Below are 144,179 nucleotides of genomic sequence, written 5' to 3'. Positions count from 1 at the left end.
ACGGAATTAGAGTGTTTCGCTTCCCGAGAGATAAGCAAAGGAGAGCTCAGTGGGTACAAAACTGTAGGCGTGACAAATGGCAACCTACAGATAATTGCTTCTTGTGCGAGGTTAGTGAAGTCATACATTTGTATTATTCCTGAATAATAGTATTTTTAAATGAATGATGTTTTATATTTATAGGTCTTATTATGTATTTTCTTCTAGCATCATTTTGAAGAATCGCAATTTGAACTAAAGAGGGCAGATGGACGGAAACTACTCAAGTGGAATTCCATCCCAACAATTTTCAACGCCCCTAATCCACCTAAGTCTTTGACATATAATAGGAAACCTCCCAAAGAAAGAGAACTGTCTTTCAAAACAAGCAAGAAAAGTAACAGGAAATGTGTAATAGTAGTATTGATGTTTATGAAAATTTCCTTTTCATGTGTCCGGCTCCATGGCTAAATGGTTAGTGTGCTGGCCTTTGGTCACACGGGTCCCAGGTTCGATTCCCGGCAGGTTCAGGAATTTTAACCATAATTGGACAATTTCGCTGGCACGGGGGCTGGCTGTATGTGTCGTCTTCATCTTCATTTCATCCTCATCACGACGCGCAGGTTGCCTACGCGAGTCAGATCAAAAGATCTGCACCTGGCGAGCCGAACTTGTCCTCAGATGCTCCTGGCACTAAAATCCAAACGCCATTTCTTTCCATTCCTTTTCATGTAAACTACAGACAGTATCATTCTAACACTACATGCAACGTAGAAATGTTTCATAGATATTGGAAATGCTTGTTCCTGTTCATTTACCAATTATAATCACAACAAACAATAGGCCTATTACTTCAGACCAACAATTTATATCCAGCTGGCCATCATTACAACAATTGCATTGATAATAGCAGTCTTATACTGTACTGTAGTTGTTATTTACAGCTGAATTTCATTCATCTTAAATGCTCTATAGAGTACATTATATGGCTGGACAAATACTTACAGATCACAAGACTCGCTTCACTCCCACTAACCAACTACTGTAATTTAATGTACCGTAGCCTAACATAATATCTTAAAGTAATCCCTAAAATAGCCTAACCTAGGTTTACTCAACTTAATAGTGACTGAATTTCTATTTCTTATGGAATCGTGTCTACCAATTGCTTTAATTTTCTTAACCATTATTATTATTATTATTATTATTATTATTATTATTATTATTATTATTATTATTATTATTATTATTATTATTATTATATGCATGAATGTTAGGACTCAGCTAAGAGCCCCGTGGTCGCCAACCCACGCTCCCTAGTTAGGAGCGCCTGACGCCCCTTTCAGTCGCCTCTTATGACAGGCAGGGGATACCGTGGGTGTTGTTCTATTGCCCCCACCCACGGGGGAAATCTATTTTGGGTTGTGACTACAAGGCCCTTAACTGAGTCTTGACATTGCTTTCAGTATTCTAGCCCATCCGACCTCCCCTGGTCAACACTTGTTCGTTTTCGACCGCGACGGCATTAGCGCATTCGAGGCCTAGGAAGTTTTTCATTTCCACGCACTTTGTGGCCTTCATCTTTCTTTTGCCGATACCTTCATTTTTCGAAGTGTTGGTCCTCTTCCATTTTGTTTTCTTCTGATTAGTGTTTATAGAGGATGGTTGTCCAGTTGTACTTCCTCTTAAAACAATAATCACCACCACCACCTTGTACTGTATAGCTGCAAGTTAAGAGTAGCTAAAACATCACTCTTGTTGCATATGTGCAGAATATTTTTGCCTTAGAACCCAAAGAAATACCACATGAATGGATAACAACAGTTACCATACATAATTTAATGCACTCAATTCAAGAGGCATTCAGTGTTTGTCAACCTTTTAGAAACGCAGTATCGGAAATTTTCTTAATAAAGAACACGCTGAAAGTAATTTATTACAACTGTATTTTAATACTTTAAATACAGTACTTCAAGTTCAGTATTTCATGTACCGGTAATCATAATATGACACAGGTATTGTACAGATTTCTATGTTTCTGTCAATAAGATTACGTATTTGACACATGATATTAATAAGAAACACAGTAAGACCAAGTTGTAAGGAAGTAAAAGAAAACAATATGAGCTTTCCTGTTGATTCTTGTTTCTCAAGAAAAAAAAAAAAAAGAATTTCAGGCTCTGTTAATTATCTTCCTATTCAAATAGCTGTGAATGTATTCATTTCATTTAAGTGTTATAAGTTATATATACATGACCAGTAGATGCCCAATTAAATTTTTCATGAAAAATAATTGGTATTTTGTTTTCATTTTAATGTCATCATCATCATCATCATCTGTTTACCCTCCAGGTTCGGCTTTTCCCTCGGACTCAGCGAGGGATCCCACCTCTACCGCCGCAAGGGCAGTGTCCTGGAGCTTCAGACTCTTGGTCGGGGGATACAACTGGGGAGTATGACCAGTACTTCGCCCAGGCGGCCTCACCTGCTATGGTGAACAGGGGCCTTGTAGGGGGATGGGAAGATTGGAAGGGATAGGCAAGGATGAGGGAAGGAAGCGGCCGTGGCCTTAAGTTAGGTACCATCCCGGCATTCGCCTGGAGGTGAAGTGGGAAACCACGGAAAACCACTTCGAGGATGGCTGAGGTGGGAATCGAACCCACCTCTACTCAGTTGACCTCCCGAGGCTGAGTGGACCCCGTTCCAGCCCTCGTACCACTTTTCAAATTTCGTGGCAGAGCCGGGAATCGAACCCGGACCTCCGGGGGTGGCAGCTAATCACGCTAACCACTACACCACAGAGGCGGCTCATTTTAATGTACGGTACCGAAATCCTCTAAATTCGAATACACTTGCCTTTGGTTACGCTCGCTTAAAGACCCAATATGGCGGCGCCATAAGTAGCATTCGTGACTTGACCTCCCTAGACAGACCTTGGTGAAGGGCATGACTACCAGCGCTTTCTATGGTCAGCACGTGGGAACTATTGCTCGCAACTTCTCGATACCGCCGCGTGACTACGCTAGCATCCCATATCTAATTGATTCTTACCCGCTTTGATACAAACTACCATTCTGAAGAAAACACCGGGTGTATCAATTTCAGAGTGTACAAAACAAATCAATGGCAATACCTTAAAATTGATAACACAGATAAGCAACCATTTTTCTACAGAGAAACTGTTCGTATTTTTCAGTTACAAAGTCCATATATACTTTCGTTTCATCACGTAGTTACAAAGTCCATATGCAGTATCGTTTCATCACGTCAATTTATTTTTTATGTCATAATACTAAAATTAATATATATATCCTTACATCCATTATACTATTATTATCGCATTAAAGCTGGTAAATGAGACATAATATTATCACTAAAATCTTATAAAACAACTGAAAATAAAAATTATGTATACAGTATCCAATAATTATTTTTTCTTTCCTAATATTACAAGGACACTTGGAAAAAGAAACGCGACCTAATGATGGATCCAAATTTTCAGTCGTCAATGTATGAAACAGAAAAGTCTGCATGGCGTTCCTTTCAAAGCTTTACAGAACTCTCCCTATGTAATAGGAAATCTGAAAATTACAAGGAAATTGCCGAGGAACTGTTAGCTAGCTTCAAATCTGTAGGTTGTAACATGAGTGTAAAACTTCATTTTCTGCACAACCATATTATTTCCCGAAAAATCTTGGTGCAATGAATGAGAAGGGTGGACAATTTCATCAAAATATTAAAACGATGGAAATAGGTTACCAGGGCAAGGGAGTGAAGCAATGTTAGCGGATTGTTGCTCGTCCTTAAATAGGAGTACATCTTGAAGTCACAACAGGACATCAAAACGGCAAAATTTCGACCGTGAATGTTTTATAGTAATTTCATACATTTATATTTTATATTGTGGTGTTAAAACACGTTAAAAAATAATATACTCTATTTGACGTCATTGAAATTCTGAAGTTTTCGTTCTTATTCCTAAAAATTACATAAAAACGGGACACGATAGAGAAAAACTAAATACAGACTTGGAATCTACATTCCTTAATACCTAAGCAGTCATTTCAGATATATTGTTTCATTTAATTACATGTTGTTGTTGTTTGTGTCATCAGTCCGTAGACTGGTTTGATGCAGCTTTCCATGCCACCCTATCCTGTGCAAAATTGTTCGTTTGTATGTAACTGCTGCATCCTCCATCTGCTCTAATCAGCTTACCCTACACTTACCTCAAAAACCAACTGAACAAATTCTGGGTGTCTTAAGATGTGTTGTATCATTCTATCCCTTCTTCTTCTCAAATTTAGTCACAACGGTCTCCTCTCATCAGTTTGATTCAGTATCACTTCATTCGTGATACGATCTATCCGTCTCACCTTCAGCGTTTTTCTGTAACACCACATTTCAAAAGCTTCTATTCTCTTTCTTTCTGGGCGAGTTATCGTCGATGTTTCACTTCTATACATTACCACGCTTCAAGAGAAAGTCTTCGAAAACATTTTTCTTATTAATACATCAATATTGGAAGTGAGCAAATTTCATTTCTTAAGAATGCTCTTCCTTGCTTGTTCTAGTCTCCATTTTATGTCCTCTTTATTTCTGATGGAGAAAACTTAGGAAAGGATCAAACGCTTTCGGGGACAAGGAGAGAACAGAAAAGTGGGTTGTGAGGAACAGCAGTTACACAAACTATTTTAACAACATTAAGGATAAACAAGAATAAAAAATCACATTAAACGAAGCAAAAATTTTACAATCATTAAATGGAGTTAAGTGCGTGATCTTGAGCTAAACTGCCACGGGTACTGTATGTTAATGTTGAATGTAAATAAGGCTGATGTCTTATTGAAACTAGAAAGATTCAGCAAAAGCCGAAAGAAATCCATAAACTACATTGTAGGCTGACTAATGTCAAACCGTAATTTAAGTAACAAATATTTTGATAACAAGAAAATATTAAAATGAATTAAAGATTACAAGAAAACGTTAAGTTTAAATAACTTAGAGAAAAGAAAATCGACTGACAAAAATTCAAAAAAGATTATTTAACTATACGGCACGATCCTGAATAGAAAACCTTTGTAGCACTCCTCCAGGAAGAACAAGTTCATTAAAACTTTTTTAAACCAGATAGAAACGTTTAGAACCTTCAACCATAAAATTTCGATGACTAGCCGAAGAAAACCCTGGTGAACAGATCTTCACCGGCGGCTGGACGAACCAGTCGTCAGCAATACCAAAAAGAAGAGCCATGAGAACTTGGTGATACTGGCGAATGCGAAGGAAGGCAGACGAATGCAGAGTCCAAACTACCATCTGATATGTTTCTGCGTCGAACATGAACATGGCGACTGAAGTTTATGCTAGCTGCTTCTTGACATGTTAACGAGGTTCAAAGCTGCAACGAGAGCCCAAGTTACGCTGGTGAGTGGTTGACCTTCTGATCGCTGAATGCAAGCTAGCGATTTTTTCTCGTGGGGGGGGGGCGAAGTCCGCTCCCCCCCGCGTGGCCATCGACTCAATCTACATGGCCTACGACATGCTATTATTTTTAAGAAGAAGAAAGAGATAGCAGGGAGGAGTGGGAAGTGATACAAGGATTATCTGCCGGTTTCCGAGTCAGACTCGCTACCACGGCAAGAGTTTGTGTTAGGTAAGGTGGTGTTGATGTATGGTATAGAAGGGTCAGGGAAAAACCACATAGGTAGAAAGAAGAAAGAGCCTACATGTAAAACCTGACGTCTTTTGATAGCACATGCAGGGATGTGGGATGGAAAAAGACCAGAGGTTGTGTTAGTTAGGAACAGGTAACATGTACAAGTCATAAATCCATTCCTCGCCATTCCGTCTGCCAGGGGATCAATCCGTCTGGGCACTGCTGTGACTAGCGCGGTCCTTGTCGGCTGCGGAGCCATGCGTCGAGTACCACTAGGGCCTGTCGCACGGCTCCACCTCCTTGGGGTACCTCGTACCCAGTCTCCGATCCCGGAGAATGAGGCCAAGCCCGCCGAGGCGAGGGCCTCCTGGAAGGGGGTGGGTCATGGCGCCGGGCCTCCTTCTCCTCTGCCCGTGCCATGACCCGGTAGACTGGGCAACTGCGGTGGGAGGCCGGGTGGCCCCCCGCGCAATTGGCGCAAACCGGCGCCTCCTTAAGTATTGCGCAGGCCGTGTAATGGTGATCACCACCACAGCGGTTGCACCTCACTTGGAGCCCACAGCTAACCTGACGGTGGCCCCACCTCAGACAGCGGAAACACTGCAAGAGTTGCTGAGTGGGACGTTTTACTCTCACCTGACTGCCGCTACCCGCTGAGGTCCTCTCCTGATTGGCTCCTCGGTTGACTACAAGCTAGCGAGTCTGATGCGAGCATTATGTAGAGGGATGCAATGTTCTCGAGGCGGAAGATGAAAAATAGCGCTGGTAAACTAACAATTAAATTACTACAGAGAATAATAACACAATATTAAAAAATACAGAAAAATCCGAAAAATGCTCCTGAAGGAATATTAGTTATAACATTCAATAATTAATTTTAAAATGATTAAAAATTATTTAAAAAGAATAACCAATCAAAGGGAAGACCGTGGCGAATGGCTACATCATCGGCACCAATCAGCTTGAAAGTTGCTGATGACGTGAACAACATGTCCAGGTGATAGTAGCCAATAAGAAAATTAAGAATTAATGAACACAGGGTCAATAAGACACATAAAATCGTTTTCATTAAACCTGTGACATGAACACACGCCGAGGGTGAATTTTCACTCTTCCATACTGAGAGATAATTGAATTAGGAGCAAGTTCGAGGTAAGAATAACATAAATTAATAACGAGGTTGACCAAAAGCGAGAGGTGCCGATTTAGAAAAGTGTGGACATAAATTTGTCATCAAACTGCGAGTACGTTCATGTGAAGTATGAAGAGAGGGAAGAAAGAATAGCAAAAACTAATTCTTCCAGGACTCACAAAAAGAGGTTAAAATCATTCAATGAAGGATCGAGAGGAAGACGACAAACATGAGTAATAGGTTGAATAAAGACATCATTACTTGTGCGGACCAACAATCCGAATCCTCTTGTGATGTCTTGCAAAATGTTGTACAACTCTCCCAAGTTTCCAAACTAGAGGAGGGCTTGGTTCTCGAAGGAGTACCTAGTCATCCTCATGGATGATAGGTTTCTCTGCCTGCCACTTACTTTTCACCTGAAGCTGCCCCAGGTATTCCAGCCGCCAGTGTTGCCAGAATTTGTCACGAGCAGCTTCCACCTTTCTCCATAAAATTGGTAAAGAATCATCAAGTCTCCGAAGCGATTACTGGAGGAGAGGAAGTCAATGCCTGTCATATCAAAAAGTGCGCGGGAGTGAGTAGAAGGGGATCTTGAGGATCTTGAGATAAAGGTGTAAGTGGAATAGAATTAGCTATACCCTCAATTAGAATGTGAAAAGACTTAAATTCTTCATAGGAAAAGTAGATGAATTCAAAATTCTTTTCACATGCCGTTTGGTAAGCTTAACACAAGGTTCCCAAAGAACACAATGATGAGGTCAATAAGGGGGGATAAAATTGCACTTAAATCTCTTTAAGTGACCAAATATTGTATTTTCTATTGAGCTGAAGAAGAGGAAATGACTCGCTTCAATTCTTCAGAAGCTCCAAAAAATGTTCTTGAATTATCAGAAAAAACGTCTGAAGCAACACCTGTACGAGAAGAAAACGAGAAAGATCAGCTAAGAAATAAGAAGTGGAGGCATTAGTTACAAGCTCAAGATGAATAGCTCCTGTTACCATGCAGACAAACAAGACGATATAAGTCTTACCTAAGGTCTTTGAGTTAAACCTCATGGGATTGGTTCCATAGAAGAAAGGAACCGCGTAATCAACACCGGTGTATGCAAAAGGAAGACAAGATTGCGATCTAAAAGATGGTAAATCATCCATAAGATGGGATGCAGGTAAAGGGTTGGCACGAAAACATCTAATACATTTGCTTATCACACAGTTAACCTCAGGAATTCCATCAATAAGCCAATAATGCTCCCGGATAATTTAGAGCAATGTGAGAGCACCAGCGTGCAAATTTTGATTTTGAAATTGCCTTATGATTAACTTAGTAACATGATGATTAGAGGGCAATATAATAGGGTAGCTTTTGTCTTCAGGCAGAGTAGAAGAAGGAAGTCTGCCCTCTACCCTAAAATGTTTTCCTGATCAAGATAAGGGGATTAAGACAAAGGCTTGCTAATCTTAGCTAAGAGAAGACTCTTACTAATAAAACGAAATTCTTCTGGAACAACTTCCTATTGTGATAAAAATAAAATCCTGGTAGTAGCTTCTCTTAATTCAACCATAGGCTTCAAAGGCTGGTCTAACACAAAAACTTCCATCTTAGTATTGTACTTTAAAATAGCACAAGAATCTAATAGGTGGATCATAAAAGGAGATGACACATTTTACCATAATTTCCTGTTCTCTTCTGTCCTCTTGATACCTTTCTAGATCAGCGGCAAAGCGGCTTCAAACTTATAAGCGATGTTTCAATTGTTTATCCATGAATCAACTATGAAATAATAATTGTAATTCTATAAACCACCCTAAACACTGTGCAAAGCACCATTCCTTAATACATAGATATAAAAATAACGATTCCAGTGTAGGCACCCGTGAGTCTAGTTGAGGTAATGTTCCGTCTAATAATGAGCAGACGCTAACCCAAGGGGCTTCCTCCCTTAGGGGTTCTCAAGTTTTGTTATCCACATCCATTGTTAAGATGAAAGACTCTAGTGGTCTATGGACATCGGTCACATGTCTATTGGACTATGCTGCTACCCATGATTTCATAAGTGAAAGTCTAATAAGACGATTGGATTTGAAAACAATTCCTACTGATGTTTCGCACTAACTACTATAGGATCCTCCCCCTTATATAGACACTAGTGGTCACATGGTATAACACCCACGTCATCGTCGAAAAAAGCCCATGATATCACTCCCACCAAGCTCCCAAGTGTTACAGATTGCGTTGAAATAGCCCGAGGCAAACTAGGAACTCACTAATATATCTCATACTTCTAAATGCATACAATGACAGAGCAATGACTCGATAGGTACCGTAACAGAATTGCACCATGTGCTGTAACGTCTTAAAGTTGTTTCACAAAATACATCCATATCTGATATTCGGCAGCAAATATCACTCTTCATTATCTTAATGCTAACATGCGCACATATATATATACATAATAAAATTAAAAAGAATGAAGCAAGCGATAATTAACTAATACATAACGAAATCAGATTATTGAATTGAATCAAGTAATAATAATAGCTCCAATAATAGTAATGATAATACAGATAAAATAATAATAGTACAAATAAAATAATAATACAGAGGTATATTTGTAACGGCATTTGAACCGTTACAGAGGGCACTCGGAATGAGGATGTAAAAGCTAAGTTAGGAATATTCTCGATGGATGAAGTTGTACATATCAACCGGCTTCGTTGGTGAGTTCATGTGAGGCGAATGGAGGAAGATAGGGTAACTAGGAGAATAATCGCCTTGGCCATCGAGGGTAAGAGAAGTAGAGAGGGAGAAAGAAATCGATGGTTAGGCACTATTTTTGATGAATGATAGTAGGTGTGGAACAAAACGACACCACCGAACTAGTTAGTTTAGTGAATTTACGAAGGCTTGATGACTGAATGCTGAAAGACGTAACCGTCTATAGACTAATGACGATGTATGTATGTACTGTAGACTACATATACTTGGAAAGACATCACAGATTCCTACCCACAAAGTAGACGGCATTATTGATCAAGTTGTTGCTTATCGGAATCAATAACGACATCTTAAGTCTGCTTTTCTTAATATATAATATAATATAATATAATATAATATAATATAATATAATATAATATAATATAATATAATATAATATAATATAATATAATATATATTGAGGGTAAGAGAAGTAGAGAGAGAGAAAGAAATCGATGGTTAGGCACTGCCATCTGATATGTTTCTGCGTTGAACATAGAAAAAACTCTGCCACGCAGTTGGACTGAAGTTTATGCTAGCTGCTTCTTCACATGTCGATGTGGCTCAAAGCTGCAACGAGAGCCCAAGTTGTGCTGGCGAGTGGATGACCTTCTGATCGCTGAATGAAAGCTAGCATTATGTAGAGGGATGGAATGTTCTCGAGGCGGAAGGTGAAAAATAGTGCTGGAAAACTAACAATTAATTACTACAGAGAATAATAACACAATACAAAAAATACAGAAAAATACGAAAAATGCTCCTAAAGGAATATTAGTAATACCATTTAATAAATAATTTAGAAATGATTAAATAACAAATGAAAAAGAATAACCAATCAAAGGGAAGACAGCGGCGAAAGTTAACATCATCGGTACCAATCAGCTTGAAAGTTGCCGATGACGTGAACAAAATGTCCAGGTGATAGTAGCCAATAAGAAAATTAGGAATTAATGAACACAGGGTCAGCATTACCCGTCAAGAAATCACAGAAAATAGTTTTCATTAAACCCGTGACATGAACACACGCCACACTCCTCCAGATTGAAGAGCTACTCGAATTAGGAGCAAGTTCAATGTACGATTAACATCAATAAATAACGAAGTTGATCAAAAGAAAGAGGTACCGAGATTTAAAAAGTGTGAATATAAATTGGTCATCAAACTGCGAGTACGGTCATGTGAAGCATGAACCATCTGCCATAGTTAGTTATTTTACTACTCAAGTAACAATATTCATCTACTTCCCTTGAGACTTCATTTCCTAATCGAATATTTTCAGCATCACCTGACTTCCTGCGACTGCACTCCATTACTTTTATTTTGGACTAATTCACTTTCATCTTGTACTCCTCACTCAAGACTCCGTCCATATAATTCTGCAACTTCTCCAGATCTTCTGCAGTCTCAGATGAAATAACAATATCATCGGCAAATCTCAGGGTTTTGATTACCTCTCCTTGTATTGTATTGTATTGTATTGTATTGTATTGTATTCCCTTTCCAAATTCCCCTTTTATCTCCTTTACTGTCTGTTGTATACGAGGATTGGGGCAAAAGTCATGGCAACTTTTTTTTTCTTGTAGATATGTGAAAGGATCATAAACGTATACGTGTCGTGTGGAAGTTTTGCAGGCATAGTGTGAATGCAGAACAACAGATGGCTCTGTGATAGCTAGTAGGAGTAGTAACGCAGCGAGGGCTGTGAAATCAGTCAGTTGGTGAGTATCGTGCGAGATGGAAGTAACCCGTGTTGAGCAGCGCTCTTCCATCAAAATAGCCGTTCTCCGAGGGATAAATGCGATAGAATATCACTGTGAATCAGTGTAAGCCCTTGGGAATAATGCCCTACCGTACCGTACAGTAGCACGGTGGGTAAGAAAGTTTCAGAAAGGTCGTGTGTCAACCAGTGATGAGCAGCGTTCGGGACGACCTGTCAGTGTGCGGACCGACGTGGCACGTGCCGTCATCGAGCAGGTCCTGGATGAAGACGGACGATGGACGCTACTGGAGTAAGAGAGGGCAAGTGGTATCGAGATACGCACCGTCCACAGGATATTGCGTAATGAGCTGCAACTGCTCAAAATCGCATCGCGGTGGGTACTGCATGCACTGGCGGAAGTTCAAAGGTGGATGCGCTATGCAATATGCTCCGACCACCTTGCACGCTGGCAACAGAACGGAGATCAATTCTTGTCACGAATAATCGCCATCGACGAATTTTGGGCCAGGGCATACGAACCAGAACTGAAACGTCAGTCCGGGAAGTGGCGACATGCTGGATCACCAAGGAGACAGAAGGTCCGTCAGAATCCTTCCCGAGTCAAATTTATGGTGATCGTCACGTATGACGTCAGGGGTGTCATTGTTTGTCACTTTGTTCCACATGGCAGAACAGTGACCGCACTGTACTACAGGGACTTCCTGGTGCGACAGGTACGACGTGACGTTCGGGAGAAATGTCCGGGTCTTGTGGACAGTGCAATAACCCTGCACGACAATGAAAAACCAGATAAAGCCAGAGTGTGTAGGGCAGCTATTGCGACGTTGGGGATGGGAAGAATAGAAGCACCCACCGTACTCTCCCGACATTTCGCCCTGTGACTTTGATCTCATTCGAAAGATTAAGGAACCACTACCTGGTAGGCGGTTTGCAGCACGAGAGGACATTGCTACTGCTGTGCGCTAACAGGTGACCCGATTCACACATGGTGCGCCAAATGCTGAAGCAGATTGTATTCAGCGCCTCCCACATCTTTGGCAGCGTGTGGTCACAGTAGCAGGGGACTACTTTGAGGGTATTTAGGCCCAGGTTTGTCATGTCAACTTTATGTGTACTGTGTTGGCATTCTTTTGCACTGGGAAGGCCATATTGACCTGTATATTACCATAATAAATTAGTGTGTTACGATATTTCAGTGCTATTCATTGTCCACACATGAAGTTAACACTTGTCCTTTCGTCTGTATATGTCACATTTCCCAAACGGACTGGTATCTTAAAAAAAATAGTTGCCATGACTTTTGCCCCAACCCTCGTATAAACATTGAAAAGGAGGGGAGTCAAACTGCAGCCTTGCCTCACCCCTTTCCGAATTGCTGCTTCTTTTTCATAGCCCTCGATTCTCATCACTGCAACTGATTTTTGAATAGATTATAGATAATTCTTCTTTCTCGGTACCTGATACCGATCACCTACAAAATCTCAAATAGCTTGGTCCAGTCAACGTTATCAAATGCCTGTTCTAGATCTACGAACACCATATATGTGGGCTTGCCCTTCTTAATTCATTCATCTAAGATCAGACCTAAATTTAGGATTGCTTCACTTGTCATTACATTTCTCTGAAGCCAAATTGATCTTATCCCAACTCAGTTTCCGCTTGCCTTGCCATTCTTCTGTAAATAATACGTGTTAGAATTTTGCAGGCGTGAGGTACTAAACTAATGGTGCTTTAGTTTTCACACTTGTCAACACCGGATTTCTTGGGAATAGGTATAACAACATTCTGCCGACAATCGGATGGCACTTTTCCTGTCTCATACATCTTGCACAATAAATGAAATAACCTCGCCATGCTGGATTCTCCTAAAGCATTTCCTATCCGGGTATCCATTGATTCTTAGTTGATCTTTTCTTTCTTCCCAACATCACTTCCTCAACCCTACTGACCTCATTTTTCATGACTGTTAATTCCTTTTCTAGTGTGTTTCTTTCAGCCTTTCCATTTAGTCGTTGTGCAACATGTTCATTGAAACAATACTTCACACTTTTTTCTTTCAATTTGTCTAGATCCCATCTCACTGGATCTTCCCCATCTTCAATTTCTTCAACTTCAGATGGTTTTTCATGACCAACGAGTTGTGATCAGAGCTCACGTCTGCTCTTGGGAAAGTTTTACAATCCAACACGTGGTTTCTGAATCTCTGCCTAATCATAATGAAGTCTATTTGCTACATTCCAGTGTCTCCAGGTCTCGTCCATGTGTACAGCCGTCGTTTGTGGTGTTTGAACCAAGTATTAGCAATGACTAAACTGTGATTGGTGCTGAATTCAACCAGCCAACCTTCTCTTTCGTTCCTTTGTCCCAATGCGAATTCTCCTACTGCATAACCTTCTCCTCCTTGGCCTACCATTTCATTCTAGTCTCCCATCACAATTAGATTCTCGCCACTTTTACATATTGTATTAAATCTTCTATCTCTTCACACATTCTTCCGATTTCCTCATCCGCTGAACTAGTAGACATATAGACCTGCATTATTGTAGTGAGCATTGGTTTGGTGTCTATCTTGAAATTTAAAAAATATGAACTTTTCCAATTTTGATGGTTTATCGATTTTCATTCAAAATTACAAAAAAAATGACGTGAGACATAAAATCTGAACACATATTGATTCAGGTCACCTCAGTTACCAAGAATCAGTAATATTTCCCTTGTAGCAGAAAAACAATTATAAATGCATGTCAGTGTAATTGTTGTCAGAAACACATATCTTATCCCGTACAAAAGTCTATACCTGTGCACTAGAAATAAAGGTTTTATGACCCAAAACTATCCTTCACGGCTTTTGAGAGGTCGAGTAAACATACAAACCACATTTCCTGTAAAGAAGATAAAACAAATCTGGAACATTTGGCTTGGCATTCTCCTCTTATCGTGGGCTAGAAGTGTTGCCTTGCATTTACGTTACCAATTGCTTGGAAAATTAACCCTCAGACTCTTTCTACTCGGAGGAAAGCAGCCGACCTAAAATTCATATACCAAGCAAGTAATGGCACTAATTTCTTTCTCCTCCCTCCACGACCAGAATCGAGACCCTCTACCATATTCCCTACTTGCGCCTTCCTCTTAAACAAAGGTTCAAACACTGTTTGTGTTCCTGCAATGTATAATACCTTATCTCTGAACAGGAACCTAGATATATTTTTATTATATCCTTATGTCTGTCATGATATTTCTCACATATGTTAGCCTCATTCCTTCTTTCCGATTACCAAGCGAGTAGCTACGCGGTTTGGGTCACGTAGCTGTCACTTTGTATTTAGGAGATTGTGGGTTGGAACCCCAATGTCGGCAGCCCTGAAGAGCTTCCCATATTCACAGCAGGCTGTACGATAATTAATGCTTCCTTTCCACTCCAAGCCCTTTCCTATTTCGTGGTCGCCATAAGACTTATCCATGTCGGTGCGACATAAAGAAATTTGTAAAAAAATATCCACCTGGCTCTGTCCTGTCCTTCCTCCTATTTTCATATTTAAGCGAATTTAACTTTCCCTTGTCGTTGTTTATGTAAATATGTAGTATATAGACCTACCATTGTATAGTTAATTTGTATCCTTTGTAAATATATTTATAATTTTAGTTACTACCTAGTACTGTACATATTACAGATCTTCGTAATTCGGAGCTGTGATGATGCGACCCTATATAAATAAATAAATAAAAATGGTAAAAGTCAGTTATGCCTCACCTGTATTCCGTGGCAATTTATGGTTGTACTCAGCGAAATTTATTACATACCTTGGAATGATAGGTGAAGAGGAACAGCTGTTTTCAGGAAATTATATGCAGTTATATGAAAGCATGGTATATGAATATTCCTTCCAAGTTCTAAATATGCTGACACCATCCAGATATTAAAAAAATACGATAGGCAGCGGATTCGTAAAGAAGGCCAACTTTGTCACGTTGATCATGGGACACTCCAGTAACTGTGGGCAATCCGGCTATGCGGCTCAGGTGTGGAGTACTGGCCTTCTGGTTCTTCTATAATAATAATAATAATAATAATAATAATAATAATAATAATAATAATAATAATAATAATAATAATAATAATAATAATAATAAATGAATGAATGAATGAATGAATGAAAACCTACAACCTGTTTTCCAGTCTTTGACTGGGTCAGGGATGTAATGAATGCATCATATAGAGGCTGTTATTACGATGGGGTCTCCACTCCCAAAGTGATTTATATTAATGAGTGATAGATGCTATGAAATGAGAATGGAGAGTGTTGCTGGAATGAAAGATGACAGGGAAAACCGGAGTACCCGGAGAAAAACCTGTCCCGCCTCCGCTTTGTCCAGCACAAATCTCACATGGAGTGACCGCGATTTGAACCACGGTATCCTGCGGTGAGAGGCCGACGCGCTGCCGTCTGAGCCACGGAGGCAATAATAATAATAATAATAATAATAATAATAATAATAATAATAATAATAATAATAATAATAATAATAATAATAATAATAATAACAATAAAAACAATAATAATAATAATAATAATAATAATAATAATAATAATAATAATAATAATATATCTTTGCTTTACGGGAGCGAAAGCCGGGTTGACTCAGGGTATCTCATTCATGAAACAGAAGTAACAGACATGAAACTAGCGAGAATGATTGCTGGTATAAACAGATGGGAATATATATATATATATATATATATATAATAATAATAATAATATTATTATTATTATTATTATTATTATTATTATTATTATTATTATTATTATTATTATCAGTCTCTTTTCAGAACATCTTTGCTTTACGGGAGCGAAAGCCGGGTTGACTCAGGGTATCTCATTCATAAAATAGAAGTAACAGACATGAAACTAGCGAGAATGATTGCTGGTATAAACAGATGGGAATATATATATATATATAATATATTATTATTATTATTATTATTATTATTATTATTATTATTATTATTATTATTATTATTATTATTATTATTATCGGTCTCTTTTCAGAACATCTTTGCTTTACGGGAGCAAAAGCCGGGTTGACTCAGGGTATCTCATTCATAAAATAGAAGTAACAGACATGAAACTAGCGAGAATGATTGCTGGTATAAACAGATGGGAATAATGGTAGGAGGGTACTCGGAATGAGGAGATAAAGGTTAAGATAGGAATGAACTCGATGGATGAAGCTGTACGCATAAGCCGGCTTCGGTGATGGGGTCATGTGAGGCGAATGCAGGAGATAGGTTACCTGGGAATACAAAGGACTCTCATACGGAATGTAAGAGAAGTAGAGGGAGACAAGACAACGATGGTTAGACTCAGTTTCTAACGAATTAAGAATAAGAGGTACAGAACAGCACTAGTTGCAAATAGAGGATTGTGGCGACGGTTCGTAAATTCACAGAGGGTTACAGACTGAACGCTGAAAGGCATAACGGTCTATAATGATAATGTATAGTAATGTTATTGGCTTTAGGTCCCTTTAGCTACTTTTACGGTTTCCGGAGACGCCGAGATGCCGGAATTTAGTTCTGCAGAAATTTCTTTACGTGCCAGCAAATCTACAGACACGATGCTGACGTATTTGAGCACTTTCAAATACCAGCGGACTGAGCCAGGATCGAACCTGCCAAGTTGAGGTCAGAAGGCCAGCGCCTCAACCGTCTGAGCAACTCAGCCCGGCTCTAGTTCTTCTGTTGGGATTCGATGCTGTCTCAGTCTGGTTCTATTTGAAGATGGTCGCACAGGCTAGCCTCGTGTATGTAGATTAACAGTGCACGTAATAGGAATATGGGACGAAATTTTGTCAATTCAACATCTCAAAAGCCGTGAAAGTAGTCGGTAAGTCATAAAACCAATAACTTTATTAATGCCACCTTCCTTTATTTCTAGGGGGCAAATGAAGACATGGATGGAAGAAGGGCGCAACTCAAAAAACACACTTTCGAGATAAATGAGTTTAAAGAATTATAACATCAAACACTTCTCTCAGAAATACAGAATTCTGGGATATTATACATAACTATATTCTTGATTATTTCATAATATGTACATCAAAAATATTTATAAATTTTGTGGTTTGTTGTCTATTTTGTATTTTGGAGTTACGCCCTTATTCCAATTTCAAGAAACATTTTCATTGAAAATTAATGTTATTTACATTGTTGGAAGCATGTAGACAACTTTTACAGGTTAGAACATTTGACAGGTCACAACATGTTATTAGGGGAGCCACTATATCGAGAATTTCCTACTCCCACAGATTCAGCTCCCCGGAAAATATTTTCAAACCATGCACGTGCATCTGCGCATATAAAGCTTACTAAATCTTTAACATCTTTTAATTTCCCGGCTTCAATACCTACATGAGGGACTGGGATACTATCCAAAGTATCTACAGACTTTATATCCTTCAATAACTGAAATTTGTCATGAAACGTAATATTATAAGTCTGGCTTCCTGATACAGTTCCTTCAGGAGAGTAACATAATATGACATACTTTTGAATTGAAAACTAAAATGCTTTTGTTTGTGATGTTGCAAATGACACTGGGCTGAGAACGGCAGAATATTCGGATTGTAAGGATTTGGTATCCGAATCATCTGAGGTTTCACTTGGTATATATTCACTGTCATCTGCTGAAATATCAGATGTTTCTCCTCCCGACATTACTCCTGCGTTAGCCGATTCGCTTCTGATGAGTGATGAGTGCTGGCTCGCCGTAAGTCAGCATTGGAGTGTATTTTAAGTCGGGCACGAGCAATATTTGGAAGAACGGCGCAACTCAATATAGCACATCACACGCCATCTATTGACACTACCGAGAAGCCATTTAGGTAGTATCTAGAACAGCCACCAAGGAATGTATATATGCAATTTACCGAATAACGACACAACCTGACTTAAGCCCTTCTTCCATCCATGTCTTCATAATACATACTTTTGCACGGGAAACGATTTTCATTACTGACAACAATTATTGTCCGCCTCTGTGGTGTAGTGGTTAGTGTGATTAGCTGCCACCCTCGGAGGCCCGGGTACGAATCCCGGCTCTGCCACGAAATTTGAAAAGTGGTACGAGGGCTGGAACGGGGTCCACTCAGCCTCGGGAGGTCAACTGAGTAGAGGTGGGTCCGATTCCCACCTCAGCCATTCTGGAAGTGGTTTTCCGTGGTTTCCCACTTCTCTTCCAGGCAAATGCCGGGATGGTACCTAACTTAAGGCCACGGCCGCTTACTTCCCTCTTCCTTGTCTATCCCCTCCAATCTTTCCATCCCCCACCAAGGCCCCTGTTCAGCATAGCATGTGAGGCCGCCTGGGCGAGGTACTGGTCATCCTCCCCAGTTGTATCCCCCAACCCAGAGTCTGAAGCTCCAGGACACTGCCCTTGAGGCGCTAGAGGTGGGATCCCTCTCTGAGTCCGAGGGAAAAACAAACCCTGGAGGGTAAGCAGATTAAGAAAGAAAGAAAGACAACAATTATTCAGTTTCAACTTATTTTGTTTACTCTGAAATTGGGGCATTCTGTGCTTCATTCTAAATAACCTAACTTCTCGCACACAGTGGTAGTTTGATTTTTTTTCAAGTCGCTTTACGTCGCACCGACATGGATAATTCTTATGGCGACGAGGAAATAGGAAAGGGGTAGGCCTGGGAAGGAAGCCTTAATTAAGGTACAGCTCTAGCATTTGCCCGCTGTAAAAATAGAAAAACCACAGAAAACCATGTTGAGGGCTGCCGACAGTGGGGTTTGAACCTACTCTCTCCCGATTTGCGGATACTACCCGCACCTAAGCTATTACAGCTAGTGGGCTAGGTGTAGTGCGCACCAAAGCGGGTAGAAATCAGTTGGCTGCTGTAGGATGCTAGCGTAGTCACGCGGCGGTATCGAGAAGTTGCGAGCAATAGGTTCCCACGTGTTGACCAGAGAAAGCGCTGGTAGTCATTCCCTGAGCTGAATTGGTGCGGGGAGAAATTTCTTATTCAGAAACGTTTGGATTAGAGAGTTTGAATAATTTGCAACATGCCTTTCAGTTATCCGGCTTTTAACGGTAAACATATGGATTCGTGAAGAAATTTAATGCTAGTACAATTTTCTTTAACGGGTTCGCTAGGACTCAAGAATGCAACCGAGGTAGGGTGTGGGTTAATATTTTTCAAAGTTTCTCCATTTCAGTTCCTGAACCGAGCAGATTAGCTTCGGCAAACTGTGGCCACTGCTTTGCCGTAGCTGTACAGCTATGCATTCGGGAGGCGGTGAGCTGGTCCCACCGTCGCCTGTCCTGAGAATGGTCTTCTGTGATTTACAGTTCCTGGCGAATGCCAAAATGGTTATTGACATAAATGCAACGATCTCTTCCTCCCCAATCAATTGCTCTAATTATTTGAAATACATGTACGGTATTCCGCAAGAAAGAAATTATTTCTTGAACGAAACTATATTTAAACCAGTCTCTTTTCAGACCCACTTTGCTGTAAGGGAGTGAAAGCTAGATGGACTCAGGATGTCTTATTTAGAAGTTGGAAGTAATGGACGTGACAGTAGCAAGAATGATTGATGTTACAAAGAAATGTGAACAATGGTTGGAGGGTACTCGGAATGCGAAACTAAAGGTTATGTTAGGAATATTCTCGTTGGATGAAGTTGCACAAATAAACCGTCTACGTTGGTGAGGTCATGTGAGGCGAATGGAGGAAGATAGGGTAACTAGGTGAATAATGGACCCGGCCATCTAGTGTAAGAGAAGTAGAGAGAGAAAGAGAGAGAGAGAGAGAGAGAGAGAGAGAGAGAGAGAGAAAGAAAGCGATGGTTAGGCACTATTTTTGGTGAATAATAAGAGGTGTGGAACTAAACAAGACCACAGAACTAGTTAGTTTAGAGAATTTACGAAGGCTTGCAGACTGAATTCTGAAAGACGTATAGTCCGCGCACCTTTTAGCGATATTTCCTTGTACGGGGTGAGGAGTAAGGAGGGAGCTCTCCCGGTTCCGGTAATACGGCCAACTGAATGGAAATGAAATCTGAATTGAATCGATAATATGATCGATCGATATGAATTTTCGAAACCTTTATTATCCTAAGGCAAAAACTATGTCATACACACATTATGTAACTTTATATAACATTTTTCGATGCGAATCTTGTTCCTAGCACGAATTCTATTGTTTGGCTTTGCTGTGTAAACAACAACAGTACTAGTACGTAAAGTGTACGCCAGATGTCGCACAGCGATGCATAAGCGATTCATAGTTTGTGTTTCAAAGGTTGCCAATACGAATCTCGAAGATACCCGAGGTCGACCGATTCAGCACTAGGGTGTCCATGTATCGCTAAAAGGTGCGCGTACTATACATATACTTGGAAAGACATCAGAGATTCACACCCACAATGTAGACAGGTTTATTGATCAAGTTGTTCCTTATCAGAATCAATAACGATATCATAAGTCTACTTTTCTTAATATATAGGCAGAAGAATGAATCCGAAGCGATTTAAGTCCCCGACCCGGCCGCGAATCGAACCCGGGACCCTCTGAACCGATGGCTAGTACGCTGACCATTCAGCCAACGAGTTCCGACAGACGAATAGCGTTACAAAAATGTTGTAAAGTTTGGGCTGGGAAGACTTGAGCGAAAGAAGACGTGCTGCTCGACTAAGTGGTATGTTCCCAGCTGTCAGCGGAGAGATGGAGTTGAATGACACTAGTAAACGAGTAAGTTTGAGCGGTGTCTTTAAAAGTATGAAAGATCACAATATGAAGATAAAGTTTGAATTCAAGAGGACAAATTGGGGCAAATTTTCGTTTATAGGGAGGAAAATTATTTAAGAAAATGATTTGAGAAAGTGGCTAGGAAAACAACAGATAGGGTATATGCCACTTGGGCGACTGCCCTAAATGCAGATCGGTATTGATTGATTGATAAAATTGGCGGGTTTCGAACCCGAGTTCGCTGATATTTAATGCTGCTCAATAGGCCAGTCTAGTGTAAGTAGATTTATCGGCACGTAAATTAACAATTGAACTCCTCCAAAACTAAATCCCCAACCCCGACATTTCCCAAAACTTTAAAGGAAATGAATAGGACGAGAAACAATTATTATTATTGTTATTATTATTATTATTATTATTATTATTATTATTATTATTATTATTATTATTATAAATGAACGTTTGCGCAATTGAGGTGTTATTAATGAAATATAATACTGTACAATCTTCCTATTCTGTTCCTGTTCCTAAAGTGAAATTATGTGGTTTCATGTCCCTCGTCACCTCTACAATTTCATGCATATTCAGTATAACATTTTAGGGGCCGATGACCCAGATGTTAGGCCCCTTTAAACGACAATCATCATCATCATTATCACCATTAACATCACATTTTCGCTTATTACAAAGCCTGGCTTCATGGCTAATTAGTTAGCATGCTTGCGTTTGGTCCACAGTGTCCCGGGTTTGATTTCAGTTCGGATAAAGGATGATGTTTTTGAAGACTTTCGTGTGGAGCGTGGCATTGTATGGAAGTGAAACATGGACGATAACTAGCTCAGAAAGAAAGAGAATAGAAGCTTTTGAAATGTGGTGTTACAGAAATGTGGATAGATCGAATCACGAATGAAGAGATACTGAATCGAATTGGTGAGAGGAGATCGATTTGGCTAAATTTGACGAGAAGAAGAGATGGAATGATAGGACACATCTTAAGACACCCAGGACTTGTTCAGTTGGTTTTTGAAGGAAGTATAGGTGGTAAGAACGGTAAGGGTAGACCATGGCATGAATATGACAAGCAGATTAGAGCAGATGTAGGATGCAATAGTTACGTAGAAATGAAAAGGTTAGCACAAGATAGGGTGGCATGGAGAGCTGCATGAAACCAGTCTATGGACTGATGACTCAAACAACAACAAAGGATTTTAACATCCTTGGGTTAGTTAGTCTGGATGGGACGCTGGGTGGTTTTGCTGTCTTCAAGGTAAGATTACATCCTAGGTAGAGCCCCATCCTCGCAAAGGAGCAAGTCGCCCATGGTCGTCAACTAAAAAGACCTGAGCCAGAGCCCCACAGGAGGCCATACGTCGAAGAGAATTAAGTATAAACAATATATTTAGCAATTTTCATCTACACGATCCCAAATTTAGAAGAAGGCTAACGACAATTTTGTTTCGTGACCAATAGTTTGATACACAGTTACTCTTCATCATCATCAGAAGGTAATGTTATTTCTCAACATAGTTTTTACAGTACTGATAATAATGAATGGCGTGTGGCCTCCAAAGAGGACTGGTGTAGGTCTTTCGAATGTAGGCGACCTGCGCGTCTATGAGGATGGGGCCCTACCAATGATTAATTCTAGTGATGAAGACGGCACACACACCCAGTTCCCGAGCCATCGGAATTAACCAGTGAAAGTTAAAATCCCTGACCCGGCCGGGAATCGAACCCGGGGCTCTCTGGACCAACCATTTAGGTACGGAGCCGTATACAGTACTGATTATATTGACGGGTATAATGTAACTGGTTGACCATAGTCAAGAATATTCAGTTTTTAGAGATTAACCAGATGGATTAAATTACATATCTTTCTTTCCCTTCCTTGTAATGCCACTGAGGTGCATGATAGTCTGGAAATGTACACAGGGCTGCATTTTTAATTTTTTTTTTTTACTGTTCGTGTGTTTATAATAGTAACAGCTATTTTGCGAGTTGCTTTACGTCGCACCGACACAGACAGGTCATATGGCGACGATGGGACTGGACCGAGCTAGGAGTGCGAATGAAGCGACCGTGGCCTTAATTGAGGTACATAACCCCAACTTGGCAGGTTCGATCCTGGCTCAATCCGGTGGTATTTGAAGGTGCTCAAATACGACAGCCCCGTGTCGGTAGATTTACTGGCACGTAAAGGAACTCCTGCGGGACTAAATTCCGGCACCTCGGCGTCTCCGAAGACCTTAAAAAGTAGTTAGTGGGACGTAAAACAAATAACATTATTATTATTATTATTAATTGAGGTACAGCCCCAGCATTTGCCTGGTGTGAAAATGAGAGACCACGGAAAAACATCTTCAGCGCTGCCGACAATGGGATGCGAACCCACTATCTACTGAATACTGGATACTGGCCGCAATTAAGCGACTGCAACTATCGAGCTCGGTGAATATATTTTCTGTATAGGCCCATACAGTTTGTTATTATCTCTTCATACACATCCATTATTGTTGTTAAGGTACTCTTTGTCTTTGGGCAACCTGCAGCTGTTACAGGAAGATTGTATAATAATAATAATAATAATAATAATAATAATAATAATAATAATAATAATAATAATAATAATAATAATAATAACTAGTTGCGGAGCACCATGTGAACATCTGAGTCCTTTAGTTTGATTAACATTTTACTTTCCCTTCAAATGTCACATGGGACTACATACAGACACAATAAATTATAGTAAATAATTTTTCAGTTGCCTTCAAACATACGATTTACCACTTTCCTTTTCCATTAAAGGAAGTCATTTTACAACTTAACATTTTAAATCAAATCAAACATTTCAGGAAAAGCTAGATAAAAACTCCATAATGGACTGAAACCACAGCCGAGAGTCATATTCCCACTTTTAATCACATCTACAAAAAACAGTGATGACAATATTTTGTCTACTTTTGCCCCAAAATCTTGCCAACGCGATAGGTCTAAAAACTCGTTCATTCGCTTCGTACGAGAGAGAATGTTTTCTGTCATTGGACGCAAGTATGCCGGAAGTCCTGGCCATGTACACAAAATGTAGCTAAATATACGTACCCCCAATCTAAAAGTATGTTGTTTGAAGACTTAACATGAAGGGTAAAATGATTTTATGTTACTTAACTGCAACTAAATTACGTCCTATTTTACATCGCTTTTCTCCTGTATTTAAGTTTGTGGGTTTCTCTCTACCGGATATAAGCATCATAAATATACTGTAGCACCTGAGAATGTTTACAGGTAAGAATTCAAACCCATAGCAATATACACACAGTTTTAAAAGTCCTCTGTTACATTGTTGAATACATCGGAGAGAGCTTCTCGCCAAACAGCGGAGATTTCAACACGCTCATCCGCTCGCTACAATGTTTCTCTCGCGGACGGTGGATCCACTGCTACCTCTAGATTGTGTATGATGTGTATTCAGCCCGAAGGCTGGTTTGATCCTCCACAGCTCCGCCAACAGCTGTCATAGACAGCCTAGGCTTCACTGAAGAGGCATACTAGGAAATGAGGAGTGAGGTAGTTCCCCTTTGCTTTCCTCACCCAGCCAGAAGTTGCTATTACATAGCAATCTGCCAAGCCCACTGAAATGCAAGCACCAACCGACCCTATGAGCGACATTTCCACACCATTCATAACAGGGACTGGCTGCATAAGGAATGGTATTACTAATATCGCTCATACCTCGGTCATTTTCATATTGTCAAAGCCAAGGATAAGACTGAGACAGGTCATTTAAAGTAACAAATGGCTCTAGTCCGTACCAGAAGATATACCGGTAGTGCAATGTGAACACTACATAACTTATCGCCAGCAAAGGCATACCTCAAGATTATCATTTACTAATTCTAGGGCTTGTGTCATCATCATCAGGCAGTAATCTAATTTGTTTTGATTTTTCTTATTCGATAGCTTGAGTATTTCCGATTGGAATTATAGAGTTGCACTGATGGATATCTGTCGCAGCTTTCCATCTCTCGTCACGCAACTTTGCCCGGTAGAGTTGCGCTGATGACTCATACTCCGTGCAGCTGTCCATTTGCTCGAGTGATTGGCTTCCAGCAAGATGTTTTCGATATTTTGTGGAAATGATAAACAGTAGCGCGTAGTAAATAATCACCAAGCGTAGTCATATTATGGCTATGCATTAATAAGAAATGCTATGCTCATTTCCAAGGTAAGATTGGAAAATCGAAATCGAAAAATATTTAATTTTGTTCGCACCGGACTAAACTTCTATTTAACAATGATACATATAACTAATGAATGAAGTTATCCACGTGGGATACGATTCGTTTACTCCGAAGTTGTCAAACGCATTAGGAATGAATTAACTTCACAAATTTGTGCATTGCACTGATTGTTGCAATGAGTTTTTATCTTAGTTACGAAATGCATCAATTCTGTGTTCTTTGAAAAGAGCATTGTTGCCAGGGAAACAAACCCTGCAGCTGAATTAAAACAGAAATGCTTAGTTGGAATGCCTTTTTCTATTTCCCACCAGTAGAAGCAATTAATTGTCATTTAATGGCCGAGCGGTTATGGTCGTACAGCTGTGAGCTAGCATTCGGGAGATAGTGGGTTTGAACTGTCTCTGTCGGCAAAACCAAGGATGAATTTCCGTGGTCTCTCCGTTTCACACCAAGCTGGGGCTGTACCTTAATTAAGGCCACGGCCACTTCCTTCCCATTTCTGGCCCTTTCCTATACTCTCGTCTCTGTGTCGGTGCGACGTACAGCAAATTGTTGTCACTTAATGCTTCCATAGGATCGTCATCACCATCCTTTCATAGCAAGTTCAGTTACATTTTGAAGTTCATCCCACTGACCTCTGCTAAAACGAAAATATTTCTGAAATTTACCTCAGAAAACTAACTACTTAACACGAACTTCTCTCTCCAGTTATTTTTTTCTTTTATGGTATGTGGTGAAAATGGTACATGTAACTCACTTACATTCGGGGTGTGACTGAAAAGAGCTTCACCACCTCGGAATGAGGAAACGAGTTTACTTTCCTTCTTTTTCTTATTTAATTTATTTTTATTTACAGTATTTATTTATTTATTTATTTATTTATTTACTAGTGGTTTAATCTCGCACTAACACGTCGAAGCTTTTCGGTGGCAAGGTGGCATTAATTAAGGTGTCTGGTGTGAAATTATGTAACCATGAAAAAACATTTTTAAGGCTGCCGACGGTGGGATTCCAACTCACCATACCTCGAATGCACTCTCACAGTTACGTGACTCAAACGGCGTCTTATTATTATTATTATTATTATTATTATTATTATTATTATTATTATTATTATTATTATTATCATTAGATTATTATTAGTATTTTATTATTCCCCTCTACCTTCTACATTCTAAGTAAAATTAAATAAATCCATGAATTATTATCACTTTAAACACTTCAAACGTATGTATCCATAAATCAGACAATAATTAATTTCCACAAGTTGCCACCGGAAACTGTACGTTTGTTACACAGGAGAACTTCAGTTGTGAAATCATCTACATTCTACCATGACAATTTGAATTGTTAATTCCACCTGCAATAATTGTGTAAATAACTATTTAAATGGTGCATGGTACTTTTAATTAATCTATTACACAGAGATTACGCTTGACGGCGTGTATAATGCTGTATAGTAGTGGGTAGAGTACGCAACTCTCACACAGGTTATACGGTTCGAAACTTTTCGGTAATAAATATTTTAGTGTGTCTCATTGTACGTTATGAGTAAAATGAGATGAATTTCCCAATTATTATAAATATACGGTAAACGAAAAAGAAATGTATGCATACAAAACAGAACCCCATGGCACAACAGTCTGGAAGGGTCATGGATACCAAGCAACCGCTGCTAATCCCGAAGGGCTGCAGATATTGAAATGTCGTGTGTTCGGCATGATGAATCCCCTCGGCCATTATTCTTGGCTTTCTAGACCGGGGCAACTGTATCATAATCAGATAGCTCAACAAATCACTGTATACCTGACACAGAATTCCCTCCTTGACCCTTTTCAATCCGGCTTTAAAAAAGGACATATTACCGACTGCGAGTTACGGACGATATCAGACATGCAATAGACCAGCGACATGTGACTGTAGCAACACTACTAGATCTAAGCAGCGCCTATGACACAGTTAGCCCTGCGTTACTACTGCTGAAACTCCGTAGTCTCAACTTTAATGGGACATCTCTTAAGTCTTTTAGCTCCTACCTCAATGACCGTCGGAAACGAGTATGTGTGGGAACAATGTACTCAGAATGGCATAACAAGTCAACAGGTGTCCCGCAGGGGTCGGTTTTGGGACCACTTATATTTGTTGTTAGTGTGAACGACATAGGGGACGCATTGAAATATAGCAAGTACCATATCTATGTAGATGATCTTCAGATTTATTATCACTCATATCCAAAAGACATAGATGTAGCCATTGACAGAGTAAATTTTGACTTACGACGACTGAATGACTATGCCAAAACTAACAGCTTGTTAATAAATCCTACCAAAACTCAGACTATAGTATGTAGTACCAAACGAAACCTTAACTTGTTGAAAATTAGACATGTACCCCCAATTATTTTAAAAAATACTGTCGTGCCCAACTCTACGTCAGTAAGAAACTTAGGTATTATAATGACTGGAACACTAAATTGGACCGAACAAGCGACAAATACATGCCTTAAAGTGCAGAAATCCCTTTTTCCTTTCAAACGCTACTCTACTATATTTCCAAAGCATCTTAAAATACAACTGGTAAAATCCCTAATCGTACCAATTCTAGACTACTCCGACACTGTACTTACGGATATAGCTCAAGACAGTAACAAGATGCTCGAACGGAGTTTAAACACGTGAATTCGATTCATATTTAAGCTGCGATACGATTCTCACATTTCACCTTATTATAGGGAGTTGTCATGGCTTCGGGTGGTCATGAGCGTCGTAGTCTCCACATGTTGTCCCTTCTGCATGGAGCTCTAAACTCAGGTGTACCGAAATATCTCTCAACAAACTTTAATTACATCTCCTCCTATCATAACCACGATACACGATCTGGCTCCTGTTTAACAATATGTCTCAGTCACTCCAGGACTTATAAACGCTCCTTTGTAGTCACTGCCGCTAGGCAGTGGAATGCCCTTCCTGCTACCATTAGGGATTTGGGTTCTCGTAGGAGATTTAAGATGGATTGCCGAAATCACTTGCTGAATACTTCTAGCTGACTTGTTCGATGTGTGAAGTGTGAATGAGTGCGTGAATGAGCTTATTTTTATAAATATTAGCAATGTATTTGTTAGTTATAGGTATTAACTGTGTTTCTTTCTTTTATTATTACTAGTGTTAGTTTTATAAATATTACCATGTACGTTTATATTATTATGCTGTATATTCTATAATTATTTCTTTTATTACTATCTCCATATTTGCTATTAGTACTATGTCATTTTAAAAGAGATTTGTTGTTTTTAAAAATATGTGTCTGTTAATTATTTTAAATGTTGTGGTTAAGTGTAAGAGAGGGTTTCGAGTCCTAACTTCGCCACGAATAAAGACGATTTACTTACTTACTCCTCAATTGCAATCACGTAGGGTGAGTGGACTTCGAACCAGCCCTCAGATCAAGGTAGCATTCCCTGACCTGTCCGGGAATCGAATCCGAGGCCTCCAAGTAGGAGGCAGGCACGCTGACCCTACACTACGCGGCCGGCAATGTAAAGAAGGTAAACTGGAAACATTGTGTTGGCTATAGAAGAGGTCGACAGAATGTGATACCCATTCATTCAGAAGGCATCTACTTGATTCCCACGAATCTCTTCGGTTAACATTTTCTAAAATAAGCATGTAAAAAATTGTTAAGTCCGTTACACATTTAATGTACTTTTAAAAAAAATTTCTGTACGTCGCACCGACTCAGGTAGGTCTTATGGTGAGAATGGGATAGGAGAGCACTAGGAGTGGGAAAGAAGCGGCCGTCGCCTAATTACGGTACAGCCCCAGCATTTTCCTGGTATGAGAATGGGAAATCACGAAAACTATCTTCAGGGCTGCCAACCATGGGTTCGAACCCACTCTCTCCCGTATGCAAGCTCACAGCTGCGCGCCCGTAACCGCACGGCCAACTCGCCCGGTGCACATTAAATGTACCCGATAAATTTGGTAAACATTCTATCATAATTAATAATAATAATAATAATAATAATAATAATAATAATAACAATACAACGAAGAAGAAGAAGGGAAGAAGAAGAATGTCGATGTTATTATTGATGTTGCTATTGTTTGGATGGTCGGTCTATAAACTGTTTTGATGATACCCTCCGTGTATCTAGTCTAATGTGCTTGTCATACTCATGCTTTGCTCCACCCTTACCCTTCTTGCCGCCTACAATCCCCTCAAAAACTAACTGAAAAAATCCCGGATATCTTAAAATGTGTCCTATCATTCTATATTTTATTCTGGTCAAATTGCCAAAAATCACTCTCGTCTCACCATTTAGATCTGTTCATCGTGACTCGAACTAGCCATCTCACCTTTAGCATTCTTCTGTAATAACATATTTCAAAAGGGACTATTTTTTCCCCTTCTGAGCTAGTTATTGTCCATGGTTTACTTCCAGACAATGCAACGCTGTAGACGAAAGTCTTTTAAAACATATTTATAATTTGTGTACCGATGTCTCAAGTGAGCTCATTTCTATTCACAAGAAAGCGCTTCCTTGCTTGCACTAGTCTTCATTTTACGTTCTCCTGCCATCATCACGTATTCTGCTAACCAAGTAACAAAATGCGTTTACTTCCTTTAAGATTTCTTTTCCTAATCTAATATTTCCTACATCATTTCAAGTGTATTATTTTACTTTTGTTTTGAATTTATTTACTCGTATTTTCATCTTCTACTCCTACCCCAAGGCTGTGCACATACCATTCAGAAATTTCTGCAGATCTTCTGCAGACTCAGATAAAATAACAATATAATCGTAAAATGTCAAATTTTGGGTTTCATCTCCTTGAACTCTGATGCCTTTTCCAAATTCATTTTTGATTTCTTTTACCGTCTATTCTGTATAACCACTGTAAAGGAGAGGCAGTAAACTGTACCCCTGTCTCACTTCTTCCAGGATTAATTCTTCTACTTCTTCCTCATTGTCCTTGTTACTAATCACTGCGGACTTATTTTTGTACAGATTGCAGGCAATCCTTCTTTCTCGGTATCTGATCTATACCATTTTCAGAATCTGAAATGGCTTGGCCCAATCAACGTTATCGAATGCTTTTTGTTCTAGATTTACGTATGCAACGTTCGCGGGCTCGTCCTTTTTCATTCTAGCTTCTAAGTTCAGACGTAGAGTCAACATTGCTTAAAATGTTTCTACATTTTTTCTGAAGCTAAACTGATCTTCTTCAACTCAGCTTGAAATTCTCCCTCCTTTCTTTATAATATTACGTGTTAAGATTTTTGCAAGCGTGAGATACTACACTAATGGTGCGGTAGTTTCCACACTTGTTAGGGCCTGTTTTCTTTGAATTAAATGTAAACATCAATCAATCAATCAATCAATCAATCAATCAATCAATCAATCAATCAATCAATCAATCAATCAATCAATCAATCAATCAATCAATCAATCAATCAATCAATCAATCAATCAATCAATCAATCAATCAATCAATCAATCAATACTGATCTGCATTTAGGGCAGTCGCCCAGGTGGCAGATTCCCTATCTGTTGTTTTCCTAGCCTTTTCCTAAATGATTTCAAAGAAATTGGAAATTTATTGAACGTCTCCCTTGGTAAGTTATTCCAATCCCTAACTCCCCTTCCTATAAATGAATATTTGCCCCAATTTGTCCTCTTGAATTCCAACTTTATCTTCATATTGTGATCTTTCCTACTTTTAAAGACGCCACTCAAACTTATTCGTCTACTAATGTCATTCCACGCCACCTCTCCGCTGACATTTCGGAAGATACCACTTAGTCGAGCAGCTCGTCTTCTTTCTCCCAAGCCTCCCAGCCCAAACTTTGCAACATCTTTGTAACGCTACTCTTTTGTCGGAAATCACCCAGAACAAATCGAGCTGCTTTTCTTTGGATTTTTTCCAGTTCTTGAATCAGGTAATCCTGTTGAGGGTCCCATACACTGGAACCATACTCTAGTTGGGGTCTTACCAGGGAATTATATGCACTCTCCTTTACATCCTTACTACAACCCCTAAATACCCTCATAACCATGTGCAGAGATCTGTACCCTTTATTACCCTTTATTTACAATCCCATTTATGTGATTACTCCAATGAAGATCTTTCCTTATGTTAACACCTAGATAGTTACAATGATCCCCAAAAGGAACTTTCACCCCATCGACGCAGTAATTAAAACTGAGAGGACTTTTCCTATTTGTGAAACTCACAACCTGACTTTTAACCCCGTTTATCAACATACCATTGCCTGCTGTCCATCTCACAACATTTTCGAGGTCACGTTGCAGTTGCTCACAATCTTGTAACTTATTTATCACTCTATAGAGAATAACATCATCCGCAAAAAGCCTTTACCTCCGATTCCACTCCTTTACTCATATCATTTATATATATAAGAAAACATAAAGGTCCGATAATACTGCCTTGAGGAATTCCCCTCTTAATTATTAGAGGGTCAGATCAAGCTTCACCTACTCTAATTCTATTTTCTAGAAATATAGCAACCCATTCAGTCACTCTTTTGTCTAGTCCAGTTGCACTCATTTTTGCCAGTAGTCTCCCATGATCCACCCTATCAAATGCTCTAGACAGGTCAATCGCGATACAGTCCATTTGACCTCCAGAATCCAAGATATCTGCTATATCTTGCTGGAATCCTACAAGTTGAGCTTCAGTGGAATGACCTTTCCTAAAACCGAATTGCTTCTATCGAACCAGTTATTAATTTCACAAACATGTCTAATATAATCAGAAAGAATGCCTTCCCAAAGCTTACATACAATGCTTGTCAAACTTACTGGCCTGTAATTTCGGCTTTACGTCTATCACCGTTTCCTTTATACACAGGGGCTAGTATAGCAATTCTCCATTCATCCGGTATAGCTCCTCCGACCAAACAATAATCAAATAAGTACTTCAGATATGGTACTATATCCCAACACATTGTCTTTAGTATATCCCCAGAAATCTGGTCAATTCCAGCCGCTCTTTTTAAAATCCGACGAGACTACTCCTGTGCCATATATCGTGCACACGTAATGGAATAAACTCGGCATGCCTGACTCTTCTAAGTCAGTCTGTAGTTCTGTAGATGTGTCATCATTTCCACGTGTCTTGTTCCTATTCAGGTCTGTCAGCGCTCCGTCAGATTCTGACCTCAAAATGGGTCTCCCACTTAATCAGCATTAATGATAACTTCTTCTTCCAGTATCATATTTAGATCTGTCAGCGCTCCGTCAGAAACTGACCTCAAATTGGGTCTCCCACTGAAATGAAATGGCGCATGGCTTTTAGTGACGGGAGTGTCCAAGGACAAGTTCAGCTCGCCAGATGCAGGTCTTTTGTTTTGGGTCCCGTAAGCGACCTGCGCGTCGTGATGAGGATGAAATTATGATGAAGACAACACATACACCCAGCCCCCGTGCCAGCGAAATTAAACAATTAAGCTTAAAATTCCCGACCCCGCCGGTAATCAAACCCGGAACTCCTGTGACCAAAGGTCAGCACTCTAACCATTTAGCCATGGAGCCGGACAGGTCTCCCACTTAATCAGCATTACTGATACTTTCTTGTTCCATTATCTTATCATTTACTTCTCTCCCTTGATATAATTGTACAATATGTTCGTGCCATATTTTCCCCCTGTCCTATTTTCCATAGAAGTGGTCTCCCATAGTAGATCCCAATATTCATGCAGTTAGTTTCCTTTCCCTAAATATTTTCTTGATTTTCCTGTATGCAGCATCTATCATTCTTACAATTATACAAGCTTCAACAACCTTACACTTTTCGTTCAAGCATTCTTCTTTATCTGTCCTGCACTTCACATTCATTTCATTCTTCAGTCGCCTGTATTCCTTTCAGCTCTCCTAAATTTTTCCTTCTTGGACTTCGACGTTCGTTAGTCAGGTCTAGTATCACCTGAGTTATCCGTTGACTCTTATGGATTTTGCTTCTCTTCCTAACTCTTCTTCAGCAGGCCTACTTATCTTATTCTTCAGGACTCTACAGGCTTCATGCAGTGTGTTTCTTTGCCATTTCCATTTAGTCTTTGTACAACATACTCCTTGAAACAATTCCTTGCTCTCCGTTCCTTCAACTAGCCTACATCCCATATCTTTGCATTCCTTGTTTTCTTCAACTTCAGATGCCACTTCATGACATCTACCGCACCATTAGATTAGTATCTCACGCTTGCAGTCCAGCACCTGATTTCCCAATCTATGCCTAATATTAATGAAGTCTATTTAACACCTTCCAGTGTCTCCATGTCTTATCCACATACACTGAAGTCGTTTGTAGCGTCTGAACCGAGGTATAAGCAAGGATTAAAATGTAATCGGTGTAAAATTCAACATTTCAACTTGCTCTTTCATTACTTTGCCCCAGTCCGCATTCTCCTGGCGTATTACCGTCCCTTCCTAGGCCTACGACTGCATTCCAGTCTCCCATCGCAGTTAGATTCCCAGCTTCTTCTACATACTGTATTAGAGACTCTACCTTTTCGTACACTTTATCATTGGCTGAACTAGTTAGCGTACAGACCTGAACTTCTATGGAGGGCATCGGCTGAGTGTATATCTGGACAACAAAAATCCGTTCATTGTGCTGGTCATATTAGCTTACCCGCTGCCCTAATTTCGTAATCATTGTAAAAACAACTCTTGCATTTCCCGTGTTTAATTTTGTGTTAATAATTCTGCAGTCGCCAACCAAGAAACCTGCTCTTCCTGCGAACGTACTTCACTTAACAAACTATATCTAACTTTAGTCTATCCATTTCCCTCTACAGATTCTCTAACCTATCATAACGATTCAAACTTCTAACATTCCACTCTCTGAGTCACACAATATCAGTATTCCTCTTCCTCATGATCACGGTAGCTAGAAGAGAGACGGATGCGCAGTAGACTGCTGTGGTCGTGACGTCACTGGACCGTCCCTCCCATTACACTACGCATTGTTTGGTGCGTTAATATCAGTCTATATACTCTTTAATATCGGTGTCTTCATTCTAAGCAGTGAAGTTCGGTGCATTGCTGTTCGTCTGCGGTCTGCTCGTAGTTTCTTTAATTATTTAATTACTTTCGAGGCTTGCGAATGTTTTGAAAGTCGTGAACTTGTGCGTATCGTTCGTGAATTCCAGTGTATATGTCGTGTTTGTGCTACTAAAATGCCGTGCTGTGCGGTTGCAGGCTGTACAAAACCATCCGAACAATGCAAAGAATCATAAGTTCTCCTTTTTTTTTTTTTTTTTTTTTTTGCTAGGGGCTTTACGTCGCACCGACACAGATAGGTCTTATGGCGACGATGGGATAGGAAAGGCCTAGGAGTTGGAAGGAAGCGGCCGTGGCCTTAATTAAGGTACAGCCCCAGCATTTGCCTGGTGTGAAAATGGGAAACCACGGAAAACCATTTTCAGGGCTGCCGATAGTGGGATTCGAACCTACTATCTCCCGGATGCAGTTCTCCTTTTATAGATTCCCAAAAGACCCAATTCTGCACAAACAACGGGTACATTCTTGTAAACGAAAATATGCGTTTCACTTTAAAATCGCACGTATATGCTCCAAACATTTTCTGCCCTATGATTTTGAAAGAGATTTTGCAATCTGAACTGTTAGGCCTTCTCCCTAAGCGCTTGTTGAAAAGGAGAACAATTCCTTTCCAAAACATTCCCACGTTTTCTGCATTAATAAACAATTCAGAGAGAAATACACGTGCTGAAGGGCGGGATTTTACAAAAGTTATAGAAGCGCTAATAAGAAAATCTGTAGAGAAATCGAGTGAGCTGGATGACCTTTGTCAGGAAGGATAAATTAACGAACAGTTAGCCAAAATAAAGACAACTTGCCCTTGAAGTGTGAGCTAGCTGCTGTGACGGTCGAAAATGAAGAATTAATTAAATGAAAGCATCAAATTACTTACTGAAGATATAAAAAGGGCCCAAAGCAAAATAACGAAATTGGAGGAAATTTTAAAATAACTATGAGGATTTTTTTCTAAAAAAAAAAAAAAAAAAAGTTTACTAAAGGGAAAGTGTACAAACTGGTCACATGAAGATGTAACCAAAGCTGTTACAATTCGGTGTATCTCCAAAATAGCTTGGACATATATTAGAGAAACTAAAATATCCTCTCCCTAGTGAAATACGGTGGTTGTCACAATTTTCAACTCATATGAGTTTTTGGATATCGGTTTTAACATGCTAAAGGGTAAAGCAAATATTATGAATGGTAATTTTAAAAGAGTTTTAGTGATGAGCTCTGACGAGATAAAAGCTAAATCTGATATATGCTACGATAGTGTCGAAGATGTATTCAGAGGGCCCAATGTAAATGTGCAGGTAATTATAATAAGTTTAACTGGTAAATGGAAACAGCCTGTTTACTATCAGTTCGACCAGACCGTCACTACGGAGTTATTTTTTGAAACGTTAAACTTTTTGTTTTTTTATAACTTAACTTGCTTTACGTCGCACCGGCATAGATTGGTCTTATGACGACTATTGATAGGAAATGCCTAGGAGTGGGAAGGAATCAACCGTGGCCTTAATTAAGGTACAGCCCCAGCATTCGCCTGGTTTGAACATGGGAAAGGACGGAAAACTATCTTCAGGGTTGCCGACAGTGGGGCTCGAACCCACTATCTCCCGGATGCAAGCTCACTGCACGGTAAAACTTGTTGAGGGATTTCGCCTAAGGGCTTTTGTGAGTGATATGGGTGGTTCCGACCGAAAGTTAAACATCGACCTGGGAATAAGTGCAGAGAAGTCTTCCATACAAAATCCATGTATTGATGACCGTGTGATTTGGACGTTTAAGTTAATAAGAAACCATCTGTTGGACAAAGTATACACGCTTGCACCTGGAAAAACTGTTACAAAAGACATCTTTGTGGACTTAGTACAGTTCCAAAAAAATTGGGGACTTAAAATTCACTCATAAAATAATCGAACAACATTTGCTAGTAGGCCTAACTGGTAGTGAACGACAAAACGTAAGAAAAGCTGCTGAATTTCTCTCTGGCACTGTGGCTAAGGCTATATCATATATTGTTTCTGGGAATGAGCATCTAGTACAGTTTCTTGAAGCTTTAAATGATAGATTTTATGTTCTTAATAACACAATCCCTCACCATCCAACAAACGAGTTCAAAAGTATGTACGGACCAAGTATAGAGGAACAGGATGTTATCCTGAATAAAATGTTCAACCTGTTTTCACCACCAGTGACACATAGCGGACTGCTATCATCGTCAAGTATTGCTAGTGTCAGAATTCACATCGATAGATGTATTCAAATTAAAATATTTCAAATTTAACTAAATTGTCTATCGAACGTCCCCCATATGCGGATGATAATATTTATAAGTGATGTGTATTAACTAGTCTTCAAAAACCAATCATTAATAATAACATTATTTACTTAAAATGTACTTGGAATTTAAGAACAAGTGGCAAGTGTTAACTAATCTTCAGAAACAAATCATAACATAATAACATTATTTACCTAAAAATCTACTTGGAATTTACGAACAAAGGGCAAGTAACAGTGCAAATGTTAGAACTTGGTGGCACTAGGTATCCCCCAACTTGATGGTAAACTAGTGTTGGGAAAGGAACATTCATTGTTGGCATAATAAAATACAATTGTAATGTGTTAACATGATCCTCCTTCTCCTGCAGGCCAGGGACATTCTCCACTTAGAACACTGCGCTCCGAACACTGATCTCTAGAGCCCGGATTTCCATGCACTATCAAATCTCAAAATATGCATGCATTCATGCACTATCATATGGCCAAACATGCACAATAAACTGGAAAATATGCACTATCAAAATTCAGTTCCTTTTGAAACATGAACAAAATCTACCCTAATTTCTCCAAATTGTCTTGATTTAAGCTCATCCGTTTATCATTCAGCACATACTTAAGCACAGAAAATTATCTTTTTACGTCACGAGAAGTGATAGATGCATAATTCAATGAAGACATTTGGATAAAGTGAGGTCAAATTGTACGTCTTTTGCATTTTCACCACAATACGTCTTTTATAAGCTTGACGAATTCAAAATCAGGATTTGAACGAATTAGTTTGTTCAACTTATCTCTATCTACGGCAGCTGCTTCTCCATGCGATGATTGCAGACACATTTGAATGTCCTCAATAAGTGGTAACGATTGCTTGCTGCGATAACACAGACGTGTGACGATTGAGAGTTCCGGGTAGGACATTCCAGGATAACAACGGTAGAGGGTTCAATGGAAAACCAGAATTTGTAAGCTGCTATCCCAGTAACGCGGCGCCACAGAAGTGCGATACAAGGTCTCTTTTGTTCGTCTAACAGACGAAAAATGAGCCGTCGATGATTAATGTACAATTTACGGTTCAATTTATGGCAATGTACAACTGAAAAACTGGGACACCTTATTCCTAAGAATTAGATTTCGACGTAGGGCCTTCCGACTTACGTCATTGCTTACTCAAGCAACAGATAAGAAAGTGTTTGGTTAATTGCATTATACTGTAGGACCTGTACCGTATGTAGGCTACTAACTATGGTTGTCACATAGGATGCCAGGAATACATTCTCTCCGTCTCTCAGTAATAGACATACTGTAGCCTACAACGTGAAAAATTGTCCCAAATTCTGCAAACTAACATTCAGAAAATGCACTATGATGCAAGTTAACAATATATATGCGTCAAAGTCAGAATAAAAGTCATATTATGCAATATTAAACGTCTAAATATGCGCTATTAAATCCAAAATCTTCCAAATATGCATTATGCATGAATTTTCTCCGAAAAATGCCAAAACATGCAAACATGCACGGAAAAAGAACGGTTATTTGGAATTGTTAAGCCGTAAAACGAATATTTGCAAAGTTTGAGAAGTGTAGCTAGCTTATTTAAAAACATGCATTTGCATGGAAATCCGGGCTCTACAGATCTCTATACATGGATCGCTGATGACAGCTCTCCGCTGCAGGAGAAAGTACGCCAAGTTGAGCGCGCGGTTCGCCATGTTGGCTCTCCTTATGAGGAAGCAATGATAACATAGACAATTTTAAATCGCAATTAATGGCGCATTGGAATGATTAAAAATATAGAGACATGTTCACTCAAAGCATAAGGACACTGGGATCACTGACACGTCATTCCGAGGTCAGTAAATCTCCGGGATAGCAATAAACATGAGTGTATAGGCCTAATAACGGCCGACAAATATTAACTTACGTGCTGAATACATGCAATTAGCGATCGGTAACACAATACGAGTGAAAATCAGTTTCTGGAAACATTGCTGTAAATTGTATACATGTATGCCACGAAATAATGCATTCTTAAAATGATGTAACTATAAACGTAGCTCACTATACAGGCCTAGATTCGACATATCGTAATCGGTGCTTGATAATGAATTTCTGTTTCCTGTTTCCATGAAATGACGCGCAGTTTATCAAATTAAAATATCATTGAAGCAAATGTACACATTTATCAAACCAGCAAATATTCAAAACTTGTAAATATATCACATTACCTGCACCTAAATTTGCTATTACAGACCTCTTTAATTAAATTCAGTTAGCAAAGCAATATTGATAGTCATCATCAGAAATATGTAACACCAGTTAAAAGAGTCCGAAATACCACGAATAGTATAATGGGATAGCCTAAAACACCCACCACACTTTCCCTTCTCCCACCACTCCAGTGTCTAAAACCCATAATCATTACTGATGTAAATAAGGTCTAGAATTCTTCCAGACTTCATTTTCTAAGGTTGTTATAAGGTCACGTCAATTATTTCATCAAAGCCGTCAGTTTAATTATGACAAATAAATAAAAATATAAGCAAATCTTTACTTGCAGTCAATGTTCAGTAAAATTGAAAACAGTTGGCTGTACATCACTTCTAATGCGTACAGTTTGTCCATTTCTATCAAAACAGTCTTCCTCTAAGTGATCCGACCAGAGAACAGCTGTTTTAAAAGGCTCACAATTCTCCCGCCTGATACTCCTAATCGATGATCTTAGATGTTCGGATCTCGAGAAAGGAAACATACAAAAATTAATTGCCATTTTTCTCCCAGAATATGCGAAATAAGATACAATAAACCTAAAACTCAAAACACTACCCTAGGAAGATTCTTATGTACATTATAAAACTCCCCGATGAAATGATTTCTCCTTCTGCTGATCAGTTCTGTTTGTACATCCATAAGCTGACACTGCGGTATGTTAATATCCCGTAGAATGTTTCTTCATTCATATTTCACATAAACACATACATATTTAAATTGAACCTTGTAATTCACAAGCATACTACAAGGAAACGATCCTAAATTCGTAAAATACACTACTATTTACTTTGCAATAACACAGCACAGAACACTCCTGGAACTACAATCAAGAGGCCTGGCTTCGCTGAACTAGCGCGCTCCTCGTGGTCTACTGCACCGTGCGCTTGCTGCCATCTCACTACGCCAGTCATCTTCTATTCGGCTTACTGCTACCCAAGCTACCAGCCATCCATGTATAGAGATCAGTGGTTCCGAATCAACCTAAAAAAAATTACAATAAAAATAAAAATTAGAAGTTTCATATTTACTTAGTGCAAGTGTAATGCAAGTGGAGTGCAAATGGAATGGATAACAAAAATTATGCACAGTTATACAGTTACCTGGTGTTTACTGTGTACGTTCGTGAGGTCACAGACGTTTGTCGTATCACATTTGCAGAACTAACTGATACATTATCTCCTCTTATCTCCTTCATTTCATTCACTTGTCCATTGTCCGACTCGTTGGCTGAATGGTCAGCGTACTGGCCTTCGGTTCAGACGGTCCCGGGTTCGATTCCCGGCCGGGTCGGGGATTTTAGCCTTCATTGGTTAATTCCAATGGCCCAGGGGCTGGGTGTTTGTGCTGTCCCCAACATCCCTGCAACTCACACACCACATATAATACTATCCTCCACCACAATAACACGCAGTTACCTACGCATGGCAGATGTCGCTCACCCTCATCGGAGGGTCTGCCTTACAAGGGCTGCACTCGGCTAGAAATAGCCACACGAAATTATAATTATTATGCTTGTCCACTTACGCACAAATTTCATCCTTAGGAAGCAACGCGAAGCGAAATTTCATACTTTTGATGGGTAGAAATCCGCATTCAATGGTCAGATCCATAATTTCTTAATGCCACTTCGAAAATCCTCAGTAGACGCAACATCCGCATTTAATTCGCCTTAGGAACAATGTGCGACGCCACTAGTACATCCCGCACTGTGCCTATAGTATAATAAGCCGTAGTGTTGTTTGTATGTTCTGTCTTCAGCCCTAAGGCTGGTTGGATCCTCAACAGCTCTGCCATCAGCTGTCATAGATGGCCTAGGCATCACTGAAGAGCCGTACTAGGGAAATGAGGAGTGAGGTAGTTTCTCGTTGCTTTCCTCACCGAGCCAGAAGTTGCTATTACATATAAATGCATGCACCTACCGACCCTATGAGCAAAGTTTTCACACCATTCATAGCAGGGACTGGCTGCACAAGGAATGGCATTACTAACATCGCTCATACCTCAGTCACTTTCATATTGTCAAAGCCAAGGATAAGACAGGGACAGATCAATGAAAGTAACAAAATTGCTCTAGCCCATACCAGAAGACATAGTGCATTATAAACACTAGGTCCTACCAGCACCCAAGCACTGGAAATTCTTAAGTTGTGTGTAAATTTGTATATGATAATGCTGGATTTAGTATATAAAACTAGTAGTATTTCTTGTAATGTTTCCTTTCCATGGAATTGCAAATTGTACTCTCGTTGTTGTTGTTCCGTAATTATGTTTTAACTTTATTATCGCACTACTGTAAATGACCATTGCCACCGGGATATTTCTTAATTGCGATGTATGTTTCATAATAATAATAATAATAATAATAATAATAATAATAATAATAATAATAATAATAATAATAATAATAATAATTTTCATGTTGTGGACCGTCGTCAAAATGTGCGGACGGCATTGGAAACGGGTCCTGGCCGGGTAATGACTACGAATGCAGTCCGGCCGCGGGTTCAGTACCACCAAGCCACCCAAGACGACACCACACCGGATCTCCTCAAGGATTTGATCCAGATTAAAATACTTATAGGAAAAGATGGCAAGATTTAGGGAATACCTGGACCTAGCCCGGGAAGTACGAAAGTTGGAAAGAAAGATTGGAAAATGTGATGAACTTTGCTATAATATCTCAGAAAACGAGACAGATCGCGAATTTTGGAGGATTCTCTCAGAAAACGAGTCAGATCGCGAATTTTGGCGGATTATATATAAAACGTTCAGTATTTAATTATAAATTTCAGTATAATACCATAGCGAAGCACGGATATCTTGCTATTCATTTCAATAAAACTTTTATATAATATTTAAAAGCCAGAGACCACTAAAATCACGTTGTGTTACCTGATGCTGTATTTAATTACTAGATGAGTTTCTCCGTTGTGATAGTAGGAGGAAAAGATAATACGTATTGATTATCAGCTGATCCTTCAGAAAATAAGGTTGATCTTTGTGTCAACGTGACATTCCAATTCGCAGTGACAAGGTGAAGCAGAGGATGGTGCAGGGTACGTGTAATGGAAGTGTAAGTTATTTCATTAGGGTGGTAAAATAGGGGAGGTCTCGTGAATGCGGGCTCGGAGTTTGATGGAGCGGGGCGAGTTCATTTAAATACTGTGAAGTTGTTAGTTGACTTACGAGGCAGGGGAGTAATTGCTCGATGATATTCATCCAGAGTGCGTACTTCTGTCACGTTTGTATATGGCCATAGTGTTTAGACATCTCCTTGTTTCGAAATCATTTGATTTATTCTGGACATTCTTCACCGAGCATTGCGCGAACAATATAGCGAAACGCACAGCTAGGTTTAAGATCGGTGTATTGTGAATGCTGACTTCTACATATTTTTGCGTCTATCCTGAGATGAATGTTTGCTGCAAATATGGCCAAAACCTAAAACGGACGGACAGATAATCTGATCGCCAGGATGAGTGGCTCAGACGGTTGAGGTGGCTGACCTTCTGACCCCAACGTGGCAGGTTCGATCCAGGCTCAGTCTGGTGTTATTTGGAGGTGCTCAAATACGTCAGCCTGGGGTCGGTAGATTTACTGGCCCATAAGGGAACTCCTGCGGGACTGAATTCCGGCACCTCGACGTCTCCGAAAACCGTAAAAGTTGTTTGTGGGACGTAAAGCAAATAACATAATTATTATTATTATTATTATTATTATTATTATTATTATTATTATTATTATTATTATCCAACCGCGCACAACGCCATTTGAGTGATACTGCATACTATTGACAGAAAGTTTGTACGAAACAGTCGAAAGTAACTGTGAGTTCCACAGTCTAATTATTATGCAGATTACACGCATTATTTTCCCTGCTGGTCAACGAAATTTCAAAATTTTTATTTGAGAGTACAGTATTAGAAATTCTTCACTTTTTGAGATTGGTGTTGACGTTATGAATTACTTACTTCTTAATGAAAACGTACTTGTCTTAGTGATATGCTCAACAAATATACTCCTTGAAGTTTTATGATATGAGCCAGGATTTATGAATCAACTTAGCTGCGAAATGAGGTAATGTAGTTTCATGAGAACCTTCGAGGGTATGGCGAGTGCTAGTGGCGAGTGCTAGTCAGCTTTCTATTTATTCCATAAAGGTGCGGTTTGTATAGAGGTGCTTTCCCTGGTCGTAAGAAGAAGACCTCCTTTGTTCCCGTTCTTTGTTCCCCAAAATTCTGGATTATAACGATTGTCTTTCTTTCGGGGCAGTAATTTAAGGCTAGATGGAGCACTAATGTTTAATTGCACTACTATGTGGTCTGTCTGTCTGTTAGGTCATCAGCCCAGAGGCTGGTTGAATCCTCAAATAGCACCACCAAAGGCTATGCAGTTATTGGGAAACCACAAAAACCAAAGGCAGTACCAAAATGAGGCGTACTAGGCAAGACGAGGAGTGAGGTAGTTTGCCATTGCTTTCCTCACTGGGCCAGTGCTATTGTAGCACAGCTAACCCTATGAGAAACACCTTTCATGACACTCAGATACACTGGTTTTGCTCTGAATGTCATTAATCAGCACCACCCATACCACAACAGCTTCCATATTGTCACAGCCATGGATGAGACTGGGACTTCAGTGGAAGCTACACTTTGCTCTGGCCTGTGCCAAGAGATGGATGAAAAAGTTCTGTATCCATCAAGAAATGACAGTAGGCAGATACTAAGTGGTAGTGTTCATTATTTCCAGTGTCAAGGATGTGAAGGGATATAAAGTATATCATTAACCTGATTTTCATGAAATGACACAGACATTGAATAGAGTTCATTATTTGGAATTAATTTAGACCAAATAGCTCTCATTCTATCGAGCTTATCTGGTATTCCTTTAGAAATGGGCTCATTAGCCACCTAAGTTGATATATCTTACATATTTACTGTAATTGGGAAATGTTGTAATTTATTGCATGAAGAGACTTGGATTAGAAGATGACAACAAACAGGGTGATTAAAATTAGACTCCTGCCTGGAAAACGAAGATGTATCAAGGAACCTTGAAGCAAATTTCTCACTTTTCCACTGAAACACACAAAGTATACTTAAGCGGTATACTGGTAGTAAAACATACAAGCAGTTATCAGCAAGGAAACTGAGTCACGTACAGTGAGACAAGACTGTACACGACGCACTGTTGGAAGCCTGTTGTATTAGGCCCCTTTAAAAAACAAACGAACTTAAGAAGCTGGGAAATAGTAATACGACACCGTGTAATTGAATTCCTGGGTCTGGACGAATAACGAACTGAAAAACGCTATAAGCGGTTGGACCGCAACCAGATTTGGAGGCTGTAGTGATAACTGAGAAACTTTCGCGTCAGATCGCGTGTGATGACCAATTTAGGCCATTATAATTATTAACAAATACATTGCAAATGGGAAATATCCTGGTGGCAATTATCATGTAAAACAACAAATCCCTGGAAATATAATATTACAAGAAATACCACTAGTTTAACATTCTAAATCCAGCATCATCATATGCAAATTCGCATACAACTTAAGTATTTTCACTGCTTAACATTACAAGTGATAATAACGTATAGTTAAAACAAAATTACCCAACAACAACAACAACAACAACAACAACAAACAACTATAACAACAAGAGTACAATAAGCAATTCCATGGGTAGGAGATAGGGATCTGCGCTCAGATGGACTTCATTTAAACCGCAGTGGTACGTATAAGTTAGGAAATTTGTTTGGAAGGGTAATAGGGAGGTACATTCAGGGAAACGGGATGGCCTAGGGAGCGGTGATAAGGGAACAGGGAACTGGAAATCAAGTAGGGATGACATAAAATTGTTAGTGTTGAACTGTAGAAGTATTGTAAGGAAAGGAATAGAATTAAGTAATTTAATAGATATATATTTACCAGATATTGTAATAGGAGTTGAATCATGGCTAAGAAATGATATAATGGATGCAGAAATTTTCTCACGGCACTGGAGTGTGTATCGTAGAGATAGGATTGGAAGGGTGGGAGGGGAAGTGTTCATTCTGGTGAAAGAAGAATTTGTAAGCTACGAAAAAGTTAAAGATGAGACACATGAAATTGTAGGTGTAAGGCTCATTTCTAAAGATAATAGGCAACTTGATATATTTGGAGTTTAGTTTAGTTTAGTTTAGTAATGTTTTATTTTACCTGGCAAGATTAAGGCCTTCAGGCCTTCTCTTCCATCTAACCAGGAACTGAAATATACATATGTTGCATTGTATTACAATAACTACGTCTAATACAAATTAAATTAATAATAATACAAGAATGGTGAGATTACATTAAGATGAAATGAATTAAGATTAAATTAATAAATTAAGATTAAGTTAAGATTAAATTAAGATTAAATAAATCAGACATAAAAAGGGGTAAATTCTTAAAACTAATATCCTACATGTAAAAAAAAAAAAAAAAGGCAGTACATAACATTTGATTTTAAAGACAAATCGGATAAAAATTTTAGACTCTCTACCAGGACATCCATAACAATAGAATGGTTGTAAGTAGCAGCATCAAGTTTACAGATGATCCTTACTGGTGCATAAAATGTCTCCAAAGTGCTTCCTTGAAAGTGTGAATAGCGCTTAACCCCCTGATATTTTCGGGAAGGAGGTTCCACTCACGGCAGGCAATTACTGTGAATGATTTATCATAGATGGCAGTTCTGTGGGTAGGTAAAGCAAGGATGGAATTATTAGTGGATCTGGTGTTAAGACTGTGATAAGAGGATAAGTATTTGAAATATGAAGTAAGGTAAAATGGTTGTGAAGAATGAAGGATTTTATGGAGATGGCATAGGGAATGCACAGTGCGACGGATCTCTAGTCGGGGCCAAGATAGATGGTTATATGAAGGAGTTACGTGGTCATAGTACCGTAGGTTACAGACGTATCTCACACAAGCATTTTGACCACGTTGTAATCTGCTCAATAACTTGCCTCGAGCGTCTCTATAAATCGCGTCACAATAGTCGAAATGAGGGAAAACCAGACTTTCTACCAACATTTTTTTTAGTTTTTCAGGAAATAAGTATTTATACCCGCGCAGCATGTGCAATGCAGAGAATATTTTCTGGGTGATGTTCGTGATATGCGTTTTCCATGACATGTCATCATCGAAAGTAATGCCTAGGACTTTTACTGATGACGTGAATGGTATGTTAGTATTACACAACCTTATAGATGGAATCTCTGGTCGATTGACCTTCGTGAGTAGTTTTGGGTATCCAAGGATGATGGCTTGCGTTTTAGCTGGGTTTAACCTAAGCCCACATCTCAAAGACCAAGAAGAAAATGATGTTAGATCCTGATTGATTTTGTCTATGGCGGAAAGTATTAGATTTGGAGATGTATGGAGGTACATTTGTACATCATCAGCATAAATATGGTATTTGCAATGCGTTAGGTTTTGGGAGACATCATTAATGTAAATGGAAAAAAGAAGGGGTCCTAACACTGACCCTTGGGGCACACCACACTGCACAGACCGCCAAGTTGATTTGTTTATTCTATCTGTAACACACTGCCGACGGCCATGCAGGTAGGAATGCAACCAAAGGAGGGCGCTGTCCGAGAAATGGAGGGAATACAATTTCGAGAGCAAGATGTCAATGTCAACAGAGTCAAAAGCTTTGCTCAAATCTAAGAGTATTAAAACTGTCACTTCCTTGTTGTCCATAGCTTCTCGGATGTCTTCTGTGACCTTCAGTAGTGCCGTTGTAGTACTGTGTGCTTGACGAAAACCAGATTGTAGTGGGTCAAATAAGTTGTAAGTCGTCATGTAGTCTGTTATTTGTCTATGAGCGATGAACTCTAGCGCTTTGGATAAAGCAGAAAGTATGCAGATGGCTCTGTAGTCAGATGGTTCAGAAGGGGAAGCTACTTTTTTTAGAGGACGTATAATGCCCGCTTTCCATATTTCGGGAAATGTGCTGTCTACAATGGAAGAGTTAAATATGTTAATTAGTGCAGGTAATATCACATCCAGAATAATTTTTATCATCTCTATTCCTATCCTGTCATTTCCTTTTGCCGTTGATGTTATCCGATTTATAGCAAACCTGACTTGTGAGTGGGTTGCTGGACGGAAGTAGAAGTTTTCTCTATCTGTTCGCGTCTTTGCATAATTCCCGTCTAGAACTTCCTGTTTCAGCGCTGCATTTAATGTGCAGTTAGATGAAAAATGATCGTTCAGTTTTTCCAAGGGTATATTTATTTCGTCATCGTCTCGTCCTTTGGTAATTCCAAAGCTCTTTATGGATTTCCACAACACAGCTGTTGAAACATTTGGTTGAATTAAACTGTGGGCGTGTCGTAGTTTCGCATTTCTAATCTGTTGGGTCGTAGCGTTTCTCAGCCTCTTATAGTTCAGTAGATTGTCAGGAGTGCAATGTTTCTTAACTCGTCTATAAGTAGCATCGCGTTCAGCCATTAGTGCTCTAATCTCATCTGAGAGCCAGGGAGCTGGCTTCCGCGTAACTCGAGCCTTCTTTTCAGGGGCGTGTCTATCATACAGTTCAGTCATATGTTGATTGAAGAGAGTTACTTTGTCATTTATGTCTTTAAGTTTAAATATGTCATGCCATGGCACTGCAACTGCGTCTTGTAAAAGTTTAATCTTATCAATTCTTCGTAGATCTCTATATGAAATTATTTTCGATTTGAACTTGGGACTTTTAATAGAATAGGCCATAAATATAGCATCATGTCGCGATATACCCGGGACACTAATTTGACCGTGATGAAGAACTAATTCAGGTTGGTTAGTGGCAATGAGATCAATTAAGGTGTGTGATGTGTCTGTGTGATGTGTAGCGTTGAGAGGGAGAAACGTTAAATTGCAAGCTTTAAATGATGTTAAAAGTTGGGTTGTCTGAGGAGAGTTAGGTTCAAGAAGGTTTATGTTAAAGTCGCCCATTATAATTATATTTGAGTAATCAGTGACTAAATCTTGTATTTGAGTCTCTAGATCGCATAAAAAACCCGCTTTCGGTGGCTTATATACTACACCCAGAAGACATTTAACTTCACTCACAGTTATTTCCAGGAACATGAACTCAGGTTTTCGCTCGTACGGACCTGGAGACCTACAGATTATTTTAGGGCGTAAGCTGGTCATAACATACGCAGCGGTACCCCCGGAGGGCTTATTTAATCTGTCGGATCTAAGAAATGTATAACCCGCCAGCTGCAGTCTTTCTATTGCGTGATGTGGTTTTAACCAAGATTCAGAGATTAATATTGCGTGGAAACTGGGAGGCATAAATAGGGCTTTTATTTCGTCCATTCGCTCCTCCGCAAGGAGGCTTTGAGCGTTTATATGGCAAATTTTTAAAGCATTACTGTACGGAGAAAGCTGGTGGTTAATGATGTCCCTTGTCGACTGGGAATGGCAAGAAAGCTCAGATGACAATAGGTGTATGTTGCCTGCACAGCTGGTTCCAGCGACATTGGGGGAGGGTGGAGTAAGTGAAAGGTTTTGAGGAATGTTTGCAAGGAAGAGGGGAGCCTGTTCGTTTGTCTCAAGTTCGTTATCAGGGGGACTGTAAATTACGTTGTTCTCCGTTATGTTGGAGATGAATATGACAATAATGGGAATGAAATGGAAATAACAATTTACAGCGATCAATACGATAATGGCAATGTGTCAATAATGTAAGTGGAAATAAACACGACAAAAATAAGGCACTGAACCCAGTCTACCGCTACTAACACCAATCTACCACTACGGCAAGCAAAAGTAAGCTATATTACTAATTACGTTCTAATAGAGAGTTGTGTACAGATCGGGAAAGGGTAGCACTGACGCGGATTCGGAATTATTTGATAGGATAGTCAGCTATGTGGGAAACGACATGGAAAGAAATGTGATTGTAGCGGGAGATCTGAATTTGCCAGATGTCAATTGGGAAGGAAATGCGAACGGCAGGAAGCATGACCAACAAATGGCAAATAAGTTAATATGGGAAGGACAGCTGATTCAGAAAGTGATGGAACCAACCAGAGGGAAAAATATCCTGGATGTCGTGCTGATAAAACCAGGTGAGCTCTATAGGGAAACTGAAGTAATAGATGGTATTAGTGATCATGAAGCTGTTTTTGTCGTAGTTAAAAATAAATGTGATAGAAAGGAAGGTCTTAAAAGTAGGACTGTTAGGGAGTACCATATGGCTGATAAAGCAGGCATGAGGCAGTTTCTAAAAAGTAACTATGATCGGTGGAAAACGTTAAATAAAAATGTAAACAGACTCTGGGATGGGTTTAAAGAAATTGTTGAGGAATGCGAAAACAGGTTTGTATCATTAAGGGTGGTAAGGAATAGTAAATAGAGAAATAAAGAGACTAAGAAGGAGGTGCAGACTGGAAAGAAATAGAGTTAGAAATGGCTGTGGAAGTAAGGAGAAATTGAAGGAACTTACTAGAAAATTGAATCTAGCAAAGAAGGCAGCTAAGGATAACATGATGGCAAGCATAATTGGCAGTCATACGAATTTTAGTGAAAAATGGAAGGGTATGTATAGGTATTTTAAGGCAGAAACAGGTTCCAAGAAGGACATTCCAGGAATAATTAATGAACAAGGGGAGTGTGTATGTGAGGATCTTCAAAAGGCAGAAGTATTCAGTCAGCAGTATGTAAAGATTGTTGGTTACAAGGATAATGTCAAGATAGAGGAGGAGACTAAGGCCAAAGAAGTAATAAAATTTACATATGATAACAATGACATTTACAATAAGATACAAAAGTTGAAAACTAGAAAAGCGGCTGGAATTGATCAGATTTCTGGGGATATACTAAAGACAATGGGTTGGGATATAGTACCATATCTGAAGTACTTATTTGATTATTGTTTGGTCGGAGGACTAATACCAGATGAATGGAGAGTTGCTATAGTAGCCCCTGTGTATAAAGGAAAGGGTGATAGACATAAAGCTGAAAATTACAGGCCAGTAAGTTTGACACGCATTGTATGTAAGCTTTGGGAAGGCATTCTTTCTGATTATATTAGACATGTTTGTGAAATTAATAACTGGTTCGATAGAAGGCAATTCGGTTTTAGAAAAGGTTATTCCACTGAAGCTCAACTTGTAGGATTCCAGCAAGATATAGCAGATATCTTGGATTCTGGAGGTCAAATGGACTGTATCGCGATTGACCTGTCTAAAGCATTTGATAGGGTGGATCATGGGAGACTACTGGCAAAAATGAGTGCAATTGGACTAGACAAAAGAGTGACTGAATGGGTTGCTATATTTCTAGAAAATAGATCTCAGAGAATTAGAGTAGGTGAAGCTTGATCTGACCCTCTAATAATTAAGAGGGGAATTCCTCAAGGCAGTATTATCGGACCTTTATGTTTTCTTATATATATAAATGATATGAGTAAAGGAGTGGAATCGGAGGTAAGGCTTTTTGCGGATGATGTTATTCTCTATAGAGTGATAAATAAGTTACAAGATTGTGAGCAACTGCAACGTGACCTCGAAAATGTTGTGAGATGGACAGCAGGCAATGGTATGTTGATAAACGGGGTTAAAAGTCAGGTTGTGAGTTTCACAAATAGGAAAAGTCCTCTCGTTTTTATTTACTGCGTTGATGGGGTGAAAGTTCCTTTTGGGGATCATTGTAAGTATCTAGGTGTTAATATAAGGAAAGATCTTCATTGGGGTAATCACATAAATGGGATTTTAAATAAAGGGTACAGATCTCTGCACATGGTTATGAGGGTGTTTAGGGGTTGTAGTAAGGATGTAAAGGAGAGGGCATATAATTCTCTGGTAAGACCCCAACTAGAGTATGGTTCCAGTGTATGGGACCCTCACCAGGATTACCTGATTCAAGAACTGGAAAAAATCCAAAGAAAAGCAGCTCGATTTGTTCTGGGTGATTTCCGACAAAAGAGTAGCGTTACAAAAATGTTGCAATGTTTCGGTTGGGAAGAATTGAGAGAAAGAAGAAGAGCTGCTCGACTAAGTGGTATGTTCCGAGCTGTCAGCGGAGAGATGGCGTGGAATGACATTAGTAGACGAATAAGTTTGAATGGCGTTTATAAAAGTAGGAAAGATCACAATATGAAGATAAAGTTGGAATTCAAGAGGACAAACTGGGGCAAATATTCATTTATAGGAAGGGGAGTTAGGGATTGGAATAACTTACCACGGGAGATGTTCAATAAATTTCCAATTTCTTTGAAATCATTTAGGAAAAGGCTAGGAAAGCAACAGATAGGGAATCTGCCACCTGGGCGACTGCCGTAAATGCAGGTCGGTATTGACTGATTGATTGATTGAATGAAAATATTACAAGAAATACTACTAGTTTAACATTCTAAATATGGCAACATAATACACAAATTCACACAAAACGTAAGTATTTCCAGTGCGTAACACTACGGCTTACAATACTATATAGGTTGAGCTTACTACTAGCTTAACATTACAAGTGATTATCAGGTAATGTTAAAACATAAATACCAACAACAACAACAACAACAACTATTACTACTACTACTACTACTACTACAATAACGAGAGTACAACAAGCAATTCCATGGATATAAAATATTACAAGATATAATACTAGTTTAACATTCTCAAATCACTTATGGTCCCTGTTTACGGAGAAAAACTTGCTCACATCCGCATGCAGTTTACTGGCCCTAATTTTATGCTTGTGATCATTTCTCGATAAGTATGAGGGAGGTTACAACCTATTCCTAATACTACTCCAGGCAGCCCTTCCCCTGTAGCTCTTATAAAGACCACAAAGGCGAGCTCTAATCCTTCTAGATTCAGGACTTTTCCAATTAATAGTAATCCTCCTATTTCCGTTTACGAAACGCACCGCTCTTCTTTGAAAATTTTCTAGGGAATTTATTAAACTTACCCTGTACGGATCCCAGCACTCAGATTCATATTCGAGATTCGGTCTTACCGAACATTTATAAGCTTTACTTTTAGCACTAGAATTAGTTTCCTTGAGATCGCGCGTAGTAAAATGTAATGATCTCCAGGATTTCTCAACTACATTTTCAACTTGCTCTGACCAGATTAAGTCTTTTCTAACAGTAACATCTTAGTACTTACAACTATCAACTTCAACAACATTCTCCCCGCCAACTTCGTAATCCCTATTTCCTGTCACTTTTTATTTACTGAAACACAATTTCTTGCTTTCTTCACTTTAGTTTAACATTTGATTTTCTTTCTTTGTTTCTTTGTTTCTTTGTTTCTTTCTTTCTTTCTTTCTTTCTTCATTTCTTAATCTGTTCACCAACCAGGGTTGGTTTTCCCTCGGACTCAGCGAGGGATCCCACCTCTACCGCCTCAAGGGCAGTGTCCTTAAGGGTGACACTTTCGGTCAGGGGCAAAAACTGGAAAGGAGGACCAGTACCTCGCACGTGCTATGCTGAACAGGGGCATTGTGGGAGGATTGGAAGATTGGAATAGATAATCACGGAAGAGGGAAAGAAGCGGCCGTGGCCTTAAGTTAGGTACCATCCCGACATTCGCCTGGAGGAGAAGTGGGAAGCCACGAAAAACCACATCGAGGATGGCTGAGGTGGGAATCGAACCATCCTCTACTCAGTTGACCTCCCGAGGCTTATAGTTAGGGTTATAGTAAGAATGTAAAGGAGAGGGCATATAAGTCTCTGGTAAGACCCCAACTAGAGTATGGTTCCAGTGTATGGGACCCTCACCAGGATTACTTGATTCAAGAACTGGAAAAAATCCTCAGAAAAGAAACTCGAATTTTTCTGGGTGATTTCCGATAAAAGAGTAGCATTACAAAGATCTTGCAAAGTTTGGGCTGGGAGGCTTGGGAGAAAGAAGACGAGCTGCTCGACTAAGTGGTATCTTCCGAACTGTCAGCGGAGAGGTGGCGTGGAATGACATTAGTAGACGAATAAGTTTGAGTGGCGTCTTTAAAAGTAGGAAAGATCACAATATGAAGATAAAGTTGGAATTCAAGAGGACAAATTGGGGCAAATATTCATTTATAGGAAGGGGAGTTAGGGAGATGTTCAATAAATTTTCAATTTCTTTGAAATCATTTAAGAAAAAGCTAGGAAAACAACAGATAGGGAATCTGCCACCTGGGCGACTGCCCTAAACGCAGATCAGTAGTGATTGATTTTCGTATTGATTCTCCTCGCACCGACAAAGGTAGGTGTTATGGTGACCACGGGATAGGGAAGACGTAGGAGTGGGAAGGAATGGGCCGTGGCCCTTATTAAGGTACATCCCTAGCATTTGCCTGGTGTGAAAACGGTAAGTCACTCAAAACCATCTTCAGGGCATGGCGAATTTACACATTCCTACTGTATAATATATGATAGGTTCATTATCCTTTACACATTAGCATACGAAAATGAATACAATGAAAATGATTCCGATGGACTGCATATAAATATGTGACTGGGAGGTGTGACCAGTCTTAAGGAATATAATGGGTAGGAAGAGCATTGTGACGTACGAGGTTTTAAAAGAAAGCCGCCGATATGGATATGCAGTCCATCAGAACAATTGAGTGCCTGAGTAAGGGAAGGAACTAACCCACAAAAATTCAGAATTCGTTTTATCGTGTTTTTGCATAGTGCTGGTATCTCTTAGCAATACTGTGCACTACTTGTGGTTGTGGGATAGTTTCTTGTCTGTCCAAATACACACAGATATCTGAGGGCCATGGGAATCGACAGTACAGCTAGTAAGAGAAGGGGCTAACCCACATGCCTCAGTCAACTGGAGAGGAGGGGCTAGAGTGACATGTACTGTAGTTACTTTTCTAACCAGAAAATGTCCTGTGATGGTATAAATAGTACAGTAGTGTTAGTGTGAGTAAAATCTCTTCTGGTGGCACAAACGGTGGTTTTAATGTGAATAAATGTAAAAAAAACGTAAACGAAACCAAGACAACTGAAGAGGTACGTAGCAAAGAGATTGAGAAATAGAGGTGAAGCTTGTATAAGTGGTAAAACTGAGAAACTTGCGCCAGCTATGAGAGTTGGTGAACGATGTAAGTGCGCAGTGAAGAATGAAAAGGCTAATGTTAAGTATAGTGTGTATTACAAACTATCTGATTTTGAAAAAAGAAAGTTTTGTAGGATTTTACAAACACTCAGATTACAATTTACAAAATGCTTTTTACTTCAGTCTGATTAAACAGAAGTCATGTAAGAGAGTCAATGCGAAAAAGGAAAGTGAGCCTAAGAGAACGGCGACATACTACTATTACCTAAAAAATGAAAGCGGTGAAGATGTTAAAATGTGATTAAAAGCTTTTTGTGATACTTTTTCTGTATCTAGAAAGCGTCTTAGACGTGGGACGAAAGAAGAACAATCATGTGAAAGAGTTGACGGTGATTTTAGTGATAGTAATGCAAGTCTGAATGGAAGTACTTCATTTTCTGTGTCATCTTCCGTCCCATCAGTACCAAGCCAGGACAAGAGAAGAAGACATGGGAAGTGTTGGAAAAAAATAACTGATTGTCAATTTAATTTTGCGTGTAAACATATTTCCTAGGTACGTTAGCCATTATAGTAGAAAGAAAAACTCACTCCAGAGCTACCCAGGCATCAGTTTCTGAAGTGCACAGACTATATCTCAAAGAACACGATGAACAGAGTGACGTAAGCCCTCCCCTTTCATATGAGGAATGTTCATATTTTTAATGAAAAGTTTAACATTGGATTAAGCACCTGCGCAGTATGCGATGAGTGGAGGACTACGAATGAGGATAATATCCCTTATTCAGTTAGACTTCATCAAATAAAAGCAGAGCAAGGGTACAAAACTCTAACTGATGCCAGAAAAGACTCTAAAGATCCTACTTATGAATACTTAGTTACCGCATACGACTTACAGGAGGCTTTACCTTTAGCTAAAATACCTACGAAAAAGTTTTCTATCTCAGGCAGCTGTGGATGTATAACGTAGGTGTTCATGTCTGCAATGACGAATCTGTTTTCATGTGTATGTGGACAGAAAACATTGCCTCTCGGGGATCCTGTGAAATAGATCCATGCCTACTAAAATTTCTTTCACCGGGCGAGTTGGCCGTGCGTGTAGAGGCGCGCGGCTGTGAGCTTGCATCTGGGAGATAATAGGTTCGAATCCCACTATCGGCAGCCCTGAAAATGGTTTTCCGTGGTTTCCCATTTTCACACCAGGCAAATGCTGGGGCTGTACCTTAATTAAGGCCACGGCCGCTTCCTTCCAACTCCTAGGCCTTTCCTATCCCATCGTCGCCATAAGACCTATCTGTGTCGGTGCGACGTAAAGCCCCTAGCAAAAAAAAAATCTTTCTGGCAACCAGTTAGCACAAAACAAAACTCTAGTTCTTCTCATATTCTTGTAGCGACCAAAATAAGAATTTAGTTTTATTTATTCTGTATTACATATTGGTACATACTGGGAAGTTTGATTAAATAAAACATTCGTTTCTGGTGTCTGGCCACACATTTTTCCCAAGTGATAGGGATTCCAGAATGATAGATAAAAACTCTACAAGTTGATTATATTTACACTCCTGAACAGTGGAGAAACATTGTTAAAAGGGCCCGGGTCAGAAAACCATTTACAGTACTGGACATGGAATGTGCAGACCTCAAAGATTTAAAAAAATCTTAAACATTGTAGTGAAGGACAAACTAAGTTTTGAGGGTAGCAAAGTACTGAGCAGAGAAATAACAACAATAAAAGTAACAAAACACAAGCCAGGTTTCCTGTTCCTTAAGTTCTCATGCTCACATTCAGAGTCATGGAGAAAAGTTCATATTTCCCGAAAACAACCTGGGGGGCCAAAAAAAAAAAAAGAACAAAAAGACGAAAGTGTTGAAACAAGCACTGGAAAACGTGACTATCCTATCTCATAAGGAAGGAATATTAATGACATAAAATACAGAGATTTGCTGCGTCTGCTGCCATAAATTCCTGCAGCGCATGACGGACTATATTTAAGCCTCAAACCAACTACTAAGAAAGTGAATGAAGATCTTGAGAATGAAAACCAAGAAGAGGGAATACACCCTAATTTAAAGTATAATCTCTTTTTCATACAGTATTATTTAAAAACTAATATAGTTTTATTAACATTTAAACTTCAAATGTTATTCTACTCTTAATTTTCTGACTTACACTGATACGTAATTAAAGACTATAAATTGACATTTAAATTTTCAATTCTGCTGGGTGTTTTGTCTAATCTAATAAAATGTTACTTATTTAGAAACTTCGTTTTTGTGGGATAGATCCTTCTCTCACTCAGGCACTTGTGTTCATTTTCATATGCATGTGTGTAATGGAAAATTAACTTTACCTTACTGCACTGTAGGAATGTATATTTGCAAACGTATTTACGCATTCCTACAGTGTATTGTATTTACGGATCCTTTTCCTTTCTGCCGTCACATAGGGAAACAAACACAATGAACGTTGTTCTTATGGACCGTATATCCGTGCATGGTTGGAAGACGTGACCAGTCTTAAGAGAAATAATGGATAGGAAGAGCATTGACATAAGACGTATTGTTTCTTTACCGAATATAGTATGCAGGTGGTAGGTTTCCAAGTATCATCTGTTCGGCCACCTGCTATCCACAGTTTACGAATATCATGACGTTTCGAGAATGTATAAAATTAAATATTTCCTTGTCGGTCAATATTTGTGCGGTTGAGTGTATATTTGAGCATGAGATACTTGGTTTCGAGCTTCAAGAGATAATGCGTAACATACAAGTGAGAGAACGAGTTTATGCCTCGAAGCAAACGCATAGAAAGTGTGCAGTGAGGTAAAAGAATTGAAAGGAAGCTAAAATAGTATTTATTTTATTATTATTATTATTATTATTATTATTATTATTATTATTATTATTATTATTATTATTACTTTCATAATCTGTTTATCTTGCAGGGTCGGTTTTTCCGCCGGACTCAGCGAAGGATCCAACCACTACCAGCGCAAGGGCAATGTCCCGGAGAGTGAGACTTTGGGTGTGGGGGGATACAACTGGGAAGGAAGACCAGTACCTCTCGCAGGTGGCTTCAGCTGCTATGCTGAACAGGGGCCTTGTGGAGGGATGGAAAGATTGGAAAGGACAGACAAGGAATCGGCCGTGGCTTTAAATTAGGTACGGCATTTACCCGGAGGAGAAGTGGGAAACCACGGAAAACCACTTCGAGGATACCTGAAGTGGAAACCGAACCCACCTCTACTCATCTGATCTCCTGAGGCTGAGTGGACCCCGTTCCGGACCGCGTACCACTGTTCGAATTTCGTGGCAGAGCCGGAAATCGAACCCGTGCGTCCGGGGGTGACAGCTAATCACGCTAACCACTACACCACAGAGGCGGATATTATTATTGTTTTTATTATTATTTTTTAATTATTATTATTATTATTATTATTATTATTATTATTATTATTATTATTATTACTATATCGTCATGGTTCATGGCGTGGGTTACTGTAGGCACGGCCCTCTTTGTGCTCAGGTGGCTAGGACTAAACAATCCACCCCTGGTCCCTAACCAATTAGAAGAGAGATCCTCACTTGGACTATGTGTAAGTAGGCTAACATCCTGCTTCACGAATTTACCGAGCTCAGAACAATTTTAGCAAGCCTCGGACCTATGAGAATAACAGGGTCCCACTCCCATTTGACAGGCGAGGGACTCCTTGGAAACAACCTGGCGAGCGAAATAGAATTCGATGGTGAGCTGTTAATATTAATGGGGCTTATGGAAGAAAGAATGTGGAACTGTCTGAGTCAGCAAAGAGGATGCATCTGGATGTGCCAGGATTAAATGATATTCGGGTAAGGGGAGATAACGAGGAAGAGATAGGAGATTATAAAGTGTACCACCGGGCGAGTTGGCCGTGTGGTTAGGAGCGCGCAGCTGTGTGCTCGCATCCGGGAGATAGTAGGTTCGAACCCAACTGTCGGCAGCCCTGAAGATGGTTTTCGGTGGTTTCCCATTTTCAAACTAGGCAAATGCTGCGGCTGTACCTTATTTAAGGCCACGGCCGCTTCCTTCCCATTCCTAGGCCTTTCCCGTCCCATCGTCGCCATAAGACCTATCTGTGTCGGTGCGACGTAAAGCAATATAGCAAAAATAAAATAATAAAGTGTACCTGACGGTGCCGGCCCCGTGGTGTAGGGGTAGCGTGCCTGCCTCTTACCCGGAGGCGCCGGGTTCGATTCCCGGCCAGGTCAGGGATTTTTACCTGGACCTGAGGGCTGGTTCGAGGTCCACTCAGCCTGCGTGATTAGAATTGAGGAGCTATCTGACGGTGAGATAGCGACCCCGGTCTAGAAAGCCAAGAATTACGGCCGAGAGGATTCGTCGTGTTGACCACACGACACCTCGTAATCTGCAGGCCTTCGGGCTGAGCAGCGGTCGCTTGGTAGGCCAAGGCCCTTCAAGGGCTGTAGTGCCATGGGGTTTGGTTTGTTTTTTGTACCTGACGGTATTAAAAAGGGAAGGGCAGAGTGTGAGGTAGGGCTGTTCATCTGGAATACTATTGCACGCAACATAGTTTCTGTTAGGCACGCAAATGAGTGACTGATGTGGGTAGGTTTGACAGTTGGAGGAATTAGGACGAGAATTGTTTCAGTGAGAGTACAGGTGAAGATGAAGTTGACAAATTTTGTACAGCTTTGAGTGGCATTGTTTTTCATGGTTAACAGCAAGGGTAGGATAGTGCTAATGGGCGATTTCAATGTGAGAGTTGGAAATAGATCTGAGGGATACGAAAGAGTGGTTGGTAAATGTGGGGAAAATAAATTGTCACCCCCGGAACATCATTCTGACGGCAGCCCTTAAGATGGTATGCCGTTTTCCATTTTTACAGTAGGTAATTGCTGGGGCTGTACCTTAATAAGTGGTTTGCCGTGGTTTCCCACTTCTCCTCCAGGCAAATGCCTGGATGGCCCTTATTCAGCATAGCAGGCAAGGCCGCCTGGGCGAGGTATTAGTCGTCCTCCCCAGCTGTATCCCCGACCCAAAGTTTCACGCTCCAGGACATTGCCTTTGAGGTGGTAGAGGTGGGATTCCTCGCTGAGTTCGAGGGAAAAGTCAACCATGGACCGAAAACGGATTAAGAAAGGCAGAAAGAAAGAAAGAAAGAAGGAAAGAAAGAAAATCGCGTTCACTACATCTCTGGATAAGAAAAATGAGTCCCCATACTTCTTTTTAAGTGAGTACAATGGAAGGAGAAATGATGAGGGAGATAAGACGACATTAATGTATTTATTACCGAACACGTATAACGAGGGAACACGGAGAGAAATGAACTGTGGAATGAAATCTATAATGATCCATAGTCTATCACTCTATTCTTCTGGTAGGTTAGATGGAGCGCGCTAGATTACGTGTGCGCAACGAAAGTGCAGTATGCATTTCGACTTGGTGCAATGGACAAGATGCATTACAGGGATCACGATGCAATCACATGCAGATTGTAATGGCATGATCACTCAGTTCCATTTAGCTTGGCTTAATTGAATGATGGTGTTCATCCACAGTCTATACACGGCGTAACGAGTTTGTTCCATTGCAGAGGACTGCGGTTACTGGATATCGAATGCCATTTGACGGAATGCTAGCCAGGGGCAATACAATTACTAATACCCTCCCATACCCCAGTCCCTCCCCTCTTACCGTCTGCATCTGCCATCACCATCCTGCTGTTCTTCAGTGACACAGACAGCGTGCTAGGTTCATAACTTCCCAATGACAATTTAAACTACCTAAGGAGTGGAGATCGAAAATACCAAGTCATCTTTAGCAGAAGGTGGGGTATAGAAATGCACAAAGATTGCTTGTATCGATGACTGAGAGCAAAAGTGACAAAAACCGAAAAATGCAGTTTTTAGAATTTTCGAACCTCTAAACCTCCAAAAGTATTATAACACAAAATTTAATGTACTCGTTGCAGGAATCACTTCTGGAACGGTTTTCAATGTTCTGACATTAGTCGCTCTCCTTAATTCGAAAGCTTCTTTTTTTTGTAATACCTGAGGCCATCTCATTTCAGTTAGTTTGTAGCTTGTGTAACAAGTGTATTTTTGAGAGGCAATGATGTAAACTACTAAAACTTGAAACTTTTCTTCTGAAAAATCGTGGATTTTGAATTGTAACTATTTCGTTCTCGGCCATCGATATAATCTTTGTGTTATTTGGTAAGAAGCCAATGGACGATGATACTTGAACATTACACCCCCCTCCCATAATTTGTTTAACCTATCACTAACTCATGATGTGATAGGAATGGGATCTTATCGGAAAGGTAGTGGATGCGGATTTATTTAAAGTACAGCCTCGGATTTTTGTGTGGAAATAGGAAACGAAGGAAAACCAACTTCTGGACTACAGACGGTCGAGTTCGAACCCAGTATCTCCCGAATGCAAGCTCACTGTTACACGGGCCATATCGCATACCGGTAGCCCGATTGCTAGGTGCATGTGAAAAAGAATTTCTATGACGGACGATTGCCAGGCCATGATAAGTAGAGACAGAAATTTCTTCACACACTCTTTCGTAATCACTAAAATTGCTGCCTTCAGAGCCACAGTCGAAAGAAGCACATTTTGGGATATTTCTTATCTCATCTTCACCTTTTAACGATGTGAACCCTTTTAACGCCAAGATGTTAATTAAAGTCATGAAAAATGTGGATAAGGACAAAAGAAAGTAACTGTTATTTCTGCGTTAGGCTGGGGAAGTTACGAAGTCACAAGTCTACAGTTCATTTCAGAATGCACACATCATTGGCCTGGATTTTAACTGTATGGATTTATACTAAGGAATGTAGCGCTGGAACATGTTCTCGTCAAATGATACGACAGTGTTAATTAAGACCACGACCGTTATCTTCTCTGTCGTAGCCTTTTCCCGTCCCAGCGTTGCCAAAAATCTTCATATGTCAAAGCAACAGAAAGAAAAAAGAAAGATAGTGTTAAGTGGCAAATTAGTGACGTATCCAAGTGCAGAAAACTTTTAAGAGGGAGAGAATTAATTTAGAAATGAAAATGAAAATACACAGCCAGTTTCCAGTCATTTGCTCGGGTCAGGGTTGGAACGAATGAACCCCCATCTAGCGGCGAGGATAGAAATTGTGCCGGCTTGCCGAAGCCTGTCGCAATCCTCTGGGGCAATGATTAATGACTAACAGATGGCATGCAATGATATTGGAGAGTGTTGCTGGAATGAAAAATGACAGGGAAAACCGGAGTACCCGGAGAAATACCTGTTCCAACTCCGCTTTGTCCCGCACAGATCTCACAGGCAGTGACCGGGATTTGAACCACGGAACCCAACGGTGAGAGGCTGGCGTGCTGACGCCTAAACCACGTAGGCTTAGAGAGAATTGAATTGAATTTATTGATAATTTATATTCAAGTGTGGCTGAAAAGACCCTTTACGTAGCGTCTTCATGTATTAATACACAGGTATATGAATACACTAATGAAATTTCTATAATATTAAAATATTAATATAACATTAGGAGAGAGAGCACAAAACTTACATCGGTGTAAACCATGTGCTATGAACAATATACACGGATATCTACTATGAAATGCGTTTTTAATGACAAGACACGAAAATGTTGGGTTCGTCTCGGCTCCCGACTAACACTGTACTCACCCGGACGTTTGGCTAGTTTGATGGACTGGAACAGGGTGCACTGCACCCTACTTCAGACAACGTAACCTGGGCAGAGAAGTGGCATCCCAATTCAACTTCTGGTGTTTTCTGAATGTATTTAACATAGAGACCACGGTCGCATTTTCTCCGTTGCACAGCTCCAATTGCGTAAAATTTCTAATTCGTATATCAGAACAATATGGCCAGCCCCGTGTTATGGGGATGGCGTGTCTGCCTCGTATCTGGAGGCCCCGCTTTCGATTTATGGCTCGTCTAAGGATTTCAACTCTGGTCATAGAGTTTGGACGGGATTCGCACAGCCTCTTAAGGCTAAATGCGGAAATTTCTGATACGAGAGATAGCCTACATATTAAAAGAGACAAGCAATACGGCTGAAGTTATCCTGACGCTGACCATGTTACTTCAATATCTGCAGGTCATTTGGCGGGGAAACTGTCGTCTTGACATGACAAGAATCTTAATTAGGTCTATGAGTTATGGGGGTTCTGAACATCACTACTCTGATGCAGGTCATCAAACTTTATGTACTCTAAGTTCAGAAGGTTGTTGTCCAAGATTTTCAAGATCCATCACTTGAAGTAGCAACAAAAACTTCCAAAACTTCGTCCTCCGTTGGGAGAGCTGGTAGCTCGTGCTATATAAAACACACATTGCTCTAGCACAACAGCTTAGGCTTTCACGCCTGGCGCCATGATGGCAAGAGAAAATATTTTCCAAACTTGAAGTCCGTGGCCCACTACTGCCCTTTAGAAAGTGTGGATCCTCGAAAATAATGTAGAAAATGAACTTCACGATTCTGTAGTTCCTTACCGCTCTCAACTTCTACCAACAGACAGACATATCATCATAAACCTCTTCTAGTGTACGAAAACAGTTACTCTGACACTACCAGATAACTACATTGCAGGAGTCAATACAATCTATCTACGGAGTTTTTCTTATATCGATTATTTCGTGAAAAGCGTCAAGGCCGTTCGCAGAGGGGTGTTCAAATAACAACCTACTTCCGAAAATGAACTCGACAAATTTATATAGCACCTTCTGGTCCTCGAAAATTCAATCTATAAAATCAAAAGTATTATGAAATCAAGCATTTACAAAATAAAAAAAGAATTTAATCTATAACATCTTGTGCCATCTTTAAATATTTATCAATGTATACATTTAAAGAATTTAATGAGAAAAGGAATTATTTTGAACACTTTTTGACATAGGCCTATATATCTGGATTGATTTTAATATTTTAAAATATATTTGCACCACCATTCCAATTTTACTTATAACAAAGTTTCATTTGGGCCTTTCGCTAGCGTCGTATAAATACGGAAAATGGAAAACAAAAAATTTATTGTCCTAATATTATATAGGCCTAGGTGTTGAAATAATATCTCGTAGCTTAAGCTGCAATACAGTGTATGTGACAATGCTTTTCCTATCCACTATTTCACTTAAGACTGATCACGCCTCCCAGCCACATATGCTTATATGGTTAATCAGAACAACTAACATTGTGTTCGTTTTCCTATACTCTTGTGTGAAGGCAAACTATCCTTAAATTCATTATACTGTATGAGTACATAAATACGACATGCATACGTATATTTTTACAGTACGATAACGTAAGGTAATTTTCTTTTACACGTATTCATAGCGTTGCTGCGCGAGCAGTATCGCGTATCTGACAGTGCTCTTGCTATCCAGACGGTTGAGGCGCTGGCCTTCTGACCCAAACTTCGCCGGTTCGAACCTGGCTCAGTCCGGTGGTATTTGAAGGCGCTCAAATACGTCAGACTCGTGTCAGTAGATTTACTGGCACGTAAAATAACTCTGGCTGGATTAAATTCCGGCACCTCGGCGTCTCCAAAAACCGTAAAAGTAGTTAGTGGAAAATAAAGCCAATGACATTATTATTATATATTTATTCCTATCCATTATTTTAGTTATGATTGGTCACGCCTCCCAATCACTGGATGTACACACCATCCGAACTATTTTCTTTGTGTTCACTATTCTCTTGCGTAAAGAAAAATGAACTTTACCGTACCGCACTGTAGGAATGTGTGTTTGCATGATCTACTTACGCACTGCTGTGCTATAATCTAGTGAAAGTCCATTTTCCTTTACACAATATTATAGGAAAATGAACAAAACGGAAATTGTTTTAATGGACTTCTTGTGGCTGGGAGGCGTGACCAGTCTTCAGGTAAATAATGGGTAGGAAGAGTATTGACAGATGCTCGGCATTGCTCGCGCAGACACGGAAGGAATCTGAGCACATCGAATATTGTTTTGATGGACTGCATATCCGTACGTGGTTGGAAGGAGTGACCAAACTTAAGGACAATAACGGATAGAATGAGCACTGTGGGATACGCAGTATTGTTCCTTAAACGACGATATATTTGAATGGTTGTAAGCCTAGGAATTTATGACACACTTTGACTTCACCTATTATCCGGTCATGTGAATCATGTTTCAATTATACTTGAACAGTCTGAAATAAAATTTCCTAAGAAGATTTTCCGTAGCTTATAGTAAAGAATTCAAATAATAGATTCGTTTTTGTGAACAAAATATTCAGTCCTCTATCCCCAATTTTTCGGTGTCCTACTAGACTTTGTCCCGAATAGTTGTGCATAATTGTTTAGAAATTAAAAAGTAATTACTTCAAAAGTTCGTATTGTTTCTCATCATTTCAAATTTTAATTATACTAAGCCTAATTGAATTCATTACCGGGGACTGATAAACTCTTTCTTTCTTCCCCTAAAAATAACTATCACCATCACCATCATTATCATCATCAACACGTCACCTGAAAAATAAGAGGACACTCCCTTACTCAGAAGCAGGAAAATAACGGCTAGCAAAGAGAATCTATAGACTGAGGAAAAAACCAACAGAAGTAGTGCAGATTCAGAGGTAAGGGCATTTCCTACCACATACCGTACTCATTTGAGTTCTTTTTGTTTTCCCACCTCTAAATAGTCGTATCTGCAGTAATTGAATGAAGAAATGAAATAAATTTAGTTACTCTGAAACGCATGTCTAACTATCGCATCGTTTCGTTTCGAGGGCCAGTTGACTTGTTTGGGTCTAATTGTTAATAGTATTAGTTTGATCGTCATCTCACGAGTTGCTTCCTCTAACATGAGAAGATTCTGGCAAGTTTAATGTAAACATGTATACATTACTATGATTAATGTTATTATAATATATCTCGAGTTAAGAAACCATATCATGTATCTGGCAATCCTCTTCCTATCCATTAGCACTGGTCACGCCTCCCAGACACATACGGATATACAGTCCATCAGAAAAATTTTCGTTGTTTTCATTTTCCTGTGCTGATGTATAAAGGAACAGCAAACTTATATATATTTTTTGTTGTTGATTTACAATTGTCTTTAGGTCGCGAGGACACAGATAGTTCTTATGGCGACGATGGGATAGGAAAGAGCTAGGAGTCGGAAGGAAGCAGACGGTTTCTTAATTAAAGTACATTCCCAGCATTTTCCTGGTGTGAATATGGGAAACCATCTTCAGAGCTGACGACTGTGGGTTTCGAACCCACTATCTCCCGAATGCAATCTCACAGCTGCGCGCCCCTAAGCAGACAACCAACTTGCTCAGTAGGTATATTACTACAGGAGTGCATAAATACGTGATCCAAAAATATACATTCATACATTACGGTACGATAAGGTTCATATTTCTTTACGCATGCGCATAGGAAAATAAGCATAACGAAAATTGTTCTGATGGACTGCATATCCATATGTAGTTGGGAGATGTGACCAATTTTAAGGAAAGTAATGTATAGGAAGATCATTGGCAGATATACGGTATAGTTACTTAACCTGCAATATACTTATTTGAATGAAGTGTTATGGCTCATTGCAACGTCGGGGTGAATTGATTTTAAACAGATTTTATGCGGAAATATAATTATGTAATTTGAAGTAATCAGAAATTTAAATTTGCTGCATAATAATGTTTAAATATTTATTTGTGTACACGATTTATGAAATATTTACCATTTCTTGCCGAAGATTTTTATATGAGCAAAAAGTTATCCTTTCTCATTTCAAAATGTACGAACTAGCGATTATATATTTTTAACAAAATCAATGTCAAAAATATCTATTCGTTCCAAAAGTATGTCAATACCTGCTACTTACGGAAAATCTAATAATTTCTCATCTACACAGTGTTTTGAAAATTGGATTCGTGACAGACTTGAAGAATGAAGTGAAAATTAAAATATCGTGAAGTAGGTCCTTTTTTTTACCAACATTACTCAAATGCAAAAATTACATAGTAGTCTATTACTAAATGAAAATGTTTTGGATTTACGTGTCTGTCTACCCCTTAGTCCCGCTTTTGATACGGGGTTGGGGACGAGGTGAGATTAATGTGTGTGAACGTTTTTATGGCCGGATGCCCTTCCTCACGCCAGCCACAGTTGAGGAGCTAACGAAGCTGAACATCGGTGAATGAAATTGGGTAAGGAAGTGGAAGGAATCGGCTGTAGCCTATGAATAGGAACTGTACATCGATTTTCCTCGAAGTGAAAATGGGAAACCACAGAAAACATTTCTCAGGTCAGCCGATGGTGGGGTTCGAACCCACGCGTCTCTCGAATACTGTGCTTGGCTCCATAGCTGTAACGCGTTAACAGTCGCTGCCAATCCGCACGGTATATTTTGACTTTAAGTAACATTATAACATTCAAAATATTGACTCCATGGCTAAATAGTTGGCGTGCTGGCCCTTGGTCACAGGGGTCCCGGGTTCGATTCCCGGCAGGGTCGGAGATTTTAACCATAATTCGTTAATTCCTCTGGCGTGGGGACTGGGTATATGTGTCGTCTTCATCATCATTCCATCCTCATCAATACGCGCAGGTCGCCTACGGGAGTCGAACAAAAAGACCTGCACCTGGCGAACCGGATTCCCCGGACACATTCCGGCACTAAAAGCCATACTCCATTTCATTTTTCATTTAAAGTATTATCAATGTGCCAAATTAATTTGTATGCAGTTTTTAAATTCATAACGAAGTTTGAGATGTTAAGGAAAAGTCATATTATCGGGCGAGTTGGCTATGTAGTTAGGGGCGCAGCTGTGAGCCTGTGAGACAGTGGGTTCGAGCCCCTCTGCCGGCAACCCTGAAGATGGTTTTCCGTGGTTTCCCATTTACACACCAGGCAAGTGCTGACGCTGTACCTTAATTGAGGCCACGTTTGCTTCTTTCTCACTCCTAGGCCTTTCCTATCCATCTTAGTCATAAGACCTATTTGTGTCTGTGCGACGGAAAGCTGATTCTAAAAAGAACAAGTCATTTTTTCTTTCCTGATGCCATTTTATTTGAAATCTAAAAAATGACTGTGAATGATAGATCCCGGGCCCCGTTTAAAGCAATTTGGTGTTGCATAAAAATGCATATTTCGGCTATGTTTATTGCTTTGGTCATATTTTGCTCATTACAGTAATATATATTGAGCATCTCCATTTAAATTGAGGCGTAGTTTTTAACAAGGTACATGCTATCTGCGTCCAGTTTCAAGCACAGGATTTCGGAATACCGGTACTTTAGTAGGTGTATTTTTCTTTCTTTCTTTTCCCGAAACATATAGATAGCAGGTTTAAAAGACATTATACAGCGAAAGAGATGCTGTATAAACGTACACCGATATGTATTAAAAAGCATGCTACTTGGTTCTTCTTTTTTTAAAGGGAAACAGTGAGAATTGCGTGTGATGGCTGTTATAAAAATGTATAAACTTTTCACGTTCTCACGCATCTACTGTAGATCTGTCAGTTTGTATTATTAAATGTTTCTCTTGTATTATCGCTAATCACTTTCTGGCACATTTGATGTTAGTTATACTCTAATGCTTGCTGCCTACCCTAAAATACGTAGATCATATTAAACCTGTTTTGAGTCATATTTAGCTAGGTTTTGGGGCATATTTGCTTGCGAGTGTTGTTCTTCTTGAAGTCATAAACTTCCGAAATCTATTCATAACTATATAAATAAACCAAACCAAACCCCTTGGCACTACAGCCCTTGAAGGGCCTTGGCCTACCAAGCGACCGCTGCTGAGCCCGAAGGCCTGCAGATTACTAGGTGTCGTGTGGTCAGCACGACGAATCCTCTCGGCCGTTATTATTGGCTTTCTAGACAGGGAAAAGTTGTGACGAGGGGGATAACTATATAAATGCTAGATATAAACTGATGAAGATCACATGTATATAAATAAGAACAAAGCACAGCTTTTTGGCTGGATGGTCAGCGTTGAAGCCTTCTTTCCGGAGAATCCAAGGTTCGATTCTCGGCGGGATCGGGGATTTTATCGTGTCTGATTAATTCCTCAGACTCGGGGACTGAAAGATTTTGCTTGATCAACACACTTCCCTTCATATACGCACAACACACCACACTACCGAGCACCTTTCCTCTAAAAGGTATGGCATCAGGAACTACTTCCAGTGGTTAAAGTCTATTCATGCGATACATTTCGCACCTGCAACCGGACCATGGTGTGAGAAAAGTGGCAGAAAGAGAAGTGTCGAGAAGGTGTAAAAGTTCTTAGATTTCTGTGTTACTATTTTATATTGCTGTGTTGTTCGTCTCCATGGCTAAATGGTTAGAATGCTGACCTTTGGTCACAGGGGTCCCGTGTTCGATTCCCGGCAGGTTCGGGAATTTTAATCATAATTGGTTAATTTCGCTGGCACGGGGGCTGTGTGTGTGTGTCGTCTTCATCATCATTTCATCCTCATGACGACGTGCAGGTCGCCTACGGGAGTCAAATGAAAAGACCTACATCTGGCGAGCCGAACTTGTCCTCGGACACTCCCGGCACTAAAAGCCATACGCCATTTCATTTAATTATTGCTGCTTTTACATTTGGTTTCTGTCAACAATTTTTAAATATTAGAATTCAATGTAGGACTATGTTGTACCGGGTGGTCGGAAACAGCGTGAACCGAGTATATGAGTGTTAGAGCGTTGGCCATACTGATGGGTAACTTAAAAAAAAGACGCCAAAATCTCGCACCGTTGTCATTTTTTCAGCTGCTGAAGTTAGTCGATCAGATCGCTCCGTGGGCGAATTAAAATGAGCTTTACGAGGTGGTGTTACACCTGGCTTGGTCGGGCTTGAGAGCCATGTCGAAAAATGAGCATCAAACATTAACACCCCGTGGGTTTTAGTCATTGCCACTGTAGCATGTTTGCTGTGGGCCAAGCCTATCAGCAGGGAGTTCCTCGTTCAAGTGCTCTTAAGTGGGTCATAACCAACGTTCAGATTTAGTAACACCGTCTAGCAAAGCCTATCTGAAATCGCCCGCGAAGCGCCCTGATTGACCAACTTTAGCAGCTGATAAAATGACGACGGCGCCAGATATCGACGTATTGTTTTCAGTATGGCCAACGCTCTATAACGCTCATATACGCAGTATACGGTACTTCTGTCCTGTCCTATGCATATGTTCCATAATTTCATCTCTGTTTTCAAAAGTAATTTATTGTTCTGCACCATTATGAACCTTGGCTCAGGTGCCCCTTTTACATAAAAATCAAACTATTCAATTAAAAATATGACTCTTGGATGGCATATTTTTAAAACTTAAATATTATTTTTTCATAGACATATAGAAGTATTTTTTTCATCCGACTCCTTGTCTGAATAGAAAGCGCTGAGGCTTTCGTTTCGGAGTGCCCCGGGCTCGATTTTCGGTCGGGTTGGGGATTTTAATTTCGCCTGATAAATCGTTCTGGTTCGGACACTGTGATTTGTGTTTGTTCCAATACTTTCCTCTTGATATTCACACAACACAACATACCATACTTTTTTTTTTCTAGGGGCTTTACGTCGCACCGACACAGATAGGTCTTATGGCGACGATGGGATAGGAAAGGCCTAGGAGTTGGAAGGAAGCGGCCGTGGCCTTAATTAAGGTACAGCCCCAGCATTTGCCTGGTGTGAAAATGGGAAACCACGGAAAACCATCTTCAGGGCTGCCGATAGTGGGATTCGAACCTACTATCTCCCGGGTGCAAGCTCACAGCCGCGCGCCTCTACGCGCACGGCCAACTCGCCCGGTACATACCATACTACCAAGCACCTCAGAAATACGCCATAGTGATTACATCCCGCCACATAGGCTTGTCGTCAAAAAGAGCATTGGGCCGTAAAACAGAGTCAAAACCACACGTGCGACGCAGTTCGCACCACTGACCCCACAAGCGTGGGAAATGCAGTAGTGGTATTAGTAATAGAAGAAGAAGAAGAAGAAGAAGAAGAAGAATATAATGGAAATGTTTTCATGCTATCACACCACTAGAAGATTTTTCAGAACTGTATCAAACCTGTAAACATGTTTAATAATAATAGTGAAAATGTTTATGCTACTTCCATTTTTAAACAAATGACAGAAAACTTGTGTCACACAGCGTCACTATACCGTTATGAACTGACCTTCAATCAATCAATCAATCAATCAATAATGATCTGCATTTAGGGCAGTCGCCCAGGTGGCAGATTCCGTATCTGTTGCTTTCTTAGCCTTTTCCTAAATGATTTCAAAGAAATTTTAAATTTATTGAACGTCTCCCTTGGTAAGTTATTCCAATCCCTAACTCCCCTTCCTATAAATGAATATTTGCCCCAGTTTGTCCTGTTGAATTCCAACTTTATCTTCATATTGTGATCTTTCCAACTTTTATGAACGCCACTCAAACTTATTCGTCTACTAATGCCATTCCAGGCCATCTCTCCGCTGTCAGCTCGGAACATACCAGTTAGTCAAGCAGCTCGTCTTCTTTCTCTCAATTCTTCCCAACCCAAACTTTGCAACATTTTTGTAACGCTACTCTTTTGTCGGAAATCACCCAGAACAAATCGAGTTTCTTTTCTTTGGATTTTTTCCAGTTCTTGAATCAGGTAATCCTGGTGAGGGTCCCATACACTGGAACCATACTCTAGTTGGGGTCTTACCAGAGACTTATATGCCCTCTCCTTTACATCCTTACTACAACCCCTAAACACCCTCATAACCATGTGTAGAGATCTGTACCCTTTATTTACAATTCCATTTATGTGATTACCCCAATGAAGATCTTTCCTTATATTAACATCTAGATACTTACAATGATCCCCAAAAGGAACTTTCAGCCCATCAACGCAGTAATTAAAACTGAGAGGTGTACCACATAAAAATTGTTTGAAAACTTTATTATTCGATAAAATCTATTTGGTAACTGAAAATATAGCGTTTATATTTCCTCCTAGAGTTTTCGCTTCTGGAAGAATCTTTCCACAAATATGTCCTCACCTCTCCCACAATATGTATATATATTCACAGTTGGTTTTACGTCACGCAGATACAGGTAGGTCTTACGCTGACGATGGGAAAGCAAAGGGCTTCGGTAGGCGTGCAAAGGGAGCAACCGTGGCCTTATTGAAGGTACAGCTCCGGCATTTGCCTGGTGGGAAAACACCGAAAACCATCTAAAGGGCTGCCACCAGTGACGTTCGAACCTACTGTCTCCCGAATGCAATCTCACAGCTGAGCGCCCCTAACCGCACGGCCAACTCGCCCAGTTCCCCCCAAAAACAAGTTCCTGTGTACGGCGTGATGAGCGTGGGCCCTGAAATAAGCAAATTGTATTCGACTTAATATTATTTTAATAACAGAAATATGTTCAACATGAAGTAAGTGGCGAAAGTGTTTCACGCGTTCGTTTCAAGTGGTAAACATCTCAACTTGGAATATTAATAACTATGCTCTGTTTTTCGCAAGGACGAAATGCGTGTACGGATAACAATTATTGCCACTGAGTTTAAAATAACTTTCTTCAGCTTATTATTTATTTTGGGGCAGTTTGGTTTTAGTCGGTCGGATGCCTTTCCTGATGCCAAGTGACTTTTTTAATATAAAAAATCTCAACGTAGTATCTAGTGGAGTTCAAACCTCAGCCTTCGGAGTGTAAGCCAGCATTTAAGCCACTGACCTAATCACTCCCGCACCACTGATATAAATAAATCAGAAAAGAACTTTAATTTCTATCAGTGAAAAAAATTAAGGTCGTTATTGCGTTGAGTTTACAGTAGGCCTAGAGTCGACTTCTGGCCTTCTTGATCACAAGGTACTGGTTCCGTAGATTAATAATAATAATGTTATTTGTTTTACGTCCCACTAACTACTCTTTTACGGTTTTCGGAGACGCCGAGGTGCCGGAATTTAGTCCCGCAGGAGTTCTTTTACGTGCCAGTAAATCTACCGACACGAGGCTGACGTATTTGAGCATCTTCAAATACCACCGGACTGAGTCAGGATCGAACCTGCCAGGTTCCGTAGATTAATAGAAGGTGTTAAAATACTCGAGAATCATATGGACTGATCCACAGGCAAGTAAAATAAATTCTGCCGGACAGGATTTTGCATCCCGGAGTCTCCGAAAATCGTAAAAGTAGTTAGTGGGACGTAAGATTGTTCTTCTTGTTATTATTATCATTTCTTCAGTCTCGGCCCAGCTGTGGATCACATGAAGAAACTCAACGATTTTCTTCCTCCCCTTGCCTTCCTGTCTTTCCAATAATTCTTAATTGTTTCACTATTATCTCTCCTTTCTTCCGTTCAGATAGTTTCCCTTCACTTCTTCTCTTTTCCCTGGAAGCCCCTTCTTAAACGTTCTTATTCGTATTACTACTATTATTGTTTTGTTGTTGTTCTTGTTGTTTACAGTGCTCTATACCTTTTCTTCTCACCGAGCTCGATAGCTGCAGTCGCTTAAGTGCGGCCAGTATCTAGTAATCGGGAGATAGTGGGTTCGAGTCCCACTGTCGGCAGCCCTCAAGATGGTTTTCCGTGGTTTCCCATTTTCACACCAGGCAAATGCCGGGGCTGTACCTTAATTAAGGCCACGGCCGCTTCCTTCCAATTCCTAGGCCTTTCCTATCCCATTGTCGCCGTAAGACATATCTGTGTCGGTGCGACGTAAAGCAAGTAGCAAAAACTATCTTTTGTTCTGCATTAAAGCTGTTTTAAAAATGTTCGTTAATTGATCTCGGTCTCATCCTTTGCTCTGACAGTATGAAAGCAGCAAAGATAGGGGAGTTCCTTTGATAAGGGTCAGTTGGTAAGTCCAGACTGATGTGTAATAGAATTTCTCATTCAGTGAAGGAGAGGAGACAACATGAAGTTACGTCTCTTCTAATTTTCCAAGTCCTATTTTCCAGAACTTTTCCCAATTACTGGGTGTCGTTATTAGATGTGGTTTAAGTCCAGTTTTACGGTCCGATGCCCTTCCTCGCGCCTACCCAGTGTGGAATATTGTATTAAAAATTGCGTGTTTCTGTGATGGTTGTGTAGAGTGATGTGTATAAACCCAATGGGTAATTGTTTCCTAAGTATTTCTCTTGAATTACGCCTGGGATTTCTGTGGCAGTCGTACAGCTGCTGAGGGTGCGACTAGCTTTTAATCAGAGGTCTAACGTGTATATATATTTTACAATTTGCTTTACGTCGCACCGACACAGATAATTCTGATGGCGAGATGGGCTGGGAAAGGCCTAGGAGTGGAAAGAAAGTGACCGTGGCCTTAATTAAGGTACAACCCTGGCATTTGCCTGGTGTAAAAATGGGAAACCAAGGAAAACCATCTTTAGGGCTTCTGACAGTGCGGTTCCAACTCGTTGTCTCCCAAATGCAAGCTGGAAGCTATGTGACTCAAACCACGCAGCCACTTGCTCCGTATATAAATATAGTAATACTATCATATAATTTTATGATTTTCATTTAATTTTAATTTTAATTTTAATTTTAATTTTAACTTTAGTTTAATTTAATCTTGATTTTAATTTTCATGATTTTATCATGGAAAAGTGATAGCTAAGTTTCATCGTCATTGGCTTATCAACTAGGTGGTCGAGGTTTGAATCCCGGCCATTGCATGTGGGCTTCTTTTAAAGAGAAAGTTAAGTTCGTGTGGTTCGGATTCAACCTAAGAATTGAGGTCACGTGGGTTTGATCACGATATCAATGATAAAAAAACATAAGCTTGCTATTTCACTGCTACAACAGAATATAGTGAAATGAACATACAGGATAGAGATCAGTGTCCTGTTAATGATCTAAACTGAAATGAACAAGTCTTTCATTAGTTCTATCTCATTGAAAAGCAGAGAGCAGAAGAGCGGCTGAAAGTAGCGATCACCAGTCAGCCGTGAGCCTTGGTCGAGCGAGGAGTTTACACAGGTTCCACCCAGGAAGCCTCACTAATCTATCAAAATGACAGCTGTACGCTATTGAGGATTTCAGAGCAAACACTAGAGAGTTTCTGTAGAACAGTCTCCCTCCCCCCCCCCCCCCCCCCACTGTCAGCTCGAATTATTTACTGCAACTAATACACGATCTGTCGTTGAAAATGGAAACGGAACGATGTTGCTTTCTCATCAGTTTGCTTCCGTAAGTTTTGAAAATTACACGAATTTCAGCATGAAACGTTCAATGAAATGCATTCGGACATTTGGTAGCAAGCAGGTCTATATTTGTACACATTCTGGTGAGATATTACACGAATGATGCCGTCTGACCCCGTCTCCGTGGTGTACTGGTTTGTGTGATAAGCTGCCACGCCTGGAGGTCCTGGTTCGATTCCCGGTTTTGTCACGAAATTTGAAAACTGGTACTAGGGCTGGAATGCGGTTCACTCAGCCTCGGGAAGTCAACTGAGTAGAGAGGGTTCGATTCCCACCTCAGCTTCCGTGGTTTCCCCCACTTCTCCTCCAGGCAAATGCTGGGATGGTACCTAACTTAAGGCCTATGGTCGCTTTCTTCCCTCTTCCTTGTATATCCCTTCCAATCTTCCCATCCCCCCACAAGGCCCCTTTTCAGCATAGCAGGTGAGGCCGCCAAGGGGAGGTACTGGTCCTTCTCCGCGGTTGTATCTCCGTGACCAAAGGTCTCACGCTGTAGGACACTGCCCTTGAGGCGGTGCAGGTTGGATCCCTCGCTGAGTCCGAATGAAAAACCAACCCTGGACGGTACACGGATTAAGAAAGAAAGAAAGAAAGAAAGAAAGAAAGAAAGAAAGAAAGAAAGAAAGAAGGAAAGAACTGCATCTATATTACTGCCGTTAACTAATAAAGTTAAGTTTAAGTTTTGCGAAGTGGGGCTGCTTAGTTGGTCTTGACGTGATGGCTGACTGAAAAACTTCGTTTATCAAGCCTTAATGTGGCTGACTGTGTGATTCAACCGTCGAATTGCTCCCTATGATCAAATGTGTGGGACAGAAGCTCAGCACAGACATCCAGTGCCAGAGACCATTAACAGCAATACACGCGTATCATCATCATCATCATCATCATCATCATCATCATCATCATCATCATCATCATCATCATCATTGTGTCCACCTCCGTAGCGTAATAGTTAGTACTATTAGTTTACGTCTTCGGTGGCCCGGATTCGATTCCCTGTTCCACCAGAAATTTAAAAATGACAGGATGGCTGGTATGTGGTTAAAGGGTTAAAGTAATACATGGAGCTCACCTTCATTGGGGGTGTGCCTGAAAAGAGCTGCACCATCTCAGGACGAGGACACAAGTTTATGTTTTACTATCATAATCATGGACAAATCGTTCAATCATGCTCTATGCTTAATTTGTAATGTCCTTACTATACGTCCCCGGTCTAGAAAGCCAAGAATAACGGCCGAGAGGATTCGTCATGCTGACCACACGACACCTCGTAATCTGCAGGCCTTCGGGCTGAGCAGCGCTCGCTTGGTAGGCCAAGGCCCTTCAAGGGCTGTAGTGCCATGGGGTTTGGTTTTTTGGTTTTGGTTTTTTTCTTTGTATGTGTCAGTTTACGGGACGAGCAGGGCGTGATAACCGAGCGGAATCGTCAGTAGCTTCTCACCAACGTTGTCACGGTTTGAATCCTGGCCAAGGAATGTGAGATTTCAGTTTGTATCAAACTGATAGCCTAATGACAGACTGACTGTCCCAAGAGACGTTGAAGGATTGAAATTAATTCCTGAGTGGAAATGTTTCACTTGCCAGTCAAGCTTCAAGTTCTAGCCCCTCGCATTTGAACATTAAACATACAGTGATTTGAACTTGCGAACCTTGGTGACAGGTGAGGGAGGGGAGCGTAGAGTGTATTTACTTACCTTACTGACTGCGCCGTCCGGCTCCATGGCTATATGGTTAGCGTGTTGGCCTATGGTCAGATGGGTCCTGGGCTCGATTCCCAGTAGGTTCGGGAATTTCAACCATCATTGGTTAATTTCGGCTGCTCGAGGGCTGGGTGTATGTGTCGTCTTCATCATCATTTCAACCTCATCACGACGCGCAGGTCGCCTATGGGTATCAAATCAAAAGACCTGCACCTGGCGAGCCAAACATGTCCGCGGACACTCCCGGCACTAAAAGCCATACGCCATTTCATTTTCACTAACTGCGCCACACAAACGATCTTCAGATAGTCTAATGCACCATTTTTCTATTGTCTCCTAAAATGTGCACAATTTACTAGTGAGTGAGGTATGCGATGGAAAAGATCTTAGAAGTTAGCATTATTCTTAAGAACGTTGACGTTTCCAGCACTAGGACTACCTGAGAATGGTGTAGTCCAGTAACCACTTTCTGGTTGTCTGCAAAATTTGTTCTGCCACTTTCTCTTTTTCCTATTCTTCGCGGATAAACAAAGGGAAGCTAAAGTCACATCATATCGCTACTTACCTGAAATTTCGCTCGTGTGAGAATATTATACACCAAGTATGAACTACGCGTTTTAAATAGAAGGTCTTGAAACCAAGCGTGGAAATGTCGTGGGACACCGCGGCTTGACAATGGACAACCCTATCAGCTTTTAGACTGGCGACGGTGCGGGGGGAGTGTTAGCAATCAGCTGCGATCTGCTGTTCACTCTCCGTTATTTCTTAATGTTTTTATGTTCACACTCTTCTTCACATTTTTCTTCAATTGTCTGCAGACAGAATTTGACGGGCACTACGAACGTGGGAGGCCCCTACGTTGTGTACTCGCTTGTATACCAGGAATGTTTAATCAAACCCCGAAACCGCTCAGAGGAAAATGGGAACTGACTGAACGATTAAAATTTGAAGAGGGTATCTGTATGAAACAACTCAAAATTAATGACCGCACATAGTCAAAAAATGTTTTAAACTGGCAGTAGAGAGAGTTTCATTGCCGATAGGAGAACTTTTCCAAGGATTTAATGTTCCCCGTTGGTGCCAAGAGCAATTTGGAGCAGCTCAATGGCCTTCAAGATAAGCTGGTCTAGGAATCAAGAATAAGGTCACTGTTATTTTCAGGGAATGGGAAGGAACCAGACCTTCAGTACCCTTTTTTTAATTTGTTGTACGTCCCACGAACACATATAGGCATTATGGTGACGATGGGATAGGAAAGGCCTAGGAGTGGGAAGGAAGAGGCCGTGGCCTTAATTAAGGTACAACCCCAGTGTTTGCATGGTGTGAAAATGGGAAACTACGGAAAACCTTCTTCAGGGCTCCAATCAGTGAACTTCGAACACTATTTCCCGAATGCAAGCTTCCAGCTGTGCGACCCTAACCGCACGACCAATCGTTCGGTCTTTCAGTTCTCTTTCCTCACATTTTTCCTGAATTTGTTGCTATGGCACATATATTCTCGGCCATAAATATGTTTCCAGTTACTTCTGTACAAGAAGTACCAGTCGGCTTCTGTAGAACTAAAAATAAAAGATTTTACTGCAGCCAATGGCCATTAAAATATGTTTACATGACTAATTACATCAAACAGAATTTGGTTAGTCCCGTTTGTCTTTTAGTACACGTTACAACATGATATAAGTCGTAAGTCTTCTCGCACAGTACACATATACATTCCTTTCTCGGGGTGTGAAAAGTTTTGTTAGCACACACACGATGATGAAAACCGTGTGTTGCTAATCTAGTCACTATGTGCCTGAGTTCATAGTTTGCCTTCATCCAGTCCGTACTGGTCATAGCCTCTGTGGTGGAAAATGTTTCCCATATATCTCCCTTCTTGGTTTGCAGCTCTGTTTGTAACTGGTTGAATGCATCTGTAGACGGCAATATTAGTTTGGGACGTAGTTCATCTGTATAGAAGAGTTCTCATGTCAGTTCGGAGCACAGTCTTGAAGGAGTGAATTTGGACAAACATAATACCTTTTTCTTGTAGATTGCTTTTACACTTTCAATGTCTCGAATATTTCCTTTAGTGAGATGTTCCCATATCAATTCTATTCCGTACGTCATTATCGGAGATATTTTTGCATGGAACAATTTCATAGCGACTTCAACCGAAAGTTTGCGTAAGATCAAGATGTCATTCATTGCTATTACGGCCGCAGCCACTCTATCCTTGATGTATCTAGTATAAGTAGTTCCTGACGTCTGTAATGTAATGGGCAAATATTTAAAGTTGTTTACTATTGGCACAGTTTCTCCTCCATTTTCTTAGTGAATTTTCTCTTTTTTTTGCTAAGGGCTTTACGTCGCACCGACACAGATAGGTCTTATGGCGACGATGGGATAGGAAAGGCCTAGGAGTTGGAAGGAAGCGGCCGTGGCCTTAATTAAGGTACAGCCCCAGCGTTTTACTGGTGTGAAAATGGGAAACCACGGAAAACCATTTTCAGGGCTGCCGATAGTGGGATTCGAACCTACTATCTCCCGGATGCAAGCTCACAGCCGCGCGCCTCTACGCGCACGGCCAGCTCGCCCGGTAATTCTCTCTTTTAATGCTGTTCTGCCTCCCTTGCGGAAGATCATCTGTACCGTCTTTTGTCGATTAATTCGGAATTTATTGCCCTCTGCTCAAATGTTCAACTTGTTGAAAGCAGCCTGTAGTTTTTCGTGTTTGAGTACCATGTCATCTGCATACATGTTGAACCCATGACCTTTGTGCCCTAAGAACATTATGTATAAATTAACAATCAAACTAAAAGTTGGATTCTTGATAGCATGGATTTGACACGTGACGAGGGGGTGATTACCTTCGGTCCCACGCTCTGGGGTGCGTGACGTCAGCCACACGTGTCGACGGCGGAAGAATCTCAAGTCATTTTGTGAACTATTTCAAAGCGCGTGTACATGGCGTGATCCATGGCGTGATCCAAGCCAAGTCAAAAAAAAATATAGTGCCTATCATAGGAGGTCAATCATCTCACAAATCGAACCCGTATACATTTTAAATGTCCATGAACACTACCACCAGAAATGTAGCAAGCATGTAGTCACTTTCAAAACTCTTGAAATTACAGTTTAGTTAAGTCAGAAAATTTATAGAAATTTTCTTGGCGGCAAAGGGAGATATCCGAAGAGAGGGGGTAACTGCTATAAATATGAAGGGACGCCATGACGAAGTCTCCTTCTCCGGCATTTGTGATACAAAGCGGACGAAAAATTGTTGAGCTGCTCTGCGAAATCCAACCAACGAAAGTAGACTGAGTTCAAGTGCAGATTTTAGCCATTGTGGCTAGGTCTTGTCTTCTTGAGTGAAATAATTGTACCAGATAGGACGGTCAAAGTACTGAATAAATTCTAATGTGATTAAGTAATTCGTGTGCGGAAATAATTATAGTCCATCGTGTGCGCTCAGCAAACAGGTGAAGGGTATTTTCTTTTTTTTATGCTTTATTCCAGGAATCCTGAAGAAACATAATGAGCTGTACAGCCATGAATATAAAAATGGCTAAATAAAATGCCAGGGTCGCAGGTGAGCCCTATGACGAACAATGGTGTGACTACATGAGGTAGGTGACTTTCCATCTTACTACCTCTTATATCTTGTCTCATGATCTCTAAAAGTGTATTTGAATGGGGATATACGACGCAGTGGTCACCCCTACTAAGTTTTGTAAATGTGAGAATACGACTAAAAGAGTCATTTGTTTTATTTTCCACTTGGATAAAATTTTTGAAGTCTTGCGAGTGCCGTATAATGTTGTAAAAAGTTATTGAATAGTGTTTCGAAGTGATATCACATCCAATGTAGATCGTCATCCCTGTGAGTGTACTGCCTATATTTTGTGATGCCAAATTAAGATGTTCAGTCGACGTAAAATTTTTCTGTCTGCAATTTGACGTTAATAATAATAATCCATGGTTACTCATTTTCAATCGAGTGAAAGCACGCTGTCGGGTGAGAACCTAGGGTGATGAATTTGGTCACGGAGAGAAACTTCGTTCTGACAAATCGAAGATTTTGGGTGACACAAGGATGGGAAAGGCTAAGATGGGTACGGTGGCAGCCATGGCCTTAATTAAGGTACAGCCGCAGCATTCTCCTGGTTCTTCTAACTTTTCTGCTTTTAATTTTGTACTTTGTCTTGAAGCACCACAACCGAGCTCTAGACGCACTGAAATTGCTCCTGTACATTGGAATTCTTTGAATTGCCCGAGGCCCAGGATCCCAAGACTTCGTCAGTAGAAAGGCACCACCCCGCTCTTCTCGCTAAATCGAAACGAGCATGCAGGCAGCAGATGTTAATGTTGGAAAGGATATAGGGACATAGCTTCTGGTTATTATTTTTTGCAAACTTACAGTTACCACATGGAACATTCTTCGGACATGGTAGAAAGAAAGCTGCTTCGTGTCCCCTTCAGTAGGTCTCATTGATACACCTCGTCTTTTGTAATCGGTGATAACATTAGACCTTTCTTTGTTATTTGTACTACACATAGCTGGAACTCGTGGACTTGTTAGGTGATTGCTTTAGGCTGTCGCTAGGTTCTCGATATTCAGACTCCAGAATCGAAACCCGACCCATAACCGCGCTAGCACTGGCAGGATACTTCCAGCTGACGACTGTGAGTTACCACTATCTTCTTCCTGTTTGTCTAAACATGTATCAGGGACAATCATCGCACCTGCCGGGTTATTTTCAGTAACATCTATTACTCGCTGACCCATTTCACTTGACTCTTTTTCACAGCAAAACTATATTTCATGGAAAAACTCGGAATTTTTAGCTTATTTCTCAAAGGAACAAACCGTACGTGACTGGTCTCGAGAATGAACCGAAAATCAAGGGTGAGAGGAAAGAGAGTGCGGACCAGCAGTTCACGAATACGGTGATACGCATACTTCATCTCTCTTGCATGTATAATACCTTACCAGGGCTGCTCAAACGAAATGATACAACAGTAAGCTTCTTATTCTGCGTTTTTTCACATATTGCAAAGGTGAGATCAGAAACTTCCAGTTAAGACTCTCAGCCATTTCATGGTACCTTTTTATATCAGAAAGATTTCTCGTAAGTCGTGATGTGATCTCACTTGTGATGGTCCCTTACCTCCGCCATTTGATTGCACTATTTATTCCACGAATCAAAATTCTCGGCTTTTTTCTGCAATGTGGATTGTTACATTTACAAGAAAATTAATCCATCTGAAGTGTCCACATAGGTATAATAATCTGTTTCAAATTATTCAGAACTGTCCTGGATAACCTCATCATCTTTGCTGAGCGTGTGTTTTGCTTCCACCTTCCCAATAGGCCGTTGTGCTCGCTTGCCCGCGTCCCGTGGCAATCCACGTCACCGTCTTCCTCTCTAGATGATTCCTTCGCTTCCACTCTTCGCGATTAAGAAAAAGAGCTCAGGACGGTGGTGTTCTCATAGGAAGGACTGTTTTGGATATTCGCAGGTGGTCTGCGAATTTTATTTAAGAGCAGCACAAACGTATCTGAAAGCAAAAAATAACACCGCTGTGGTTTAGTTCAGGGGTGGCAAACCTTTACCAAATAGCGAGTCAATTAAGGATTTTTTTTTAATTTTTACATTCTAGTGCGCTATAGGTTATTTTCTTTTAAAATCATCATGAAACTCAACATTCGACTTCATTTAGGTGTTAGATTGCATTACACATAAATTCATTCCATTGAATACTTCATGGTTTTAATTTGCAAACTTCACTGAAAATTACATTATTTCTTTTTTTGCTATTTGCTTTACGTCACACCGACACAGATAGGTCTTATGGCAACCATGGGAGAGGGAAGGCCTAGGAGTGAGAAGGAAGCAGTCGTGGCCTTAATTAACGTACAAACCCAGAATTTGCCTGGTGTGAAAATGGGAAACCACGGAAAAGGATCGTCAGGGCTGCCGACAGTGGGATTCGAACCCACTCTCTCCCGGATGCAAGCTCAGAGCTGCACGACTCTAACCGCAAGGCCAACTTGCCCGGTAATTACATTTCAAAAACAGGTATATTTTAAGAAATACCTTATTATTGTAATAAATAAATAAATAAATAAATAAATAAATAAATAAATAAATAAATAAATAAATAAATGTGTCTGTTAGGTCATCAGCCCAGAGGCTGGTTGGATCCTCAAATAGCACCACCAAAGGTTATGCGGTTATAAGGAAACCCCAAAAACCAATGGCAGCACCAAAATGAGGCGTACTAGGCAAGATGAGGAGTGAGGTAGTTTGCCATTGCTTTCCTCACTGGGTCAGAAAGTACTATTGCAGCACGACTGACCCTATGAGCAACACCTTTCATAACACTCAGATGCACTAGTCGTGCTCCGAACGTCATTACTTAGCACTACCCATACCCCAGCAACTTCCATATTGTCACAGCCATGGATGTTGACTAGGACTTCGGTGGAAGCTACACTTTACTCTGGCCTGTGCCAAGAGATGGATGCAAAAGTACTGCATCCATCAAGAAATGACAGCAGGCAGAATAAATAAATAAATAAATAAATAAATAAATAAATAAATAAATAAATAAATAAATAAATAAATAAATAAATAAATAAATAAGTATGACCGTAGAATTAAATGAGACGTACTTTTTTATTAAAGCGTTATGTCGATATATGTTATGTTGCTAGATTTTTGACCTATTTATTACATGTTAAAACATTATTACCGGGCGGGTTGGCCATGTGGTTAGGGGCGCTCGGCTGTGAGGTTGCATCCGGGAGACAGTGGGTTCGAACCCCACTGTCGGCAGCCCTGAAAATGGTTTTTCGTGGTTTCCATTTTCACACCAGGCAAATGCTGGGGCTGTACCTTAATTAAGGCCACGGCTACTTCCTTCCCACTCCTAGGTCTTTCCTATCCCTTCGTCACCATAAGACCTATGTGCCAGTGCGGCGTAAAACGAATAGTAAAAACCCACATAATTAGTGTGTTAATACGTAGTCTGACGTGCCACAGAAATCGTCGTCGCGTGTCATCTAATGGTTTAGAGTTTCAGAGAATTCTAGAAATTGTGATCTTAGTTTGATTCATCATATTGTCAAGTAAAAAATGAACATTGTGGGAACTATTATGGGGGGTGGGCTGGGGGTGTAAACTGTCTAATTTAATCACTCGCTCCTTTCAATTAACTCAATCCGCCCAAAGAAAGGGGAATTTTGAAGGCGTTTTACGGGTTTGGAAGTGCGATACCGGGTTATGGGGAGACTGGGCCAGTGAAGTTATTTGTGAGGCTTATTCGTACGCTCTAAAACTGGAAAAAAATTCCATTCTAACTTGAAGCTCGACTTTGGTAGTTTTAAGTTCGAGAAACGAACATATCAAGCAGGGATTTGAGATTGTATTACTGTGATTATTATTGCGTTCCTGGAAAGATATACATTTTTCTGAACATGGGCTGAAATCTGATCTTCCCTCTTGAATTTTAATGAGAATTTCGGAAGTTTTGATTTTGAAAGTTAGCTATAATGTGATATTTTTAGCATTTTGTGAATTTCTCAGTTTTCTTCCAGACCTTTTTCTAGAAATGTAAATTGCAAACATAAGGGAACTTCATTTTGTCCTGTCATTTTCTTTGTGGAATTTCATAACTGTTGTAATAAAATCCACTGCATACGGAATATCACCCAAGTTCCTCACTCGCAATTATCGCTCCATATGATGAGAGTAAGAAGGTGTGGATGTTATTTAAAATATTATTATCTGCTTACATAGTTTGATTTTTTGCTAGTTGCTTTACGTCGCACCGACTCAGATAGGTCTTATGGCGACGATGGGACAGGGAAGGGCTAGGAGTGGGAAGGAAGCGGCCGTGGCCTTAACTAAGGTACAGCCCCAGCATTTGCCTGGTGTGAAAATGGGAAACCACGGAAAACCATTTTCAGGGCTGCCGACAGTGGGGTTCGAACCTACTATCTCCCGAATACTGGATACTGGCCGCACTTAAGCGACTGCAGCTATCGAGCTCGGTCATAGTTTGATTGTTAATTACTCTGCTCAATATATATTGTTAAGTTTGACCTATTTTTTTCTAATGTCATCTTAAACCCAGGCAGTTCCTTCTCCTTCTTCACATTTACGAGCGGTCCCCTTCGCCTCTTTTACTGTAATGTTGCAGTTGTTGATTTCAACTGCGTTAACTTAAGTACCGCATATTCGTGATTAATGCCTTGTTTATCCGGAAAATGTCCCTTTAAAGAGGTCATTTATCTGGGATTCGGTTGTGCTCAGAAAGTCACAAACGACGGCACGTAGAGAGCGCAGCCAGCCTTCACGTTTCAAACTGAAACTTCCCTTGAACGTTCAAAGTAAATGATATGGGAATAAAATGTTATATCATGTAATTAAACTTAATACTTTCCATGATAATGACAGTCGTTAGTTTTATAAAATGTAGAAGCTGAAAATCAGTGGCGGAAAATGTTGTGGTGGAAATGGAGTGGACACATTGTCAATAAAGTAGCAGTGTCACTGACTGTATTTTCCATCTGGCACGCATAAACGTACTCACTTGGAATACTGCACAAAATGACCTTCAATTATAGCGTGAAATAATGTAAATATTACACAGTAATGTGAAAGAACCATATAATTCACATAGGGCTCAATATACGGAAGTACCGGGAGAGTTGGCCGTGCGCGTAGAGGCGCGCGGCTGTGAGCTTGCATCCGGGAGATAGTAGGTTCGAATCCCACTATCGGCAGCCCTGAAGATGGTTTTCCGTGGTTTCCCATTTTCACACCAGGCAAATGCTGGGGCTGTACCTTAATTAAGGCCACGGCCGCTTCCTTCCAACTCCTAGGCCTTTCCTATCCCATCGTCGCCATAAGACCTATCTCTGTCGGTGCGACGTAAAGCCCCTAGCAAAAAAAAAAATATTTATATACGGAAGTTGTAATGTATTCATATATTATAATTCGTAGTTTATAAAACAGGATTCTCTAAAAATGGATACTGTACATTAGTACTTACTCAGTGCCATACTTGTGATGATCTCAAATACTTTAATATATATTGATTATTATTGTTATTAACACACGAAGCTTTATTTATGATTTCGTTTGTGGAGGATCCAGGATGCTTTCATCTGTTCACTAAAGACCCACTTCATTTCTTCACTTCACTTGGTACCTGCTCTTTTTGGTACTTCGTTATCTGGAATACCTTCTCACTTGTCACTTTTCTTTCTATATATATTCAGATTCAAATTTTCTTCAGGTTTAATTTGTGCGTTCTTCATGTCCGCTTTTGTTTGTTGTGTCCAAGGAAAATTCTTCAATTTATAATCTCTTTCAAGAATTTGGTGGGTTAGTCGAGCTTCTGGAAACCTCTTAACATGTCCATAAAGTTTTAGCCTTCTTTTTCTGAGGTCTGCCGCAATATTAGATAACTTTTCTGTGGATTTCCGGGATCGGAGGCGGTACCCTTCTTCCGTGTGTCTTGGTCCTAAAATTTTCCTCGTTATTTTTCGCTCTTCATTTAGGATATTTTCGAGCTCGCCCTTTTTATGAAGCGTTAGAGCTTCCCTGTATATAAATCTCAGATTTGATTACAGTATTGACGTGAAGAGACATCATTTTTTTGTTGTTGATTTCTCTTTTTCTCCCATATGCTTGCCTGAGTTTTTGCACACGGTTGTTTTGGGCTATTTTTTTCTTGTGCAGTTCTGTTGGTCTGTCCATATTTTGTATTGATTATTGATTATTTGAGTATATTGATTGTTCTAATTCATGTTATAAATCCTGTTGACTAGTAATGAATTGACTAGTTGACTAATTATTTATATTGCAACGAGCACAAAAGCATAGAGAATAAAGTCAACCAGAGAAAAGAGTTGGAAGTGATGAAAACAATATCATTTTAATGAAATAGCTGTGTGGTTGTGAACAGGGAATTCTCAGTTCGACAGAAAACAAATGAGTGTTTTCATTCCGGTCATCGTCGAGCTCTGCTGCCGTACGCAATGAAAAGAAACACGAGTGGGGAAAAAGTCAGGAAAATAGAGTTGTTTGTTTCGATGTACACAAAATAGCAGGCCAGTAAAACATTATTCTCTTTGACGTTGTACGTTGCAGTTATTCATCAAGAGTGTGAATACGCAATGTACATATCCTTTTCATGCAGTACACAAAATTTAGTGAAATATTACGTTAGTTATCGTAGACACTGTAAAATCTGTATACTCATATCCTGTAATTAGTCTCTCTCTCCCTCTTCTGAAGAGCAAAACTTAGTTTATCAAAGATAATAATGTCGTCCCTGTTCTTCCAAAACGGCGAATGTGACAATGATCTTCCTATCCACTATTTCCCTTAAGACTGCTAGGGGGCTTTACGTCGCACCGACACAGATAGGTCTTATAGCGACGATGGGATAGGAAAGGTCTAGGAGTTGGAAGGAAGCGGTCGTGGCCTTAATTAAGGTACAGCCCCAGCATTTGCCTGGTGTGAAAATGGGAAACCACGGAAAACCATTTTCAGGGCTGCCGATAGTGGGATTCGAACCTACTATCTCCCGGATGCAAGCTCACAGCCACGCGCCTCTACGCGCACGGCCAACTCGCCCGGTCCTTAAGACTGGTCACGCCTTCCAGCCCCATATTGATATGCATTACATCAGAATAATTTTCGTTGAGTTCATTTTCCTATGCGCGTGTGTAAAGGAAAATGAACCTTAAATACGTCACACTCTAGGAGTGGGAAAATGTCATGCAAATATACATTCCTTCAGTATGGTATGAGGGCGTCCACTCCATTATTATTATTATTATTATTATTATTATTATTATTATTACGCGGAGGCACTCTTAATATTTTAAAAATAATTTTCTTTACCTCGCAACGACACAGATAGGTCTTATGGCGGCTGCTCTTAGTAATGATGAATGGAGTAAAATTGTCGAGATATTTCCTATCACAATGTGAAGAACATAAAACTTGAAATCTGTATAAGCTTATCCTCACTCACGCTTTATGTATACTCGAGAAGAGATTTGAAAGACACAAGCAAAAATGGGATCCGTGATGCAGACACAATATGCTACTGTGATTTTTCACATGGGATTGGATTTCTTTTATCTACGCCCAAGGAAATACATCATGAGCGTAATTCATTTTACAATTAAATTTCCAATATTCAAGAATGTAAACTGATTTCTTGTCTATTACAATTATGATCTGAAATATTTCACATAACGAACATGCCGTACTGCAGTCAATTACAAACAGGATTAAGCCTATACATTGTTGGTATTATTGATTTGCATTGGAGATTTGGAGGTACACCTATACGGTGATCTGTTGATTGGTTTATTGGGGGAAGGGAGCGGCTCAGTTAACTTTCTTTTTACCACGGTGGCCGCGGATGAAATCCTGGACGACAGACGTGGGATTTTTGCTATCCCTATAATGTGTATTTTATGAGAAATAGCAGTCGCTGTAGCTTAAAATCACAACATTAGTAGATAGTAAATCACTGGCGTGTTAGTTTTCGCAGTCTGTACTGAAAGTTGTAGAAAAGAAATCCTACTTACGCCTAGTATGTTCGTATTTCATTTCTTTTTTGCTGTTTGCTTTACGTCGCACCGACCCAGGTAGGTCTCATGGCGACGATGTGACAGGAAAGGAAGGAAGACGTCGTGGCCTTAATTAAGGAACAGCACCAGAATTTGCCTGGTGTGCAAATGGGAAACCATGGAAAACCATTTTCAGGACTGCCGACAGTGGGGATCAAACCCACCATCTCCCGGATGCAAACTCACAGCTGCGGGCCCCTAACCGCAGGGCCAACTCGCCCGGTATTTACAAATCTAAAGAGTCCGGTGTCCCTTAAAAATCGGTAGAAGTTAATGGATGAGGCATTAAATAGATATCATTCGTCTTCTTCCTGTAATAATAATAATAATAATAATAATAATAATAATAATAATAATAATACTATATTTTTCTACTTGTTGTACGTCGCACTAATACATCGAAGGTTTTCGGTGATGGAGGCGTGAAAAATGCCTTGGATTGGGAAAATATAGGCCGTGGCCTTAATTAAGGAAAACCATCTTTGGAGCTACCGACGTTGGGATTCGAACCCAGAACCTTCCGAATTCAAGCTCACAGTTGCGAGACCCTAACCGCAGTTGTCGTCGAAGGCTAGGGGAGTAAGACGGAAAATGAATTCCAAGTTCTTACGGACACGTATTGGTAAGATCTTTAAAAGAATGGGGGGAAATTCTCCAATTCTCACTATTAATGATGAAGATGACATAAAAAAAGTTCGATTGTTAACATCTTTATGACTAATGCAAATGATACACTTGATATTTATTACCAGAATGTAAGAGGGTTACGAACTATGACTCAAGTACTGTAGACATGATATAGGCTTTTGGGCTTACGCCGTGTCAAGAAGATAAGGTGAAATTCTTCGCGTTCCGCAGAGAACTTTGCTCTGCGGCTTCAGAAGGAAATCTCGACTGTTCACGAGAAAGGCTTCTCAAAGAATGAGGTTTGAATTTAGACGTTATTATAGAAGTGGAAGGGGTGCGTTCATTCGTCACCAGATTGCTCACCGGACGCGGTACAATGCTAGCGTTCGAAGCGGAAGCTCACGGAACTATCAGAATCAGTCCGAGAGGGAGTTACATATCATAAGAGGTGTACACACGTAAGAAGTATGACATTGACACACGCCTGGAATGAAACATCTGGCGATGAGGAACGTACGGTCTACCCTACTCTAATGTGCATTTTACAATAAATTACATCCTCTTGGAACTGATATATTTCAAGATACGCTAGATGAATTTAATGCATCTTGCAGTAAACTAAGAGAAGTTTGATTTAATTTTAGGACTATAGCTGTCATGTTTCTAGTTTGCTTTTCTATTATTGTTTGTTGCTTATTTGTTTTTATTTTTCTCATTTATTGTAAGTTCCATTTCATTATTTTAATATTGTAACGCATAATGTAATTTTTCTCTTTCCTATCTAATAATTGTGTGGTTAATGTTACATAATTAATTATTTACTAAGCAAGGCTCAAAATTATCATATTTATTCAAAATTAAATCTGGATACGTGTGTTATTTTCGTTTCTGCATTAAAGTGATTATGTTCTATGAATGTTATGTTCTTTCTTTCTTTATTTCCTTATATGTTAAATATTTAATTTGCAGTACAGCCCTTGTATATAGAATGTACGAGTGAATAATGTAATTCATATATTCATATTAAATAATAATAATAATAATAATAATAATAATAATAATAATACCGAGCTCGATAGCTGCAGTCGTTTAAATGCGGCCAGTGCCCAGTATTCGGGAGATAGTGTGTTCGAACCCCACTGTCAGCAGCCCTGAAGATGGTTTTCCGTGGTTTCCCATTTTCACACCAGTCAAATTTTGGAGCCTTGCTTAGTAAATAATTAATTATGTAACATTAACCACACAATTATTAGATAGGAAAGAGAAAAAATACATTATGCATTACAATATTAAAATAATGGAATGGAACTTACAATAATGGGTTCGAATCCCACCGTCGGCAGCGTCAAAGATGGTTTCCCGTTGTTTCCCATTTTCAAACCTTAATTAAGACCACGGCCGCTTCCTTCCCACGCCTAACCCCTTCCTCTCCCATTGTCGCTATAAGATCTATCTGTGTCAGTGCGACGTAATGCAACTAGAAATATTATTAATAATAATAATAATAATAATAATAATAATAATAATAATAATAATAATAATAATAATAATAATAATAATAATAATATATTTTTTCTACTTGTTGAACGTCGCACTAACACATCGAAGGCTGTCGGTGATAGAGAAGTGGAAAATGCCTAGGATTGGGAAGACAGCGGCCGTGGCCTTAATTAAGGTTTGTAAATGGGAAACAACGGGAAACCATCTTCGAGGCTGCCGACGGTGGGATTCGAACCCATTATTATTATTATTATTATTATTATTATTATTATTATTATTATTATTATTGGTAGTAGTTGTAATGATATCTAGGGTCATCAGTCCCACGTACATGTAAGCGTAGACCTATCGCCTGTCTTAACCCATATCCTCTTTCTTCCTTCAGGGTGAACCTAGCGTGCTTTATCTTCTAAGTTAGACATCCTCTTGTCAGATATATCGAGGTATTTCAAAGCACATTGTACAGTGACATACAGTAGTGTTTCGTGAGCAACGAGACTTGCAGTTTGACCTAGAATTCATGCCAATGAATGCGATGGTTTCTGTCCTCAAAATGTTTACATGCACCGAGCTAGATTAATACCACGCTGTGGTGAGATTTTAGTTACGTTGTTACTCGGCTACCATGTCCCCATTCAGGAAATTCTCGTCTGAGAAAGTGACAGGACGTAACCTTCAAAACATAGTCTGAATTATTCAACTATCAGAATAACCCAACAGACGAATGGTCACTAAAATCACTTAGGCCACCGGTGTTTAAACTAATATTCAGCAGATCTCATCTTATTGGGAGGAACTGTGATAACTGGAGGTTGGGGGATGTTATTCCTAGCCGGTTGACTGACGTTGGGTTCCAAGCTTTGTGACTAATTTGATATTGATTGAAGGACTGGATAAAAATGCATTTAGCCTCAAATCATATCACTGAAAAGAGAAGTAATAGATTCCTGGGCATTCCAGAATTGCTGGGGAGAACCTAGAACCTTTTTCGATTTCATTCCCATGTATGCATTAATGTAGGGTTAATAATGCTATATAGCGTGTAATGCAGTACATAAATTTCACCTTCACGGCATAATTACTGTATTTGAAAATGTGTGTATCAGAGCATGCAGTCCACACTATTCGATAAGGACGGAACTCCTAAATGAGAGCAAATTGTTTACGGGATTCAAAACCATGAATTTTAGCATCTAGCAGACCTTCGAAGTACAAACTTGTGGTGAGAACACGTAAGTTACAAATGAATAGAATAAGTTGTTCTTCGCGAAAAGCGACATGAGTGTAAAGCCAGTATCACCAGGATGGCTCATTACTTTATAAATTCTATGAATACTTACACATAGAAGGTAGGAGTTGTGATGAAATATTCACTTGTGGCTGAACGCATTTGTGCAAGAGTGATTAGTTCCACCCTGCCCGACTTCAAACTTATCATTTAAGGAAGTTATTTCATTCATAGCTAGATAGCTGTGACGGTTACAGGGATAGAGTACGGGAATATTGAAGGTTACTGAGGGATATACTATTTAGAACATAACACAGCAATTTATCTTCCTTCCTGATCTCCTTGGACAAGCAAGTTCCAGTTCAATTTCACTTGATTTCTTGTTGCATTGTACTATGTGAGACGCTGCGAGTATATATACAACATGAACTGTACAATTAGCTAAGTATTCCAACAACCTACACTCCGTACTACTATTCCAATCTGCCGGGCTGAGTGGCTCAGACGGTTAAGGCGCTGGCCTTCTGACCCCACCGTGGCAGGTTCCATCCTGGCTCAGTCCGGTGGTATTTGAAGGTGCTCAAATATGCCAGCCTCGTGTCGGTAGATTTACTGGCACGTAAAAGAACTCCCGCGGGACTAAATTCCGGCACCTCGGCGTCTCCGAAGACCGAAAAAGTAGTTAGTGGGACGTAAAGCAAATAACATTATTATTATTACTATTCCAATCTTATGTTTTACATGCCGTGTAACAACAGTTGGCTTGCAATGAATTCATCTCCCTTTCTTTCTTTCTTTCTTTCTTTCTTTTCCTGCGCTGCCACAAGTTTATAATTTGTGAGCACTCTTCTTTACAATATTTTTTACGTGATTTCACTTTCATGTGGTGTGATTTCAGAAGATGAAGATATCAACTTGACTGAATGATACATGGGTGTGCTGTGTTTAATTACGTTTTGTTTCAACTTTCACACATTACCTTGTAGTTTACATGTATATTATGTTCCACTAACTGAATTTTACATTTACATTCTCTCTGCAAGAAATTTGACACTAGAAAACATGTTTCTAATCCAACCAGACTTCCAAATGAAGACACGTGTATTCATTTGGCTGAGTGCAGGCTCCTAACTGTAACACACGTATATCCCTCTTGCCCCTTCTTTTCTTAGTGGCTTCTTACGCAGGAGTGTTTATCTTTGAACTCAGCTACTTCCCATCATCGTGCTGGACAAAGCCCCGTTATCAAATTAGAAAAAAGAACAATTCATAACTCTAAATTAGAAAGCTCCATTGCTATTCACGTATAACGAGGGTCGTTTCCCCTTTTATAATTTATCGGGCTATTTGGACGGAACAATAGAGAATATAATTAACGTCTAGTATACGTAATATTTTTATAACGTGTTGGCAGACCTGTAACACGCTCGGGGTCTCCCCGCGGCATAGCGGGGTTTTCCCTCTTTAATACTTGACGTGCATCCGGCTGACTCCGGCCGGGCATCCGCTTCAATATTCCATCATGCACTTGGGACTCGCATCAACTGACCCGGAAATTGGTTGTCCCGGAAGCCTGAGGGGTTAGAGAGGGAGAGGGGGTTAGCTGAGCGCCGACGCGCCCATTGCCCTCGCCCGCCAGCCTCGTCAGGCTCTCCCGGCTTTGCTAGGAGATTGATCACACAGACCTCGGGTGACGTCATAATCCGTTGGGCAACACTTGCTCATCAATTGCTGCTAATTATATCTTCTTGCTCTAAGGGAACAGGTTATTATTATTATTATTATTATTATTATTATTATTATTATTATTATTATTATTATTATTATTATTATTATTATTATTATTATTATTATTATTGAAGAGACACCACACGCCCACACCATACACGACAATGGACTTCATGATGGTAAAAAATACGGAGAAAGTACTACAAAGAATACAGATTTTAGCACTGGGAATTTCAGCTCATGACTGCCTTAAAGACTCGAAATACTAAACCAAGGACTGTCACATTCAGATATCCCCCTAAAGTTGACTCTAGGTTATTTACTGAATGTGCACTAGATGTTCCATGGCACCATTTGTTGACAGTTGATGACATTAACATTAAACAACTTTAACCGCGCTCTATGACCAACATCCCCGCTGAAAATATTACGGGCAACACGAACCCCAGCACCGTGGCTAAATCGGAGCTTAGATAACGAATGGCAAGACGGGATGCCGCAAATAGGAAGGTTAAGCGACAGCCGACACAAGACAAACGCATTTAAACGGCTACGAAATAACACATGGCAAACGGTACGTTAAGCTTGTATGAGACATGCACATACCCTGTTAAAACAGAATACTAGACCTGCTAAGGTTTGGAAAGAACTAAGAAAGTTTGGGATAGGTAAACAAAACGCGATCATCCTACTGACGTACCCCTGGACTCACTCAATAAACATTTCACCACTTTTGGACCTACGAATTACAGAGAGGAAATATGGGCAGCAACTACAACCTGAAGACGTAACTGACTACCGACCAGTGAGTATATAATTGGCGCTTTCAAAAGCTCTATTACACACTGTACACCAGAAAGTTTCCAACTGTGTAGAAATACACGATATTTTTGACGAATACCAGTCGGGTTTTCGACGCAACCATAGCCCTAGTACCGCACTACTTGAGGTTACAGACGATATTCTTAATGCGGTGGACAAAACACAAGTCACAATCCTAGCTCTTCTTGACTTCTCTAACCAAATGAGTTGGCCATGCGGTTAAGGGCACGCAGAAGTGAGCTTGCATTTGGGAGATAGACGGTTTAAACCCCACTGTCGGCAGCACTGAAGACGGTTTTCCGTTGGTTCCAATTTACCCACCAGGCAAACTTAATTAAGGCCACGACCGCTTCCTTCCCATTCCTAGCCCCTTTGTACTCCATCGTCGCTGTAAGACCTACCTGTGTCGGCGCGATGTAAAGCAACTTGTAGAAAGTTCGCCTCCATGACTAATTGCTTAACGTGCTAACCATTGGTCTAAGGGTTCACGGGTGCTATTCCCGGTCGGGTCGGCAATTTTAACATTAATTGGTTAATCCCGATGGCTCGAGGGCTGGGTGTGTATGTGTGTGACGTCTTCATCACAGGAACCATCATAGGTAGGGCCCTATCCTCTTGGACGCGCACGTCGCCTATACGGCGTCAACTCGATAAACCTGTAACAGGCCTCTTCGAAAGCCGCACGCCATTATTATTGACTTATACAAAATCAATGGGGTAGGCAGACGGATATGCAATAGCACCTTCTGGCTCTGTGGAGAAAAGCAACGGTAAACTACCTCTCTCCCCGTTTCTTTAGTATGCATCTTCAGTTACGCCTAAGTTATTTTTCGCGGCTAATTTTCAGCTTTTTGGGGATCCAAACAGCCTTCGAGCTGAGGACACACGTACGAATGTGTATCATTATTATATGCAATTTTCAAGTATTTGAGGCATCCTGGTGCAGTGATCTACTTACTTGACACTGAACCCAAGTGTACTGAGTTCGAATTCTGGTACCGAGCTCGATAGCTGCAGTCGCTTAAGTGCGGCCAGTATCCAGTATTCTGGAGATAGTAGGTTCAAACCCCACTGTTGGCAGCCCTGAAAATGGTCTTCCGTGGTTTCCCATTTTTACACCAGGCAAATGCTGGGGCTGTACCTTAATTAAGGCCACGGCTGCTTCCTTCCCACTCCCAGCCCTTCCCTGTCCCATCGTCGCCATAAGACCTATCTGTGTCTGTGCTACGTAAAGAAACTAGCAAAAAAAAAAGAACAAAAAACAACACCAAAACAACGAATTCTGGTGATATTGGGTGTAATGATGTAAATGACCTGCAGGTGGTAACACCAGAGACATCCGACCTTAAACTTCTGGCAAGGTCCTAGATTGATCCTGGGTGGTCCATGAATCTCACTTAGAACGTGGGAAGGTGGTAACGGTAGGGCATTTAGAAATATGAACAGGGTCCGTTACGGTCCTAAAGTTAAACGCGGAGTTCAACACCTGTCGCCCCATGTAGAATTTGCGCTGGACAAATTGAAGCTTAAACAGGGATTTCGAGCTTCCTTAGCGACTATGCATAATCATTCATACTGTTGTTGAGCCCGTGAAGACCGCTATATGACAATATTTTCGGAGAAATAATGACACGCAGCACATACGTTATGAAGAGCGAGAATTCCTTGACCTTACTCGCACAGTATTGTACCTTAGACGACATAACCTCACCGGCCAAAGTTCTAAGCTAAAATAATTCATATAGCCGTTTTTGCAGGGGCAGCGACGATGTATATTGCCCATCTTTACACACCTTTTCTACTAGCCACTCCCCTGCTGTTTCTGCTAAAGCATCCCTGTATTCCACCATTCTGTAACATTTTACTGACTATTGTTTGGAACTTTTCACTTATCATATCCATGTAGCTCTGTCTAATTTCCTCACCCTGGAGATTTTTTTATCCTCATTGGTCTGCAACCAGATTTCACTATCCTTGTTCTAAGCTTAGAGATATATACTTTGTTCACTACACATCAGATAGCGGTCTGTATCATCGAAAATTCCCCGGATTACCCAGATATTTCTAACAGAGTTCTGACAGAATTCAAAGCCGGTTACGATATAATCTTTCATTGAACTGGTGCTCCTACCCTCCCATGTGTAGTGGTTAATATCTTAACGCTCGAAAAATGTATTCGTAACGGCTAATCCCATACTAGCACATAAGCTCAGTGAACGCTTCTCATTCCTACTGTTTCCATATCTTCCCCACATTTACTCATCACCTTCTTATATCCTTCACTTCTATTTCCAAATCTCGCAATGAAATCGCCCATTAGCACAACCCTATTTGTATATTTGCTGTTAACCCTCACTACGATGCCACTCAGTGCTTCATGAAACTTGTCAACATCATCCTCATCTGCAACTTCACATGGTGAATAGACTGAGCCTGTAACTTCACATGGTGAATAGGCTGAGACTTCATCTTGATCTGCAGCTTCACATGGTAAATAGAAAGAGACAGTTCTCGCCCTACTTCCTCGAAATGCTTAATCTACCCACTTCATTTACTCATTTACAGAAACTATGTTGCGTGCGCCGGCCTCGTGGTGTAGGGGAGCATGTTGCCTCTTATCCGAAGGCCCCGGATTCGATTCCCGGCCAAACCAGGGTTTTTTACCTGGATCTGATGGCTGGTTCGATGTCCACTCGGCCTACGTGATTAGAATTGAGGAGCTATCTGACGGTGAGATAGCGGCCCCGGTCTAGAGAGCCAAGAATAAAGGCCGAGAAGACTCGACGTGCTGACCACACGACACCTCGTAATCTGCAAGCCTTCGGGCTGAACAGCGGTCGCTTGGTAGATCAAGTGGCCCTTCAGGGCTCTAGTGCCATGGGAGGGGGGTGTTATGTTGCGTGCAGTAGTACCGCTGAAGAAAAATCCTACCCCACACAATGCCCTTTCCTTTCAAACACCTTGTAGAACAGTTTGTAATCTCCTGTAACACATCTAGACGCATCCTCACTGCTGTCTCAGCCGGTTCTACTACACTTTCTTTCTTCTACAAGCCCAAGTATTATTGATAGCTCCCCATCAAATTCCATTTCATACGCCAAGTTGTTTCTAAGGATTCCCTCACCTTTCAAGTGGAAGTGGTACTTAGTTACTTCCAAAGGTCCAGGCTCGATTAAGACGTTCTGAGAGTGATCGGTAAAAATTCTGAGAAGCAGGATGCTACCCAATTTGCACATAGTAGTCCGCAGAGATGAGTTATTTATAAGATTCAACCTATTAAATACTAATTACGTGTTGTATAGATGTTATTTACAACATTTTCTTAACATGGGACCGGTTTCGACATTTAAATGTCGTCATCAGCCATAAACAAGTCACAAACAAAGGAGCAAGGATATAATAATAACATTGGTGTAGTGACACATTGAAATGTGTAAATTTCAAGATTACTACTTACCTGCTGAGTTATAGGGAAAATAATATAGCGAATGTGGCATAATTTGAAGTTTTCTTAATCTTAGAATGTACATATTTCAATGTGTCACTAAAAAAAAAACCGAACCCCATGGCACTACAGCCCTTGAAGGGCCTTGGCCTACCAAGCGACCGCTGCTCAGCCCAAAGGCCTGCAGATTACGAGGTGTCGTGTGTCAAATGTGTCACTACACCAATTTTAATTATTATGTTCTTGCTCATTTGTTTGTGATTTGTTTATGGCTGAGGATGATATTTAAATGTCGAAACCGGCCCCATGTTAAATAAATCTTGTAAATAACATCTATACAACATGTAATTCTTATTGAATAGGTTGAACCTTATAAATAACGCATCTCTGTGATCTCAGTTCAGTACGGAAACAACAATGAAGCTTATATCTTTGAACATAGTAGTCCATGCGAGAATCTCTCCTCTAACGGGTTAGGGACAACGGTGGCTGGTATAGTCCTAGCTGCCTGGGAAAACGGTGGGTCGCAACTTAGAATAAGTCCGAGATGCCCACTAAAATTCCAAAGCAAATGATATCCCGAATCACAAGTCCACTTGCTAGGCAACTCAGCCTTTGCCCATGGTTCACAAACTAGAGAGTGACTGTAGTTATGTTAGGTCCGACTCATTGACTGAATGATCAGCGTTGAAGTCTTCGTTTCAGAGGGTCCCGGGTTCGATTCTCGGCCGGGTCGGCGATTTTAATCGCCTCTGATTAATTCTTCTGGCCGGAATCTGGGTGTTTGTGTTTGTCCCAACACTTTCCTCTTCATATTCAGACAACACACTGCACTACCAACCACCACAGAAACACGCAATAGTGATTACATCCCTCCATATAGGCTTGGCGTCAGGAAGGGCATCCTGCCGTAGAACTAGGCCGAATCCACATGTGCTATACAGTTCGCACCCGCGTCCCCACAGGTGTGCTAAAAGCGGTGGAAAAGAAGAAGAATGACAATTTATGATAGCTTAAGTCAATAACAAAAAAACCATCTTTCTGAAAACTTCATTTTCCCAAATTTTTGTCAAATTTCTGTCATCTGTTTCATTAATGTCATTTTTTATTTGATGTCTCACGTCTATTGAATTCAACATTATATTTTTTATAAAAATCCTTGTTGCCCACTTCTTGAATATTATTTCAGGTAATAATTAGGTTTCCTTGTGCCACTCGCCGATTTATGTCAACAAGGTACTGAAGAACTCGGAACCCCTGAGACTAGAAGAATCTACATTTATCAGAGCCAAAGGCAGATGTTGAAAATCGCAGAGAAAGGGTGAAATATTTGGTAGCTAATTGAATATATGCATGTAGTGTAAAGTAACGAATATTTCACTTTTTCCCCAATATAGTTAAACTATAGCTACAAGGAAAATATTCTAATGTCGACAACTTGAACTGTAATCCAAGGAGAGTCGATGTAAGTGTAACAGAAGACACTGATGAGGAGGGCAGATTTATAAATTCACATTAGGACAGTATTTTGCTCCCCTGAGCAGTAGAGAATTTCACACTCCTTAATTTAATATTGCGTTGATTATGTACACACACGTACATATAAATCCCTGGCATTGGCAGAAATTTTATATGGAGAAAGTATGTATCTCTGCTAATGGAGAGAGCTTCAGAGTCAGTGAATATTAAATCGCCAGTCATCATTTGACCACCTCTAGAGGGTTTAGTATGGTACTCTCATCTGGTTGGCTGGAGGTTTATTTTAGATTTTGACATGAGCTAAGCTCTTCTTCAATTTTAGGCGGTGCAAATAGATCACGTCTACGCCCTGCACAATCCTATCCCCTAGTGATTAACATAAACACACCAATTAGCTCGAATAGAATAAGAACTATTTAAAAACTGTGAACTTTGAATGACTGTGTGTCTTTCAAGTGAAGGCAATTAGATTAATACTGAGCAAAGTAGGGATGCTATCATCTTGAATACTAGCCTTTCGTAGGGGTTAAATAGTGTCTGTCTATCAACTATCAACTTGAATATATATTCTTTGTCCGGGTTGGACTGTGTCTATCAACTATCAACTTGAATACATATTCTTTGTCCGGGTTGGACTGTGTCTATCAACTATCAACTTGAATAACTATTTTTCTTCCGGGATGGATTGTGCCTACCTACTGCCAACTTGAGTACACATTCTTCGCCCGGATTGGACGTTGTCTATAAACTGACAACATGACGTCATACACGTCATACGGGTCGAACTGTATCTTGACTTAAGTACATTAATTACACGTTGTCGACGTGGCATTTCGAATGGACTGTATTTTAGTGTCGATTGTCACGCCGGATGAAGTATCATCAACTCTGTTGGACTTTGGCCACCATAATGCATACTACAGTTCGAAATTAAATCATGTAGTTGTAGTATTATTTTCATTCTTACTTCTTAAGAAGGTATTGGGTCACCGTCGTCAAGTCAAATGTCCTGTGGTCTTAGTGCTTTTAAATAATATGATTTTGGTATCAGAACTGAAGCATGTATTTTGGTTTATTTGGAGGCAGAGTTGTGAAGAAAGAGAGCGTGACATCTACCATACCGCTTTTGTCCAGGAGATGAGGTGGGTAACTATGAAAGAACATTTCTATCATAGCGTAGAACATAATTCTAATTTACTTCTCTCCATACAATAGTCTGGTCAGTCTTTTTTTAAAATGAAAATGAATCCCATTTATGACAACTTAACACAAGCAAGCTTGCAAAATTTTACCTACAAATATACACTGGAAGTTTCAGAGAAAATAATATAAGGACTGCTCCTCTTCCGGTCAAAGCGGAGCCTGAATTCTCGGGAAACGCTTGAACATTGCAGGAGAGGGGATGGACGAGTATGGCTAGAATAAAGCTCACGTGTACGTGTCACAGGCCATTCAAGTGGCCGTATGTAATTATCGTCATCTGGTCTGCTCCTGCCAGGTATTGGGTTTATATTAAGTAATTAGGCAGAATGTACTGTATAATGCTTACTCCCAAATTTCACCAGAATGAACCGGAAGAATATCGTCTCAGTTTACTGAGCAACTACATTACTTCAATGTTGCTCCAACTGCTCACTCAGAGCAGTAGTCGTAAAGCTAAAAATAACGCGAGAATAATGGCAACCTGGATGCTCAATTTTCATAGAAGAATCGGAATGACTTTCAATAGGAATAGCACTAGGCGCAGGAAGTGCATGGAGGTTTTATGCCGTGGCCAAGTCGAAAATAAGCCTGAGAGTTTTTCGTACTCCACACAGAAACCTTTTGTTCTTTGGAGGTGAATTATCAAGAATTTTGCAATAAGTAGTCCATGAGGCTTTTCCAAGCAAGCTAAAAGTATTTTACGAGGCTATGGGACCTCCAGTTTTACGTGAAATATGAATCACGGGGACTTGACTCCTCAATTCAAAATTCCCACATTTATTGAACGGGATTTGTAGTGCGGTGAACTAGGTAAGAAGCCAGTGATTATTCCGCTCAGTTATCAAGTTCCCGCATTCCGTTTACTTCATGTACACCAGGCGGCCCGTGAGCGCCATACTTTCTGCTTACAGAGGTCCCCCATTCACTAGTGATATATGGGATGCCTAATCACTTGTTCTCGAAGGAGCGACAACGTACCGTATTTTGGATGTTGTGAAACAAATTGCAGTCATTTTATTTCACACGTTCTACAACAAACTGCATTTATAAATGCACCAAAGATGCAGAAAATAAAATTGAATAAGTTATTAATTTATACACGTTCAATCATTGCACTCTATAAAAGAGTTGTTTGTATGAAACAGAAACTAATACGTATTAACATAGCTTCAAAACCTCAGAAAATTAAAATGTCCCACTTGGATCTACCAGAACGTTTTCTTCCACTTATACTCTTAATAGATACGCTCAAACACATGTCCCTTATGGTGCAGGCAATGCTGAATACCCCTCGCAATGTTTGCATGGACACGTCTAAACATTTCAGTTGTCACTGCAGCACAGGCTTTACGAATTCGTTGTTGTAATTGTTCAGCATTTTCTGGCTCAGTTTCGTACACTTTAGATTTGATATATCCCCACAAAAGAAATCACAGAGGGTGAGATCAGGCGATCGTGTTGGCCACTGCAGGGGTCCACCACGACCTATCCACCGTTCAGGATATCGTGCAAGAAGATGTTCCCTACCGGCTCGAAAGTAGTGAGGTGGTGCACCATCATGCTGGAACCAATGTTGCAGTGTTGTCTGCAGTGGAATATATTCTAGAAAGTTTTATAGAGACAATTTGGTCTCTAAAAGTTCTAGATAACCCTACCGGCGAACCTATATGAGTTATAACAGGCCCAACAATGTAGGCCAACTGTAGTATCCCGGAATACCGCATCACATATTAAACCCCACTGGAATTGCATATGCTGTGCTAGAACCCAGCGGGGGTTTGCTGGAGCCGTATAGTGCAGATTTTGAGTGTTGACGATGGAACCATTCGAAAGGTATCATCATCGCTCCACAGGATATTCGTGATAAAATGTGGATCTTGCTGTATGCCGCGGCCATTCTTCGGCAATTTTAAGTTACCCTGTGATCAAAATTATCTCCTTAAAGTTGATGATGTTGATACGCCTTGTATTGGTGCCATTTTCGGAATCCATTGTATTGACGTTCGGCATACTCCTAGCTCATCCGCAGCTCGGTTTTGAATTAAATAACATTAAACACGTGCATGTTGTAACAATGATGGTTTGTGTATTATTATTATTATTATTATTATTATTATTATTATTATTATTATTATTATTATTATTATTATTATTACTGTTTCATCATCACAGTAAGGCAAAGTTCAATTTCCGTGAAGAGAATTGCGTTCAAATTATTTCACTACATTCTGCACGTCAGCAATGTTGCAGACGATTCTGCATCAGCTCTTACGCGCCTTGAACTATTCTTAATTGCAGTTCTGTTCGGCGAAATACTTGCATATAAGGCAGCCTTCTGTTTGGAAACACCTGTGCATCCTGTCTGAGAGCTTTGCGTGCTTTCCGGTGAGATTCTCCATAGATCAGAATGATGTCTGTGTATTCGTCGTTGCTGAACGCACTAGCCATTGTCGATATGTAGACAGCAAATGTAGTGCAGCTGTACCATACACCAGCCTAGTACTATGCAGACGAAAATGAGGTTTACTAATGCAAGGGGTTGCATTGGAGGGGTAGTCCTGAGGAAAATGCTGCGAGCGACCGTCTGGCTGTTAACTCTCCTTATTCTGATGTAACATGCCAGCTGGCAGTAGTGCCCCTGTGAAAATCAGTTATTAGGCATCCCATTCATCACTGTTGCATGCGGGATATTTGTAAGCAGAAGGTACGGTGCTCGCGGACCGTCTGGTGTATATATTTCTTACCCGACGCTGACGAATTTGTTTTTGGAAAATAGCGACATTTGTCGGCCAGCGTAATGTTATTTTTGATTAGTTTTATATGTTTACGATACTGCACATTGTAAATTAGAAAATACCTGGATGGATAAGTTAAAGGTAACAGACAGGCAAGTAGCGAGAATGATGGCTGGTACAAGCCTGTGGGAACAATGGCAGGAGGGTACTTGGAATGAGGATATGAAAGTTAGGAATAAACTCCTTGGATGAAGCAGTACTCAAAAAATGGCTTTTGTGGTGGGGTCATGTGAAACAAATCTAGGGGGACAGGTTACCTCGGAGAATAATGGTCTCGGTCATGGAGGGCAAGAGAAGTGGAGGGGACCATGTCGACGATTTTTAGACTCAGTTTCTAATGATTTAAAAATAATAGGAATGAACCAAACAAGGCCACAGAGTTAATTTAAAGTAGTGGATTATGGGGGGTTCAGTAAATTCACTGAGACTTACAGACTAAAGACCTAAAGGCATTTACATTTTTTTTTTACAATTTGCTTTACGTCGCACTGACACAGGTAGGTCTTAAGGCGCCGATGGGAATGGAAAGGGCTACAAGTAGCATGGAATATACTGTGGTCTTGATTAAGGTACAGTCCAGCACTTGCCTGCAGTGAAAATAGGAAACTACGGGAAACCATGTTCAGGGCTGCCGACAGTGGGGTTCGAACCCACTATCTGCAGAATGCAGGCTGACAGCTACGTGACCCGAGCTGCGCAGCCACTTGTTTTTAAAATCCGAATCCAGTAAATGAAAAGTTCTGGAACAAGTTGTGGAAATATATGCGTTCATTCACCAATCATTAGAAGGATATTTGCAATTTATTCAAAGTCAGTTCGTTACCGTCCATACTTTCTTGCACCAGTCTATATATTCATATGTTATATTCGGGTATATTTTTATAACTTTCCCTTTAGTTGTGTAATATAAATAGCTTCCATAAACAAAGTGATGCATGCCTCTTAACTAAAGATAATAGTAGTCCTATCCTCAGAATAGATATTGAACCATTGACCTTTGAGTCTTGATGAGCCAGATTCCTACATTTATTACACGAGCACCAATTAATTCCAGCGCGCCAGGTCATGAGGGGCTGTAGTTGTGATTTTTATTTCTGACCAGAGGTGACATATGCAGAGCAGGTGGGATATTACCTTTGTCACGCAACAGAAATTACGTCACCCACACGTGTAGAATGTGCAGGAATACAAACTGTTTGGCGCGGAACTATATTAGCTGAAATTCCGTTTCAAGGGAATTGGCGATGAAGCCGCCATTGTAAACGTCAGGTGGTCGTAAATGAAACAATTTGGTTGTTAGTGATAAGGACATTAGGCCACTAAATAGCCCAAGAAGGAAAATTACCGAAAGGATGCTCCTGTTTGTTCAAACTTTGTTACACCGACCAAGATATAGTGACTAGCTTATGGGTTAATGTAAAGACTCAAATTTGTTGAGAGGAACCCTTAATGCTTATCATCAGCATCGCTACCAAGCTAAAATGTGTGTTATTTTAGAATCAGCCATAATTACATTTTCTGTGAGGTAAAACTGTGTCAGTAAAATTTTGGCGGTAAATGCAAATAGCATGGGAGTGGGAGAAACATGTATAAAACCACGCCGCGCCATTTGCGAGTGCCCATTGTGTCCAGTGAATTTGGGGCGACTCCACGCATTTCAGAATAGCATTGCAAACCAGTGTTGGGAAGACAAAGTCACAAAAGGGAAGATAGGTTTGGCCGAAGGTGGCTGTAACATCATCTCCAAGTGGAAATAGGTTAAAAAGTAAATCGACGATATTCCAAAATGTGGAATCATTATTCAGATTCAGGTTCAGGCAAAATACGGTCATTTTAATGCCCAAATGCTGCAGTTGAATTAGAAAATATCATTGTTGTACTATAAAGTATTGCGTATGCGGATCGGTGGTTAGACAAACGTGTTTGCTCCGTGCAAGGAAGAAACGTGTGAAGGCCGTTTATATTTTTTATATGTCATTATTTTCAGATGCAATATAAAATAATCAATATAAAACATTACACACAGGTTACGAATCCTGATGAAAGGAAAAGTGTATTTTGTAAGGACACTTCCTGTTGGGATGTCTAGATAAGAGATTGAGAGAGGCTGGTCTGCCTGTAACGAAGCAGGGCCACGTACGACTTCCAGGTATGTAAGCTACCCTTTGCAACATTTTTTGTTTATTTCATTATGTGGCCATTTTATTTGTGCATCGGTGACACTCTTTGGTCACCCTTTATTTTGTGCAAATGTCAGAAGTATACGACGAAAGGTCATTTTATGTTTCCTGGAAAATCGGCAGAGCCGCGAATCTAGCGTGTGAAATGTTGTAGAATAGTAGAGCTAATGGTTGTAAAAGTAATGTGTAGAGCTGGGTATCATATCCGTACGTTTATTCCTATATTTGTTGTTTGCCCAAGTTAAGATATAAATTTATCACGAAGTTTTGTTCAGTGAGAAGCTGCAATTCCCGTAAATGTAATCCGTGGTTTACTACTTAAAGCGATCGTATAATAATGATGGAACGTAAGCTGTTTGGGAGCGCGCGCCGTATGTAGTCGGAGCTGTAGAGTTTGTCAAGGAATGTACGAGGTGAAACTGGCGTGTGATTTGTGGAAGGAAAGTGTTAATCCAAATGTTTTAAAAATTATGTATAGAATTGGTGAGGAGAAAATTAACGGTAACATTTTGTAAGTAAAGTTGTGAGTTTCGGTTTGAAAATATTTTATGGTCAGACTCAGATATGGGATACGGGATGTTTAGTTTGTCAAAGATTGTTTATGTAACAGCATAGTGGAGCGCGTAAGAGCGATATTCCTTATTATTTTCATGTGGGGAATTTGAGGTGACAAGTGGTTCAAGTCTTGCAGAGTTAGGAGGAAATGTGGCGCAGGTGGTTGAAATCCTGTAGTGTTGAAGTGATATTTGTTGCCGGTATTTTTCATTGTAGGGAACCCGAAGATTTATTTGTGTAATTTAATGGTATGGGAATAGGGTCATCATAATTAGGATCCTACGTGAAACCGTAGGACGTGGTGGCTAGGAACATTTCAAGTGACGTTTTAAATAAAATCTTTTCACATATTCTGCATTGGTTAACTATTGTCTTTCACATGAGTTGCCGACGAGGTAAGATTTCATTTTGATACAGTTAGAGGAGATAACGTGTTAGCTTTCATAGAGGTAACCAGATGGGTCTTCCTTCCAGGTAGAGTGACCAACTGTTTACGCGAGCGAGCCAGCTCGTTTGTCGGAAAGGAATTGTAACTGAGATTTGTCATGTATAATAAATGTTTGGATGTAGATTTCATTACTTAATAAAGAGAATCGTTTGGTAGAGAATTTTAGATTCATTATAGGTGCGACGGAAATGATATGATGTTGTGTTACGTTGTAAATAACCATTCTGAGGGGTGTCAACATTTGATAACCTGTAGTAATGTTGCTTAGTGTTGTTGAGGATTGTCCAAGGCCCTGCGATTATTTTATTTGAATGTCACGATAGCTTGTCAATCCAGTTGATGAGATGTTGTTTTGGTCTCCAAGGCACAATTGTAGGTTCGTGTGCTATGAGGTCATGCCTGTGGAGCACATAGTTATGCAGTAGTCCATTCACCCTAGAGTTTGGGTGAGGTGCATTACGGCACTTGAGTCTCATCAACATGAAATCATATCGGAAGGAGTCACCGGAATTAGTCCAAGGGATAACCGTAGACGTTATAAGAGATTGACATGGGTTGTTTTATTTTGCGTTGGGTGTAATTTATGCAAAATATAGGATTTATGTTTAGGATTATCAGAACTATTTTCTCAATAATTACTAGTGTTATAACGTAAAATTGTTGAGTGAATTAATGAAATAAACAAATGGTATCGGTGATTATGATCATGTCTTTCGTATTACATTTGCAAAACAAGAAAGCTGTGAGAATAAACATAGATAAATATTTTCTTTTAAAGGAATGTTTCTGGTAAACATGTCCAAGTAATAACGTAAACTTAATTGAAACAGGGAGTTTAAAGAAACCACTTCGTCCCGGATAATAAATTCGTTGTTAATCAGGATTATGAGATTACTTCATTTATTAATTTATTCAATTCAGTGAAACCGTATTTTGAGAAATGAATATGTATTCTGGAAATCATAGTTTTAATTTCTGGGAAAATTGAACCTATTAACGTAACGATTAAGGGGATATGTTCGATAGCAAAGAACTTTACTGCCACAAGTGTAGTGGGCGTTTGCTGTCGTTGTTTCTCTGAGATTTATTTGGTTGAGCACAGGATGTGTTGGGATTTACTAAAACGGAAACCTTGGTTATCAACTACTTTAACTTAATTGTGTTCAGCCTTCAGCCTAGAAATTCAGATGGTCATGTGGTCATCAAACTCAGTGACTTAGATTAGGATTATCTGCCATTATAGCATCATTCTTCGTGTCTTTAACGAAAATCACATGACATAGTTGCAGGTCACATCGATTCAATTAAGGGTCCATGCCGTACAATAACCGTGTGACACATACTCATTGGACAGCCTTAATTATACCAAGATTCCAGAGCTCGTGTTACGGGGCTGGATTATCATGAATCATTATGGTGATACATACAGTCACAATGTAAACCGATCTCAGGGATCTCCAGACTTTCTTTATTTTATTAAATTAAAATGGTGGTTTCTAGTAAGGATGCCCCTCAGGCAATTAAGTTAAGGTCCCCAATGCCAGCGTCTCTAATCATAGTTGTTACTATTCGTTTGTTTCTAAACGGAGATATTTTTGGGTTCGCTGATCAGCTGTTGTGAAATTTACAAGTTTTCAGATGTCTTTTCAAATGGCCAATAAACCAACACTTTTAAATCGAGTTCACTCATTGTGGACATTAGTTTTAAATTACTGAAACCCACCTTTTACTTAAGAACCCGTAACCGACCCAAGAGAAAGATCTCATGATGGTTGCTGATAGGTAAGGAAGGAGGTATCCTTCGAAGGGCCTCAAAGGTTTTAATATTAAGGTATTAAAGGAAATTGATACGTCAGATATCTCTATTAAGCATGGTAAGTTAACTCGTGTCCTCATCCCAAGGTCGTACAGTTCTTTATAGGCACACCTTCATTGGAGGTGATTTGCAAATACAATTTTAAAGACACACCAGAAATCCCGCTATCCTTAAATCTCTGGCAGCACTGGGATTTGAACCCAAGTTTCCGACAATGCCTGCTAATCGTGCTAACCGCTAAACTACAGAAACAGATGGCATTAAGTATGATCAACAGTGACGCAAAACTACAACATTGCTCTTGAGGATTACCGTGTAGTGAACTGCAAGGTTCAGGGTCTCCTGCTGATGTCATATTACTGGAACAAAGTTCATAATGTTATACTGTACCATTATACTTAACCGCGAGAATGGGTATTTAACGCAGTAAAAATTTTTGCAGTAGGACGCCGCTTGTGAGGGCGTGATGCTTTATAGAGCGCGGGAATCGAGAAGATGATTTCCCGAGGCAAGGCGTGGTCATGTGTGACAAAGAAAGAATATGTGAGGAAGAGAGAAAGAGAGATGGGATTCTGTCTGGGGGAGAGACCTGCCATCTTAACAGAGATTTTTAGCGGGAGCAGACAGGCCCACCACATTACGGAAATTGAGTCGTAATTCCCGTAATTGAAGGTTTCTCAGGAAAATAAAAAGATGGAAATGATGGCCAGAATTTTACGCAGCTATGGATGCCTCTAGGTTTATTAACATAGAATGAGATCAATAAATATGTACCAAGCAGAACCACCGTGGGAAGCTCTGTAGTGGCCACATTCCAGACTCAAGTTGCTTCTCGGGACTTCCCCTGGCGTCCTTTGGTGTGTTGCCTCATATAAAAGCTGAGTGATATGGGGGGAGATCATCCAGTTGACGATCATATTGCTGCCAGCACGCGTCGCACGTCTGCCTAGATTGCGGCAGAAACCTTTTGTTCAGAACAAAGACAGTGTGTAATTATTACAGTGCGATAACATTGATCCAGTGGATAGGTGACTTACAGAGTTACAGGTGGTGGATTTATAGGTGGCGCGATGTTCAGATGCCTATCAATGAGATCGCGTGTGGTTAATTGTATCAGCAACAAAAGAACGCCGTACTTATAGACTCTGATAATAGCGGTAGGGGCGAAGCTCCCGAGGTGCCGAGGAAGTGTGGACAATAGGCTAAGGAGGTCTATATCTATCCTCTGATAGACTGTTGGATCCAAATTAAGCGGGCATAAAAACACAATAACCGAGTGGATAGTCTCTAGAGCAGAAAATAGTTTGTGGCACGGTGCACAAGTTAGCGAGTATGCAGTTATACGAGAATGGAGGACGAGGAGTGTGTATTGCAAAGTGTTAGCGCTGTGTGCTAGCTCAACCTAAATAAATGTCCAGAATGTTGCGTTGTGTTTAAAGTGAATATTTCATTGTAGTAAGAAGTCGAGATATTCCGAGGGAAGTGAGGGGCAAGAACTTCAGAACGTGGCTTCGAAGACGCTACCTTGAACGAGGCATCCCTCAAGAAGAAGACAGCACCATGGGCCAGCGAGGCAGGAAGACAGCACTCCAAGAATCGACCCTGGCTGAGACCTCTACCGTGATGGGCTAAATCATGCTAGCCTACCCGGAGGGAGAGAGGAGGAGATCAACAATGAGATAAGTGGACCATGAATTACTAGAAATATGGTAGAGTTGAGGTGTCACGCAGAGATAGTAGAATTAAACGTGTAAATATTAACATAGGATTTGATTGTGGCCCATCAGGTCGCGTATTAAGATTGTTTTGATATATCTAAGGGTAAGAGTAGTTAGATTTGTTTTCTTTTCATCTTTATGTAAAGCAGACAATGAGGTAATTTTTGTTATCGCGGCAAGAGGTAGTGTGCCTAGTGATACGTATTTGTTTGAGTACGATAGACCGGATATTTTCCTTTGGGTCGGTCGTTAAATACATTTTTGTAGGATTAGGATCACTAGGTGTAATTCCCATTATATTCCAAGGGAAGGGCAGACATATCTGCGTGATGTAAGGTATGCATGCTGATGGTATTTATTTAGTTAAGGGGCTCTATTTACGTGCCTTAGACGGGCGTAAACTATAGCGGAGGCGCAGGTTTTAACGCTATTCGACTCTGTGCTACTCTGCCAAACGTTGGGTTTGAACCTCTGAGCCCCAAGGTTACTGTTGACACGCCGCATATTGACGGTAATGGTTTGATGTGATAGTATGGTAGAACACTTTATGTGACTTAACTGCGACCCGTGTGGGTGGTTAAATGAAGTCAGGTGCGTATGTGAGATGTGTCTTTCCTCACTTATTTTGTGGCCATTTGCTGCTATGTGTAGAAGCTTGAATGTCCCTTTGTGAAAGAATGTAGGGTAAGACGTCTAGCGGTAGTTTGTTTACAAGTTTTTTTGATGTAGGGGGAGGCTCCAGACCTGACTGCAGGTCAATGTTCGCCTGCTCTGTATTGGGGTGAGCTCGGCCATTTTTAAATCGCTCTGGAGGTAGGTCATTCTCCTTTGGCAGAGAAGCCTTTTGCAAACACAGTGCGTCATTTATTTTAACCTTTTTACCTCCTGTTCCTTTCTTGTTTGATTTGCATTCTTAGGGTTGCGTATTTTACTAATGTGATCTTGGCACTATGCTACTGTTATGATTGCCCTGTTGACACAAAGTTCTGCCTGGTGGACGTGGGTTCACGTCCGTGTAAATTTGAAATTGAGGGCGCTAGAGTTGGTTATCTGAGATTATTTTTATTACTTATTGTGCTGCTAATTTTTTGTGTATATACATATCCCGGTATGGGAGGAAACTTTCATTATAGCGGTAATCTCTGCGGGTATCCTTGATTCTACCATCATATCATTTTATGTCGCAGGCATAGGGATGCGGTTTCCATGTGGGGAACACATCCGGTCTTTTCTTGGTTCACAGATCGACAAACTTCAGCACAACGTCATCATCCAGATGGTATTTTCTTTGTTTTCCTTTTAAATTGTAGATGTGAGCCTTTGGAGCACTTATTTGGGCACTCCAGGTGCAATCATTGTAAATAATTTGAGTTATGAATACAAACTTATGCTCAAAATTCTGATCACAGCGAAAGTGTTCCTCATTTCGTAGTTTAATGTAATTGTATGAGTTCCCCATGATCCTCGCGTCATAAGAACCCAACTATCGACCATTTTTGCCGACTGCAGCTGAGCTGGTGCCCGTAGGCAAGAACAGAAGAGCAGGTAGGTATCACCCTGCAGTATTAATGTGCCCTGTAGGGTATAATACTTTCTTGCTGATATTTTCTAAAATCTTAAAATATATAAAAATAATCTGGACTTTAATGGGTTAAACTGTTTTCTCTCAACAGTGACCACCCACGGGAGGAAATAAATGTTGGGTGGCAGGAAGATAAATTTATAAATTAAACGCAAGTTGAAACAAAATTACAATAGTAACTTTTAAAGTAAATGGGCCTCTGGTCATGTCCGCTCATTCGGAATTACAATTCCGATGGTAAGCATTATCTTACCCACTTCTGGGAAAATCAACAGAAATATATAATCTTCTTTATTCAAGAAATTAAGTTAAATATGGGTACACTATTCACTGGATGAAATCAAGTAACATGCCACTTGGGTGACTTGTGGCTTGATTTACAAAATATAAGCAGTGGATGAGACGAGTTCTGTTAATGTTATCGGGTTATTAAGGCTGTGACAGAAAGTCTCCTTTTCAATTCTTGAAGATAGAGTTCCAGTTGAATGGAGATTGACTTTCTGTTTGGTTGTCGTTGTTCCTCCACTTGGTGATCTCGTTGTTGTGAAGCATATTAATACGTTCAACACATGTAATTTATGGAACTTGTACACAAGTTGTAATTGGGCCTACTTGTACCCTTTATTATAATACAACATACAGTTTTTCAGGCTGTCGAAAACATTAGATATAATACTACAACATACCTGTACTTTTCGTATTTTCACTGAAAATCTGTAAGTTGGTATTTACCGCGTCGACACTGAAAAAGAATGACTTCCTTCTTAACAAACCCTTCAGTATAAGCACACAAGAAGTATTAATACATAAAAACTTAACTTTAAGTACTTCAGCGAACTTGAAAATTAGGTCAGAACTGGCCGGTTTCATTTCAAAAATACAGGTGGCATACTTGTTTAGGTTTCCCCACATAAAACACTCAGTTGTTACAGAACTCCACTCCTGTCAATTAACTATGAAGACATTCTTTAGTATGCTCTCATGGGGAATCATTATAGTGAATCATATCATTATATGCTTCAATTTATTTATAAGAACACTGTAGCATTATTTCATTTAGCGCGTCATGGAGTCGCGGGGAGTGAAGGAAGGAACCCTGGATGGCCGTGCTATAGGCAGTGAGAACGCCATAATTGCTCGGGAATCAACGAATTTCTCGAGTTGGAATTGAGCCACGGCCTTGATTGCAATCATATAGATCCCTACTATGCCGCCAAACCCAAGCGCAGTAACCTAGAGAGGGTGAGATTTAAACGAGGGGATGTACGGAACAATTGCCACAGGTTGGCAAACTTCTCTTTCCCAGGTCTGGAATAATCTGAATTTCAGTAATTTAATCCGCCACTACGCTAAATTCCACAGAACTGACACCACACATAACTAAGATCAGAATTATCAAATGCCAGGGGTCGATAATATTATTTACTTGTGCTGAATTGAGAGAGGTGCGTATTTAGAGCACTGGCCGTTGATATATAGATGGCTGTTACAAAGGAAGACGCTTTGATAGACGGGGGTTTCCATCGAGGCCAGCGTCCTCTTGAGGCCATTAAGTCTGCGGAAAGAAAGGAAGCGCTCTCACTTGATTTCTCACTTGTGTCTCAGTTCAGTTGAAAGTTACTTGACATTCGCTCATCGAGTCAGTCGCGCAATCAATGTCTCATTGCCTTATTAACCCGCTGTTCTGAAACGTCAAGTGCTGCGAGGCGGAATTCGCTAGCTTATTAGACATATTTATTTGTGAAACTGTTGTCAGACGAATGTACAATCGCCGTGAGTTAGCTCACAAGAGCTAGTGACAATATAGGATATTACAAGTATTTCTTTAATGCGAACACGGATTGTGTTAATAACGTGTGCGGGTCATGTAAGATATAACCGCTGTCAAAGACAGATTACAACCGGGATGGTTCCCGTTAATTAGTGCCGCACAGCACAGGCGAGACTCATGTCTGCGTGGAGGCTATAGTCAATAGTAGCCAAAAACAAAGGTTGTAGTCGTGTGTAAGATCACGCTAAGCGGTGAAGTAGATGTTCTGACGTAACTCCACAATTCCAGACACGACCGGATCAAGCAGACGACAACCATGATGTATCCAAGAGTCGAACAGAAGACCTTCATCTTTGTGCTCTGTGCCGTCATCATGGGCTAGGCACGCATGCTATAGTGGTCATGTGATTCGTCGCTAATGGATAGGTTGCTGCTAAGTTAAGTCCTTTTGTTCTACAAGCATGAGAAGTAACATTTGGTGCACTAGGTTAGGCCACTCTTAAGCAAGTGAATTATTTGTTAAATATAAGCCAGTGCAGCATCTTCTTTGCTCCGTTTAAGTAAAATTCATACGTTCAGGGCTATATGCATGTTAATGCTCCGAGCTAAGTGTTTTGTATAAATTAGACGAGAACAAGGGACAGAATAGGTTAGACATAGGCGTGTGTATTAGTTGTTTGTATTTTAATCCTGTATGAGTTGATTTTTGATAGAGTTGTTGGGCAGGTTCTTCATAATACTTAATGGGCTGAACGCCATCAGCGTCGCGATATTAAACGGATTAGACTAGAGGCAGCATATGTTGGGTTGTTACTATGCATGACGTATAAATTTTAGCTACAAGAGACGTAACGGAAGAGCTTTCAACGTCGAAAGTAGAATAGTGTGTTCAAATGTGGTGGCAGGCATATTCATGAGTGTAGCGGTCATCGAACCAAGGATCCTTTATATGTGAGGCTAGAATTGTCCTTCGATGTTTACGGGGCTGAGATGATAAGAGAAAGACAATGAATGCCATGGAGCCTTATTGGGAGCCCTAATTTACATGTATTGATAATCCAGACTGTTTGTATGGGAGAGAATTTGTAGGCTGTGAGCTATATTTGTCAGTGAGAATTTTGGGCCATTGTGTAGCACCAAGTTGGACGGTCAAGCCCCGACGAGATAATTGCTCCCCAGGTAGGAAGAAACCCCCGAATCAGCTGTTGGCTGAGGGCTGAGCATGGTGAGTGGAAGTCTTTACAACGGATACCGTTACTTCCGTGAAATGCCAACAACAAAACACCAGTTATTTAAATGTTTGTTGCTAACCAGCTGATCTCCCCTGTCATGAAGAGTTATGCTGAAATATTGTGTCTTTGGGACACATGTAATTTTCAGAGCCTGGATATGTGGGGCTCGAGCCCCGGCGCCTCTATCAACCTCAGTGCATATTCTGTGTGTGTTTTATTTTGAAGGTGTGATTTATATATATTTATCTTGTGCTGTTTATTGTTGTGTCCAGTGTATTTATTTTTGTGTTGTGATGTTGTCCTCTGGTGATTAACGGAGAGACATGGCCCGATGGCTAATTTTGGGGAAGTAAGATTCTGTCTATATCCCTGCTCATGGGTACGGACCCATATGATTAGAATATGTGTTGCATTGGTTGGGTAATTTAGACGCAGTCCTAGATAAGTGATTTATATATGTTTCCGAGTGATCGGAATATACGTATGTAAATTTATTTTACTATTTGCTTTACGTCGCACCGACGCAGATTGGTCTTATGGGATAGGAAAGGTCTAGTGATTTGAAGAAAGCGGCCGTGGCCTTAATTAAGGTACAGTCCAAGCATTTGCCTGTTGTGAAAATGGAAAACCACGGAAAACCATATTCAGGGCTGCCGACAGTAGGGTTCGAACCCACTATCTCCCAGATGCAAGATCACAAATGCGCGCCCCTCACCGCAACCACACGACTAACTCTCCCGGTAATATGTAAATTAGGCCAATTACTAGTGTATCGGATATTACTATCCCTTCTCAGAAACGGTTTTAGATCGAGCCTTCGGGCAATGAACTAGGGACTTGATGAGGCAGTCAACATAATGAAATAACGTAACCCATAATTATTCCGTGTGACATGATATCCTATTTTCTCGGGTTCGTTACCCGTTTCTAATTTGTAAACTTTTGTTAAAATGTAATTCATGTAAATGTGCGTATCACTTTCTTTGAACAACATAATGGATGGTTCTACGTTTTCTTTGATAAATTGATATTTAATTAGTATGATTTTAATTCATGTTTTTTAGTTCAATAAATCTATTATAACCGATAACCTGCGTTCTCATTCACTAGTTTTATATGTACGTATTGCACCGAACACGGGCATGATTCTAGGACCTCTGGTCAAGACTGGTCATTTAAATTGCAGACGCAATGCTATTTTGAGGAAGGAAATCTTGAAATTAATAAATATCAACTTCACTGAGACAGATGAGACGAAATAAGTCTTTCAAATTTATTTTATAAATTTCATTATTTGCGATCTGTTGCGCAACCTTTTCCCTTGTCCAGCGGTGAGCCCACAGAAGAGTGAAGCGTGTGACGTCATGGGTGGGGGTGTGCCGGTGGTTCACCAAGACGCAACTTGGCAGAAGTTACCCCCACCCCACGTTCAAGAAAGGGGGAGAGGTGAACTTTTTCGAAGCGAAATATGGGAGCCATCTTTAAATCAGCTTGGCCAACTTGATTGTCTACGCTGTGAAAATTAATGAAATCTAAATTCTGGCGCCGATTTTCGATCCAGAACAGATAGTTATAATTGGGACATTTATTTATAGTGTGTAATGTCCTTTTTGCTGATAACTTACGGTTGGAGAAAAATAAATCGTTTTATCAGCGTGGAAATGTACCAGGGGCCATCTGGTTAGTGTCACCCCATTGATGCGGGGATTTACCCAGTGTAGAGTGGAACGAGGAAAACGTTAATTAATTTCAAGAGATCCTACGAAAAATAATCGCACGGATGTGTCTCTTTTACATCAGGTGGATACTGGTCACCTAATGGTCGCACTATTTGACCTCTAGTGGGCCGTGGATAGGCCATATGCATATTTAGGTAGGGGTGGCCTCCTTCTTGTAAAAAGCACTGCCAAGGGTGCAGCGTCTCATTCGGAACTTTCAGCTCACCGAGGTCGAAGCAATGTTTGCCGAGCTCTTAGTAATTCGTTGTTTAGTGATTTGAAACCTAAAATTCAAACGCAGGATAATTCGTGTGAATAATGTATAGTGTTGACATACGTGACGCTAATAACTAAATATTTAAATTGTGTCGAATCTCGAACACAAAGTTTGACTTTTAAAATTATTATTATTATTACTACACCAAGATCGTGACGGGTAGTAATAAATTAAAAGTGGCTGAGAGGTACAGGGTAATTCGATATTGAATCGCGGACTACAAGGTTCTAAGTTAATCAAAGATCGTAGCCGAACGCCCACGTGGAACACAATCGAACGTATTGTGGAAATAAACTGGTGACGTGTTCTGTGCCTAGGAAATTGCAAGTGATAGCATCGATCGAGGACCATGGACTTCCGCCTTGGTGGTGAAATGGAGTTATCAGTCATCGCTTTGGTGCTGATGGAGCAGTACTAAAACCCGATATGGACCACCCAAGCCTACCGAGATATCATCAGAGGATAGAGGATGAGTACTTTGTAATTAAATGGCATGATTGGAGGGGACGGGAATTATTTGTCATAAAACTGCAGCTATAATGTTAGAGAAGTAAATCTTGTTTGAATGTACAAGCGCCGAAGATGAGCAGGTAGTTTATTTTTCTTGATCACATATCTGAGTGACTTTAATTGTAAATATGGGAAATTTTGATTACGAGAAATTTTATGCGCGAGAAGATTCATTTATTTATATGATTTGGAAAATCCATATTTAATTAATGCTTCATAAGACCAGTAGTTTAATAGATTCAAGGATTGATAATTCGAGATCGGTTGGAGTTAATCCAGTGTTGGTAATTGCATGAGTAGTGATAGTACTGTAATTTACGCTCCGTGAGAAGTACCAGAATTCCAAGGGATGCTCACAGGACTGAAACCCCAACTTCTCCCTTGAAATATTTAGCTAGGGATTGTTTCAATTTAAGTTGGGTCGTTTTGTTCAGTTTAATTATAATTTATTTATGATTTAATTATGAGTCGATTACCGTGTGACAATTTAATTATGGTTTAATTGTGAGTTAATTACCGTGTGACAATTTAATTATGAGTTAATTGTGATTTAATTATGAGTCGATTACCGTGTGGCTGGGTGGACTCAGGATATCTTATTCATAAGTTAGAAGTAACAGACATGAAAGTAGCAAGAATGATTGCTGGTACCAAAAGGTGGGAACAATGGTAGTAGGGCACTCGGAATGAGGAGATAAAGGCTAATTTAGGAATGAACTCGATGGATGAAGCTGTACGCATAAATCGGCTTCTGTGGTGAGGTCATGTGAGGCGAATAGAGGAGGATAGGTTACCTAGGAGAATAATGGACTCTGCTATGGAGGGTAAGAGAAGTAGAGGGAGACCAAGACGACGATGGTTAGACTCGGTTTCTAACGAATTAAAGTTAAGAGGTATAGAACTAAATGAGGCCACAACACTAGTTGCAAATCGAGGATTGTGGCGACGTTTAGTAAATTTTCAGAGGCTTGCAGACTGAACGCTGAAATGCATAACAGTCTATAATGATAATGAATGTATGTATGTATGTATGTATGTATGTATGTATGTATGTACCGTGTGGCTATTTCATTATGAGTTAATTATGAGTTAATTGTGATTTAATTATGAGTCGAGCACCGTGTGACAATCTAATTATGAATTAATTATGAGGTAATTACCGTGTGATGATATGATATGGTTTAATTACCAGGTACGATTTAATTTCGATCTGATTACCAGGTGTGTGGTATAATTATTGCGTGTGTGTGAGAGGCAAATCACGTAAGGAAGTCAGTGGACAGCTGAAAACAATAATAATAATAATAATAATAATAATAATAATAATAATAATAATAATAATAATAATCGTAATGATGATAATGATTATAATAATTATACGAATATTAATATTATAAACCGGTGTCGTGATGTGAAAGGTGTGACATTTGAAGTCATGGGTTCGGCCATGTGCGGAATACGTGTGGAATGGAGGTTAATTTTATTTGAAGTCAGGACGGTTTGAAGTTTGAATTCACGGTGTGAGGTCTTATAATCACACACACAGAGGGTTATGAATGAGGAATTGACCTCAGTATTATCGAGTGTGTACCGCGGTACTATGAATCTTTAAAGGGATTGTTTGTTATGTCCGTAGAAGGCGAGGATAATGACCGTCTGTAGCAGGGGGAGAGCCTCGACCTTGAGCCAGATATATTTTTTGTGTGTGTTCGTCTCAAAGGAGAGGAACTTTGGGCTGAGAAGCAGGGCCCCGACTGAATATCGCTAACGTGATCCATGTGGTTGGAATTATTCAACACGGCAGATTAATGTATTTTCTAATAAGCGACACGGTAACTGGTGCTAATATTTTATTATTATTATTATTATTATTATTATTATTATTATTATTATTATTATTATTATTATTATTATTATTATTTATTTGAGTATAAATTACCTAGCGTTTTCAGCGTCACCTGCGTCGTTGGGTCATCAGAACAGTCCTGGGCATGGGCACTGTTATTCCACAATGGTGGGATGAAGGATGTGTGTCTCACGTGATTCTTGTACATAATGTGTGACTATTTATGATGCTCTGTGTAGCATGTAGTGATTGTAATTAGCGTCGGCGGTGGTTTCATCCCACCGGCACGGCGAATTGTGTATTCAAGTGAGGGTTCGGTTCAAACCCGGATGTTTGATCCATGTCTGTATAATTTATCTTCTGGTTTTCCATTTTGAAGTAATTCGTGTGTTTTAGATTAGGCATCACTCAGACTTGTTGCATGAGTGTAGATTTTATTTGCCCAGTAGTATGTTATAGCTTCAGTGTTTATGATAAATGGTTCCGTTCACGTTACGTCATGGCATCTTGCATCGCCATAGATAGTACTCGTGCCTATCACACAAGAACAAAGCTTAATAAATAATTCACAACCAAATGTAGAATCAATTTTGTACTTCATTTGTGTATATATGTTTCATTTCCACAATCATCAGGATTCAATAAACCGATTGAATTATTTTAAACTTTATAGGAATGTGTTCTCATTACAGTTAGGTATGCCCCGTTTTCTCCTACCCTGTATGCCTCTAAGTAAATTTAAGATATGCGCCTATTCGTTATGACCCGTTACGCCCTGTAGATGTCTCGCCGGAGCCTTTTAGTGTAAGGCGCGGGTACAGTATTTCTTGTCCATACACATTACTATATTTTAGTAAGTACAGATTTTATTGCCCACGTCCGGACGTACCATGCGCTTCTACCCTGAGCTAGGCCAAATTTAGCACAGGATAGGGTACAATAGTGTAATTGGGAACGAGTCTACTCACGACAGCTCCTTTTAAAGAATGAATCAACCACTACCCCTCCAACATTTTCTCCATAATTATAGCTAAAATGTAATTTCTTTTATAGTAGAAGCCAGTTATATTCGGGACACACGAGCAGTTCCATGAAAGGCCAGAAAAGTCAATTTTCTCAAAAGACAGGATATTTGCTCATTTCAACTACCTTCACTCGTTATTTCTGACGTTAATTATCTGTTAATAAACTCCAACTCGACACATCCTTTCAAAATCCCTTATCATATATTACAATGCAGTCGAGTCCTAATATGACTGAGAGGGTGTCGGGTGGGTCATTCACAACTCATAGCATTTTACTGTCCGACTCGTTGGCTGAATGGTCGGCGTACTGGCCTTCGGTTCAGAGGGTCCCGGCTTCAATTCCCGGCCGGATTGGGGATTTTAACCTTCATTGGTTAATTCCAATGGCTCGGGGACTGGGTGTTTGTGCTGTCCCCAACAACTCTGAAACTCACGCACCACACATAACACTATCTTTCACCACAATAACACGCAGTTACCTACACATGGCAGATGCCGCTCACCCTCATCGGAGGGTCTGCCTTAATAGGGCTGCACCCGGCTAGAAATAGCCACACGAAATTAAATTAATTATTAAGCATTTTACTGTATATTATTCTCCTGAAAGTTTTGGTACAATACAAGATACAGAAAAATACAACATAGCTTAAAATGATGGTTTAAAGAAAGAAACTTACATTCACTACTGAAGAAATGACTAGTTCTTTGTAGGAAAAATATGTCGTGATGATTGATTATCTCCCGTTCTGATTTAGTCCTCTTGTAGCTCGTCATGCACATGATGGAGAAACAAAATGTCCATAATATACCTGTAGTGTTTGCACTGCTTAGGTGATGTTAGAAATTACGGTCTAGCTCGTATAACAGACCACATCATTTCTAAGACTATGACCAGGAGAAATCATTTAGCAATCAAAATGAAGAATAGTGCTCGTCAAATTGTCAAGTAATACGGAATATCGAGTTATCTGGAGTCGAATTAGCAGAATTATACTGTACTAAAATATATAAAATGTCACATATTTGGACATATTGAAGATCATTTTGAATTAATACAAGCCTAGATACTACTGTGTGCATAAATATGACGCATGTTAATGACAGATAGCCAATACCAGGTCATTACCAAACCAGGTTCGAAATAGGAAGGTATTCTCTCTAGAGCACAGCCCACGATAATACAAGTTATGAAACAGATTCTACTCTCATAAACGTAGGGGAGGGACGGGCATCTACGGTCCTAATTCCTAGAAAAAATTAGCAGCAGCAAATAAAACAGCTAATGTAAATTAACACATCCCTCAGTTCTTTTGCTCTACTTCAACGCTACGAATAACTACGATTATTTCCTCGCGCTCTTTCCTGAAAAGCTTTAAAATGTTGAACTCGTGCTGTATATTGATCTTATAAGACGTTGCCTACTCTCTGATGTTTTATTCCAGATCATAATGCCCCCGCTATCTAGAAAACGGATCATCTTTCTCGCCATTCTAATATGAAGACGGTGAAACAATAATTTTTCTCTATATAATAGCCTATAAATTTTGATAAGGACCTATAAACCGGGAAGTTTACGACTTAGAGAGCAGAAAACTGGGACTTGGGATAAAAAAATATATCCTTCACTCTTCTCTGGCTTCCTCTGGATTACAAGAGACATAGTGCGAGAATACTGGGAGTTACGTGTCTTCTGGGGCAGGCAGTGATATCACATAGTAAAGGGTATGAAGAAACATCGTCCCAAGCAGAGTTTGTTCGTAATAGCCTGTGGCACGCACACGTTTAGTGTTAAAATAATGGCCATACAGTGAGCAATTAGCTTGCGGGTTTTATTGCTTGTATCATAAACGTGATGTTAATCACCTAATCTCATAGCCACGCATTGCTCAGTCATATTACGTAATGTTCAGAGCTATGCTGTAGTTCACAGTATATGTTTCACTGGCGGCCAATAATATAATGCTTGATGGAGGAGATGGGAGTTTGTCAGTGTAGTCCCATAATAAACAATGCAAATCCTATGGCGCTACATTCCTTACAGGCCACGGCCAACAAAGCAACCGCTGTTCAACCCGGAGGCCTGTAGATTATGCGGTGACGAATGGTCAGTGCAATGAATACTCTCGGCCTAAGTCTTTGTTTTTTAGGCCGGGGCCTCTATCTCACCGTCTGGTATCTCCTCAAATGCACTCAAGTAGGCTGATTGGACTTCGAACCAGTCCTCATATACAGGTGAAACATGTCAGGTTATGGTATTCTTTCGACTTGAGATTTTCCCATTCTAGTGGCAGCAAGACGTTGAAGTCGGCGAGGTGGAGGGTGCCGTTGCTGTGTGATGGTTGATCCATGGTTTCCCATGCCGGGTTGGCCTCGGTGTAGAGACAGGATAACCAGATTCTTTCGATACTCCAATTCTTATTCCTTTATACTACTACAGTCAGTAAGATCGTGGACTGGCGCCCACAGTGTAAGCAACACGGCGTACGCTCATGTACTACTGTCAGAAACTTCTTCGACTGGTGCTTATAGCGTATGCAAAACAGTGTACAGTACACCTGTGTATGCACTACAGTCAGTATGTTCGTGGACTGGCGCTAACGGTTCAAGGAACACACAGTTTTTGACCTATCTTTTGGTGTCTTTTTCTCGTCGTAATGATCCGGATGATTTCGTCTTGATTATCTCAAAAGTTTCGATAACGGATTTGCTTAAGTTTTGGCAGAACTTCCTCCGCTGACATTCAACCACCGTTCACAACAAAGACTGCAGGACTGCGTAGGACTGCTTATACTGTATGCACTCAACTGCCTCTTGCTGGGACTAGGGAAGAACTATCACGGCAACATCGTGTGGTACAAGCTCTTCGCTTTAGTGCACATCAGCGACACTAGACGGCCAGTCCACGAAGTTAATGACTCTACTATATATTCTGTGACCCTTATAGTGAGGGTTCGGAACTTCATTTTTTACTGTAACTACAATAGAAAATAAATATTACTTTATCTAAGGGAGTTGAAACATCATGTAATAAAAGTATGTATATGCAACCTATTCTTTTAAAAATGGAAGCATGGTTCCGTAGAAGAGCTCCCAGATTGATGTCCGACTGCAGCACACTGTGCCATCATGCAGCCTGTTACGAGACTAAAACTACTAAAGACATGCTTGAATTCACCCACAGCGGAAAATTGCTACAAAACAGTCGCCAGTGGTATCATAAGGCGAAAAAAATAACTACATGAAGAAAAGCATCACATCGACAAGATCAGAAGAGACGATGTTCTCTCTCATCAAACACGTCAAGCTACGATGTTCGAATCTAAAAGAACTTTCTACTAGTATTCACTATCGCGTGTACGAGTGAAGTTTAAGATATTCTTGCTGCAAGGTTGTCTGCCAATAACTTTCTCTTCGATATCACAGAGATTGCAACGAAATGTTATTTATTTATTAATAAGTTTCAGAGTCTAACGCATTGCAGGGCTTTTTAAGTACTCAGTTGTGACTGATTGGTGATTACAGGAATTCAATATTAATGTGGCCATTTACTCATATGTGGCCTGGTCTTATTTATAATAATAATAAAAATATTACGTCTGATTTTGATTTAGGACGTTGTTATTATACATTACATCAGGGATCTAACTAATGTCTTACCTTTGTCTGCTCCTACAGCAGTTGGAAAATATCCAAATAAAATCAGCTCAATTTGCTCTGACTGCTTTCCGACAAAAGAGTAGCGTTACCGAAATGTTGCAAAGTGTGGGCTGGGAAGACTTGGGAGAAAGAAGACGAGTTCCTTGGCTAAGCGGTATGTTAGGATCTCTCAGTGGAAACGTGGCACTGAATGATATTGGTAGAAGAGTACGTTTGTGTGGTGTTTTTAAGAGTGGGAAAGATCAAAATATGAAGATTAAAGGGACTAAGAAGGAGGCGCAGAGTGGAAAGAAATAGAGTTAACAATGGCTGTGGAAGTAAGGAGAAATTGAAGGAACTTACTAGAAAATTGAATCTAGCAAAGAAGGCAGCTAATAATAACATACCGAGCTCGATAGCTGCAGTCGCTTAAGTGCGGCCAGTATCCAGTATTCGGGAGATCGTGGGTTCGAGCCCCACTGTCGACAGCCCTGAAGATGGTATTCCGTGGTTTCCCATTTTCACACCAGGAAAATTATTTTGCTGTACCTTAATTAATGCCACGACCGCTTCCTTCCCACTCCTAGCCCCTTACTGCCTGATCGTCGTCATAAGACCTATCTGTGTCGGCGCGACGTAATAGCAAATAACAAAAAATAAACAAGAATAACATGATGGCAAGCATAATTGGCAGTCATACAAATTTTAGTGAAAAATGGAAGGGTATGTATAGGTATTTTAAGGCATAAACAGGTTCCAAGAAGGACATTCCAGGAATAATTAATGAACAGGGGGGGGGGGTGTATGTGAGGAACTTCAAAAGGCAGAAGTATTCAGTCAGCAGTATGTAAAGATTGTTGGTTACAAGGATAATGTCGAGATAGAGGAGGAGACTAAGGCCAAAGAAGTAATAAAATTTACATATGATAACAATGACATTTACTGTAAGATACAAAAGTTGAAAACTAGAAAAGCGGCTGGAATTGATAAGATTTCGGGGGATAAACTAAAGACAATGGGTTGGGATATAGTACCATATCTGAAGTACTTATTTGATTATTGTTTGGTCGGAGGAGCAATACCAGGTGAATGGAGAGTTGCTATTGTAGCCCCTGTGTATAAAGGAAAGGGTGATAGACATATAGCTGAAAATTACTGGCCAGTAAGTTTGACATGCATTGTATGTAAGCTTTGGGAAGGCATTCTTTCTGATTATATTAGGCACGTTTGTGAAATTAATAACTGGTTCGATAGAAGGCAGTTCGGTTTTAGGAAAGGTTATTCCACTGAAGCTCAACTTGTAGGATTCCAGCGAGATATAGCAGATATCTTGGATTCTGGAGGTCAAATGGACTGTATCGCAATTGACATGTCTAAAGCATTTGATAGGGTGGATCATGGGAGACTACTGGCAAAAATGAGTGCAGTTGGACTAGACAAAAGAGTGACCAAATGGGTTGCTATATTTCTAGAAAATAGATCTCAGAGAATTAGAGTAGGCGAAGCTTTATCTGACCCTGTAATAATTAAGAGGGGAATTCCTCAAGGCAGTATTATCGGACCTTTATGTTTTCTTATATTTATAAATGATATATGTAAAGGAGTGGAATCGGAGGTAAGGCTTTTTGCGGATGATGTTATTCTCTATAGAGTGATAAATAAGTTACAAGATTGTGAGCAACTGCAACGTGACCTCGAAAATATTGTAAGATGGACAGCAGGCAATGGTATGTTGATAAACGGGGTTAAAAGTCAGGTTGTGAGTTTCGCAAATAGGAAAAGTCCTCTCAGTTTTAATTACTGCGTTGATGGGGTGAAAGTTCCCTTTGGGGATCATTGTAAATACCTAGGTATAAATATAAGGAAAGATCTTCATTCGGAAAATCACACAAATATGATTGTAAATAAAGGGTACAGATCTCTGCACATGGTCACGAGGGTGTTTAGGGGTTGTAGTAAGGATGTAAAGGAGAGTGCATATAAGACTCTGGTAAGACCCCAACTAGAGTATGGTTCAAGTGTATGTGACCCTCACCAGGATTACCTCATTCAAGAACTGGAAAAAATCCAAAGAAAAGCAGCTCGATTTGTTCAGGGTGATTTCCGACAAAAGAGTAGCGTTACAAAAATGTTGCAAAGTTTGGATTGGGAAGAATTGAGAGAAAGAAGAAGAGCCGCTCGATTAAGTGGTATGCTCCGAGCTGTCAGCGGAGAGGTGGCATGGAATGACATTAGTAGACGAATACGTTTGAGTGGCGTTTATAAAAGTAGTAAAGATCACAATATGAAGATAAAGTTGGAATTCAAGAGGACAAACTGGGGTAAATTTTCATTTATAGGAAGGGGAGTTAGGGATTGGAATAACTTACCAAGGGAGACGTTCAATAAATTTCCAAGTTCTTTGAAATCATTTAGGAACAGGGTAGGAAAGCAACAGATAGGGAATCTGCCCTAAATGCAGATCAGTATTCATTCATCAAACACTTCATCAATTAAGGCGACGCCCGATTCCTTCCCACTCTTAGGCCTATCCCATCGTTGCCATAACACCTATCTGTGTCGGTGCGACGTAAAGCAAGTTGTAAGAAAATGAATTGTTTGTTGACTACTTGTGTCGATGAAGCGTCTGCAGTGATTTGTATTTTCGTAGTCAAGATGGTCCAGGCCAAGGGTGAAAGGGTTCCTGGTCTAACATTCCAGTTTCATTACCAATTTGTTTTGGTGCCAACTTACATTCGCCGAAAAATCAAGTGAGCAACCACGGAAAACCACTTACACAATGGGAGTTTGGCCATTCATCTCCACAATAACCTGGGAGATTAAGGAAATGCACATTCCCTCAATTGTTTTTTGAGGCTATGTATAGTCCCAGTTCCGTAAATCAGCCAAATATTCGAGGCATATCTGGGAATCGAACATGGAACAGCTGGATGGAATGTAATCCAAAAAACGCACGTTTCTTTCACTTCTAGACTAGTACATAGTGACAGAATCAGCAGAAAATGGAAGAGGTTCATTGAAAATTTCTGAATGCACTGTCGAAGAAGTCCATAAGGTCCTGAAGTATGGCTCTGATCACTTCACATGTGTAGACCCTGAAACAAAGAAACTGAATACAGGAATTAATGGAAATAATTATTAAAGAGAACACACTTTATGATTACGACATATAAGTGAGTTCCCGTAGTCCAATGGATTGCGCTCCTCGATTATTTTCTAGTGATTCCAGGTTCGAAAGCAAAATTTGAAATTTACAGGCAGTAGGGAATGAAGATCACCCAGCATCTTGGGGACAATATAAGGACTTCATAATGTAGTTGTCATTTCAGGTTGGGAGACCATGGTCAACAGTCCTTACACATAGAAACAAGAACTGAAGGAAAGCAATCTTCACACAGGCCATGAAGGCAGCTGGAGGACTGGAAGGAGAAGGAATTTGCTATCATTAATCTCGAAACCAAGTGAAATAGAGTGGTTAGATCTATTTTCGGCTGCCTTTGTCTCCAGAAATTTGCCTGGTGCTCATTTTGATGAGTGAACCTCAGGGCCAAGTCTCTGCCCAGAAACATTCAGACATCCTAGCGTGGAAGTGAACCCATCTCCTTCCTGGTGAACGAAACAAACCTTTACCTCTTCGGTGCGTGAGAATACATCTTATAACATATGTACTTGTGAAGATGGTTTTATTTTGTAAATTTGTAATTGATTTGGACAAGGATTTCGATGAACGTGATCAAGACATAAATTTTAAGTAGGACTAAAGCAGAAAACACCTGGAAGTGAAAAACAAAACCACGGAAAACTCCTCTAGGATAGCCAATACTATGATTTCGATCTATTTCCCTTTTTTGTAATATTCAGAAGGATGTATGCACACCGATTTATACCTGTCAATCAGTCTCATATGTAAAAGAGACGGAAACGAGAACCGCAGCAACTGGATGGGAGGCTATTATTTAAAGACAAAAATTACGGTATCAGTAAGCACACAATTGAAATATGATGGTCGATATACAAGCCAAACGATCCAATGTGATAATCTTGTACTTCCCGTAATCTGAAGACTACAAATAGAGCTCTAGCCATCAAGGAGGCAAAGGCCTGCCAAGGGTTAATAGGATTCGACGTTTAGGGTTGCTCTACTGCAAGAAGTTTCCGACCATTTTATGTATTGCAGAGGATTTACAGTGTACTAGAGTGCTCGGAAGTCAAAGATGACTTGAAGGAACTTTGACTGCATCAATCTTACGGGTAGTATCCCGTCAACTAACCCAGAATTCACATAACTATGGATTAATATACAGAGATAGTTTGGATTGCTTATTTTTAATTCTGACGTACTTTCCAGTCTTGGATACTTAGTTGTATCGACTACGTCTACAACAGAATGCAACGTCCTTTGCTGCGTCCTTACAACTGGTATGATGAGCCTGTAGAAAACAACACCGAATAGTGAAACCTGGAATGCTTCCTGGAACACTGCATGGGCCTGCATTGAGGCGGCCATGGCTAACACACCTTAGCGGTCACTTTAAATTTTCTGTGTATGTTCCCATAATTTGCATCATACGGTGAGCTACCTAAACTTAGCAAAGATAAGTATCTATGTAGGCAATGGAGCATGATATTTTTTACTGTTTTTCGTCGCCGGAGAACTAGATCTGTTATTGTGACAAACAAATACTTTATTACACTGAGAATTACTAAAAAATGTCATATTTCATACACTGCCAGTTCAATATGGAATTAAATTGTGACACCAAAACTACCCAGAATTTTGAGATGAGAACCATTCTACCAGATATCTCGTATGAAAGATACGAAGGGCGTTCATTTACAGTACCAGAAACAGCATTTTATGCAGTCAAAAATATGTGATGTAGGTAGGAAGGAACATGAACAAATCCATACAGATATATGAGCAAGAAAATAAAGAATGATGAGAAAAATCTACAACAACTAACGTAGTATAATAGCCCTGAGATTACACTTTCTGATGATTAATAATATGGTTCAGCTGGGTAAATGAATTATGTTCCTCATTTTTAGTTAAAATAATAATAAATATAATAATAATGTTACTGGATTTACATACCACTAATTACACTCCTACTGTTTCAGGAGACTCCGAGGTGCTGGAATATCGTTCAGCGGGAGATCTTTTCCGTTCTGGTAAATCTATCGACACGAGAGGCTGGCACATTTGAGTAGCTTCCAATACTACCGTACTGAGCCGGGGTCGAACTCTCCCACTTCAGATGAGAGCAACTGAGCCCGCACATACATAGACTAATAGATTTTTATGGACGAAATGTGTGCTGTTATAAAGAAATGGTTAACAGTCAATGTGTCTGTAGTATTTTTTTGTAAGCTGCTATACATCGCACCGACACAGACAGGTATTATGGGATAGGAAAGTGCTAGGAGTGGGAAGGAAGCGGCCGTTGCCTTAATTGTTGAACAGCCCCAACATTTGCCTGGTGTGAAAACGGGAAACCACGGAAATCCATCTTCAGGGCTCTCGACTGTGGGGTTCGAAACTTCGTCTGTAGTGATCCTCGATCTCGAGCCATGCCATCGCTAATCATTTCGTCACACGGTCTTTCAGTGCCCCTGTCTTTCACTTGCTAGTGTCTCCCATCACTTTCTCCACGCAGCGGAGTGCTCACCTCCAAACTTCCTTTTCCCTATGTCCTAAAATCGTAAGTACCAATCCAGAATGTCATTGACATCATGTCACGATAAACTCAAGCTCAGATTTGTATAAGGAAGTAAATTGCAAAGAATTTCTTTATGGCGAATTTAAACCTCGGTGTGCCACTATTTCCTGGTGATGCAGTTTCCTTTCTTAGTTCTGTATTACAGTCTGTACATTACTACTATTTTGGGAACGGCCATTTACGTTGCAAGTCTACGTGCGAGATAGACCAGACTATTTGAAGAAAGAGAATATTTGAATAGAATAAAGAAAGGTTCTGTTTGTGCATCTATCCTATTCGTTATTGGAGAGGAACATGACTCTGAAGTAAGTTGATTTACACACCCAGTAAACTTTTACGAGGTTATTTACATTAAAATTTGCTTCCCTTAAATATTCCAATAAGTTTTAACAAAGTAGATCTTCATTCCATTGCAAAACATAGTCCTACCATTTGCTACTCACATTAGAACATAATATATTCCTTAGAAAAATGTCTGCCTCCGTTGTTTCGATCCCACTCGTCTCGCAAATTCAGAACTTGACTCCATATGCACAGCGCGTCAACACGCGAGGGAACTCCGCTTGATTTTAATAATAATAATAATAATAATAATAATAATAATAATAATAATAATAATAATAATAATAATAATAATAATAATAATAACCGCTATATTATTACATCATATGTTTCAACTTGGCTACGCCACTGGTAGAATAACACGATTAATATATTACAATAAATCTCTATATTTTACTATGCATATCAAGTTTTGCCTGCCCCGTGGAGTAGCAATAGGGGTAGCACCCCTTCTCATCCAGATTTTCCGATTGTGATTCCTGTTTCGTCTAAGCAATCTGTCTTGCTGTGAAGGCTGGAAAATGGTCCAAACGACATTCTGATGTGTACCAAGATGAATGATGCGAAATTAAATAATAAGAATGTCTTCTCATAGTGGATTAGGAATGTAATGAACCATAAAATGAGCTTGATGCTATTTAAAAGTTTATTTGGCTTGAACTTGAAATAATAATAATAATAATAATAATAATAATAATAATAATAATAATAATAATAATAATAATAATAATAATAATAATAATAATAATATCCGTAATTTGGGCGCTAGAGTTCACCAAAATCGATTCCTGGAATTTAGATGAAGCATGATAAATTTTCTCTTCTCTCAAAAGGCGTGTATATAACGCTGTGTGCTAGTATATCCACTAAGGGCCTTTGCCTAACTCTCTTAAAACGATTAAACGGATGAGAATTGCACCTAGGTTCGGCAATAACTTCTCCACACTCATTTTTCTGATACTATCTATATTCTGGTATAAACATTATCTGTGAAGGAGCACTTCATCAACAAACATATAACAAAATATAATAACTCTTCTAAACATTGACACTGGAACTGTGATAAAAGTACCGAGTGAGTTGGCCGTGTGGTTAGGGGCATGCAGCTGTAAGTTTGCACTCGGGACATAGTGGGTTCGAACTTGTGTCATGCAAAACACGCTCTATGTTCGGTTCAAATTTGTCGAGCATGACCATGACCGAGCTTTACTTCTCAAAGGCGAGGCGAGCTGTGTTCGTTCGACCATGCCCCGTGATACTCGGTCCATCACGTGCTATCTCAGTCACAGGTAGAGGTGTTCCCCTTCTTTCGTCCTTGTTTCTACAAGTGGTAGAAGGATGTAGTAGCACATCAACAATTTGCAAGTGTGCTCTTTTTAATGAGTTGTACCGTATTTATACGTTAACAATGTATTTTGCACCTTTCACGGGAAGCGTACCTTGTATGCTGACTGCCTGCAATGACCACAAACAGGAACTTCTTCCAAACATCAGAACTGAGCTCATCTCTCTTGATTACTTTATATTCATCGTTTTGAAATTTAGCCATAACGCTGTCCGTCGATTCACGTGGCATGGCAAACTTCAGCGCGAAAGTAATGGTTAAATCAACGATTCCATTATACTTTTATACCTCCGAATTCGTCTTTGTACACAAAGGCTTACTCATCTCTGGATGACCTTAGAGGTTAAACCCCATTAAACAACAAGGATCATCATCATCATCATCATCTCTGGATGAACCACATTGCTTGTAAAGTCAGTAAAGTAAGCAAGGTCATCCTCCCTAGTCAGCCAACTTCACTTCGAACATGCCCTGTCGAACGAACTGGATAAAAAGTCGGGCATTTTAGATTACACTTTCCACTTACGCGTAATGGTGGTTGCATATGCTGAAAGGCACATCTTGCTCCTTCTTAGTTACCCGTCTCAAGATCAAACAATGCACACCACTAGTTCGAACCTCACCTTCGGCAGCCCTGAAGATGATTTTCAGAGGTTTCCCATTTTCAAACCAGGAAAATTATTTGGCTGTACCTTAATTAAGGCCACAGCCGATTCCTTCCCACTCCTGGCGCTTTCATATTCTATCGTCGCCATAAAACCTATCTGTGTCGGTGCGACTTAAAACAAATTATAGTTAATAAAATAACTTAAGAAATGCAACAAGCAAGAACAAAATAAATTACCGAGAACACACTTCACTTATTTTTTGTGTAAAACTCAAGATCCAGATTTTTACCATCAACACATTGTAACCAAATTTAAATTACTTAATTGAACAAATACTTTAAAATTCTCACTGAATTTTATCACTTGGGTTAAGGTAATTCTTCACAAAATCTATTTTTAGTTTCTTTTTCATAATTAGATACCATGTTTTTTCTGAACATTTATACGTATTATATATTACTTTCCTCCAATTATAATTGAATTATTAAATATTTTTGAATTTTTATGACATCTGTAATGATTTTCTGCCCCTTTACGCGAAAGTCTTATATCACTGACACATTTACAGTTAGGCTTTTTGTGTTTCGTAGAGTAAGGTGCTGTTCATATATTGGTTAACCTGTTACTGTGCATTTCGATAGTCGAAATCAAACCAATCTACAGAGACTTTGCACTCCCTGACCTACTGAGAAAGTGATTGCACAGCAAGACGCAGATTATAAACGAGGCCTTCAACAACATTGTATTGAACTGCATCCATAAAAGTGTATTTATTTGTTACAGAACGTTACAAATTCTGTGATAAAGTGTGACAATTGAAACATGGCAAGAATAAAAGTTCTAGAACTATTACGTATATCACCTGGACAGAATACTGTAACTATTCTATTGCGTATTGACAAGTCAAAGTTTGCTGCACTCTAAATGCCTAAAGGGTGAAGAAGCAAGAAAGGGAAACGGGTAAATGAACCCAAGATAATGAGGACCCTGATTAACGTGCAGGGCTTTTCTAACCACTCCCTAGGACAAGACCTGTAAGATTTATCTAACATATACATGTTGTAAAACTTCATATCTCGCTTTCCAAAAGCTATAAATTCTGAAAAATGTGTCCCATTTTCTCAGAAACTATGAAAGAATCTCCAATGAAAATTTCACAGTTTGTAAAAGCAGCTGTAATGCATTTGAGGACCATCAATCATGGTGATTGAATCTGTAATTCTGCTGTAATAAAACTATTTATTCACTCTTTACACAAAAGGTTTGGAATGCATGGAAATTAATATATAAATATTTTCTGAATGAAAATACCACAGCCGTTCAAGATCCTTATATTGCAAAAATGTCATTTAATTTACGGTGAATATTTGAGAGAAATCTGTTCCTTAGTTTCTGAGAAAAATTTTCTTAATTGAACATTGTCGGCAAGAGGCCTGACGTCTCACCTTAAATAGTCATCCATTTTAGCAGAAACATGCTGCTTATCTATACCTTGGAAACGGGCGATAGTTTTTTAAACAAACATTTCCTTGAAAAAATATTATCCGTCCATAGGTAACATACTTTTTATCCATGTAAGCATGCTGTGGAACGTTGGGCATTATTTCAGAAAACTAGATCTAAGGTGAAAAGGAGTCCATATAACACAATGCTACCAGATATCAACAGCTAATAACAACAGGGCAACGATGGTATTCACTAGCTACTATCCCCAGAGAGATGGATTCGTAGATAGACAAGACAATTGGCACTGGATACTTGACACTTAATAATAATGGATAATTATCTGGCTCTGTACGTCCTGATTTCAGTTTCTTTCCCTTCTCCAGTTACTAATGTCCCTTGGAATTTCATAACTTGAAATCGTGGCTGTCTAGTTCCGTCAGATGACTGCACATCCTAAAATAGCTTTTTAAGGGGCACTTGCAAGGACTTGGCTACGCCAAAGTCTCGGTATCGGTTGGAATCTCCTCGGTGACTTATTGAAATTTCCATGTTATATTTTACATTCTGTTAATAGTTCTCATTTCCCCAAGTGTTGTCCATAATATCGTCGTTCGACCGGTAAAAGGTTGTATTCCACAAAGCTCTTCCTATCAATTATTCTCCTTAAGACTGGTCACGCCTCCCAGCCACGTATGGATATGCAGTCCATCAGAACAAATTTTGTTGTGTTCATTTTCCTATGCCCATGTGTAAAGGAAAATGAACCTTACAGTACCGTACTGTAGGAATGTACGTTTGCATTACGTGTTTACGCACTCCTAGTGTACAACGCATGTAAGGTTCATTTTCGTTTAATCGTCGACATAGGAAAACGAACACAACGGACATTGTTCTGATGGGCTGCGTATCCATATGTGACTGGGAGGCGTGACCAGTCTTAAGGAGAATAATGGATAGGAAGAGTATTGTGGAATACAACGTTTTACCGGTGAAGCGACGATATGTTGTGTACAAGATCCATCATGGATAACTTCCAGCTTTGGCCTATATTTATTATATGTATACAAATAATGCCTATAAAATGAAAGTCGTCTTATATTAACTAATAATAATTATAATACGACGTGTGATATATATACTTACTATCACATACGCCTACGTTTGCTTATGTAATTATTCACATAATGGTAGAAAAGGACGTGGAATGAGGATTGTAGCGAACAGTTAGTAGTGGAAGAAGATCTAGAACGTACATGTTCGTTGAAAACCATCAGAAATTTATCTGCACACTCTATTTCAGTCGAGAATATAAAATAGATCTCTGTGTTTTGATATTCTCTTTGCTAAATTATTTCTGAAGTACGGTTTCCAAGAGTCCAGCCTTCAATCGATGTGGAGAATTTAGAGCAGTACCGTATTGGCGAGGGCTGCAAGTGACTCATTCATTCTTCGTTCGGAAAGTGCCCACGGCATCAGGCGGGATATATTGAGCTACTCACAAACATATTGCATCCCGCGACTTAAATTAACTCTGCTAGACAATGGGGAACATTCAATGCATTCTGTACTTTATTGCATGCGGTATGTCACCCCATTCCCCACAAAACTCCGCTCAATAAATCATATCGATTACCGCGACCAAGCTCACTTTCGGTTTAGGATTGGGCCTCATTCCTCTACTGCAATTTTACTCTCCTAAAGAATGGTATGGTCATTATGTAGTATATGACTAAATTATTAGGGCCCACCGCTATCCAGAGGTGAAAGGACAAACCAGATCTAGTTGACGAATTTAAGACGACTTCAGTGTTATTCGTAGTTACGAATGAAAACATTACTCTAAAGAAGTCTTACGTGACTGTTGATGTTATGACCTCCAATTTTACGTGGTATACGAACCACGAGGACGCGATTGTTCATTTCAAAAAGCCCTCGTATATTGGCCGGGATTGAAACCGTGGCTACCTCGGTGAGATACTAGTGACTTAGTCACCCAATTATCACGCCCCCGACTTCACAATATTTTAACTGTAAAACGTTAATGTTAATACTGTTTAATTACTCACAGCATTAGTTTTCAGGTGTCAAAACTTGGCAGGACGTCTCCTGATTTTCCATATAACATTCCCGCCTCCCTCTTCGAATCTCAGTCCTACACGAAAATTCTCTAAGAGATTTGGCTGTTTGGTTATGTTCAGTTAGGCGTGAGCTTGCATTCGGATGCCGACAGCCCTGAAGATGGCTTTCCTCTGTTCCCCTTTTTCACACCATTTAAATACTGGGACTACCTTAATTAATGCCATGGCCGCTACCTTCCCATCCTTATGTCGTCGAAAACCTCTGATTGGTTAGTGCGACGTTAAACCATAAAAAATGCCATCATTTAGAAAATTAACATTATTTTGATATCTTTGTCATACACTATAAATTTTAAAGTTTTATTCATAATTGTGAGCATTGATTTTAAAGTAAATATAATTCAGACCACAGTGTACGTTTCAATTTTCAAGTGGAGAAGTTGCGATTTGATCATTGTCTTAGCTAGTGGCTAAGGTTTTACGTGGCATACCTGTAAGGCTGGGGTTGGAATCCCGATAGATCTTGGGTTTATATTTCCCTCTAGAAACTCACATGGCATCAGGAAAAGCATCCAGCCTTAGATATCCCGCTAAAAAACAAGAAATCAGCCTTGGTAACTCCAGCGACCCAGAAATAGGCCTAACTGGTGTAAACCGAAGAAAGCCGTACGTTTGAACTTTTACGAATTGCTTCGCTCCACTATGCATGTTTGGAACCTGAAGGTTTTTGAAGGCAGGAAATTGACCGGTTTTTCTTTGGTTTCTATAAACTCTATTCTAATGCCAATTCAGAAAGAGTTTTCTGTGTGATGAATGTGTTTTAGAGAAAAAAAGGATTGCTTTATACCAACTATATCCGATTGCCTTCAGCAGCCAATTTGTGGAATATCGCCTTGTCCGTTATCACCATTAAGATTAGAAAGAGAATAACACAGTCCAAGAGAATAACACAGTCCAAGTAACAACAAAACAGTTCAGATCGCATGCATTTTACGACCACATCACGATCAATTCTCTTTTTTATAGTAATGTTTATAACGGACACAAAATGTCTAATGTTCTTGTCCGGAAAATTTCTGAAGACGAACGAATATAATCGATTAAAAGCACTACATAGAGGTTACATGTTTGCCATAAAATATTTAGTTAAGTCTCACCATTTATTTTTAATTCTTATCATCACTATTCGATGGACGTCTGTACTGTTGAAGTCAGTTTTGAACAGAATGTATACGTAGATTTACTAACTTTAACAGATATTTCAGAGACTCCAAGAAAGAACGGGTAATAGCACATAATATTCGAAACAGCAATATGGCGGCTAGTTGAAAAATAACATTGTATTCGAACGCAACAACAGGATTAGTGATTGAATTTTGTTGCTACTGTAACTTAGAGCAATTTCGCACATACGTAAAGGGGTTTTCTTAAACAGAATTAAACCTTTTACTACTCACTGATATCAACGCAAACATACGAATTCTTACGTTGGCCTTAAAGCGCATACATGTAACTCTCCAGAACAGGATGTAGTACAAACACTGTATCGCTAAGCACTAACATTGCCTAAGAAGAGAAAGAATTCATACCACATGCAGCCTGGCTAGGTATCTCAGATGGTTAATTCTTACCATCACTATACGATATACGTCAGTACTGAAGAAGCCAATTAATTATTCTCATCATTGGTTTCTAGACACCCAAACTTGGCAGGACATCTCCCGATTTTCCAGATCAAATTCCTCCTTGTCTCTTTGTATTACTAACACGAGTAAACCTTTTCCCTTTTCTTACACATACTTTTAAGTTTACGTCCTTTTTAATACATATCGATGGCTTTCTTTCAATACCTCGCATGTACCAATGCTCTTCCTACTCATTATATTCCTAAATATTTGTCACGTCTCCCAGCCACATATTTATATGAAGTCCAACGGAATAATTTTCGTTGTGTTCATTTTCCTATTCTGAGGTGTAAGGGAAAAGGGATCTTACCGTGCCGAATTTTAGGGATGTTGTTTGCATCGTGAATTTACGCACTGCTACAGCATAATGCATTTAAGGTTAATTTTACTGTACACACTAGCATAGGAAAATGAACATAAGGAAAATTACTCTGCTGCATTGCAAATAAATGTGTGGCTGGTAGGCGTGACCACCTTAAGGAATGAAATGTGTAAGAAGAGCATTGGGATATACGAGGTTTTAAAAGAAAGCCATCGATATGATTTATATTCTTCGAATGGATCCATTTGTTTTTTATTTATTTATTTATTTATTTATTTATTAATTTATTAATTTATTTATTTATTTATTTATTTATTTATTTATTTATTTATTTATTTATTTATTTTACATATTCAAGGATTTGATTTAGTTAAAAGTGTTGAATGATTAGAAAGTAAAGGTTATTCTCACCTTAAAATTGACAACATGAAAAAGAAACAGCTTGTAAACAAACGTTTGTGAACAATTACACCCCCCACCCCACCCCACTTTTTCTTCGATAATATCGTGCCCTAGCAGCTTGTTAGACTTGTTCTGTGAATGTCTTTTATAGGGGCTGATAAAGTAGCGAGTAGGTTTTTTTGTTTTCTCCTTAATAGGCTTACTTTATTCACATTTTCACTCCCAGTTCTCTATAAATCATATCTGCACATATCGCGCTTCATGTGTTTTATAACTAAGCTGGGTTTTATTTCCTTGGTTATATTTATGGAATTATCCATGTAAAGCTGTAATGTGTGCCAGTTTTATCCATTATTATAAATTGTGGAGAGTGGTATTGGTGTTACAGCCTATGTGATGTCATCACGGAATTTTCTATTATTAAAATCCTTGCCTCTGATAGAGCTGTTGAAATGAAATGAAGTGCAATTCACGGAACATTAGCCGTCTTTCTAATAAAAAGTCCTTATACAGTTGTTTAACTCTTGTATAGTTCTACAGTAAATAAACCCTGTATAAGGGTTTTATATTTTTCTTACTAATAAACGAGGTATACACATTGTATTACTATACAGCACGTAGCCTATACACTCGTTCAAAGGCGTAGGAATCTATTCCTGCAGTTTACTGACGTATTTCGCACGTTCACCGCCTTTATGATCGCTTCTGCTGGTTATGTACGAGCAAAACTAAGTGAGACAGCTGGAAATTGGCTTATACTGATATCAACATTGAAAACCTGTTTTGTAGCTAAACGAAAGGTTTGATCAACAAAATTTCTGTTAGCCATTTATACATCATATTTCTGCGTATTCAACTACAAAGTATGGAAATCATATTACGTACGGCTTTCAAGTTATACCATTTTGTATGTCAAGGAATATGTCCCATTTTATATTCAAATTTGAGAAAGATCTAAGATCTTTGTAGAGGCAGATAATGTATAATAAACTCGCAGTATCAAAAGTTTATTAAGCAGGACCACATTATTACACAAACATACGCCCAACCATCATTTCTTTTATAGTTATTCATAGTCATTCCGTGAGACAGCTGGAAATTGACTTATATTGATATCAACATTTCTTCAGCCTGCTTGTGTAATGAACGCCAAAAAAGAAATGGAAAAGCTTAAGAAAAGATCAAAAGCTCCTAACTGGGGTAATACGGAAAACGTAAGCAATTGTAATTGAATCGGCGAGTTGAAAAGGGTACACATTCCAAAATCCTTACTTTTCAGGAGAAAGGAAAAACTGTTTTGTAGCTTAAAAGAACTGTTTGATCAAAAACGTTTCTATTAGGCATTTATATATCATATTTCTGCGTATTCAACTACAAAGTATGGAAATCATAATACGTATGGTTTTCAAGTTATGCCATTTTTTTCTCGAAGAATATGTCCCCTTTTATAGGTACTCAAATTTGAGAAAGATCTTTGTAGGGGCAGATAATAAACTCGCAATATCAAAAGTATATTAAACAGTAACACATTATTACACACAAATACGCCCAACCATCATTTCTTTTATAGTTATTTATTGGCATTCCGTCCCTTTAAAGTGTTTTACTTTACGAAGATGTCTAGCCTCCATAACCTCTGAATGGTGTATGTCTGCTATGTTTAAAATATCGTGAAGATCATCAAAGTTATCGTCCATTCTTTCAATGTATGTTCAATGTTAAATGGATAAGTCGAATATTTCACCACGATTATATTACTGTAGACAATAAATACCACGAAAATAAACTGCTCACTCATTTCTTTTTTCCGCTACTCGGTGCTATACAACGCTTATACAAGGGTCCTGGTCTGTATAAGCAATTCAGTGAATAACTATAACAGATGTATACAGCGGAGGCTTATACACGGTTTATTAGTAACGAATTTCACATAAACGGTGTATAAACCTTGTATAAAAGTTATACACCGTTTATTAGTAAGAGGGTAAAAATACTGTCATTGGTTTTGTTTCAATATTTGTTGCAATGTTTCCTCTCTTCAAATTACTATACAGAACGTGACAATTTTCATTGTTGTATACGGTAGCACGGAGTATAAATTGATTACTTTACATTATATCATTCCTGTTACTGGCTATTTGATGTCACAAACGCTGGGATAGGGAAGGCCTTTATATTGAAAGGGAAACAGCCTGGGCCGTAACAAAAGGACAGGCCTTGTAATTGTGAAGAGTGAAAATAGGAAAACATAGAAAACATTTTCAATACTGCCGACGGTGTAATTTGAACCCAGTATCCCCTGAATTTGCAATCGCATCGCGTACTCCAGAGATGAACGAAACCTGGTTCTGGAAACAGAGCTCGTGCTGAGACTTCGAACTCACGCCCCACTACTCGCTTCGATCGTAGGCGTTTCCTGTCCTTCATCAACACACTCGACACACAGCTGCTTGTTTGTTGGCGTAACACGCGTACGCAGAAGTGTGCTTTCCCTAACGAAACTTAGGAAACCTCGGCGGTGAACAAACGTTATAAATGGAAAGAGTCTCCTCCACCGACTGATCACGATAAATGAATTTCCTCCACGGAGCACTGTATTTGTCAACGACTTATTCAACATCGGATATGATTACAAAAGTATGTAAGTTCCACATAAACTCGATGAAATGAAATGTCGTATGGCTTTTAGTGCCGGGATATCCCAGGACGGGTTCGGCTCGCCAGGTGTAGGTCTTTCTATTTGACTCCCGTAGGCGACCTGCGCGTCGTGATGAGGATGAAATGATGATGAAGACAACACATAAACCCAGCCCCCGTGCCATTTGAATTAACCAATTACGGTTAAAATCCCCTACCCGGCCGGGAATCGAACCCGGGACCCTCTGAACCGAACGCCAGTACGCTGACCGTTCAGCCAACGAGTCGGACATAAACTCGATAACAAACACTCAGAAACGTATAGGCCAATATGAAGTACATATACAAACTATATCTCAAAGCATCACCTTTCTAAGATCATTTCTAATTAGACGCTTCATATAAAAAAAGTACGTCATAGTGATCTACGAACAGACCAGGAAAGGCCTTGAAAGAATAGAAAGTAAAAGCACTGAGTGTGGATAGAGTGGCTAGCTCCAATTCTGGCCGCCTATTTCCCCAGAAGTTAATCTGATACTCATGCCTGCTGTAGACTGTGTGATTCCCAAGACCATATGTCACTCCTGAAGTGGTAGTTCCTCTTCCAAATTTGATTTCTTCACTGTACAATCGCATTATAAAAAATTGCCCTTCTGACCATAATTTTGGCAACGGACACAATACATCAAGTCATCGCTGCTGTGACAAAACAAAAAATGTGACAATGCTCTTCCTATACATTTTCTCCGATAAGGCTGGTCACGCCTCCCAGCCACATATTGATATACAGTCCATCACAACAATTTTCGTTGTGCTCATTTTCCCATGCAGGTGTATAAAGGAAAAATGAACATCAAACTCTAGGAGTGGGTAAATATGTGATGCAGCATACTGTACCATTACGTTACATTAGCGGCCGTAAATGTCATGGAAGCAGTGGAAAAAATATGGCGCACAATAGCTTCAGGTGCAAGTACACAGAGTAGAGATCTAATAAATCGATATCGGCCGGCCGCAAGGAAAAAGAATCTCCAGAATTAAATAATGTTGGACTGAAAAAAATTTGAATGAGAACGATTCTTGACTACCTTGGTGAAGAAAGAGTTACGAGTCGAAGAGAAGCAGCACGACTTACGGAAGGATATAAAAGGATCAACGGAACGTTAAATACTAAACTATTAATATACAAACAGCAGTGAAGACTACATCTGCAAGAATATCGGCAGAAAAGGCGAAGATTTGAAGGAAATATTCGTTACTGTAACACCTAAACTCAGAAACGAAAGGAAACTTCAGCCGAGTTATACATTGCCGAAAGTAGTATTATAACGGCAAATTCTTGCTAGGGAAATCATAATTTATTGTTTCCAGGAGGGAGACAATATCTGTTTAAGCGAAAGAATTAGCAAGAAGTAGGCCGAATTAGAGAAATCTATAAATTTAAAGAAAAGAATATTCTCGTCCAATACGAGTTTCCGAAAACAAATATTACGTATTGAATAGCCTACTATTCACCAGTACACTATGATTTCTACTATGTATTTGTTCTTTTATGATTGCATGAGAACTGGTGACAAGATGGACTCAGCTTAAACAGATGGAATTGTTCGCTCAAGACTGAATAGCTCAAGCCAAGATCCCAAGCCGGAGCCGCAGATGACGTAATCTTTGGATCGCAGGGGCTGCCTACTCCATGATGCCGTAGTCCAGGAGAGATCCAGCAGCAAAATCCCGTTACGAGATAAGTATTATGAGTTGCATCGTAATAAATTTAAAATCAATTGATGAAAAATATTTATATGTGTACAGGAGTGCTAGATGTAAGAGATGAAGTGCCAATGAAAGGATATATGAATATAAATGAAAGTTATTAGCCGATGAAATGTGCCAATTTATGCTATATAAATATGGTGCTAATGTGATAATTTTAAGGTTAATGGAAACTACATCTGATTGAGCATTTGTGCATGTTTTGTGCCAATCAATACGTGTAGACCCTGAAACGTTTAACCAGTTGTGATTGTAGAAAATGTAGACGAAATATAAGACGTAACCTATAACTTCAGGTCAATATGTGTACCAATCATGGCCAGTACGATAATAGCATTGTAAGGAAGTGTTTGAAATATTACGAAGTTGCAGCGTATGAGAGAATAATCAGATTATTAAGTATTGCTACCGTAACACAGAGGTTATTTTAGTGGAATTGAATGATGATATTTTTAAATATGGAGGTATATATATATATATATATATATGAAGGAAATGGAATGTAAATGTGGCAAGTTGTAATTAGAGTGAAGAGATATGTTTCTGTTCGTTGTTTAAGAATGGGATAGATGATTGAATTGCGAATTCCTGTGTTACGTATTTTATTTATATTTGGATTAGCGCTGCAAGTGAAGGATTTAGGCCATGTTGAGTTGAATGTATATCTCGGGTCATGTATAATGTGTCTCGTTGTAACTTTCAGCGGAAGATATTGAGAGGTTACGTGTTTGTTATACATTACGTAATATATATATTCAGGAATAGTATGGAGTCTCGCACATTTACATATTGGAAGGTCAGCGCGGTAACGATAATATGAAGTACGGTTTACTTTGACTAAGCATTGGCACAGCGAAGAGATATTTGAGAATATGTAAATATATTGGCACATGATTATGAATGCATGGCACGATTTTCGCAGGTTAGACTGACGTACTATCAAATCTATGGCACTCTGTATAAAAATTATTAGGTTTATTTTGTACATATGGTGATGTACTATTTTAATTTATTCATGTTGGGTTATGATAGGAATATTAGTAACTGCATGGGTGTTTTGAACCCAGAGTTTAAACATGGTAATGCTTATCTCGTAACGTGGTGAGTCACAAACAAGAATCCAAACATGTATCCAAGTAAATTTTGTCAAACAGTCCGAAAGGAAAGACCTAAATGATGCCCCAAAGAAAATCCCAAACAATATAAAAAGGAAGATATTCCACTCCTCCTTGGTTTAATAAAGTTATGGTCCCTATTTTTCCCCTTGTACCAATTTAAGAATGGAAGATATGGTATATTTTGGTACTTAACGAAAATGTAAGCAAATAAGATGATAACTTAAAGATTTTTCAAATATGTTTATCTCGGAAATCAAGCATTTGAGAATGATATTTGTAATTTCATACAACTTTCTTTCCTTTATTGCCGATGGATGCCTATTATTCAATTTTATTATACATTAGCATGCTAATAAACTAGATATAGTTTTGATTTTGCGTTTCTATTCCTTAAGTAACTTGTAGTATATAGTAGTATGGTAATATACGGATCTATTGAGTTAAATCGTGCTAAATACTAGGTGATGATCAGATAATTTCTTTCACGTATGATACGGAATGACTAGTTGAACGGACGGATACTCTTCAACGGAATCTACGATTTATCTAAAGCAAATGGGAATATAATAAAGCGAGTTTACCCTGAGAAACGAGTATGCACCATGTTATAGTAGCTCGTGTTCATAAATTATATCTCAGTTCAGAGTCTAGGTATGATTTACGACCCGATGCATTGAATTTTATAGCCGGAGCAATATTTAAACAAGTGTATATTCAGTTAATGCTCCAACGCGGCATAATAGAGGAAGTCACCGCGGGAACATTTAATAAACGAAAGGTGCATCATTTTTGGTCGCCCAACGCGGCGCAACAACATAAGACAGAGGCATCGGGAAAGGTTACAAAAATCATCAGGTTCATTAAATTTGGCCCCCAACAGTGGAGCAAGTTGAAGAGGAAGGTACCGTGGTCGCCAAATATCACTAAATTTGTATCCCGAACATGAGGCAAAGTTTGAAGAGGTCGGATGATTAATTAAATGCTGGATATGTAGAAATTTTATAACTTGATTATGGAGCAAATATTGAGGATGAGATATGGATGATTGGATTGGACATGGGTTATATGATGCCGTAGCCTCGACGAAGTTGAAAAGAGTACCGTGGCTGTTGTGTAATATTATGAGCTCTTATTCATAAAGTGAGCTGTTGAAAAAGGATTGTGGAGGAAAATATATCGCGATAAAGGAATGTTGAGAAGACAGATTATGGATGACATGAAGATATATGAGGTCAGGTTGTAGCGGTGAAGAGTGATAATAGGAAAAGAGGATGGCAAACATAATATAGTATACCCTAATCAAGAAGAGAGTTGCACAATGAGTTAGAATGTAACTATGAGACGGCATGGAAGAATGAAATGAAGCATGATGGATTGCGGATGCAAATATGGCATGCGATGAAGGATGATTTCTTGTATACTAGGAATAGAGTAGGAAAGGGATTGACTATACATTTATTTAGATTGTTCCGAGAAAATTTCGTTAGGTACTTAGGATAGTGGAAGTGTATTAATGGAATGTAAATTTTATTTATTGTATCTATAGGTTAAGTGAATAAGGGATAAACATAATTGAAAATGATTATTATTTTAAATGTTTGGATTCTCATGTGACTTGGACAGGCTGATTTGGGTTGAGCTAAAGTAGCCTTGGGTGATCATTCCTAATTAAGAAAGAATTTGTTGAAGTAATAGAAGTTGTAGAATAAGTGTATGATTAAGTCTGACAGACTGTGTTATAGTAGTATTTTGAGATCGAATTAGTTGAATTTACGGATTCATAGAGAAAGTTAGGCTTATAGAGAATTGAACAGGCATATTAGAGAATTTTAACGATAAAAAGATGTCGAATTTAGCTCAGCTGAAATCCCAACTTGAGGGATACCAGAAGGTAACTGAGGAGGAAATCAGGAAGAGAGACGAAGCGATACAGGAAGTCAGGGACAATCAAAAGGGAATCTTGGAGAGAATCCAAGAAATGATTAACAAACTGGAAGGAAGGAGTGAGGAAGAAAGAAGGGAAAGACAGGAAGAGACAAGAAGGCAGAATGAGAAATTTCAAGAGATGATTAATGGGTACAATGAGGAAGCAAGAAGGCGGAATGAGGAAGAAAGAAGAGAAAGACAGGAAGAAGCAAGAAAGCGAAAAGAAGAATTC

Source organism: Anabrus simplex, chromosome 2 (assembly GCF_040414725.1).
Source record: "Anabrus simplex isolate iqAnaSimp1 chromosome 2, ASM4041472v1, whole genome shotgun sequence".
In the NCBI taxonomy this organism is placed as follows: domain Eukaryota; kingdom Metazoa; phylum Arthropoda; class Insecta; order Orthoptera; family Tettigoniidae; genus Anabrus; species Anabrus simplex.
The sequence above is the reverse complement of the archived record's forward strand: the minus strand, read 5'-3'. Positions refer to the sequence as shown.